This window comes from Haematobia irritans, chromosome 1 (assembly GCF_050003625.1).
Source record: "Haematobia irritans isolate KBUSLIRL chromosome 1, ASM5000362v1, whole genome shotgun sequence".
NCBI lineage: Eukaryota > Metazoa > Arthropoda > Insecta > Diptera > Muscidae > Haematobia > Haematobia irritans.
Genome location: NC_134397.1, coordinates 218,322,608 through 218,450,999, shown reverse-complemented (window position 1 = coordinate 218,450,999; position 128,392 = coordinate 218,322,608). Strand labels below are relative to the sequence as shown.

General features: G+C 30.6%; 1 protein-coding gene across 1 annotated transcript; it reads left to right on the top strand.

Moving 5' to 3' along the window:
* The first annotated feature begins 13,612 nt into the window (after window positions 1–13,612).
* On the top strand, window positions 13,613–114,604 carry Octbeta1R (Octopamine beta1 receptor). The gene is made up of 7 exons (XM_075288440.1): window positions 13,613–13,668; window positions 49,857–50,054; window positions 56,623–56,794; window positions 96,492–96,628; window positions 100,808–100,990; window positions 101,190–101,343; window positions 114,322–114,604. Exons 1-7 carry the CDS (start codon window positions 13,628–13,630, stop codon window positions 114,487–114,489), a joined length of 1,053 nt encoding a protein of 350 aa, XP_075144555.1. The 5' UTR covers window positions 13,613–13,627; the 3' UTR covers window positions 114,490–114,604.
* The last annotated feature ends 13,788 nt before the right edge of the window (window positions 114,605–128,392 follow it).

The following is a 128,392-nucleotide window of genomic DNA, read 5'->3' as shown; positions in this document are numbered from 1 at the left end:
TCTCTAGAAGAATTTGTCAAAACTTTATTTCTATAGAAAATTTTGTCAAAACTTTATTTCTATAGAAAATTTGGTCACAATTTTATTTCTATAGACAATTTTCTCAAAATTTTATTTTTATAGACAATTTTGTCACAATTTTATTGCTATAGAAAATTTTATTTCTCTAAAAGAATTTGCCAAAACTTTATTTCTATAGAAAATTTTGTCAAAATTTGATTTCTATAGAAATTTTGGTCACAATTTTATTTCTATAGAAAATTTTGTCGAAATTTTATTTCCATAGAAAATTTGGTCAAAATTTTATTTCTATCGAAAATTTTGTCAAAATTTTATTTCTATAGAAAATTTTGTTCAAATTTTATTTCTATAGAAATTTTGGTCAAAATTTTATTTCTATAGATAATTTTGTCGAAATTTTATTTCTATAGAAAATTTGGTCAACATTTTATTTCTATCGAAAATTTTTTCACAATTTTATTTCCATAGAAAATTTTGTCCAAATTTTTTTTCTACAGAAATTTTGGTCATCATTTTATTTCTATAGAAAATTTTGTCGAAATTTTATTTCTATAGAAAATTTGGCCAAATTTTATTTCTATCGAAAATTTTGTCCAAATTTTTTTTCAATAGAAGATTTTATCAAAATTTGATTTTGATAGAAAATTGGTAAATTGATATTTCTGTAGAAAAATTTGCAAAAAAATTTATTTCTAGAGAACATTTTGTTAAAATTTCATTTCTCTAGAATAATTTGTCGAAATGTTATTTCTATAGAAAATTTTGTCAAAATTTTATTTCTATAGAAATTTTGGTCAAAATTTTATTTCTACAGAAAATTTTGTCCAAATTTTATTTCGATAGCAAATTTGGCAAAATGATATTTCTGTAGAAAAATTTGTGAAAATTTTATGTTTATAGAAAATTTTGTTAAAATTTCATTTTTCTAGAAGTATTTGTCAAAATTTTATTTCTATGGAAAATTTTGTCGAAATTTTATTTTAATTCTATAGAAAATTTGGTCAAACTTTTATTTCAATAGAAAATTTAGTCAACATTTTTATTTCTATAGAGAATTTAATCAAAATTTTATTTCAAAAGAAAATTTGGTCAAAATTTTATTTTTATAGGAAATTCTGTTAAAATTTCATTTCTCTAGAAGAATTTGTCAAAATTTTATATCTATAGAAAATTTTGTTAAAATTTTATTTCTATAGAAAATTTTGTCAAAATTTTATTTCGATAGAAAATTGGCAAAATGATATTTCTGTAGAAAAATTTATAACAAAATTTATTTCTAGAGAACATTTTGTTAAAATTTCATTTCTCTAGAAGAATTTGTCGAAATGTTATTTCTATAGAAAAATTTTTTTCTATAGAAATTTTGGTCAAAATTTTACTTCTATAGAAAATTTTGTTAAAATTTTATTTCTATTGAAAATTTTGTCAAAATTTTTTTCTATAGAAATTTTGGTCAAAATTTTATTTCTATAGAAAATTTTGTTAAAATTTTATTTCTATTGAAAATTTTGTCAAAATTTTATTTCTATAGAAATTTTGGTCAACATTTAATTTCTATAGAAAATTATGTCAAAATTGGTTTTCTTTGGTCAAAATTTTAATTCTATAGAAAATTTTGTCAAAATTTTATTTCGATAGAAACTTTCGCAAAATGATATTTCTGTAGAAAAATTTGTGAAAATTTTATTTTTATAGAAAATGTTGTTTAAATTTCATTTCTCTAGAAGAATTTGCCAAAATTTTATTTCAATAGAAAATTTTGTCAAAATTTTATTTCTATCGAAAATGTTGTCAAAATTTAATTTCTATAAAAAATTTTGTCAAAATGTTATTTCGATAGAAAATTTGGCAAAATGATATTTCTGTAGAAAATTTTGTGAACATTTTATTTTTAAAGAAAATTTTGTTAAAATTTCATTTCTTTAGAAGAATTTGTCAAAATTTTATTTCAATAGAAAATTTTGTCAAAATTTTATTGCTATAGAAAATTTGGTCAAAATTTTATTTCTATCGAAAATTTTGTCAACATTTTATTTCGATAGAAAATTGGCAAAATGATATTTCTGTAGAAAAATTTGTAAAAATTTTTATTTTTAGAGAACATTTTGTTAAAATTTCATTTCTCTAGAAGAATTTGTCAAAATGTTATTTCTATAGAAAATTTTGTCAAAATTTTATTTCTATAGAAAATTTGGTCACAATTTTATTTTTATAGAAAATTTTGTGGAAATTTTATTTCTACAGATATTTTGGTCAAAATAATATTTCTGTAGAAAAATTTTTGAAAATTTTATTTTTATAGAAAATTTTGTTAAAATTTCATTTCTCTAGAAGAATTTGTCAAAATTTTATTTTTATAGAAATTTTGGTGAACATTTTATTTCTATAGAAAATTTTGTCGACATTTTATTTTATTTCTATAGAAAATTTGGTCAAACTTTTATTTCAATAGAAAATTTAGTCAAAATTTTATTTCAATAGAAAATTTGGTCAAAATTTTATTTTTATAGGAAATTTTGTTAAAATTTCGTTTCTCTAAAAGAATTTGTTAAAATTTTATTTCTATGGAAAATGTGGTCAAAATTTTATTTCGATAAAAATTTTGTCAAAATGATATTTCTGTAGAAAAATTTGTCAAAATTTTATTCCTATAAAAAATTTGGCAAATATTATTTCTGTAAAAAATTTGTCAAAATTTTATTTCTACAAAAAATTTTCTCAAAATTTTCTTCATATAGAAAATTTTGTCAGAATTTTCTTTCTGTAGAAAATATTGTCAAAATTGTTTGCTATAGAAAAAATTTATCAACATTTTATTTCCAGAGGTAATTTTTGAAGTACATCTTAGTTTAAGAGGAAAAAAATAATGGGGTGTGCTTGCCAAAAGAGTCAGCTTCGATTGTCCACTGGTGGTAATGGTGTGGAGCAGAGAATGAAGCGGACCCATTTTTGTCGGCGGTGGCTACGCTACGCCGATATAAATTTGTCAATTCTGCGGCGGACATTATACAATCAATTTGAAGTTATTCGAATGGTAATGAGATTAGTTGTACAACCACAAATTTACATTTCGTAAAAAAATTTTCTGATCTAAATTATTATAGCAGCTTGAAACTATTATAGCAGCTTGAAATTGATAGATTGTGGGTGGAAGTTTCAAAATTTTGGCAAAAAATACGACAGTTATTAATACATTTTTCTGATTTAAATAGATATTTTTGATTAATTGGCGGCTAAATTTGAGTCGAAATGAGTCGACATATCCGGTGACGTCATCGACTGGCAAAAAATGGTCGGCGGCGACTGAAACCAGCGGCGCCACTCGGCGGCTTCATTCTCTGGTGCGGAACGCCGTAACGGACGATGGTCGCTTCCCGCACGTATTTCATCAACCGTGGGGTCAAAATACATGCAGAATATTTTCGGAAAAATGTCCTACACTGAAAAAAAAGCATACTCGGTTCCAAAGATTTTGTCTTTACTTTAAAAAATTTGGTATTGATTCCGAGCCAAAGAAGCGGAGAATACAAGTAAGGATACTTTTAAGACACAATTCTCTTTTAAATTTAGGTTTTGTGTACTTGCTTCTAGGAAGCAAATTTTAATTTTTCGCTTTCTCAGTTTTTTTTCTTCATATGCTATCAAAGTCCTTTAAAAACGAGTTAACGGCAACTTTATTTTTCAAGTTAGGACTCGACTTCCAGTAGAAATTATGCTATGTTTGATGTAAAAAACTTCTTTAAAATAAAGTTTTGAAAAACACGTCCTATATTTGAACGATTATTTGCTTTGTAGTCAAGATGCAAAAAGACAACAAATTTAAGTTGACAAATTTTCTTCAATAAATGAAAAAATAAATAATTATGTCTGATAAAATTAACTTGTGCAAAAAATATTTTCTTACTTTTGTGATATCAGCATGATATCGACGTTTGTAATATAGTTTTGTTAAAATTTTCTAAAATTAACCAACAATTTTATTACTGGTAGGTTCAATGTTTTTTGAGTGTATATTGGTATCGGGAAATACTTTATGATAAATCGTCTCATATACATTTGTCTTTAACATCATTGATATTCTAAACACAATATATTTGGCACTCATTTAGTCAATACAATTTTTGAAAATCAAAAATCATCCAGAAGGTAAATCAATATTGAAATTGAAAAGTCAAAGTCCAAAGAAGAAATTAAAGCGATGATAGACCAAATCTAAAGAAATTGGTATTCCACACACAACAAAAGAATCTTCATAACAACAACAAAATCATTTGCATTTGAAATTCCCAAAGCATTCACTTGGCCACATAGACTGACAATATCAGAACCCCACCAACCAAGTTACCCATGAATATTCTAGAAGAAAGGATACAAAAATCTGAAGATTATTTAAGGGAAGGATTGACTTTAACGAAAAAGTCAAAAGTATATTGGTTTGTCTGTACTTGGGAGTATGCCTTAGGTATTTGCAGGGAGATGACCTTTTAAAATGAAAACGAGATTTATTCAAATAAGTTTCGTGATGTCTGGAAATGATTTTGATTTGTATAAGAGTAAAAATACTAAAGGTAGCTGCCACAGGCTTTGTGACTAAAATCAATATTTTATTACTTTTCATTCATGGGATGGCATGAAAGATGACTTTGATCAAACGCCAGGTATTTTTGTCAATAGTTTTGATTTAAAGCAAAACCAAGAAACTTTTGTTACAAAAGAAATCCATTTATAAAATTAAAATTTAGATGCAGCAAAAAGAGATAAAAGTAATAAATAAGGCCGTTTATTTTGAAGGATTTTTGAGTTGTAAGTAATGATTGAAAATCTTTACTAATATACTCTAAAAAAACTTTTTGATATAATATGAACGCACAATTTACCCTATATATCGCAAAACGATATATTTACAAAGAAACTTCGACAAATGAGATTTGTATACTAATTTTAATTTTATAGAGCCTTAAATCAAGATAGCTCCCAAAAAAGTCTTCACTTTAAGTAAGCTGAATTTTTCCAATCTTTGATGCAACTAAATTTTTTAGTGATCCCGGTTTTAATACTGCACTTTCAAGAAAACCCCACTTTTCCAAATATTAAATAAATATGGTTTTTTGTATGGCATTGGTATTTTTAGTGCCAAACTTAATCATCGAAATGTCACAGGCGTTAAAATACAACGGATTGAGATCCCCAGAGATGATATCTGAGTCCTGTTAGAATGTCCGCTATTATGCACTAGAAATGAAGCGAGGAAGGAGAAACGCATGCTGAGTCCTCTTAAAATGTCCGTGGTCTGGGGCTGTAATGTTTGTTTGTCAAGGCCCCCAATACAGTCTTCAGGATATTTTCCCGATAATATTTGGTTTTTATTTGACCGAAGCGGGGACTCACCATCAGCCATTATGGTGCCCCACACAATTACCATCAGCGGCCCTTGAATTTTAGAGGCCAATCGAAGATATTTCCAGCTAACCTCTTTGGCAAGTAAAATCGATCTTTTTTTTTTTTTTTTGTTCACAAAATACCAGAATTTTTCGTCCAATTTTTAGACGTGTTACAACAGTACCAGTATCGCAGTAATGAGGAATGGTACAATAAACAACCGATTTATTTACATTTAAATATTGAGGGGCTCCAAAGACAGCCACTTGTACTTTTCCTGCCAAATATAAAGCAATCACAGAGTCACACTCAATTCCATTACGATTAATTTGATTTCTGAATGCAATAGTTTGAAATACTTTTATAAGCTTGCAAACAATAAACTCAACTGTCCCTGGAAAAAATCTGTCGGAAGAGCCGAATTGATACTTAAAGTTGGTTGCAAAACATATTAGCCACACTGTATGTGGTTACTTTATCTAAATCTGAAGCCATTTTGATGAAATGTTACACATATAGCTAGAATGTTAATGTTAATCTATCAGCAAAATTTCACTGACATCGGATTGAAATCTTGGCCTCTGTGGTCATAAGAGTATAAATGGGGTGAGAGAGAGAGAGCGGAATCGAAATCTGGGAGCTATATCAAAACCTCCATGTACAAGTCAATTGTAGTGAATAGTCATGTGAGTCTAAATTGGGCGAAAGATATAAATGGGAGCCATATAAATCGGAAGAGATTTTGATCAAATATTAATTTGAAATCGATTGGAATTAAATTACGACCTAGGCCTTGATCCCAAAAATGAATTCATAGACATGCGGAATAGACCACATCGACTCACGGGCACGATCGCCACAGTTGGTAGAATTCTACCAAAAATGTTAGATTTTTTACTGCTTGGTGGATTGTTAGAATTCTTGATGTTTTGATAGATTTTCCTCTCCAACTAGAGGTGCTTGAATTTTTCTTTAGAAGTAAAGTTTTGAAAAAAATCCCAATAGATAAAAATTTTTAAACTAAATTTTCTATGGATGTAAAATTGTGACAACATTTTCTACAGAAGTAAAATTTTGACAAAATATTCTACCACAGTAAAATTTGGACAAAATATTCTACCAAAGTAAAATTTTAACAAAATTTTCTATAGAACTAAAAATTTAACAAAATTTTCGATGGAAATAAAATTTTGACAAAATTTTCTATGGAAGTAAAATTTTGCCAAAATTTCCATAAAATTCAAATATTGACGAAATTTTCAACAGAATAAAAATATTAACACATTTTTTTATTAATACCCTGTTTCTGTATGTCGAACGACAACCCCGTCGACTGAAAAGCAGTCACTCGAATTCGAATCAGTTTGGGCTTCTCTATTTTTAAAAGTTCATATCGTTTGTATGAGAGTACAGTGATTATCAAAAATGAGTATTTTCAAATTTTTGGCTTGAGAATTGATTCGAATTCCAAAATTGTTTTTACTTTTTTCTTGACACTTATGCCCTGTTCCTGTATATCGAACGAAAACCAGTTCGAAAGAAAGGCAGTCACTCGAACTCGAATGAATTTGGGTTTTTCTATTTTTGAAAGTTCGATTCGTTTGTATGAGAATACATTGATTATTAAAAATGAGTATTTTTAAATTTTTGGCCTGAGAATTCATTCAAATGTTAACAATGCTTTTACTTTTTTCTTGACAATTATTGTATATGTTCGTTTACTACTCGACAACAAAATATGAAGTGACTTGCCTTTCGAAAAAAAGAACAAAAATCAATTTCCTTTCGTTTGGAATACGAAAGAAAGCTTTCGTTCGATATACAGGAACAGGCCATTATTGTATACGTTCGTTTGTTACTCGACAACAAAATATGAAGTGACTTGCCTGTCGACATAGAGAAACCCAAATATATTTTTTTTAATTTGAAATACTCTTGTTCGACATAAAGAAACAGGGTATAAGTTAAAATATTGATTTCTATAGAAATAAAATGTTGAGAAAACTTTCTTTGACAAAATTCTTTTGACAAAATTTTCTATAGAAATTTTGACAAAATTTTCTAAAGAAATAAAATTTTGACAAGACTTTCTACAGAAATAAAGTTTTGAAAAAATTTTCTAGAGAAATAACATTTTGACAAAATTTCCTATAGACAACATTTTCTATAGAAATAAAATTTTGACAAAATTTTCCATAGAAAAAAAATTTTGGCAAAATTTTCTATAGAAATAAAATCTTGACAAAATTTTCTATAGAAATAAAATTTTGACAAAATTTTCTATAGAAATAAAATTTTTGACAAAATTTTTTATAGAAATAAAATTTTTGAAAAAATTTTCTTAGAGATAACATTTTTGACAAAACTTTGTATGGAAAGCAGAAAAACAATCTTAACAAAAATTTCTTTAGAAATAAAATTTTGAAAAAATTTTCTATAGAAATAAAATTTTGATAAAATTTTCTATAGAAATAAAATTTTGATCAAATTTTCTATAGAAATAAAATTTTGACAAATTTTTTCATAAAATTCAAATATTGACGAAATTTTCAACAGAATTAAAATATTAACACATTTTTTTATAAAGTTAAAATATGCATTTCTATAGAAATAAAATTTTGACAAAACTTTCTATAGAAATAAAGTTTTGAAAAAATTTTCTGGAGATATAAAATGTTGACAAAATTTTCTATAGAAATAAAATTTGAACAAAACTTTCTATAGAAATAAAATTTTGAAAAAATTTTCTATAGAAATAAAATGTTGACCAAATTTTCTTAGATATAAAATCAGTAAAATTTGACAAAATTTTCTATAAAAGTAAAATTTAAAAAAAAAAATTCTATGGAAGTAAAATAAAGAAATAAAATTTTGACAAAATTGTCTATAGAAATAAAATTTAAAACAAGTATATACGGCCGTAAGTTCGGACAGGCCGAAGCTTATGTACCCTCCACGTAGTATATATTAAACTAAAAAAGGCCGATTAAATACGTATATAATTAAGTTTAAAGTTTCTATAGAAATAAAATTTTGACAAAATAAAATTTTGACAACATTTTCTATAGATGTAAAATTTGGAAAAAAATTTCTATAGAAATAAAATTTGGAAAAAAATTTCTATAGAAATAAAATTTGGAAAAAAATTTCTATAGAAATAAAATTTGGAACAAATTTTCTATAGAAATAAAATTTTAACAAAATTTTCTATAGAAATAAAATTTTTACAAAATTTTCTATAGAAATAACATTTTGACAATGTTTTCCATAAAAATAAAATTTTGGTAGATTATTTTTGGCTCGAGTGGCAACCATGAATATGAACCGATATGGAGCAATTTTTGTGTGATTCGGGATCGGCTATACATAACTATAGACCGATATGGACCAATTTTGGCATGGATATTAGCGGCCTTATACTAACACCACGTTGCAAATTTCAACCGGATCGGATGAATTTTGTTCCTCCAAGAGGCTCCGGAGATCAAATCTGGGGAACGGTTTATATGGGGGCTATATATAATTATGTACCGATATGAACCAATTCTTGCGTGTTTGTTAGAGACGACATTCTAACACCATGTTCCAAATTTCAACCGAATCGGATGAATTTTGCTCCTCCAGGAGGCTCCGGAGGACAAATCTGGGAATCGATTTCTATGGGGGCTATATATAATTATGGACCGATATGGACCAATTTTTGCATGGTCATTAGAGAATATATACCAACACTATGTACCAAATTTCAGCCGCATCGGATGAAATTGTCGTTTCTTAGAGGCTCCGCAAGCCAAATCGGGGGATCGGTTTATATGGGGGCTATATATAATTATGGACCGATGTGGACCAATTTTTGCATGGTCATTAGAGAATATATACCAATATCATGTACCAAATTTCAGCCGGATCGGATGAAATTTGCTTCTCTTAGAGGCTCCGCAAGCCAAATCGGGGGATCGGTTTATATGGGGGCTATATGTAATTATGGACCGATATGGACCAATTTTTGCATGGTCCACGTACCAAATTTCAGCCGGATCGGATGAAATTTGCTCCTCTTAGAGAGATCGCAAGCCAAATTTGGGGCGTCCGTTTATATGGGGCTATACGTAAAAGTAGACCGATATGGCCCATTTGCAATACCATCCGACCTACATCAATAACAACTACTTGTGCCAAGTTTCAAGTCGATAGCTTGTTTCGTTCGGAAGTTAGCGTGATTTCAACAGACGGACGGACGGACGGACATGCTCAGATCGACTCGGAATTTCACCACCTTCCAGAATATATATATTTTATGGGGTCGTAGAGCAATATTTCGATGTGTTACAAACGGAATGACAAAGTTAATATACCCCCATCCTACACCCAGAGAAGGAACATGATCACCTCAAACATGTTTTAAGAGCAAAATGTTATTTTTGGGTGGTGAACATGTAACATGGTTTTCGCAACCATGTTATTTCCTTGGAAATCATGTATCTGATTTCGACAAGCAGGTTATATTTGACGAAAAAATAACATTTTAGTGACAAACATGTTACATGGTCACCATACAAAAATAACATTTTGCTCTTAAAACATGTTTGAGGTGATCATATTCCTTCTCTGCGTGTATGGTGGAGGGCATAAAAAAGTATATAAGTTTTCTATAATAAAATTTTAATTTTCGTGTTAGATTATAATATCAAAGTACATTGTGTGTAAGTTTTCTCTGTTTGTAGCAGTAGTAATTTTCCTTATTGATGCAAGCTATTATCGTTATGACATTTAAAATTCGACACATTTAAAGGGTGATTCTTTTGAGGTTAGGATTTTCATGCATTAGTATTTGACAGATCACGTGGGATTTCAGACATGGTGTCAAAGAGAAAGATGCTCAGTATGCTTTGACATTTCATCATGAATAGACTTACTAACGAGCCACAACGTCGAATTTTCAGTGAATGGGCCCTAGAAAAGTTGGCAGAAAATCCGCTTTTTTATCGACAAATTTTGTTCAGCGATGAGGCTCATTTCTGGTTGAATGGCTACGTAAATAAGCAAAATTGCCGCATTTGGAGTGAAGAGCAACCAGAAGCCGTTCAAGAACTGCCCATGCATCCCGAAAAATGCACTGTTTGGTGTGGTTTGTACGCTGGTGGAATCATTGGACCGTATTTTTTCAAAGATGCTGTTGGACGCAACGTTACGGTGAATGGCGATCGCTATCGTTCGATGCTAACAAACTTTTTGTTGCCAAAAATGGAAGAACTGAACTTGGTTGACATGTGGTTTCAACAAGATGGCGCTACATGCCACACAGCTCGCGATTCTATGGCCATTTTGAGGGAAAACTTCGGAGAACAATTCATCTCAAGAAATGGACCGGTAAGTTGGCCACCAAGATCATGCGATTTGACGCCTTTAGACTATTTTTTGTGGGGCTACGTCAAGTCTAAAGTCTACAGAAATAAGCCAGCAACTATTCCAGCTTTGGAAGACAACATTTCCGAAGAAATTCGGGCTATTCCGGCCGAAATGCTCGAAAAAGTTGCCCAAAATTGGACTTTCCGAATGGACCACCTAAGACGCAGCCGCGGTCAACATTTAAATGAAATTATCTTCAAAAAGTAAATGTCATGGACCAATCTAACGTTTCAAATAAAGAACCGATGAGATTTTGCAAATTTTATGCGTTTTTTTATTAAAAAAAGTTATCAAGCTCTTAACAAATCACCCTTTACAATTAAAGGGATATTTATACACCCAAAAATTTGTCGCTAATAGGAGTGATCATAATATATAATAAGTCATGGCAATTTTGTATACTAACCCAGAGATTAGTTCAAAAACTTCTAAAAAAACTTATATCAATTGAGTAGATTTTTGCTATTTTTTTTTTTTAATTTTAGTAGATTATTTTTGATTTGAGTGGAAACCTTCCTAAGTATTATTGTCACTATAATACCCTGTCATCATGGTGCAATGGTTAGAATGCTCGCCTTGCATACAAACAGTCAATTCCAATTTCAATTCCAATTTCGAATAAACACCAAAAACCTTTTCGACGGTGGATTATCGAACGAATCAGACATTTTCATTCGGGTTACAAAACCCTAAATTATAGCTCTCATGTATATTAAATATCCTATTCAAACATACCTTTCCTATGGTATATTAGTTGTTCTCCATAATTGAGAAGATTATCCCCGATTTCGATTATGTCAAAATTTAAATCACTACCTATTCGCATTCGAATGTGAATAAGTTCCTTAGCTTCATTAAAAATTCTAAAATCACCCATTTCCTGGTTATATCATGAAAATAATAAAATTAAAAAGCCCACATTTATTGTAAAATTATGCATTTTGTTTTTTATAAAATTGCTAATGTTGCTATATTCGAGCTTTAGAGACAATAAAAAAACAAAACAAAAAAAGCTAACAGCTTAATTTTCAAATCAAAATGGTAATGATGACAAGGCATATTCCATAATCTTGGGGAAAATAAAAAAATTCCAAAAAACAATCACACCAAGCTCCGCTTCATATAAAGATGTTACATGCAAAAAAAAATTAATGTAAATCGTTTTTCCAAAAAAAAAAAAACGAAGTAAAAAAAACACAGATTACAGATTGGTTCCAAAACATGTTCTTTTAATTTCATTTTGTTTTTTGTTTTTTCTCCCTCTTTCAGCCATGTGGCCATCAATGGAAACCCACCCATGCTCGTGTTCGTTTCATATTTGTTGTCTTCATCAAAAACTGTGCAGTAACAAAGCCACCATTTCCCACATTATTTGCCAAGTGGCAAAAGAGATTTGCTGGAACAATTACGACAACCACCATCAATGTCAGATTTGCCAACACCACCACCAGCACCACCGACTAAACCACCAAAACAACCAGGACGAACAGCAGCTACATCAGACTGAATGTAATCATTGTCGTTATTATCATCATTTAAAGCCTGGTTGCTGTCTCATTAAATGCTTAAAATCATATTGGCCAAGAGAACACCACAACCCCCACAACAAGAACAGAGGCAGTTAACTGTTCGAGAAGTACTTAAGCTAAAGCGGCACATTGGCCACCAAATTTCTGAGGAAGAAATTTCCCCTATAAATTTGGCAATAGCTCTATAACCAAATGAGAGACAACAAAACTTTTGATTTGACTAACTAAGGCCTATTACCTTGAATACCTTGGTCACATTGCCAAAAGATATTCAAAAGTAATCTCACTCACCTTCATTGGAATCATCATGGAGTACGCTAACAATAATCATGGTAGCAAAAAGGTGACTTCATTAATTGGGACATTAGACTTGTTGGCATTTAAGCAAACTCATTGCTAAACTAAGGCAGATAGCAAAAGAAAAAATCGAAAATTTTCCAAAAAAAAAAATCGTCCTTGATCATTGGATTTGGAAATACCCTCAAACAAGGACCTTCACAGGATTTTACAAAGAAGAACTTCTTATCTAGCCCACTTAGAGACTGATTGGCCAAAAAAATTTTGGTCATACGAAATTGACAAACGCTACAATGGCACCACCTGCATCCCTTATGATGGTGGCAGCAGCCACAGCCACCTTAACAGCTGGGGTTACAATGGCAGTGGGGGCAGCAACAGCAGCAACAACTGCCTCCAACACGTTACTAACATCTTTGGTAAACATGACAAATCTATCGAGTTCCTCGTTTCCAAGTTCCACAGTGGCCACGGGCCAACTAAATTCGAGCTTAACTACAGGCAGTGGGAGTGCTAGAGGATCATCCATTCTGCACAATCATCACAGCAATAATCAACATCATCCGCATTCCTCCCATCACTCCAATACGCAGCAACAGTCCCATCATCAAAATCCCCAATCTCACAATCACAATCTCATCCATCTGGGTGAGGATACAAATTCGAAATATTTGAATTTTGTTGCCAATGGCCTATTGGACTCCAGTGGTGTGGTGGCAGGTTCTGCCAGTGGTGATTCCCATGTTACCAATGGGGCTATGGAAATCGGTCATTTCGATGATTCCTTTAGTATAAGTAATTTCGGTAGTATTGGTGGTAGTACAAGCACTACCGGTGCCACGGGAGTAACCAGCCTTGGCTCGGACATCACCAGCAGCGGCAGTGGCAGTAGCTCAGTTCCCATTGATGCCCTCAGCGAGTCACATTTAACATTTGTCATTGTCAAATGTTTCATTATCGGTTTCATTATCCTTGCTGCCATTCTGGGCAACATGCTGGTGATTGTATCCGTCATGCGACACAGGAAATTGCGGTAAGTTTTCTTTTGTGCGTGTTTTCTTTATTTGTCAGAAATTGTCCCTTTTTCTATTTGGTGTTGCTGTTGTCTGTTTCATATCTTTTGTGTATGTATGATGAGCTATTTTTATTGGGACTTCATATATGTGGACAAATATCAAATTAGGATGTTATTCTGAAGTGACCAGGTCTCAAAAAAAAACAGAGCAACATAAGTTTTCTGCAAAAGTGCACAGTCCTTAGCGTGGGAATATTTTTTGTAAGTTAGAAATTGTAGTCAAATCAAAAATTCTAGTGATGCCTTTTAACAAAACAAACTCCAAAGCTAATTAAAATTAATTGTTTCAATTAAAAATTTAATTAATATGATTAATTTCCATGGTTGATTTTTTTTTTTTTTTTTTATAAAAAATAGTAACATTTTTATTGGAAAAATATGTCTATAGTGCAGCTGGACTATCAACTAAATCATAAGAACACCATCACCCTCAACAATTTGTAAAACGCGACTAAAAAAACTACCAAACAAAACCACCTTATTTTCCAAAAATTTTCTCAAAATTTTATTTCTATAGAAAATTATGCCAAATTTGTATTTCTTTAAAAAAATTTGGCAAATATTATTTCTATAAAAATTTTGTCAAAATTTTATTTCTATAGAAAATTTTGTCACAATTTTATTTCTATAGAAAATTTTGTCACAATTTTATTTCTATAAAATAGTTTGTCCAATTGTATTTCTATAGTAAATTTTGTCAAAATTTTATTTCTATAGTAAATTTTGTCAAAATTTTTATTTCTATAGAAAATTTTGTCAGAATTTTATTTCTACAGAAAATTTTGTAAAAAATTTATTTCTCTAGAAAATTTTGTTTAAATTTTATTTCTATAGAAAATTTTATCAAAATTTTATTTGTATAGAAAATTTTGTCGAAATTTTATTTCTATAGAAAATTTTGTCAACTCATTTTTATTCCTATAGAAAATTTTGGCAACATTTTATTTCTATAGAAAATTTTCTAATAATTTTATTTCTATAGAAATATTTGGCAACATTTTATTTCTATTGAAAATTGTGTCAAAATTTTATTTCTATAGAAATTTTTGTTATAATTTTATTTCCATAGAAAATTTTCTCTAAATTGTATTTCTATAGAAACTTGTGTTAAAATTAATTTTCTATAGAAAATTTTGACAAATTTTATTTCTTCAGGAAATGTTGTCAAAATTTTATTTCTATAGAAAATTTTGTCAAAATTTTATTTCTATAGAAAATTTTGTAAAATTTTATTTTTATAGAAAATTTTGTCAAAAAATAATTTTTATAGAAAATTTTGCCAAATTTTATTTCTTCAGAAAATTTTATTTCTATAGAAAATCTATTCAACATTTGATTTCTCTAGGAATATTTGGCAACATTTTATTTCTATAGAAAATTTTGTCAAAATTTTATTTCTATAGAAAATTTTGTCAAAATTTTATTTGTATAGAACTATTTGGCAACATTTTAGCTCTATAGAAAATTTTGTCAAAATTTTATTTCTATATAAAGCTACAACAAAATGTGACAACTTACAGAAACTGGTTTCCAGGATACAACAACAATTCGTAAAACTAGGAAAAACACGACTAATGTACGCGTTAGAATTGTTGTTGTATTCTAGAAACCAGTTTCTGTAAGTTGTCACATGTTGTTGTAGTTGACTGTAGAAACAATAAGCATTGTTCGACTGTTCACCACTTAGGTGTATTCTAACAAATTAGCTTTCTAAAAATAAATTTCGTGTTGTTGCATTACTATGTAACAAAACGAAATAAAAATAAAGATTAAGGGACTTGTAAGTTATATGAAAAGATGATGTACAGTGGGAGAAAAGATGATTCAATTTGTAAGAGGAAAATTCCTAGATGTTTTCTCCATAAGGAGTTAGCATAAAGGGCCCAAAATTGAGTTATCTCTCCCAGCCAGATCTATACTAAAGGCTGTGGAAAAGTTAATTCGCCCGAACCGAAACATGTACAGTCCAGGCGTGTATAGATTTGTATCTGGTGTTTTCTTTTCAATGGCTCTATAACCATGTTCCTTAATCTATATCTGTCCATAAAGCTCGAAAAATAATTGTATAATTAGATATAATGCATTTGGACGTCAATTGCCTGTTTCGGTATCAGGCTAACACGAAATATAATAACATTTTCTGTCTATAGAAAATTTTTTCAAAATTTTACTTCTATAGAAAATTTTGTCAAAATTTTATTTCTATCGAAAATTTTGTCAAAATTTTATTCCTATAGAAAATTTTGTCACAATTTTATTTCTATTGAAAATTGTGTCAAAATTTTATTTCTATAGAAAATTTTCTCTAAATTTTATTTCTATAGAAACTTTTGTAAAAATTTTATTTCTATAGAAAATTTTGACAAATTTTTTTTCTTCAGAAAATTTTGTCAAAATTTTATTTTTATAGAAAATTTTGTCAAAAAAAAATTTATAGAAAATTTTGTCAAAATTTTCTTTTATTGAAAATTTTGTCAAAAAAAAATTTATAGAAAATTTTGTCAAAATTTTATTTTTATAGAAAATTTTGTCAAAAAAAAAATTTATAGAAAATTTTGCCAAATTTTATTTCTTCAGAAAATTGTGTCAAAATTTTATTTCTATAGAACATTGTATCAAAATTTTATTTCTATAGATAAGGTTGTCAATCTTTTATTTCCATATTTCCACCGGTACAATGGTAAGCATGGCCGCCTTGCATACAAAATGTCGTGGGTTCGATTCCTGCTTCGACCGAACACCAAAAAAGTTTTTCAGCGGTGGATTATCTCAACTCAGCAATGCTTTAAAAAGGAGGTCCCTTGTCATTGAGCTTAACATGGAATCGGGCAGCACTCAGTGATAAGAGAGAAGTTCACCACTGTGATATCACAATGGACTGAATAGTCTAAGAGAGCCTGATACATTGGGCTGCCACCTAACCTTAACCTTATTTCTATTGAAAATGTTGGCAAAATTTTATTTCAACAGAAAATTTTGTCAAAATTTTATTTCTAAAGAAAATTTTGTAAAATTTTATTTCTATAGAAAATTTGTTAAAATTTTCTTTCTATAGACTTTTTTCCAAAAAGAACATTTTGACAAAATTTTATTTCTATAGAAAATTTTGTCAAAGTTTTATTTCTTTAGAAAATTTTGTCAAAATTTTATTTCTATAGAAAATTTTGTCAAAATTTTATTTCTATAGAAAATTTTGTAAAAATTATATTTCTATAGAAAATTTTGTCAAAATTTTATTTCTATAGAAAATTTTGTCAAATTTTTATTTCTGTCGAAAATTTTGTCAAAATTTTATTCCTATAGAAAATTTTGGCAACATTTTATTTCTATAGAAAATTGTGACAAAATTTTATTTTTATCGAAAATTTTGTAAAAATGTTATTTCTTTAGAAATTTTTGTCAAACTTTTATTTCTATATTTCCACCGGTGAAATGGTTAGCATGCCCGCCGTGTATACACAAGGTCGTGGGTTCGATTTCTGCTTCGACCGAACACCAAAAAGGTTTTTCAGCGGTGGATTATCTCACCTCAGTAATGCTGATGACATTTCTGAGGGTTTCAAAGCTTCTCTAAGTTGTTTCACTGTAATGTGGAATGCCGTTCGGACTCGACTATAAAAATGAGGTCCCTTGCCATTGAGCTTAACATGGTATCGGGCAGCACTCAGTGACAAGAGAGAAGTTCACCAATCTGGTATCACAATGGATTGAATAGTCTAAGTGAGTCTGATACATCATAATTTTGTCAAAATTTTATTTCTAAAGAAATTTTTTTTTGTTAGTTATTGTTGGCTTCTCTTCAATCGTTATTGTTGTTTTTGATCTCAGCTTAAAGCCATACATTGACTAAACTACAAGTGTAACTTTACCAACAGAGGAAAAGTATGCTTGTCAAATTTATTTGGGCAAAGCCCTATAGACTGCAAGATCGTTGGATGTACAGTTGTTTCGGAATTACCACATTCCTCATCAGCATCCTCTACTTGCAGCAAAACTATCAACCAATTATCAGAATAAATTCGGGTAATTCACTCAACCCAAAGTGAACTACACTTGAACTTTCCGAAAAAGAGTTTGATAGTCGGCTACTGCCTAAACAAATTTGCAAGCATATCTCTTTTCCTTTTTGTCGAAATTTTATTTCTATAGACTTTTTTCCAAAAAGAATTTTTGTCAAAATTTTATTTCTATAAAAAATTTTGTCTAAATTTTATTTCTATATTTTTCCAAAAAGAACATTTTTTTCTGTAGAAAATGTTGTCAAAGTTTTATTTCTATAGAAAATTGTGCCAAAATTTTATTTCTATAGAAAATTTTGTCAAAATTTTATTTCCATAGAAAACTTTGTTAAAATTTCATTTCTATAGAAAATTTTCTTAATATTTTATTTCTATAGAAAATTTTCTCAAAATTTTATTTCTATAGACTTTTATTTCTATAGAATTTTGTCAAAAATTTTTTTTTCTAAAGAAATTTTTGTCAAAATTTTATTTTTATAGACTTTTTTTCCAAAAAGAACATTTTGTCAACATTTTATTTCAATAAAAAAAATTTGTCCAAATTTTATTTCTATATTTTGCCAAAAAAAAAAAACATTTTGTCAAAATTTTGTTCCATAGAAAATGTTGTCAAAATTTTATTTCTATAGAAAATTGTGTAAAAATTTTATTTCTATAGAAAATTTTGTTAACATTTTATTTCTTTAGAAAATTTTGTAATTATTTTATTTCTATAGAAAATTTTGTCAAAATTTTATTTCTTTAGAAAATTTTGTCATAATTTTATTTCTATAGAAAATTTTGTCAAAATTTTATTTCTATAAAAAATTTTGTCAAAATTTTATTTCTATGGAAAATTTTGTCAAAATGTCATTTATATAGAAAATTTATGAAGTATTTATAGATTTTTTTTTTTTAACCTACCAAAACATCAAGAATACTACCAATCTACCAAACAGTAAAAAATCTACAATTCTTGGTAAAATTCTACCAACTGCGGCAACCGTGCTCCTAACTCAAATCGGAAAGAAGGTTTTTATGTAAGTGCTGTATCACAAAATTGTCAGGTATGACCCATCTTCGAACTTGACATACCTGCCCGAAATTCAGAACGATGGTTTCTAGGACATCGGTATATCGTCTTAAAATTAGTGTATGGTCTGAAATATATTTTGTATATTCTGAAATCCATTGTCGAAGCAAACGCTTTATTCTGCGGCTTCGTTTTCGTTGTTTATTTAAGAGCTTAAAGGAATCTAAATATTTGTTTAGCTAAAAAAATATGAAGTTTTTCTCAAATTTTGGTTTTGCCAGAGTCAGAGTTGAGCAACATTTCCACGATTCTGACTCCAACTTCAGCAAATTCTTCGGACTCCGCCATGGTAGTAGGTATAAAAATATGAAATAAATCACTATTAATATAACAGTAACTTTTTCACTGGCCACACTGTGAGACAATGATATTTAACATCGTTCATGGATTAGCGAGTTTCAGAATTTGAATCTATTTTTCCCGTATAAATTGTTTTGTGTATGAGTAAGAGAATTATATGTAAAAAATGGAAATATTCTATTTTGAAATTGCAACATTAATTTGTGCACAACTTTTATGTATGGGCATAACCCTTCGAAATATCTTCGAATAAAAATCGTAAGACTTCTCTTAGTACGAACCAATGATATCACTAAAAAATGCTTAAAAATGTTTGAAACTATGAAAAAGAACTATGGTTTCAAAAGGAAGAGGTGTAATATTAAAATTAAAAATAATTTAGCCTCTGAGATTTTAATATTAAAAATAATTTTGCCTCCGAGATTTTATTATTTAATCCTGGACATTTAATACAACGGTTTGAATTAGTTCCCATGTTCTCCTTTCCAAATGTCTGCGGGGTAGATGTAGTTTTAGTTTGTTTGTAATTCTTTTTATTGTTACTAGTGTGTCTCTTTCACCATCAAATATGAAATGCCAGAAGCTACACCAAATCTTCTCATCCACTTGTATTTATTTAAATCATTTTTTTATTTTTGCAAATAAAAACAAAATTAAATAAATGAAGACCCCATGTCATATCAGAATACTTATTTGAGCCTAAATAGCTAGACTAATATCTGTTTATTTCATTTAGCACGATAATTTAAAATATAATGGTCCCATGCTAAAGGGTTATCCTTTTTCAGCAAATATCCCTTAATTAGTCCAAATCTGTATAAACGATTATGAAACTTAAGCAATGCGGGAACCTCTTTTTATGTGGCAAACTACATATGCCAATGTAAATTGCAAATTTAAGTTTTAAAATTAAAACATTTTCATTCTTTTTTGGATTATTTTTAATTTCGTTATCAATCATGAACTTCTGCCCATTTTGAATTGCATAAATTGCTTTTGTCAACAAATTGCAGTTTGAAATACGCTTTTTTTTTAAATGGGTTTCATGGATTGGCAATGACAAATGAAAATGATATCAAATATGACAAAAGGCAACTAAAAACAAATGAGTAAAGTAGTGAGTTAACCATGACCGCTTTTTGTCGAATTGTGATCGGAATCCTACGAACAAAAAACACATGGACACCTGGGCGAACGAACGGACACTTAGCCCAACTGAGGTGGTAAGTCTGAGTCGATCGGTGTATATTTTATGGAGTCTAAAATTAAATATCTCATATGAAAAAAATGTTGAGCAAATTATGAACATATCCACATGAGTTCAAAAAAAATCAAAAGTCGAATATGGCGATTACCTAAAATAGAAAATTTTGTCAAAATTTTATTTCTATTGAAAATGTTTTCAAAATTTTATTTCTATGGACAATTTTTTCAAAATTTTATTTCTATAGAAAATTTTGCCAAAGTTTTATTTCTAAAGAAAATTTTGTCAAAATCTTCTTTCTATAGAATTTTTTCCAAAAAGAACCTTTTGTCAAAATTTTATTTCTATAAAAATTTTTGTCAAAATATGCTTTCTATAGATTTTTTTTTTAAACCATTATGTCAAAATTTTTTTCCTTCAGGAAATTTTATCAAAATTTTATTTCTATAGAAAATTTTGTGTAAATTTTATTTCTATAGAAAATTGTACCAAACTTTTATTTTGTCAAAATTTTATTTCTAAAGAAAATTTTGTCAAAATCTTCTTTCTATAAAATTTTCTCCAAAAAGAATCTTTTGTCAAAATTTTATGTCTATAAAAAATTTTGTCAAAATCTTCTTTCTATAGATTTTTTTCCAAAAAAAAATGTCAAAATTTTATTTCTATAGAAAATTTTGTCAAAAATTTATTTCTATAGAACATTGTGCCAAAATTTCCTTCTATAGCAAATTTTGTCAAAATTTTATTTCTATAGAAAATTTTGTGAAAATTTTATTGCCATAGAAAATTGTACCGAAATTTTACTTCTATAGAAAGTTTTGTCAAGATTTTATTTCAACTTTTTACCTTCAGGAAATTTTGTAAAAATTTTATTTCTATAGAAAATTGTACCAAATTTTATTTTGTCAAAATTTTATTTCTAAAGAAAATTTTGTCAAAATCTTCTTTCTACGGAATTTTCTCCAAAAAGAACCTTTTGTCAAAATTTTATTTCTATAAAAAAATTTTGTCAAAATCTTCTTCCTATAGATTTTTTTTTCAAAAAAACAAAATGTCAAGATTTTATTTATATAGAAAATTTTGTCAAAATTTTATTTCTTTAGAAAATTGTGCCAAAATTTTATTTCTATAGATAATTTTGTCAAAATGTTATTTATATAGATTATATAGACAGATGAGAGATGAGATGGCGATTACCTAAAACTGACTTCGGATAGATTAGTCGAGAAGACGATTTTTATCATTTATTTCATAGAATAAAATATACATATGTAGCAAACAAGAGCTTCCTAAAAAATAGATTGGATGTCAGGATTTAAAAAACTAAAAACTATTTTTTTTTCACCAATATCACTTTTTATACCCACCACCATAGAATGGTGATGGGGGTATAATAAGTTTGTCATTCCATTTGTAACACATCGAAATATCGATTTTCGATATTTCGATGTGTATATATATATATATATATATATATATATATATATATATATATATATATATATTCTTGATCAGGGAGAAATTGTAAGACGATATAGGTTAGGTTAGGTAAGGTTATGTGGCAGTCCGATGCATCAGGCTCACTTAGACTATTCAGTCCATTGTCATACCACAGTGGTGAACTTCGCTCTTATCACTGAGTGCTGCCCGATTCCATGTTAAGCTCAATGACAAGGGACCTCCTTTTTATAGCCGAGTCCGAACGGCGTTCCACATTCCAGTGAAACTACTTAGAGAAGCTTTGAAACCCTCAGAAATGTCACCAGCATTACTGAGGTGGGATAATCCACCGCTGACAAACTTTTTGGTGTTCGGTCGTAGCAGGAATCGAACCCACGACCTTGTGTATGCAAGGCGGGCATGCTAACCATTGCACCACGGTGGCTCCCATGTCATGTTTGATCGTCAGGCCACCTGTCTGTCTATCTGTTGTAATTACGCTACAGTCTTCAATAATGATGCTATAGTCCAGAAATTTGAAACTGATTCGTCTTTTGGCTGCGTGCAGGCCAAGTTCGAAGATGAACATTTTCGGTCCAGGTTTTGATATAGCTCCCACATAAAACCGATTCGGTGCATTGGGCTTCTAGAAACCGTAGTTTTTATCCAAGGTGCCTGAAATTGGAAATCTAGAGGTATTTTAGGACCATTAAGAGGTCTGCCAAAAATGGTGAGTATCGGTCCATGTTTTGGTATAGCCCCCATATAGGCCGATCGGCAGCCACCGTGGTGCAATGGTTAGCATGCCCGCCTTGCATATACAAGGTTTTGGGTTCGATTCCTGCTTCAACCGAACACCGAAAAGTTTTTCAGCGGTGTATTATCCCACCTCAGTATTGATGGTGACATTTCTGAGTGTTTCAAACATTCTCTAAGAGGTTTCACTGCGATATGGAACGCCGATCGGACTCGGCTATAAAAAGGAAGTCCCTTGTCATTGAGCTTAACATGGAATCGGGCAACACTCAGTGATAAAAGAGAAGTTCACTACTGTGGTATCACAATGGACTGAATAGTCTAAGTGAGCTTGATACATCGGGCTACCACCTAACCTAAGCTAACCATATAGACCGATCTCCCGATTTTATTTCTTGGGCTTCTAGAAACCTTAGTTTTTATCCAATTTGCCTGAAATTTGAAATCTAGAGGTACTTAAGAACCATAAAGAGGGGTGCCAAAAATGGTGAGTATTGGTCCATGTTTTGGTATAGCCCCCATATAGACTGATCTCCCGATTTTACTTCTTGAGCTTCTAGAATCCGTAGTTTTTATCCAATTTGCCTAAAATTGGAAATCAAGAGGTATGTTATGGCCACAAATACCTGTGTCGAAAATGGCGTGTATCGGTCCGTCTTTTTAATATAGCCCCCACATAGACCGATCTCTCGATTTTACTTCTTGGACATCTAGAAACCGTAGTTTTTATCCAATTTGTCTGAAATTGAAAATATGGATGTTTTTTACGAAACTGAATGTAAAATTTCCAGATTTTACTTCAAGTAATCATTTAAATAATTATGGGTTAAAAACTATAGATTTTAGATTTCAAATGAAGGCGTCATTTTATCATTTATCTCGCACACTTTCAAGAGATGTCAATGATTCCCCAAAAACTGAACCAAAAATGGTTCTTATAAATTCGTAGATAAAATCTTTTAATTTATCTTCGGGAAGTGTACTGGCTGAATTGATCTGCTTGGGAAAATATCTGTCATTTAACCCCCCTGAAAGCTTACATATTATCAAGTAATCCTCAACGACGAAGAATTTTCAAAGTAAACTATTATATTTGATTCGTGGTGGTGGGTATTTTAGATTTGGCCCGGCCGAACTGCTGTATATACTTGTTTTTATCAATATTTTTTCATATTCTTATTATCTCATTTTAACAATTAAAATTTTTTTTGGTCCGACCAGTGTTTGAACATGGGTTTGTTGGCACAATAAAAGAATAGCATTAGCACAATCAGCCGCAAACGCCATTGAAGACGAAGCATCGGAACGTCAACTCACATTTTTAATTTTTTAACATTGTTTTTTTTTACTTTTTATTGATTTTCTTTTTGGATCCTTAAGGATATAAATTGTCCAACATTTAAATTTTTACTTTACTTAAAAAAAAAAAAAAAAAAAAAAAACAATTCAATATTTCTGTTTCTTAGCAATATAGTATGGTTTCAGGTCGGACGGACAATGCTGAATCGATATTAAACTGCAAACAAATATGAACTTTGATCAATTGAACATGTCTCCTATTCTCTGGTGATTGTCTTTAAGAACCCTTTAAATATGCTTTCATAAATTTCCAGCATTCCTTCGTGGCATTTAGATTTTTCTAAAATGTCGAAGATTTACTCATGTTTTGCAAGCATTTGCAAATATTCTCCACAAATTCCAAGTATTATATTTACCTCTATCACCATCAATGGCTGGCGTCGACCTTGAAACAAAAACGAAACACCCTTAAGGATATAAATTTGAAAACTGTCTGGTACTGTCAATGTCCCAAAGGACATTTTGATAAATTACCTTATCGAAATAAGTCACTAACGCTAAAAAATGTTGGACAAACCAGCCAAAAATAAATATGATTTTTTTTTATGTCTCGTTTTGGCTTCTCATAAATACAAGAAGAAAAAATGTAAACTCATTTGTAAAATATTCCCACACGATATCATCTATCAACAAAAATACACAAAAATAGAAATAAAAAGACTACAAAAATTAAGAAACTCCCTCTAGCACTTAATGTCCATTATCGTTAATAAATGGTCGGGAATGCTCCACCAAGAAAAGTTCAAAGGAGTGATGAGACGCCTTGCATGATGAATATCGATTACACGCTGCTCCATCATTTATGGTTTTATTTTTAGCCATAAAGTGATGAGTGTCATTCACGAAGGCTTAATCAAGTATCTCCAAAACATCTCGAATGCAGTACATAGCCTTTGGGATGAACATCAACCACAAATTATAATCAATCATAGAAATTGCCAGAAGCCATTGTAATTATTTCTCATAAAGCGTTAATGACAATCCATTTTTTTGTGGTTACCTTAATCAATTCGAATAGATTCGAAGAATTTAATAAATGAAATGATTGGTGCAAACATCAATTTCAATTTTTCTCCCACTTCATTTTCCTGAAAATGTGTCTACTCGAAATTTGCCTCAGTATCTATTATTGGTAATCAACTGTCTTTCGATAAGTCTGTGTTCTCGATGGTTTTATTGATGAGGTGGTTTCTCTTATTCAAAAATGGAAAATGAAGTACAATAGCCATGACAAAATTTTCGATAGAAATAAAATTTTGATAAAAATTTTCCATAGAAATACAATTTTTACAAAATTATCTATAGAAATAAAATTTTGAAAAAATTTTTATAGAAATACAATTTTGACAAAATTTTCTATAGACATAAAATTTTGACACAATTTTCTATTGACATAAAATTTTGGCAAAATTTTCTATAGAACTAAAATTTTGGCAAAAATTTCTATAGAAATAAAATTTTGGGAAAATTGTCTGTAGAAATAAAATTTTGACAAATTTTTCATAGAAATAAAATTTTGACATAATTTTCTATAGAAATAAAATTTTGCCAAATTTTTCTGTAGAAATAAAGTTTTGAAAAATTTTTCTATAAAAATAAAATATTGAAAAAATTTCCATAGAAATAAAAATTTGACAAAATTTTCCATAAAAATGAAATTTTGACAAAATTTTCTATAGAAATAAAATTTAGGCTAAATTTTCTATATAAATAAAATTTTGACAAAATTTTGTATAGAAATAAAATTTTGCCAAATTTTCTATAGAAATTCAATTTTGCCAAATTTTTTTGTAGAAATAAAGTTTTAAAATTTTTTTCTACAGAAATAAAATATTGAAAAAAAAATCATAGAAATAAAATTTTGACAAAATTTACTATAGAAATAAAATTTTGACAAAATTTTCTATAAAAATAATATTTTGACAAAATTTTCTATAGAAATAAAATTTTGACAAAATTTTCTATAGAAATAAAATTTTGACAAAATTTTCTATAGAAATAAAATTTTGACAACATTTTCTATAGAAATAAAATTTAAACAAAATTTTCTATGGAAATAAAATTTTGACAAAACTTTCTATAGAAATAACATTTTTATAAAATTATTGATAGAAATAAAATTTTGATAAAATACTTAATAGAAATAAAATTTTGACAACATTTTCTATAGAAATAAAATTTTGACAAAATTTTCTATAGAAATAAAATTTTGACAATATTTTCTACAGAAATAAAATTTTGACAAAATTTTCTATACAAATAAATATTTGACACAATTTTCCATAAAAATAAAATTTTGACAAAATTTTCTATAGAAATAAAATTTTGACAAAATTTTCTATAGAAATAAAATTTTGACAACATTTTCTATAGAAATAAAATTTTGACAAAATTTTCTATAGAAATAAAATTTTGACAAAATTTTCTATAGAAATAAAATTTTCACAAAATTTTCTATAAAAATACAATTTTGACAAAATTTTCTATAGCAATAAAATTTTGACAACATTTTCTATAGAAATAAAATTTTGACAAAATTTTCTATAGAAATAAAATTTTAACAATATTTTCTATAGAAATAAAATTTTGACAACATTTTCTATAGAAATAAAATTTTGATAAAATTTTCTATAGAAATAAAATTTTGACAAAATTTTCAATAGAAATGAAATTTTGCCAAATTTTTCTATACAAATAAATATTTGACACAATTTTCCATAAAAATAAAATTTTGACAAAATTTTCTATAGAAATAAAATTTTGACAAAATTTTCTATAGAAATAAAATTTTGACAAAATTTTCTATAGAAATAGAATTTTGACAAAATTTTCCATAGAAATAAAAAATTGACAAAATTTTCTATAGAAATAAAATTTTGACAACATTTGCTATAGAAATAAAATTTTGACAAAATTTTCTATAGAAATAAAATTTAAACAAAATTGTCTATAGAAATAAAATTTTGACAAAATTTTTTTTTAGAAATAAAATTTTGACAAAATTTTCTATAGAAATAAAATTTTGACAAAATTTTCTATAGAAACAAAATTTAGAGAAAATTTTCCATAGAAATAAAATTTTTACAAAATTTTCCATAGCAATACAATTTTGATAAAATTTTCTATAGAAATAAAATTTTGATAAAATTTTTGATAGAAATAAAATTTTGACAAAATATTCTATAGAAATAAAATTTTGATAAAATCTTTGATAGAAAACATAATTTTGACAAAATTTTCGATAGAACTAAAATTTTGACAAAATTTTCTATAGAAATAAAATTTTGACAAAATTTTCGATAGAAATAAAACTTTGACAAAATTTTCAATAGAAATAAAATTTTGATAAAATTTTTGAAAGAAATAAAATGTTGAAAACATTTTCGATAGAAATAAAATTTTGACAAAATTTTCTATAGAAATAAAACTTTTGGCAAAATTTTTTATAGAAATAAAATTTTGGCAAAGTTTTCTATAGAAATAGAATTTTGACAAAATTTTCACAAAATTTTCTATAGAAATAAAATTTTGACAAGATTTTCTGTAGAAATAGAATTTTGACCAAAATTTCTATAGAAATAAAATTTTGACAAAATTTTCGATAGAAATAAAATTTTGACAAAATTTTCTATAGAAATAAAATTTAGACAAAAATTTCTATAGAAATAAAATTTTGACAAAATTTTCTATAGAAATAAAATTTTGACAACATTTTCTATAGAAATATAATTTTGACAAAATTTTCTATAGAAATAAAATTTTGACACAATTTTCTACAGAAATAAAATTTGGGCAAAATTTTCTATAGAAATAAAATTTTGACAAAATTTTCTATAGAAATAAAATTTTGACAAAATTTTCTATTGAAATAAAATTTTGACCAAATTTTCTATTGTAATAAAATTTTGACTACATTTTCTATAGAAATAAAATTTTGACAAAATTTTCGATAGAAATAATATTTAGATCAAATTTTCTATAAAAATAAAATTTTGACACAATTTTCTATAGAAATAAAATTTTGACAAAATTTTCTAACGAAATAAAATTTTGATAAAATTTACTATATAAATAAAATTTTGATAAAATATTCTATATAAATAAAATTTTGACAACATTTTCTATAGAAATAAAATTTTTGATAGAAATAAAATTTTGACAAAATTTTCTATAGAAATAAAATTTTGACAAAATTCTCTATAGAAATAAAATTTTGACAAAATTTTCTATAGAAATAAAATTTGACAACATTTTCTATCGAAATAAAATTTTGACAACATTTTCTATAGAAATAAAATTTTGATAAAATTTTCTATAGAAATAAAATTTTGACAAAATTTTCAATAGAAATGAAATTTTGCCAAATTTTTCTATAGAAATAAAATTTTGACAAAATTTTCCATAGAAATACAATTTTGACAAAATTTTCTATAGAAATAAAATTTTGACAAAATTCTCTATAGAAATAAAATTTTGACAAAATTTTCTATAGAAATAAAATTTTGACAACATTTTCTATCGAAATAAAATTTTAACAACATTTTCTATAGAATCAAAATTTAGATTAACTTTTCTATAGAAATAAAATTTTGACAAAATTTTCTATAGAAATAAAATGTTGACAAAATTTTCTATAGAAATAAAATTTTGACAAAATTTTTGATAGAAATAAAATTTTGACAAAATTTTCTATAGAAACAAAATTTTGACAAAATTTTCTACAGAAATAAAATTTTGATTAAATTTTTGATAGAAATAAAATTTTGACAAAATATTCTATAGAAATAGAACCCTAATCGGTCCTGATTTATATGTGGCTCCCATGTATCTTTCGGCCCATTTTCACTTATATAACCCCAGAAGCCCGAGTTCTACACTAATTTACTTCAAATTTTGCACATGGAGTACGATTAATAGTACCGTCAAGTTTGCTAAATTTGTTTGAAATCGGTTCAGATTTAAACATAGCTCCCATATGTATTTTTCGCCCGATTTACACCCATATGAGCACAGAACATAAAAGTTTTACTCATATTTTCCTGAAATTTTACACAGGGTATAGAATTAACATTCAAACTATGTGTGCTAAATTTTGTCCAAATCGGTTCTTAGATATAGCTTCCATATGTATATTTTGCCCGATTTAGATTCATATGACCGCGGAGGACAAAGTTCCACTTCGAAAATCCGGAAATTTTGTACAGAGAGTACAATTAATATTTTAGTAAAATGTGCCAAATTATAGCCCCCATATAAATGTGGCTAGTATGCCTACAGTTTACTCCCGAGATTAAACGAGATTTTAGTCCAATTGACTTCATATTTTTTAAAGAAATTGGATTTAACATTTTATTTAAGTGTGCCGAATTAAATCCAAATAGACTCAGGTTTAGATAAAGGCCCCAAATACTCGTATATGTTTTTTTCGATTTGGGCAAATATGACCAGAATACCCACATATAATTTGTTTCCTAAATTCAAGTACGCAATACTCAAATTTTGAGTTAGATCTCTCTCGCGAGATATAGGATTTTGATCAAATCTGGCCTTTACTTTACAACACTACCACGGAAAAGAGTAATGGTAGGAGAAACAAAGATTTATTTATACACATTTAAATACCCCCAGTCTACGGTGGGTGTATAAAAATTCCAGATCTCGAAATGTCGTTTTATTTTTAATTTTTCAAAAAGTCGACAATTCTGATTGCAATTCCTATGATTAACTGACTCAGACCAATGTCAAGGCGTACTATGGATAATACAAGCGAAATTAAATAGATATTGAAATCTTTATTATCTCCATACAGTCTGTCATATAAATCAATGAAAATTATTTTCCCCAAAAAATGGGAATTTGAATTGGTACTACACACAAAGAAAATTTCATAAAAATTGAGCCAACAATAAAAGGAAATATTTTCATCGATACAATGAAAATATTCGTTAATAGTACGAAACATTACGTTGATTAACAGAAAATTCGTCATGATAACGAAAAATTTCGTTGTATTAACGAATTTGTTTCATTGGCCCAATTTTAATGACACATTTCGTTAATATAACGAAACTTTTTCTATTAGTGTATTTAATAATATCTACCCTTTATTACCATAAAAGTATTAAAGAACAATTGTCTTCTTTCTTTTGCGACTTTGCATCTCCTTAATAATTTCATAAACAACGCTTGCTTTTATTTCATTATAAATCTAATTTGTTTTACCTCATTTGTACTTCTGATCCTTAGAAATAATTGGATAAATTGAGAAGCTAGATTATATCCCTATGAATCTAAAAGCCAGTAGAACATGACATTCTAAATTTGCCTGTGATAAGCTAAATTAATTTGTAAAAAGCTTTACAGACTAATGCTTGCAATTTATAATGCTAGCTCTAATGTCTACAGACACAATTAATTACTTAAGTAGACATAATTTATGTAAAATGTAGAATTCTCATGAATGCAAGATAGCCAAAGGCAATGACCCATAAAATTTATACTTTATTACGAATTTGTATGGTACTCAGTCTATTCCCAAGTTTATCTACAAATGTATTTTAAGGTCATCCTACCGACACCAAATCTTACCGAGTTGTACCTGCTAACTAATCCTAATTTAATTGTTACTTAATGCAGCCCACATAGGAGGGCCACCTCAAAATGGTGAAACAAATCCTTTTGTCTGGAAATACATGTAAATGAGTTGACAAGTAACAGAATTCAGCTCTGTCTGAATCTCTCGTCTACGCCCTTTAAACAAACATTTTAAGCATATGGCGTAATAAAGGTGTGCGTGTGTGTATGCTCTTGTTTATTTAATGCTTCTTTGCTTTGATGGGGGAGAGTATCACACTCGCCACCATCCTAATTCTCAGTATATGAGAGAATACATACGTGTAGTTAGTTAGTTCTCTTTTCATGTAAGCATATCTACTAAGTCATTGGAAGCAAACTCACAAAACCATATAAAAGTTTCTACATAACAATTATTTAAGTCGCATTTACGTTTACTATTAAAATATAAGTGTGTATTTAAATTCGTTTTGAGTCTATCCTTTTATGAGTTTGTTTCTTTGTAATTATATTCAACTGAATTTTTCTCACATAAATACCTGGAGTAAAAGTTAGAGTCACTGCCAAAATTTTGTTAACAATTATGAAAGAATTGCAACTTTTTATGAGAATACACTAAAAAAAGTGAACCTATCAGGAAGAAAAACGTGGAAGAAAAACATTTACAAATGCCGATATCACAAAAACAGTATATACGGACTTTAGTCCGGCCGGACCGAATTTTAAGTACCCAGCACCATGAATAAAATATACTAACAGGTTGGCTGATAAGTCCTTGGTCTGATACATAGATGGCGTCGACAGTATTAAATGCATATTATTTTTATATAGTACCAACCTTCAAATGATTCGTGTCAAAATTTGACGTCTGTAAGTCAATTAGTTTGTGAGATAGAGCGTCTTTTGTAAAGCAATTTTTGTTATTGTGAAAAAATGGAAAAAAAGGAATTTCGTGTTTTGATAAAATACTGTTTTCTGAAGGGAAAAAATACGGTGGAAGTAAAAAACTTGGCTTGGTAATGAGTTTCCGGACTCTGCCCCAGGAAAATCAACAATAATTGATGGGTATGCAAAATTCAAGCGTGGTGAAATGAGCACGGAAGACGGTGAACGCAGTGGACGCCCGAAAGAGGTGGTTACCGACGAAAACATCAAAAAAATCCACAAAATGATTTTGAATGACCGTAAAATTAAGTTGATCGAGATAGCAGAGGCCTTAAAGATATCAAAGGAACGTGTTGGTCATATCATTCATCAATATTTGGATATGCGAAAGCTCTGTGCAAAATGGGTGCCACCGCGAGCTCACATTTGACCAAAAACAACAACGTGTTGATGATTCTGAGCGGTGTTTGCAGCTGTTAACTCGTAATACACCAGAGTTTTTCCATCGATATGTGACAATGGATGAAACATGGCTCCAGCACTACACTCCTGAGTCAAATCAACAGTCGGCTGAGTGGACAGCGACCGGTGAACCGTCTCCGAAGCGTGGAAAGACTCAAAAATCCGCTGGCAAAGTAATGGCCTCTGTTTTTTGGGATGCGCATGGAATAATTTTTATCGATTATCTTGAGAAGGGAAAAATCATCAACAGTGACTATTATATGGCATTATTGGAGCGTTTGAAGGTCGAAATCGCGGCAAAACGGCCCCATATGAAGAAGAAAAAAGTGTTGTTCCACCAAGACAACGCACCGCGCCACAAGTCATTGAGAACGATGGAAAAAATGCATGAATTGGGCTTCGAATTGCTTCCCCACCTACCGTATTCTCCAGATCTGACCCCAGCGACTTTTTCTTGTTCTCAGACCTCAAAAGGATGCTCGCAGGGAAAAAATTTGGCTGCAGTGAAGAGGTTATCGCCGAAACTGAGGCCGAAGGAGTACTACCACAATGGTATAAAAAAATTGAAAGGTCGTTATAATCGTTGTATCGCTCTTGAAGGGAACTATGTTGAATAATAAAAACGAATTTTGACCAAAAAATGTGTTTTTCTTTGTTAGACCGGGTACTTATCAGCCAACCTGTTATGAGCGTCAAAAGTATGTCAACACCCAAAAACATTTTACTTTTCGTAAGATTATTGAAAAGCCATAAAACAAATACAGGTTTTATTCAACCAAATATAAAGTTTTATTCAACCTTAGGAAAATAAAAGTGAAAAAACAACAATAACTTTGTAAAATTCTTTCTTATCAACATTTGTATCAAAAAAAACTCCTCGTCCTAGTGAGTCAACACTTGGAGCACAACTTATTTATTATTGACTCACTTGGTTATATTCACCGTTATTTTTGCACGAAGTAATGCTAGAAAATGGTTATTTATATTAACTTTAGTCATTCCTAATTGATACTTGAAGTGAAAAGATCGATTTAATAGAGAAATCGTAGTAAGAACCATGAGAACTGAAATCTCCTTAGAAACCGAGAAAATCATCATCGATTGAAGAGAAAATGGCAAATGGTTCCGCGAAAATTTCCAAAATTGTTGGAAGACACCACACAACTATAAAGAAAATTGTTGATAAATTGAAAAACTACGATCAATTGGACAATTTCAGGTAGTCAGGCCGACCAAAACGATTAAGTCAGAGGGATGCAAGGCGAATTGTTTTCACAGTCAACAAAAAAATTCTGGCACAAGTGCGGTGGAGATTGCAAAAAGATTACAATAGAGACAGAGAGGGCCGTAAACGCAACTACCCAGCAAAAAAAGCGTCGCCAAAAATGTAATGAAAATGTTCTTTTTGGATCCGGAAGTGGTGCAAAACTGACGAAGAAGCGATGAATTTAACATGGGCTTGCCATACGACGGAAGTCCTCCATTTCAACAGCCGTTGCACTGAATTTGCATCACTTCTTTAAGGGTAATCCGAATTCAATGTTTTGGATGTAAATTAAAAAATTCTGTAATATTTTGTCAAATAAATAATTTTTATAATTTTTTATAATTTTTAATGGATTCTAACGCTTGTCGGAAACGTTTGACCACAAATATTTTCAAAAATTCACAATTTTTTCAGATTGGATTTAGCATTTTTTATTTAAAATTTAAATGATTTGTACCATTTTATGAATTCTTACTCTGTTTTTAACCTATTTGAAACAAAACAAGTTAAAAATACCCATTAAAAGTATGAAAAAACCAAATTATAAAAAATTGCTTTAAACGAACTCCCTGGGTAGTTAAAATAAAGAACATCATTGGGAGTGCATCTTCTGGAAGTGCTTTTAAAGTTGTGCCTTTGGAAGAACTTCCAGATTTTTTTGCTGGGTACCGTAAGAAGAATTTAGCATAAAAGTGGGTTACGTGGCCGCCGTCCTCGAAAGAAGCCATACATTTCGGGCCGAATCTTAAATACCCACCACCATGAATTTAATATCATAGTTTCCTGTGAAAATTTCAGGGGGGTTTGATTATTGAAGACTGTAGCGTAATTACAACAGACAGACATGTCTATATCGCCTTAGAATTTCTCCCTGATCAAGAATATATATACTTTATATAATCAGAAATCGATATTTCGATGTGTTACAAACGAAATGACAAACTTATTATACCCCCGTCACCATTCTATGGCGGTGGGTATAACAAATATAGAAAACTAATTTTAATATTCACATACATTGCATTCTTGATGATTGAAATTGTGAGTCAATATTATATATAAGAACTGATACAAGACTTGTCCTTCTAAAGAATATTATATACCTATTTCTATCAGATCTGGTAAACCGAATTCTATCATAGAGATAGCTTCATTTTCGTTTGTAAATCAATTTATGTAGAAATACTAACGACTTGATATTAAGCAGGGTATTAAAATTAAAGCCAAACATGCGAAACATAATCGGTTTTGCGTAACCCATACACTATACTATTGAATGCCACGTTAAGTCTATTTTTGCTCACGGAGTTACAATTTGCGAAGAGTTCAGATCCGTAAATTAAATCCGTTATCAAAAGACTTTTTGCCAGGAGAAGTCGAATATTGACTGGTGTGTATGAATGAGTAACCCATAAAGCACGTAACTTTGCATATGTCTGTCCAACGACTGTGTTTACATGACGTGACCAACTCAAAGTGCTATTGAATACCACTCCTAAATTCTTAGAACTAGTTACTACATCGATTTTCTGACCATTTATCAGAATATCAGCATACGACAAAGAGAACCTTCTATTCTTGTGTATAATCAAACATTTAGACTTTTGTGGACTAAGTAGCAAACGATTGGCCCTTGCCCATTGAAACACACGATCAAGGTCTTGGTTAAGTTTCCCCAAACACTCAGTACCATCACCTACCGGACTACTTCAAAGGATTTCTATGTCGTCTGCATACATAAGCATCTGGCTATGACTGACTATTTCTAGAGGAAGGTCATTGGCGTACATGTAAAATAATAGAAGTCCAATTATAGAACCCTGTGGAACTCCTTTCGTAGCTGGTAAGTGACAATGAAAAAGTATCTTCGGTGTAAACAATCTGTAACCGATTGTTAAAATAGGAAGTAATATAAGAGAGGTAGCAGTAGGTGAGAAATTGAATAATCTTTGAAGTTTCAGACACAACATTGTGTGATCTACAATATCGAAAGCCTTTGAGTGATCTAAGAGGACAAGAAAACTAACATGGTTCTCATCAGTATTTCTTCTAGTTGATTCTGATACTTCTATCAGTGCACTCACACAACTGTGATCTCTGCGGAAACCGGACTGCCTTTCAGATAACAAGTCACCACGAAGAAAATAATCATATATCTGCTTATGTAAAATTTTTTCCAACACTTTGGGAACATAACTCAAAATAGCAATGGGTCGTGACTCTTAATTAGATTTCGGTATCGGAATAATCTTTGCATGGTGGGATAAGTGCTGGAAGTCAGAATTGTGTTAAATGAAAAGAGGTACAAGTTGAGGAAGCAGTATTCGTATAAGCCTGGGGTCAATTCCATCCAGGCTAATAGCATTTGACTTAACAATGAAAAAACTCTCTATGACTTCATCTTGGGTTACGCACCTGAATTCGAAATGATTCCTCTCAGATAAGTTTCCTCCTACACTGTCATCCGTGTCATAGAAGAATATATGTCTGTCGGAGGGGCAGGGATATTAGAAAACATTTCGTTCAAATCATTTGGATCACCATGATAACTGCCCGATGACTTAGACTTCCCAACAGCAATATCATGTATAATTATCAATTTCCCTCTGGAATCTACAGCAGAATTGAAACACGTTGTGTAATATTCGGTTTTCGACGCATTGATATATCTGTTCGTTTTTTTTTTCTCGCCGATGTTTTCTTTGAAAACTCTTCATCGTAGCGGGTTACTTGAAAATATATAGAATTTCAGGTGGATTTAACCCTCTAATGCCCCAATTTTTTGCCAGCTGATTAAATGTTAACGACACAAAAGCAAGAGAACTAAGCAAGAAAAATATATACCGTAAAATTCAGCATATGCTGAGAAGCCTCTTGAATAGTTTCAAATAAATTTTCTTTTTATTTTGCCCATTTTTGTTGTCTTAAGGTGTGTTTTACTAAAAGCTTCCTTATTAAATTAAGTCCGCCTAAAGGCGGTCTTGGGCATTAGAGGATTAATGATAGATACTCTGCCAAGAAAACATATATACATATCCAAACAAGGATATGTACACACAGAGAAGAGATTGGTTGGAAATCGGTTGAAGTAATGAAAATTCTACATTTATAATTAAATATCAATACCAATCTATGTACTATATTTGCAATCATACGTGGGTCTCTACTACAATGTTTCGATTATTTCAATGGATTTACGTTTGTGATAAATGACAGACAGTTGTAGGAGCTAAATATCTCTGCTTTGTAAAATTTTGCCCGTATTCGGATGACACAACCTGTCGTAACTGTCACTTTGTTATCACAACTTACGGATGGCTTTCACAACCGAATGCCATTTGAATTATTGCACAAATGCCATTTCTATTAAAATATTAATTTCATGTCTAAGGAAGACGTATTTATACCCTAAACCACATAGTGGTCAGGGTATAATAAGTTTGAGCGGCCAAAAAATGTGCCTACCAGAAATATTGATTTTAGACCCCATAAAATATATACCGATCGACTCAGAATCACCTCCTGAGTCGATCTAGCGCTTGGTGTCCGTCCATCTGTCCATGTATTTGTTGTTCACAGGATTCCGGTAGCAATTATTAACCGATTTTGATGAAATTTGGTACAGGGAGTTTTTTGGGCACAAGGACGAACGCTATTGAATTTGGAAGAAATCGGATCAAATTTAGATATAGCTCCCATATATATGTATCGCCCGATTTCGACAAATGGGGTCACATTGCGCGTTTTTTCAAACGGATCGTCACCAAATTTGGCAAAAGGTAATCTTTTTCATTGCCCTTCAAGTCTGCAAAATTTCATCCAAATCGGTTCAGATTTAGATATAGCTCTCATATATATGTATCGCCCGATTTTCCCAAATTTGGCCACAAACCCTTTATTTATCAACCGATCTTACTCAAAGTTGGCTAAATATAATCTTCTATAGCACTAACTATATGTGCAAAAAATCATCGAAATCGGTTCAGATTTAGCTATAGCTCCCATATATATGTACCGCCCGATTTTTCTAAATTTGGTCATAAAACCCTTATTTATCGACCGATCTTACCCAAATTTGGCTAAATATAGTCTTCTATAGCACTAACTATATGTGCAAAAAATCATCGAAATCGGTTCAGATTTAGATATAGCTCCCATATATATGTATAGCCCGATTTTCCCAAATTTGGCCGTAGAACCCTTATTTATTAACCGATCTTACTAAGAGTTGGCTAGATCCAGTCCTCTATAGTAACTATATGTGCAAAATTTCATCGAAATCGGTTCAAATTTAGATATAGCTCACATATATGTATCGCCCGATTTTGAAAAATTCGCCATTATAACCTTATGTTTGACCATACAGGCCTCATTTCGTAACTGATCTTACTTAAATCTTGCACAAGGTAACCTTTTGTGGTATTAATCAAACCCGCAAAATATTATGCAAATTTGTTCAGATTTAGATATAGCTTCCATATATATATGCATCGCTCGATTTTCCCAAATTTGGCCATAGTACTCTTATTTATTAACCAATGTTTCAAATTTTGATGTACTAGCCGATCGTACTTATACGTACTTGTAGCCCTTACATAAGAATATTGCTCGATTTTTACAAATTTTTATTTATTACCCACACTAATTTAACGATTTTCTCTTTTTATACCCTAAACCACATAGTGGTCAGGGTATAATAAGTTTGACCGGTTAGGTTAGGTTATGTGGCAGCCCGATGTATCAGGCTCACTTAGACTATTCAGTCCATTGTGATACCACAGTGGTGAACTTCTCTCTTATCACTGAGTGCTGCCCGATTCCATGTTAAGCTCAATGACAAGGGACCTCCTTTTTATAGCCGAGTCCGAACGGCGTTCCACATTGCAGTGAAACCACTTAGAGAAGCTTTGAAACACTCAGAAATGTCACCAGCATTACTGAGGTGGGATAATCCACCGCTGAAATACTTTTTGGTGTTTGGTACTCTTATTTATTAACCAATGTTTCAAATTTTGATGTACTAGCCGATCGTACTTATACGTACTTGTAGCTCTTACATAAGAATATTGCTCGATTTTTACAAATTTGTATTTATTACCCACACTAATTTAACGATTTTCTCTTTTTTAATAATGGGCTCAATATTAGTGGCATACTAACTCCGTAGGCGCAATATCAACACAGCCAGTGTTGCTAGAAGTAGGGGAAATTCCCTATATGTAGGGGTTTTCTAATATTTAGCGTCTTGTAGGGACGTAGGGCCACAATGTAGGACATTTTCACTCAACACAATTTGTAATAATTTTTACATTTTGGTGGCTCTAGAGGAGGAAATTAGAAGCTGGCAAGGTGTGATCATTAACAATGTGTGGTAAACTTTATTCCTGTAAAAAATTTTGTCAACATTCTAATTCTATAGAACATTTTGTCAAAGTTGTATTTCTATAGAAATTTTTTTCAAAATATTATTTCTATAAAAAATTTTCTCAAAATTTTATTTCTATAGAATTTATTGTCAAAATTTTATTTCTATAGAAAAATTTCTCACAAAAAATTGTTTATAGAAACTTTTTCCAAAATTTTATTTTTATAGAGATTTAACAAAAAAAAAATACTAATTTGGGTAGAATTCTACCAACTGTGGCAACCGTGGTGGTAATTTATATTCTAAGTTATATACGTTGCATATTCATGTTTTATGATAATAAAGTACTTAGAACCCTTTTTGTTTTGTAAAATTTTTTAAATTTAACGAAAAATATAGTAGGGAAAATTGTTTGGGAATGTATGGGAAAGTAGGGAACTTTTTTTGTCCTTGTAGGGTAAACAGAACATTTTCCCCGGCAACATTGACTATGAGCTATAGTCAGATTGACACAAAGCACCCATAGACATGTACCTCTTAATTTTCTTAAATATGCAACTGCGGTTTATCTCCCAGACCTATATGTTACCCCACAAATGCTTATGATTACTAATTCTGTAATGGTGGTTTAGGGTATGATATAGTCGGCCCCGCCCGACTTTCTACTTTACTTACTTGTTTTTTTTTTATTTTTAATCTTCAAAACATAATTTGTTACCTGGAGAACTCGGAATGTAATAGATCGGATGAGAAATGCACTTCCTCAATGGTCAAGGAGTGCTCCGAGACACCACTTTAATGTACCAATCTTCACAGTTCCAACAGGTATTTAACCCTAGCATCCAGTCTGTGATTTGATCAATTAATCAAAACTTTTGTCTTTTTGTTTAGTAAAATACTGGCCAGAGATGTTGACAACTTAATTCCGTGCTCAAATATAACTCTCTCAAATATAAACTCTCTCGATAGCTGGCGATGTCGGCAAAAAGTAAATATTTGTAATCTGCTATAATCTCAATAGTAACGATTTTCACCATTTTACGTACATATCAGCTAAACAGGTGCAGATGTTCATGCAATATGTTACGAGATGAGTCTTCAAGTAAATTTCTTATGTGTCCTCTATTGTGTTGGGTATTAGTTATACCCTCTACAATAGGATGGGGTGGAGGGTATCGAGATATGGCTCTGAGACCCCATAAAATATATATATTCTTAGCCGTGCTGAAATTCTGAGTCGATCTAGCCATGTCCGTCCGTCTATTGAAATCACGTTAACTTCCGAACGAAACAAGCTATCGACTTCAAACTTGACACAAGTAGTTGTTATTGATGTAGGTCGGATGGTATTGCAAATGCATATTGCCCCCATATAAACGGACCCCAGATTTGGCTTGCGGATCCTCTTAGAGAAGCAACATTCATCCGATTCGGTTTAAATTTGGTACGTGGTGTTAGGTCCATATCGGTCCGTAATTATATTTACTCACCATATAAACCGATCCCCAGATTTGACCTCGGGAGTCTCTTGGAGGAGCAAAATACATCCGATCCGATTGAACTTTGGTACGTGGTGTTAGTATATGGTCTTTAACAACCATGAAAAATTGGTCCATATCGGTCTATAATTATATATAGGCTCCATAGAATCCGATCCACAGATTTGACCTCCGGAGCCCCATAATTCATTCGACTCGGTTGAAATTTGGTACATTGTGCCAGTATATTGCCGTTATCAACCATACAAAGTCCCTATCGGTCTATAGTTATATAGCCCCCATATAAAACAAACCCCATATTTCAATTCTAGCTCTCTAATTACAGCGCAGAAGTTCATATCGGTTCGATCTTTCTGCGTATTTAGTTGTTTTCGATACGAACATATATTAATTAATTTATTAATCAATGTTTATTTTGTTTGTAGTAAAATTTTTTTGACACATAGGATGATGCGCAAATTCATGGCGAAGGATATACGAGCTGATCTACAACCAACTTAATCGCTAAAAATTATAAATTGTAATTTTCATAATTTACACATACTACAATTAATTAAGATTTATTTTCATTTCATATTTTTAAATAAAATAAAATATAATATTTAATTGGGAAGGAATTGGTTTTTAATTTGGCCATGAGTATTATTAAGGTTGGGCAACACAACCGAATGATGAAGGTAGCTACAACCAATGTCGTCGGCAGACCCAACCAATACCACATTAGGCATTAGTTGTGTCGACCGAATCAGTCGGGTGACACAACTGATAGCCAACTGATAGTTGCTACAACTGCCAAAAGGAGGTTGACAATAAATTTGGTTGTCACAACCAATCTGTATTGTCTGTGTATATACGAACTCGCCAAACCTATTTACGGACCTAAAATAGCTATAGATTTTGAAGTTCTGGCAAATCGGATAGGCGCTCAAGAGGTCAAATCGGAAGATCTGTCTATGCATGGGAGATTCCAAAACATGGACCGATACACAGCATCTTCGGCACAATTAAGTGCCTCTAGATTCCCAATTTTAGGGAAGTCGGATAAATACAACAAATTTCCACACATACATTGTGAAAATACCTTCCAATCAATATCCCAAAAATTAAAGTCATCTTTACTTGTTCCTAATACAATCCTTTTGCAACACTCTCTGTATAATCGCTGCCTATTCACATGCGATTGAGAGAAGCAGATATGGAATACCCACAAAACAAAAAAACAAAACTTTAATTACATGTTAGGACAAATACAAAGAAAGCAAAACTTTCATTTTATGTCACATTCATAATTTTAATGAGCCGTATAAAATGAGGGTGTGGAACTCATTCCATAGGATACAGTAAAAACGTATGTGCGTCTTCTTTTGATGATTTTGAACAGGTGTGATTTTCACACGATTTCTGGCTTCGCCTTATTAGAAATTAGTTCGTTTGAATAGCTGTGTATGTATGTGTGTCTAAATGCCAACCTTAAAATCTTTTTTTCTTTAGGCAAAATTATTTACTTGTATGTATGCACGTGTGTGTGTGTGTGGGGGGGGGGTATGTCTTCGAATGCCTTTATTGACCATAATGAATGTGGTTTAATAGACTTTATGACTTTTGTGGCAGCATTAATAATACTGTGACGCTTAATTTTGATTTATGTTCTTTTTATGATAATTTACAATGTCGCTGGTTTGGTTCAAGGATGTACCCTGCTTTCTCTCGCTCTCTCTAAAGTAGTAAACTCTAGAAATGAATCTTGTTGTTGTTGTTTTTATTGTTTTTATATCAGTCTTAAATGCCCGTGGTGATTTTGTTCGAGGGTGTATACTTATTTGAGCGAAAAAAAATTGTAATTAAATTTTATCTGTTGATGAGGTGTCTGTCATGGCTAGAGGACATGAAGCGAAGAAAACAACATGTTGACGAAAGGAAGTAGCCACAAAATATAACATGGAAAATTTTGTTGCCTATGTTGTTGTTATTTTCCTGTTTAAATTAAAGCCTTATTGGGATTCTGGTCATGTTGAATTTAAATATGTGCAGAATTATTCAAGTTAGACAAAAACATGTAACAGGTTGGCTGATAAGTCCCCGGTCTAACAAAGAACAAGTATATACAGCAGTAATTTCGGCCGGGCCGAATCTTAAATACCCACCACCATGAACCAAATATTAGGGTTTCCTTTGAAATTTCAGGAGGGCTTGAGGACACTTCCCGAAGATAAATTTAAAATTTTCACCTATGAGGACTATATCAGATTCTGGTTTTATAAGAACCGTTTTTGTTTGAGTTTTAGAGGAATCATTAACATCTCTTGTAAGTGTGCAAGAAAATTATAAAATAAAGTCTTGATTTGAAATCTTAAATCTGTAGATTTTCACCCGAGAAGTAAAATCTGGAAATTTTACATTGAGTTTCAAGCAATTTTCATGATCAGTGCGCACGCAAGAAGTGTAGTCGGCCTATATGGAGGCATTACCAAATGGACCGATAAAAACTTAATCCGATAAACGTTTTTGTGAGCCTAAAATACCAGAATATTTACAATTTAGGCAAATCGGATAAAAACTACGGTTTCTAGAAACTCAAGGAGCTAAATCGGGAGATCGTTCTTATGGGGGCTATACTAAAATATGGACCGACACTCACCGTTTTCAGCTCAGCTCTTTATGGCCCGAAAATACCTCTAGATTTCCAATTTCAGGCAAATTGGATAAAAACTTCGGATTCTAGAAGCCTAAGAAGTAAAATCGGCATATCGGTCTATATGGGGGCTATACCAAAATATGGACCGATACTCACCATTTGTGGCACACCTCTTTATGGACCTAAAATACCTAAAAATTTCCAATTTCAGGCAAGTTGTATATAAACTACGGATTCTATAAACCCAAGATGTAAAATCGGGAGATCGGTCTATATGGGGGCTATACCAAAACATGGAACGATACGAACCATTTTCGGCACACCTTTTGATGGTCCTCAAGTACCTCTAGATTTTCAATTTCAGACAAATTGGATAAAAACTACGGTTTCTATAAGCCCAAGACCCCAAATCGAGAGGTCGTTTTATATGGGGACCATACCAAAACATGGACCGATGCTCACCATTTTTGGCACACTTCTTTACGGTTCTAAAGTACCTCTCGATTTCGAATTTCAGGTAAATTGGATAAAAACTGCGGTTTCTATAAGCCCAAGAAGTAAAATCGGGAGATCGGTTTATATGGGGGCTATACCAAAATATGGACCGATACTCACAATTTTTGGCACACGTATTTGTGGTCCTACAATACCTCTAGATTTCCAATTTCAGGTAAATTGGATAAAAACTGCGGTTTCTATAAGCCCAAGAAGTAAAATCGGGAGATCGGTCTATATGGGGGCTATACCAAAACATAGACCGATACTCACCATTTTTGGCACACCTCTTTATGGTCATAAAATACCTCTAGATTTCAAATTTCAGGCAAATTGGATAAAAACTACGATTTCTATAAGCCCAAGACCCCAAATCGGGAGGTCGGTTTATATGGGGACTATATCAAAACCTGGATCGATATAGCCCATCTTCGAACTTGACCTGCCTGCAGACAAAAGACGAGTTTGTGCAAAATTTCAGCACGATTGCTTCATTATTGAAGACTGTAGCGTGATTACAACAGACAGACAGGCAGACAGACAGACAGACAGACGGACATCGTTATGTCGTCTTAGAATTTCTCCCTGATCAAGAATATATATACTTTATATAGTCTGAAATAAAAACACATTTTTATACCCACCACCATAGAATGGTGACGGGGGTATAATAAGTTTGTCATTCCGTTTGTAACACATCGAAATATCGATTTCCGACTATATAAAGTATATATATTCTTGATCAGGGAGAAATTCTAAGACGATATAACGATGTCCGTCTGTCCGTCTGTCTGTCTGTCTGTCTGTCTGTCTGTCTGTCTGTCTGTCTGTCTGTTGTAATCACGCTACAGACTTCAATAATGAAGCAATCGTGCTGAAATTTTGCACAAGCTCGTCTTTTGTCTGCAGGCAGGTCAAGTTCGAAGATGGGCTATATCGGTCCAGGTTTTGATATAGTCCCCATATAAACCGACCTCCCGATTTGGGGTCTTGGGCTTATAGAAATCGTATTTTTTATCCAATTTGCCTGAAATTTGAAATCTGGAGGTATTTTATGACCATAAAGAGATGTGCCAAAAATGGTGAGTATCGGTCCACGTTTTGGTATAGCCCCCATATAGACCGATCTCCCGATTTTACTTCTTGGGCTTATAGAAACCGCAGTTTTTATTCAATTTACCTGAAATTGGAAATCTAGAGGTATTGTAGGACCACAAATATGTGTGCCAAAAATTGTGAGTATCGGTCCATATTTTGGTATAGCCCCCATATAGACCGATCTCCCGATTTTACTTCTTGGGCTTATAGAAACCGCAGTTTTTATTCAATTTATCTGAAGTTGGAAATCTAGAGGTATTGTAGAACCACAAATATGTGTGCAAAAAATTGTGAGTATCGGTCCATATTTTGGTATAGCCCCCATATAGACCGATCTCCCGATTTGGGGTCTTGGGCTTATAGAAACTGTAGTTTTTATCCAATTTGTCTGAAATTGGAAATCTAGAGGTATTTTAGGACCATAAAGAGGTGTGCCGAAAATGGTGAGTATCGATCCATATTTTGGTATAGCCCCCATATAGACCGATTCCCCAATTTTACTTCTTGGGCTTCTAGAATCCGAAGTTTTTATCCTATTTGCCTGAAATTGGAAATCTAGAGGTATTTTCGGGTCACAAAGAGGTGTGCCGAAAATGGTGAGTATCGGTCCATATTTTAGTATAGCCCCCATAAGAACGATCTCCCGATTTAACTCCTTGGGTTTCTAGAAACCGTAGTTTTTATCTGATATGCCTGAAATTGTAAATATTCTGGTATTTTAGGCTCACAAAAACGTGTATCGGATTAAGTTTATATCGGTCCATTTGGTAATGCCTCCATATAGACCGACTTCACTTCTTGAGGGTGTAGAAGGCGCACTGATCATGAAAATTGCTTGAAACTCAATGTAAAATTTCCAGATTTTACTTCTACCGATTTAAGATTTCAAATCAAGACGTTATTTTATAATTTTCTTGCACACTTACAAGAGATGTTAATGATTCCTCTAAACATCAAACAAAAATGGTTCTTATAAATCCAGAATGTGATATAGTCCTCATAGGTTAAATCTTTAAATTTATCTTCGGGTTGTGTCCTCAAGTCCTCCTGAAATTTCAAAGGAAACCCTAATATTTGGTTCATGGTGGTGGGTATTTAAGATTCGGCCCGGCCGAACTTACTGCTGTATATACTTGTTTTGTCTAAATTCGTTTTTATTATTCAACATAGTTCCCTTCAAGAGCGATACAACGATTATAACGACCTTCCAATTTTTTGATACCATTTTGGTAGTACTCCTTCGTTTTTGCCTCAAAATAGGCCTCAGTTTCGGCGATCACCTCTTCATTGCAGCCAAATTTTTTCCCTGCGAGCATCCTTTCGAGATCTGAGAACAAGAAAAAGTCGCTGGAGTCCAGATCTGGAGAATACGGTGGGTGGGGAAGCAATTCGAAGTCCAATTCATGAATTTTTGCCATCGTTCTCAATGACTTGTGGCACGGTGAGTTGTCTTGGTGGAACAATACTTTTTTCTTATTCATATGGGGCCGTTTTGCCGCGATTTCGACCTTCAAACGCTCCAATAACGCCATATAAAGGGTGATACGGTCAAAATTTGGTCAATATAAACTTGACATATTTCTTTCAATTTTGCATTTAAAAACCTGAACACCGCTCATTTTGAAGGTGTGTGTGTGTAGAATGTTGCTCCTACTTTGATTTTGGAATTCACTCTTCAGTTGTCAAAATGCCGCCCAAGCAAGAAGAGCAACGTATCAAAATTTTGCTCGCGCATCGCGAAAATCCGAGCTACTCGCACGCAAAGCTGGCAAAATCGCTAAAAGTTGCCAAATCAAACGTTACAAATGTAATTAAAGTGTTTGGGGAACGTTTGTCGACAGCCAGGAGTCTGGATCGGGGGGAAATCGAAAACCGGAAGCCGCTGAGACGACAAAGAGAGTTGCCGGTAGTTTCAAGCGAAACCCTAACCTCTCTCTCTGAGATGCTGCAAATAAGCTGGGTGCATCGTCTACAACCGTGCATCGAGCCAAAAAACGAGCCGGACTATCGACTTTCAAGAAGGTAGTGACTCCAAATCGCGATGATAAACAAAATACGACGGCCAAAGCGAGATCCCGGAGGCTGTACACGACGATGCTGATGAAGTTTGACTGCGTGGTAATGGACGACGAAACCTACGTGAAAGCCGACTACAAGCAGCTTCCGGGGCAGGAGTTTTATACGGCAAAAGGAAGGGAAAAGGTAGCAGATATTTTCAAGCACATAAAACTGTCAAAGTTCGCAAAGAAATATATGGTTTTGCAAGCCATCTGTACCTGTGGCTTGAAAAAGCAGCATTTTCATAGCTTCCGGGACTGTTAACCAAGAAATTTACGTGAAAGAGTGTTTGAATAAACGTCTGCTGCCTTTCCTGAAGAAACACGGTTGTTCCGTACTGTTTTGGCCGGATTTGGCATCTTACCATTACGTAAAAAGGCCATGGAGTGGTACGCCGCCAACAACGTACAGGTGGTTCCCAAGGACAAGAACCCTCCCAACACGCCAGAGCTCCGCCCAATTGAGAAATACTGGGCTATTGTCAAGCGGAACCTAAAGAAGACCAAAAAACTGCTAAGGACGAGCAGCAGTTCAAGGCAAACTGGCTTTCTGAGGCGTAGAAGGTAGACAAGGTGGCTGTACAAAATCTGATGGCAGGTGTCAAGCGTGAGGCCCGGCAATTCGGATTTGGAAAACCGAAAGCCTAACTGAATATTTTTCCTGAATTTTATACTAATTGAACTTAAAAAAGAAATTTAATTTGATTTTTTAAATAAACGATTTCGCCGACTTACACGCGTTTTCCCTTGACCAAATTTTGACCGTATCACCCTTTAATAGTCACTGTTGATGGTTTTTCCCTTCTCAAGATAATCGATAAAAATTATTCCATGCGCATCTCAAAAAACAGAGGCCAGAGGGTCTCTCCACGCTTCGGAGACGGTTCACCGGTCGCTGTCCACTCAGCCGACTGTCGATTGGACTCAGGAGTATAGTGATGGAGCCATGTTTCATCCATTGTCATATATCGACGGAAAAACTCGGGTGTATTACGAGTTAACAGCTGCAAACACCGCTCAGAATCATCAACACGTTGTTGTTTTTGGTCAAATGTGAGCTCGCGCGGCACCCATTTTGCACAGAGCTTCCGCATATCCAAATATTGATGAATGATATGACCAACACGTTCCTTTGATATCTTTAAGGCCTCTGCTCTCTCGATCAACTTCATTTTACGGTCATTCAAAATCATTTTGTGGATTTTTTTGATGTTTTCGTCGGTAACCACATCTTTCGGGCGTCCACTGCGTTCACCGTCCTCCGTGCTCATTTCACCATGCTTGAATTTTGCATACCAATCAATTATTGTTGATTTCCCTGGGGCACAGTCCAGAATACATTTACTTTATGGGTTCTGAGACCAATATTCCGACGTGTTGCAAACGGAATGACAAAATTATATATGACCGAAAGTTGGCAAGGTATCTGAAAAATTCTTTCCACTATTTACTAAATTGTAAACTATTCCATAGGGGGCCTATGTTAGAAAAAAGTATATCTGACCGTATCCTAAATATCCACAACTATGGATAGAAATGTTGCCAAAGCAATAACCTGCGTTCATGATCCGTAAACGTAATGCTTAAGAATTTATAATCGGATATAAAGGATTCAACTATTGTGGCACCCCGTTATTTCAGGCTCACTTAGACTATTTAGTCCTTTGCGTTATCAGAGAGGTGAAACTACTTACTTCTTATCACTAACAAGGGACCTCTTTTTTATAGCCAAGTCCGAACGGCGTCTTAAATTGCAGTGAAACCAATTAGAGAGCTTTGAAATACTCAGAAATGTCACCAGCATTACTGAGAGGGGAAAAATTTTTTGGTGTTAGGTCGATAGTGGGATTGAATCCATAACCCTTTGTATGAAAGGTGGACATGCTAACCATTACACTTGGATGGCTTCCAACAACTTTATGGGTTTAAATGCACCTAGCTTTTCAATTTCTGAAAAAAAAGGGATAAAACTATTTCAATACTTGCACTCATATAGAGGGTGATACGGTCAAAATTTGGTCAATATAAACTTGACGTATTTCTTTGAATTTTGCATTTAAAAAACTTGAACACCCCTCATTTTGAAGGTGTGTGTGTGTGTAGAATATTGCTCCTATTTTGATTTTGGAATTCACTCTTCAGTTGTCAAAATGCCGTCCAAGCAAGAAGAGCAGCGTATCGCACGCAAAGCTGGCAAAATCGCTAAAAGTTGCCAAATCAACCGTTACAAATGTAATTAAAGTGTTTGGGGAACGTTTGTCGACAGCCAGGAAATCTGGATCGGGGGGAAATCGAAAACCGGAAGCCGGTAGTTTCAAGCGAAACCCTAACCTCTCTCTCCGAGATGCCGCAAATAAGCTGGGTGTATCGTCTACAACCGTGCATCGAGCCAAAAAACGAGCCGGACTATCGACTTACAAGAAGGTAGTAACTCCAAATCGCGATGATAAACAAAATACGACGGCCAAAGCGCGATCCCGGAGGCTGTACACGACGATGCTGACGAAGTTCGACTGCGTGGTAATGGACGACGAATACGGCAAAAGGAAGGGGAAAGGTAGCAGATATTTTCAAGCACATAAAACTGTCAAAGTTCGCAAAGAGTGTTTGAATAAACGTTTGCTGCCTTTCCTGAAGAAACGCGGTTGTTCCGTACTGTTTTGGCCGGATTTGGCATCTTGCCATTACGGTAAAAAGCCATGGATTGGTACGCCGCCAACAACGTGCAGGTGGTTCCCAAGGACAAGAACCCTCCCAACATGCCAGAGCTCCGCCCAATTGAGAAATACTGGGCTATTGTCAAGCGGAACCTAAAGAAGACCAAAAAACTGGTAAGGACGAGCAGCAGTTCAAGGCAAACTGGCTTTCTGCGGCGAAGAAGGTGGACAAGGTGGCAATTCGGATTTGGAAAAGCGAAAGCCTAACTGAATATTTTTCCTGAATTTTATACTAATTGAACTTGAAAAGGAAATTTAATTTGATTTTTTAAATAAACGAATTTCAGCGATTTACACGCGTTTTCCCTTGACCAAATTTTGACCGTATCACCCTTTAGCCCAACTTCCAAATTGACATCCTGTTGTTAATAAAACCTAAAAAAATCACCGAAATATTACCAGTTAAAAAGTCAATTGAAGTTGAAAACGTAGTACAATATATTTCGGTTGTACCACCCTACAATTGACAAATAGTTGCAGTGTAACTTTTAAGTTGCTTTATTCCTTTAGTGCATTTAAATTCATTCATTGGCACAAATTGAATAACTCTCGTATTGTACAGTCCTCGTCATCATAGAGATAAATTCACATTGCACCAATAGACTTCAGCACCCATAAAACTGTAGCACACGTCCATACATATATACAAACAAATACACACACATACTCATGTGCACTTACCCTTTACAAATGAGTAATTGCGGTTGCATGCCACATTTGTGGTAAATTGGAACATAACCAATTTGTCACTTGTTCTAGGTTAAATAGTTGCTACTTTATGACCAGTCTCTCGCTCCCTCTCCCTCTTTTTCTCTATCGACCTCTTAGCTTTGTCTTGTTCCTTCTGCGAAAGATGTTTATGGACTAACTGAAATTGCATGTCTTTCCATCGTTTGCTATTTCTCACGTGTTCTTTGCACATTTTACTCTGTTTTCTTTACAGGATTATCACCAATTATTTTGTGGTCTCTTTGGCGGTGGCGGATATGCTGGTGGCTCTGTGTGCCATGACCTTTAATGCTTCCGTAGAAATATCCGGTAAATGGATGTTTGGCTCAATCATGTGTGATATGTGGAACAGTTTCGATGTATATTTCTCGACGGCGAGTATAATGCATTTGTGCTGTATATCTGTAGACAGGTGAGTTGTATGATAAAGACCAAACATTTTTATCTTTCAAGGATTATTGGAGAGAGATACTTTTTAAACACTGAAATTAGGGCCATGGAAATAATTTATTTAATTTATTGAGAAATTCGATTTCATTTACAAAAAAAATTGAAGAAAATTGGCATTGAAGTTACAGTTGATATAGTTGGTAGAATTCTACCAAACATGGTAAATTTTTTATTGTTGGTAGATGGGTAGAATTTTCTATAGAAATAAAATTTTGACAAAATTCTCTATAGAAATAAAATTTTGACAAAATTTTCTATAGAAATAAAATTTTGACAAAATTTTCTACAGAAGTAAAATTTTGACAAAATTTTTATAGAAATGCAATTTTAACAAAATTTTCTATAAAAATAAAATTTTGACAAAATTTTCTATAGAAATGCAATTTTAACAAAATTTTGTATAGAAATAAAATCTTGACAAAATTTTTTATAAAAATAAAATTTTGAAAAAATTTTCTATAGAAATAAAATTTTAACAAAATTTTCTATAGAAATAAAATTTTGGCAAATTTTTCTATAGGAATAAAATGTTGACAAAATTTTCTATAGAAATAAAATTTTCACAAAATTTTCTATAGAAATAAAATTTTTACAAAATTTCTACAGAAATGCAATTTTAACAAACTTTTCTATAGAAATAATATTTTGACAAAATTTTCTATAGAAATAAAATTTTGATAAAATTTTCTATAAAAATAAAATTTTGATAAAATTTTCTATAAAAATAAAATTTTGAAAAAATTTTCTATAGAAATAAAATCTTAACCAAATTTTCTATAGAAATAAAATTTTAACAAAATTTTCTATAAAAATAAAATTTTGACAAAATTTTCTATAGAAATAAAATTCTGACAAAATTTCTACAGAAATGCAATTTTTACAAAATTTTCTATAGAAATAAAATTTTGACAAAATTTTCTATAGAAATAAAATTTTGACAAAATTTTCTATAAAAATAAAATTTTGAAAAAATTTTCTATAGAAATAAAATTTTAACAAAATTTTCTATAGAAATAAAATTTTGGCAAATTTTTCTATAGAAATAAAATTTTGACAAAATTTTCTATAGAAATAAAATTTTGACAAAATTTTCTATAGAAATAAAATTTTGACAAAATTTTCTATAGAAATAAAATTTTAACAAAAATTTCTATAGAAATAAAAATTTGACAAAGTTTTCTATAGAAAACAAATTTTGACAAAATTTCTATAGAAATAAAATTTTGACAAAATTTTCTATAGAAATAAAATTTTGACAAAATTTTCTATAGAAATAAAATTTTGACAAAATTTTCTATAGAAATAAAATTTTGACAAAATTTCTATAGAAATAAAATTTTGACAAAATTTTGTATAGAAATAACATTTTGACAAAATTTTCTATAGAAATAAAATTTTAACAAAAATTTCTATAGAAATAAAATTTTGACAAAGTTTTCTATAGAAAAAAAATTTTGGCATAACTTTCTATAGAAATAAAATTTTGAGAAAATTTTCTATAGAAATAAAATGTTGACAAAATTTTCTATAGAAATATAATTTTGACAAAATTTTCTATAGAAATAAAATTTTGACAAAATTTTCTGAAGAAATAAAATTTGGCAAAATTTTATGAAGAAATAAAATTTGGCAGAATTTTCTATAAAAAAATTTGGCAAAAATTTCTATAGAAACAAAATTTTGACAAAATTTTCTATAGAAATTTTGAAAAAAATTTTCTATAATAATAAAATTTTGTATAGAAATAAAATTTTAACAAAATTTTCTATAGAAATAAAAATTTGATAAAATATTCTATAGAAATGAAATTTTAAAAAAATTTTCTGTAGAAATAAAATGTTGATAAAATTTTCTATGGAAATAAAATTTTGATAAAATTTTCTATGGAAATAAAAATTTTGACAAAATTTTTATAGAAATAAAATGTTGACAAAATATTCTATAGAAATAAAATTTTAACAAAATTTTCTATAGAACTAAAATTTTAACAAAATTTTCTATAGAAATAAAATTTTAACAAAATTTTTTATAGATATAAAATTTTGACAAAATTTTCTATAGAAATAAAATTTTGACAAAATTTTCTATAGAAATAAAATTTTGATAAAATTTTTGATAGAAATAAAATTTTGATAAAATTTTCTATAGAAATAAAATTTTGACAAAATTTTCTATAGAAATAAAATTTTGACAAAATTTTCTATAGAAATAAAATGTTGACAAAATTTTCTATAAAAATAAAATTTTGACAAAATTTTCGACAGAAATAAAATTTTGGCAAAATTTTCCATAGAAATAAAATTTTAAGAAAATTTTCTATAGAAATAAAATGTTGACAAAATTTTCAATAGAAATAAAAATTTGACAAAATTTTCTATAGAAATAAAATTTTAACAAAATTTTCTATAGAAATAAAATTTTGGCAAAATATTTTATAGAAATAAAATTTTGACAAAATTTTTAATAGAAATAAAATTTTAACAAAATTTTCTATAGAAATAAAATTTTAACAAAATTTTCTATACAAATAAAATTTTAACAAAATTTTTTATAGAAATAAAATTTTGACAAAATTTTCTATAGAAATAAAATTTTTGATAGAAATAAAATTTTGATAAAATTTTCTATAGAAATAAAATTTTGACAAAATTTTCTATAGAAATAAAATTTTGACAAAATTTTCTATAGAAATAAAATTTTGACAAAATTTTCTATAGAAATAAAATTTTAACAAAATTTTCCATATAAATAAAATAATAAAATTTTAAGAAAATTTTCTATAGAAATAAAATTTTGACAAAATTTTCAATAGAAATAAAAATTTGGCAAAATTTTCTATAGAAATAAAATTTTAACAAAATTTTCCATATAAATAAAATAATAAAATTTTAAGAAAATTTTCTATAGAAATAAAATTTTGACAAAATTTTCAATAGAAATAAAAATTTGACAAAATTTTCTATAGAAATAAAATTTTAACAATATTTTCTATAGAAATAAAATTTTGACAAAATATTTTATAGAAATAAAATTTTGACAAAATTGTCAATAGAAATAAAATTTTAACAAATTTTTCTATAGAAATAAAATTTTAACAAAATTTTCTATAGAAATAAAATTTTAACAAAATATTTTATAGAAATAAAATTTTGACAAAATTTTCTATAGAAATAAAATTTTTGATAGAAATAAAATTTTGATAAAATTTTCTATAGAAATAAAATTTTGACAAAATTTTCTATAGAAACAAAATTTTGACAAAATTTTCGACAGAAATAAAATTTTGGCAAAATTTTCCATAGAAATAAAATTTTAAGAAAATTTTCTATAGAAATAAAATTTTGACAAAATTTTCAATAGAAATAAAAATTTGACAAAATTTTCTATAGAAATAAAATTTTAACAAAATTTTCCATATAAATAAAATAATGAAATTTTAAGAAAATTTTCTATAGAAATAAAATTTTGACAAAATTTTCAATAGAAATAAAAATTTGACAAAATTTTCTATAGAAATAAAATTTTAACAATATTTTCTATAGAAATAAAATTTTGACAAAATATTTTATAGAAATAAAATTTTGACAAAATTGTCAATAGAAATAAAATTTTAACAAATTTTTCTATAGAAATAAAATTTTAACAAAATTTTCTATAGAAATAAAATTTTAACAAAATTTTTTATAGAAATAAAATTTTGACAAAATTTTCTATAGAAATAAAATTTTTGATAGAAATAAAATTTTGATAAAATTTTCTATAGAAATAAAATTTTGACAAAATTTTCTATAGAAATAAAATTTTGACAAAATTTTCTATAGAAATAAAATTTTGACAAAATTTTCTATAAAAATAAAATTTTGACAAAATTTTCGACAGAAATAAAGTTTTGGCAAAATTTTCCATAGAAATAAAATTTTAAGAAAATTTTCTATAGAAATAAAATTTTGACAAAATTTTCAATAGAAATAAAAATTTGACAAAATTTTCTATAGAAATAAAATTTTAACAAAATTTTCTATAGAAATAAAATTTTGATAAAATTTTTGATAGAAATAAAATTTTGATAAAATTTTCTATAGAAATAAAATTTTGACAAAATTTTCTATAGAAATAACATTTTAACAAAATTTTATATTTAAATAAAATTTAACAACATTTTCTACAGAAATAAAATGTTGACAAAATTTCTATACAAATACAATTTTAACAAATTTTTCTATAGAAATAAAATTTTTGCAAATATTTTTATAGAAATAAATTTTTTGCTGGTGCAAGTTGAAATCGTTAAAACATTTAAAACTCGACACTCATACAATTAAAGCGATATTTATACACCCAACAAATTGTCGCTAATAGGATTATAATAGACAATATTGCAAATATTGAAAAGAAAAATGCTAAAATAAAAAAACAAAACATTTCTTTCGATGAAAAAACATTTTTTCATACTAACCACAGAAATTTGTCAAAAATTTCAAAATAAAATTTTTGAAATTTGGTAGATTTTTGGTAAAATTTAATTCAAATGTTTGTAAATTAGTTTTGACGCGAGTGGCAACCGTGATTTTTGATAGAAATAAAATTTTGATAAAATTTTCTATAGAAATAAAATTTTGACAAAATTTTCTATAGAAATAAAATTTTGACAAAATTTTCTATAGAAATAAAATTTTGACAAAATTTTCTATAAAAATAAAATTTTGACAAAATTTTCGACAGAAATAAAATTTTGGCAAAATTTTCCATAGAAAAAAAATTTTAAGAAAATTTTCTATAGAAATAAAATTTTGACAAAATTTTCAATAGAAATAAAAATTTGACAAAATTTTCTATAGAAATAAAATTTTAACAAAATTTTCTATAGAAATAAAATTTTGATAAAATTTTTGATAGAAATAAAATTTTGATAAAATTTTCTATAGAAATAAAATTTTGACAAAATTTTCTATAGAAATAACATTTTAACAAAATTTTCTATTTAAATAAAATTTTAACAAAATTTTCTACAGAAATAAAATGTTGACAAAATTTCTATACAAATACAATTTTAACAAAATTTTCTATAGAAATAATATTTTTGCAAAAATTTTTATAGAAATAAATTTTTTGCTGGTGCAAGTTGAAATCGTTAAAACATTTAAAACTCGACACTCATACAATTCAAGCGATATTTATACACCCAACAAATTGTCGCTAATAGGATTATAATAGACAATATTGCAAATATTGAAAAGAAAAATGCTAAAATAAAAAAACAAAACATTTCTTTCGAAGAAAAAACATTTTTTCATACTAACCACAGAAATTTGTCAAAAATTTCAAAATAAAATTTTTGAAATTTGGTAGATTTTTGGTAAAATTTAATTCAAATTTTTGTAAATTAGTTTTGACGCGAGTGGCAACCGTGACTGCATGTCCACAAAGATGTGTGCCAAATACGTTTTGTAATGTTTTATATTTTGGTAGAGCTCCCATATAGACCGGTCTCCCGATTCGACTCCTTGAAGTTCCAGAAACCAAAATTTGTATCTGATTTGCTTGAAATTTCAAAACCCGTGGTTTTTTTTTTTCTTTTGTTCCACAGATGGCCCACAGATCATGCCGAATGTTGTGTGCATCATCGGTTCATGTTTTGCAATATTCTCCATATGAATTTCTAGATATCGCAATTTGTATTCGATTTGCATGAAACTCAAATTCAATATTCAGTATTTTAGGTCCACAAATAGCCATGCCAAATATTGTGTGTATAGGTTCAAATTTCGGTATATTCACCATATAGACCAATCTCCCGATTTTACTTCATGAGCTTTTAGAACGCAATTTTTATCCGATTTACATGAAATTCAAAATCTAGAAATATTTTGGGCCCATAAATGGTCGTTCCGAATATGGTGTGTATCGGTCCACAGTTTGGTATTTGACTTCATGAGATTTTATAATTTGCAATTTTTATCAGAACTGTCGGGCTTATTCGATTAATGCGGATAAAAATCTATAGAATTTACATGATATATGTACGCAAGGTGTTCTTCCATCAGATTTTCTTGCGCGTGCAATTCTTAAAAAATAATAAAACTGAACTACAAAGTTGTTAATATTGTGATTATTTGGCCATTCACCCCCCATGTAGATAGTTTCAATTCTTGCGCTCCTATACATCGCAATTTGTATCCAAATTTGTATGAAATTGGAAATCTAGAGATATTTTAGTCCGTAAGGGAATATTTCAAAATTTGGTTATATGGGTAAGTGTTTGATATAGACCTCATATTCCTCTCCAAAAAAGTTGTATTTCAATTACTCTTCTATACCATCTACTATCAAATTATTAAGTCAATATCTTAAAAATCTTAATTTTGATGTAAAATAATTTTTCTATATCCACAGGCTATCAGACTCCAATAAACTTGATTTAAGTTTTCCCTAACTCGCTTTCTTACATTCCATAAAAACACAATTTAATTGTAAAAAATTTTCATTATTCTTTTTACTGTATTTCGTATTTCTTTTTTACATTCTTACAGATATTATGCCATTGTCCAGCCATTGGATTATCCTTTGATTATGACACACAGGCGTGTGTTCATCATGCTTGTGATTGTGTGGCTGGCGCCGGCTTTACTCTCGTTTCTGCCCATTTGTTCTGGTTGGTATACGACCAGTGAAAATTGGCGCTACTTGAAGTCCAATCCTCATGTAAGTAAATCTCACTTTAGTCTCTCTCTCTCACTCTTTCATACTCTTCAAAAAAAACCAACTGCTCTTAAATAGTTTTATGTCACATTAAATGTTGAAAACGTTAGTGTATCGCAAAATGTGAAGAGCAACATGATAGGATGCCCATGAGGCTAACGGAAGTATTTTATTCAGTATGGTCGTTATGCATGAATGACGGTGGTGACGATGGTAATGGCTTCAGCAGCAGTTAACATCATAGTGTAACTTTACATGTAATTACGAAACTAATTTTATCATAACCCAAATTGCAAAGGATTGTACTTGGCGTGCTTGTGCTTGTTTATTTATTTATTTTTTTGCAAAATGTTGGAAGCAGCGGTATGGTATCTTGGGAAAATTTATTCTCGATATAAAATTAAATCAATGATCAGCAATCGTTTAGCACATGTAAACATGAAAAACTCCAAGGTTTCAAATTTATTGCATTATAAAAAAAAAATGTCGCCAAAATATTTTCAATTAAACAGTTGATTGAACTTGAAAACATGTTCAATCAAAAAAAAAATTAATTGAGACAAAATTGCGGTGTCTAGATCCCTAAGAATTCAAATCTGGAGATCCGTCTATATGGGAACTATACCACAATATGGGCCTATTCACAACACATACGGCCTATATTTTTGTGTATCATACATGCCTCAATATTTACAATTTGGGGCAAGTCGCTTAAAAATAACAGTTTCTAGATGACCAAAAAATCAAGTAGGGATATCGGTCTACACAGAAAAATTATAACCAAAATATTTCAAATTAAAAACTTAATTAAAATTGAAAACGTAGTCAATTAAGAAATTAACTGATACAATAACCTTTTTTATCAAACTAAAACTAAGCTCCGCTGAGAAAATTATTCAAATGTTTTAAGTTTACAATTAAAATTTTAATGCAATAAATATTTCGAATTAAACGTATAATTGAAAATGTTGATCGAAAATAATTAAAAAACAAGCATATACAGTAGTAAGTTCGGCCGGGCCGAATCTTAAATACCCACCACCATGAATCAAATATAACTTTTCTTTGAAAATTTCAGGGGGTTTTGATGACAGATATTTTCCCAAGCAGATCAGTTCAACCAGTACGCTTCCCACAGATAAATGTTAAGATTTTACCTATGAAGACTAGATCAGATTCTGAATTTATAAGAACTATTTTTTGTTTGAGTTTTAGATGAACCATAAACATCTCTTGTAAGTGTGCAAGAAAATGATGGAATAAAGCCTTGATTTGAAATCTAAAATCTGTACACTGTTAGAAAAATATGTTTTTCATATGTTCCGATATAAACAAAATGTGTTTCGGGCAAAATTTTTAAATACAATATATTTAAGTGCAAACATGTAATGTTCCTAAACTAACACTTAATATTTGGGACACATATGTTAATATGTTAGAATATATTATGTTTGGGGCATCAATGTTTCATAAAAATAATATGTGTGAATGTAAACATATATAAATTTACAAATTTCGAGTAAACATATATACGTTGTCATATTTTATTCAGAGAGCGACAGAGAGAGAGTATAGAGAAAGAAATAGAGATGGAAACCGGGAGGCTTGACGAAAAATATCAACATAACACAGCGAGAGAATAAAAAGAGAGCAATGTATGTTGTTTTGGAAAACTGTTTCATGATAAGGCCAAAAATTTGATATGCTTAAATCTAAATATTATTTAATTTGAATATTAGAATGAGTATTCGTAGTAAAGAGAATAGACATTCGGAACCAAGAGAATACATTTGAAAAAAAAATAGAATGTGTTTTCGCCTTTAGAGCAGCATTTTATGTATGTGTGGACATGTGTTTTGTTTATCATTTTGGCATTATGGTCACAATTTTTTCCTTGGTTCGTTAAAAGAAATCGGAACGTGCGAGGAGTAAGTCAAAATATTGAGGCAAAGGAAATTAAAAAAACGGTGGAAAATATACAAAAATTACAAAGAAATCTTCATAAAAATAACGAAAGGGCACTATACTCTTTTTAGAGTTGGGACAGTAAAATGAAAAAGGGAGGAAAAAGGGAAAAGTTAAACAGTAAAATATATAAAAACAAAGTTTAGTTCCTCATTATTAATAAGTAGTCCAAGACGAGTTGACGGACACCTTCAAATATTTAAGCGGGCATTAAGTACAAAACACGATCAGTTTTGAATGCATTTAAAATGGTGTTAAATGTTAGTAAAAAACTGTTCACGCCTAAATAAATTTTTGTGTATATATTATAAAATTATTTATGTAAAACATACTCGACTTCTTTTTTCGTTTTTTGTTCAAATAATTCCTTCCAAAATTTTTTTGAATTCCTTCCAAAATTTCAAACTCTTATACCAAAAACAGTTTTTTGTAACAAAATTGCTATTTTTGCAATAAAAAACTATTATTTTATCCAAAAGCTCAGACAATTTCGTTTATATCAAGCACTGTTTCGGACTGTAAATCTTTAATAACCCCCATTTCGAAGTTTCATTATAAAAATAGTATAAATATAAATGTGTAAATTAAAAAAGAAAAATTGGTTCGGTCGGAGCAGGGATTGAACCCACGACCCTTTGTATGCAAGGCAGACATGCTAACCACTGCTCCACGTGGCCAACAAATGTATGTTTCTGTTAAATAGTGTTATGTTTGCATGGGCTCGTGGGCGCTGCAAACTATGCTATATCAATGTAACTTATAACGATAATTGTCTACTGGTGACTGTAACAGCTACGTGGCCCAGTGGATAGTGTGTTGGCTTACAAACTGTATGGTCCTCGGTTCGATTCTCCGTCCAGGCGAAAGGTAAAATTTCAAAAATTTATAAAATTGAATAATTTCTTCAATATTATTTGTTTTACAGAAAAAGATGCCAAGAACTAAAAAATTTCGTGGAAGTGAAAATTATGTGAGGGAATAAGCACAATCTTCTTTGGAGAAAATTCTTCCAAGCATATAATATTTTTGGGCTCAAAATGCTTCCAAACATATAATATGTTCACATAAAACAAATATAGCATTGTTTCGGCAGTGTCCAATAATATATGTGCTTCCTGCAAAATATGTTTGGAACATATGTTAGAGAAGCAATTTTTTTTTCGGCACACCTCTTTATGGTCCTAGAATACCTCTACATTTTCAATTTCAGGCAAATTGGATAAAAACTACGGATTCTAGAATCCCAAGTAGTAAAATCGAGAGATCGATTTATATGGGGGCTATATCAAAACATGGTCCGATAATCAACATTTTCGGCAAATCTCTTTATTTTCTTATAATACCTCTAGATTTCCAATTTCAGGCAAATTGGGTAAAAACTACGGATTCTAGAAGTCCAAGAAGTAAAATCGGGAGATAGGTCTATATGAGGGCCATATCAAAACATGGCCGGTACTCACCATTTTCGACACACGTCTTTATGGTTCCAAAATACCTCTAGATTTTCAATTTCAGGCAAATCGGATAGAAAATACACTTTATAGACGCCCAAGAAGCAAAATCGGGAAATCGGTCCATATGGGGGCTATACCATAGCATAGACCGATACGGACCATTTTCGACACTCCTTTTTATGGTTCCAAAATACCTCTAGATTTTCAATTTCAGGAAAATCGGATAGTAAATACAGTTTCTAGAAGCCCAAGAAACAAAATCGGGAGATCGGTCTATATGGGGGCTATACCAAAACATGGACCGATACGGACAATTTCCGACACACGGTCAAGATGTCAATATGGGGACTATACCAAAACATGGACCGATGGACATTTTCGGCACACCTCTTTATGGTCCTCAAGTACCTCTAGATTTTCAATTTCAGGCAAATTGAATAAAAACTACGGTTTTTATAAGCCCAAGACCCCAAATCGGGAAGTTGGCTTATATGGGGACTATATCAAAATTTGAACCGATATAGCCCATCTTCGAACTTGACCTGCCTGCAGACAAAAGACGAATCTGTGCCAAATTTCAGGACGATAGCATCACTATTGAAGGCTGTAACGTGATTACAACAGACAGACAGACGAACATGCTTATATCGTCTTAGAATTTCTCCCTGATCAAGAATATATATACTTCATATAGTCGGAAATCGATATTTCGATGTGTTACACACGGAATGACAAACTTATTATACCCCCGTCACCATTCTATGGTGATGGGTATAACAAGTAAGTAAAGTCTACAGTCATATGGGGCGGACTATAATATACCCTGCACCACTTTGTAGATCTACTATATTTTCGATACCATCTCAAATCCTTCAAATTTGTTAAGTGATATCTATATAAAGATTTATGTGGGGACATAATGCAAATATTAAAACAGAACCGATTTGGACAAAATATTTTTGACATCTAATATTTAATAAATATTTAAATCTTAAGCCATTATTATGCAATTTCGGAAAAATACGTTTTTGATATATGGATCGATGGATATGTGTTAGGTTAAATTAGGTATAGTGGCAGCCCGATATTTCAGGCTCACTTAGACTATTCAGTCCATTGTAATACCACAGTGGTGTACTTCTCTCTTATCACTGCCCAGCAAAAAAAAAATGGAAGTTCTTCCAAAGGCACAACTTTAAAAGCACTTCCAGAAGATGCACTCCCAATGATGTTCTTTATTTTAACTACCCAGGAAGTTATTTTAATGAAATTTTTTATAACTTGGGTTTTTCATACTTTTAATGGGTAATTTTAACTTTTTTTGTTTCAAATAGGTTAAAAATAGAGTAAAAACTCATAAAATGGTACAAATCATTTAAATTTTGTCGAAAACAAAATGCTAAATCCAATCTGAAAAAATTGTGAATATTTGAGGTCAAACGTTTCCGACAAGCATTAGAATCCATTAAAAATTATAAAAAATTATAAAACAAAATATCACAGAATTTTTTAATTTACATCCAAAATATTGAATTCGGATCACACCTAAAGAAGTGATGCAAATTCAGTGCAACGGCTGTTGAAATGGAGGACTTCCGTCTTATGACAAGCCCATGTTAAATTCATCGCTTCTGCGTCAATTTTGCACCTTTTCCGGATCCAAAAAGAACATTTGCATTACTTTTTTGGCGACGCTTTTTTGCTGGGTGAGTGATACCCAATTCCTTGTTTAGCTCAATGACAAGAGAACTCCCTTTTATAGCCAAGTCGTTTCTCAACGTAATGAAACCACTTAGAGAAGCTTTGAAACGCTCAGATATGTCACCCCCATTACTGGGAGTGTATAATCCACCGCTGAAAAACTTGTTGGTGTTCGATCGAAGCAGGAATTGAACCCACGACATTTTGTATGCAAGGCGGGCATGCTCACCATTACACCAGTGTGGTGTATTAGATGTACAGGAAAATTTGAGTCATTTTTACAAGTTTTCAACTTAGTAGTGGCAATTTTACAAAAAAATGTGTTTTGCAACCAATATCAATTAAACTTTAACCAATTAAAAAATTAATTACCATTATATTTCAAATCAGAATATCGGCTTATATAGGCCGATATTCTGCTCCACATTTCAGATCGATAGTTTCATTATTGTAGGCTTTAGCGTATTTAAAACAGACAGAAGGACATCACCATCCAGATTGGCTGAGATTTAATACTACAAAGTAAAATGCTAATTATACCCACCACCCTAGAATGGTGACGGGGGTATAATAAGTTTGTCATTCCGTTTGTAACACATCGAAATATCGATTTCCGACTATATAAAGTATATATATTCTTGATCAGGGAGAAATTCTAAGACGATATAACGATGTCCGTCTGTCTGTCTGTTGTAATCACGCTACAGTCTTCAATAATGAAGCAATCGTGCTGAAATTTTGCACAAACTCTTTTGGTATAGCCCCCATATAGACCGATCTCCCGATTTTACATCTTGGGTTTATAGAATCCGTAGTTTATATACAATTTAACTGAAATTGGAAATTTATAGGTATTTTAGGACCATAATGAGGTTTGCCACAAATGGTGAGTATCGGTCCATGTTTTGATATAGCCCCCATATAGACCGAACTCAAACAAAAATGGTTCTTATAATTCCAGAATCTGATATAGTCCTCATAGGTGAAATTTTTAAATTTATCTTCGGGAAGTGTCCTCAAGTCCTCAAGACCTCCTGAAATTTCAAAGGAAACCCTAATATTTGGTTCATGGTGGTGGGTATTTAAGATTCGGCCCGACCGAACTTACTGCTGTATATACCTGTTTTTTCATATTTTTGTTTTATTGTTCGAAAGCAAAAAGAAAAAACAAGTATATACGGCCGTAAGTTCGGCCGATAAAATACGTAAGTTCGGCCGATAAAATACGTAACTAATTAAGTTTGACAAAATTTTCTATAGAAATAAAATTTTGACAAAATTTTCTATAGCAATAAAATTTGACAAAATTTTCTGTAGAAACAAAATCTAGACAAAATTTTGTATAGTAATACAATTTTGACAAAATTTTCTTTAGTAATTAAATTTTGGTAGATTATTTTTGGGGATCGGCTATATATAACTATAGACCGATATGGACCAATTTTGGTTTGTTTTAGGTTAGCGGCCATATACTAGCGCAATGTACCAAATTTTACCACGTATCAAATTTCAACCGGGTCGGATGAAATTTGATTATCTTAGAGGCTCCGCAAGCCAAATCGGGGGATCGGTTTATATGGGGGCTATATATAATTATTATCCGATGTGGACCAATTTTTGCATAGTTGTTAGAGACCATATACTAACACCACGTACCAAATTTCAACCGGATCGGGTGAATTTTGCTCTTCCAAGGGGTTCCGAAGTTCAAATCTGGGGATCGGTTTATATGGGGCCAACATATAATTATGGATCGATATGGACCAATTCCTGCATGGTTGTAAGAGATAATATACTAACACCATGTACAAAATTTCAGCCGGATCGGATGAAATTTGCTTCTCTTAGAGGCTCCGCCAGTCAAATCGGGGGATCGGTTTATATGGGGGCTATATATAATTATGGACCGATGTGGCCCAATTTTTGCATAGTTGTTAGAGACCATATACTTACACCATGAACCAAATTTCAGCCGGATCGGATGAAATTTGCTTCTCTTAGAGGCTCCGCAAGCCAAATTTGGGGATCGGTTTATATGGGGGCTATATATGATTATGGATTGATGTAGACCAATTTTTGCGTGTTTGTTAAATACCAACACTATGAACTAAATTTCATACTATACTAACACTATGAACCAAATTTCAGCCGGATCGGATGAAATTTGCTTCTCTTAGAGGCTCCGCAAGCCAAATCTGGTGATCGGTTTATATGGGGGCTATATATAATTATTTACCGATGTCGACCAATTTTTGCATGGTTGTGGAAGACCACATACTAATACTATGTACCAAATTTCAACCGGATCAGATGAATTTTTCTACTCCAAGGGGCTCCACAAGCCAAATCTGGGGGTCCATTTATATGGGGGCTATACGTAAAAGTCGACCGATATGGCCCATTTGCAATACCATCCGACCTACATCAATAACAACTACATGTGCTAAGTTTCAAGTCGATAGCTTATTTCGTTCGGAAGTTAGCGTGATTTCAACAGACGGACGGACGGACGGACATGCTTAGATCGACTCAGAATTTCACCACGACCCAGAATATATATATACTTTATGGGGTCTTAGACCAATATTTCGATGTGTTACAAACGGAATGACAAAGTTAATAACATATACCCCCATCCTATGGTGGAGGGTATAATAATCGGAGATAACATCAAATTTTAGAATCAATTTAGATTTGTTCGAATTGGCACAAATTACGGCCTTTAAAGGCCCCACAAAGCCATCACACACAGCACGTAGAGAGAAGGGTCGTGTTGAGGTGATCGACACTTTGGTGCGGTAGAAATAAAGCGGGTAGAAATAAAAGTTTTATTAACATTTAAATGCTGGTGGACTCTAACGATAGCCACTTGTAGTTTTCAAGCCAAATAAGAGTAATCTCGCTATCGTGTTTGAATTTTATCACCAATAAATTTATTTCTTATCGCAATACCTTGTAAACAATAAAATAAACTGTCACTGGAATAAATAAATAAAAATCTGGAGATTTTTCAGGCTTTCATCTTTTCTAAACCGATAGAAGCCTGAATATATCAGACACAATAAAGGGTGATTTGTTAAGAGCTTGATAACTTTTTTTAAAAAAAAAACGCATAAAATTTGCAAAATCTCATCGGTTCTTTATTTGAAACGTTAGATTGGTCCATGACATTTACTTTTTGAAGATAATTTCATTTAAATGTTGACCGCGGCTGCGTCTTAGGTGGTCCATTCGGAAAGTCCAATTTTGGGCAACTTTTTCGAGCATTTCGGCCGGAATAGCCCGAATTTCTTCGGAAATGTTGTCTTCCAAAGCTGGAATAGTTGCTGGCTTATTTCTGTAGACTTTAGACTTGACGTAGCCCCACAAAAAATAGTCTAAAGGCGTCAAATCGCATGATCTTGGTGGCCAACTTACCGGTCCATTTCTTGAGATGAATTGTTCTCCGAAGTTTTCCCTCAAAATGGCCATAGAATCGCGAGCTGTGTGGCATGTAGCGCCATCTTGTTGAAACCACATGTCAACCAAGTTCAGTTCTTTCATTTTTGGCAACAAAAAGTTTGTTAGCATCGAACGATAGCGATCGCCATTCACCGTAACGTTGCGTCCAACAGCATCTTTGAAAAAATACGGTCCAATGATTCCACCAGCGTACAAACCACACCAAACAGTGCATTTTTCGGGATGCATGGGCAGTTCTTGAATGGCTTCTGGTTGCTCTTCACTCCAAATGCGGCAATTTTGCTTATTTACGTAGCCATTCAACCAGAAATGAGCCTCATCGCTGAACAAAATTTGTCGATAAAAAAGCGGATTTTCTGCTAACTTTTCTAGGGCCCATTCACTGAAAATTCGACGTTGTGGCAGATCGTAAGTCTATTCATGATGAAATGTCAAAGCATACTGAGCATCTTTCTCTTTGACACCATGTCTGAAATCCCACGTGATCTGTCAAATACTAATGCATGAAAATCCTAACCTCAAAAGAATCACCCTTTATATATCAGACACACTGTATTTGTTAAATCGGCGGTATGGGCTATACCGAAACGTAGGCAAGTTGGATAAATTTTGCCCAAGAAATTGAATCCTATGTGGGGGATGTATCAAACCATAGACACCACATTCGGAACATCTGTTTGTGGACCCAATATACCTCGATCGGATCAAATTTACCTGGATACCTAAATCATGAGATCGGTTTTATAGCCCTATATAGTTTATTTTCGAGTTTGACCTGCGTGATTACAACAGAGAGACAAACGGGTATTGGTGAATCTCTCTCTGAGTAGGAGTATAAACAGTGAGCGTCAAAATAAAGTGTATAAAGGGTATGTTTTACTAGAGAGTTTCATTTTTTATTTTTAGTCGTTGATATGATAAGGCTGAAATGTAAAGTGTTTTGAAATAAATTCGCATGTACACTTTATTATGGCGCTCACTGTGCAATTTGTGTTATCAAAACTAGATGTGTTAGTCTAAATCCAAGTTTGAATTCAATCATTGTAAAATTTTGTACAAGCTACGTTTTGAGTCGAAGACCCTTCCATTTATTGTTGGTTGGACATATCTGCCTCCCTACCTGTATACCACAAATGTACTTCGATATGAGAAATACGAATGTGTATATTACAAAACTGCATTGCTTTGCATGTGTGTGTACAAACTGCTCTCATGACGGTAGCGTAATTCTCATGTTGAAAAGCTATTTTTAATTTAATGTTCTTAACAAACCCAAAAAACAGAAACAAATAAAGAGTAGAAAAAAATCCTTCCTTTGACAGAGCACTACGTAAATGGCACAGAAATGTAGATTTGGAGAAGCAATGATAATTTGACTCTGACACAAATTTCTGCTGTAACTAAATGCAAATGACTTTGTGAAATGTTGTGACAATGACATTGTATTTAAATTAAGGGAATTTTCAGCAATTCTATTTGTGAGTTAAAATATTTTCAAAAAGATACATTTAAGGGAAACATATACGAGGTTCATAATATGTATATACCAAGTAACCTCCTCATTTATTGTAGTACGTATTTAAAATTCGGTCCGGCCAAACCTACATATTTTCTTTTATAGTGAATTGCAAAGAGAATTTCATGCCAAAATAAAAATCATTAAGATGTTAAGGGTCTCAGGAATGTCCCATCTACAACTATTAACTCACTTAAAAACCAATCTAAATACTTTCATGCCTTTCATATTGATGGCCTACATTCACTATTACTGCATACCCTTCCAAGGTAATAAATTTACAATCTACATTAGAATGATGACAAAGATAAAATAGAAATAAGATGAAAATTGACTCAATCACTCACTCGTATGTACGCACACTCACACACACAAACATACGTCAACATTCTAAGATCATGAATTAAAGTCATATATCTTAATGTCTGTTTCCTGTCTGTACATGAGTGCGTGTGTGTATGTTGCATGTATTTCTCATTATCTATTTAGCATTTCCGTTATTTATTCCCATAGTTCACATATAAACACAAGGACTATCAATTGCGTAGGTGTGTTTGTGTTTGGAGGAAAGAATAATTTCCTTTGCACATTGCTTTATAGATTTTCTAACGTTCTTCGTGTGAGTATGCTTGGGAATACGCTAAGGGTCCTAGGCATGGTTGCCACAGTTTGAAGAACTCTAACAAAAATTTTAGATTTTTTACTGTTTGGTTGATTGGTAGAATTCTTTATCTTTTGGTAGATTTTGCAAAATACTCCTCTCCAACATAGAGATACAAAATTTTCTATATAAATAAAATGTTGACAAAATTTTCTATAGAAATAAAACTTAGACGAAATTTTCGATAGAAATAAAATGTTGTCTAAATTTTCTATAGAAATAAAATTTTGACAAAATTTTCGATAGAAATAAAATGTTGTCTAAATTTTCTATAGAAATAAAATTTTGACAAAATTTTCAATAGAAATAAAATTTTGACAAAATTTTCTACAGAAATAAAATGTTGACAAAATTTTCTATAGAAATGAAATTTTGACAAAATGTTCTATAGATAAAAATGTTGACAAAATTTTCTATAGAAATAAGACTTTGAGAAAATTATCTATAGGAAAAAAAATTTTACAAAATTTACTATAGAAATAAAAATGTGACAAAATTTACTATAGAAATAAAATTTTGACAAAATTTTCTACAGAAATAAAATGTTGACAAAATTTTCTATAGAAATGAAATTTTGACAAAATGTTCTATAGATAAAAATGTTGACAAAATTTTCTATAGAAATAAGACTTTGAGAAAATTATCTATAGGAAAAAAAATTTTACAAAATTTACTATAGAAATAAAAATGTGACAAAATTTACTATAGAAATAAAATTTTGACAAAATTTTCGATAGCAATAAAATGTTGACTAAATTTTCTATAGAAATAAAATTTTGATAAAACTTTCTATAAAAATAAATTTTTGACAAAATGTTGTATAGAAATAAAATTTTGACAAAATTTTCTATCAAATAAAGTGTTCTATAAATAAAAATTTTGACAAAATTTTCTATAGAAATAGGACTTCGACAAAATTTTCTATAAAAAAAAATTGACAAAATTTTCTATAGAAATTAAGTTTTGATAAAATTTACTATAGAAATAAAATTTTGACAAAATTTTCTATAGAAATATAATTTTTGATAGAAGTAATATGTTGTCTAAATTTTCTATAGAAATAAAATTTTGACAAAATTTTCGATAGAAATAAAATGTTGACTAAATTTTCTATAGAAATAAAATTTTGATAAAATTTACTATGGAAATAAAATTTTGACAAAATTTAGTATAGAAATAAAATTTTGACTAAATTTACTATAGAAATAAAGTTTTGACAAAATTTTCTATAGAAATAAAATTTTGACACAATTTTCTATATAAATAAAACATTTTCTATACAAATAAAATTTTGACAAAATTTTCTATAGAAATAAAATTTTGACAACATTTTCTATAGAAATAAAATTTTCACAAAATTTTCAATAGAAATAAAATTTTGACAAAATGTTCTATAAAAATAGATTTTGACAAAATTTTCTGCTGAAATAAAATTTTGACAAAATTTTCTATAGAAATAAATTTTTGACAAAATTTTATATAGAAATGCAATTTTGCACAATTTTCTATAAAAGTAAAATTTTGACACAATTTTCTATAGAAATATAGACATAAAATTTTGACAAAATTTTCTATAGAAATAAAGTTTTGACAAAATTTTCTATAGATAAAAATTTTGACAAAATTTTCTATACAAATAACACTTTGACAAAATTTTCTATATAAATAAAATGTTGACAACATTTTCTATAAAAATAAAATTTTGACAAAATTTTCTATAGAAATAAAATTTTGACACAATTTTCTATAGAAATAAAATTTTGACAAAATTTTCTATAGAAATAAAGTTTTGACAAAATTTTGTATTGAAATAAAATTTTGACAAAATTTTCTATAGAAATAAAATTTTGACAAAATTTTTTATAGAAATAAAATTTTGACAACATTTTCTATAGAAATAAAATTTTGACAAAATTTTCTATAGATAAAAATTTTTACAAAATTTTCTATACAAATAAAATTTTTACAACATTTTCTATAGAAATAAAATGTTAACAATTTTCTATATAAATAAAATGTTGACAAAATTTTATATACAAATAACATTTTGACAAAATTTTCTATAAAAATAGATTTTGACAAAATTTTCTATTGAAATAAAATTTTGACAAAATTTTCTATAGAAATAAAATTTTGACAAAATTTTCTATAGAAACGAGCGATACGCAGTGGAATAACATACAGACCTGTCAGAACGCTGCCCTTAGAACCGCAACATGATGTCTCCGCAGTACACCCCTGGATCACCTTTATGCGGAGACCAAGATCATCCCAGTGCGTCGACACAACTACATGTTGTCAAAGCAGTACCTCTTGGGTTGCCATCGAAGTTGTCATCCGAATCACCATCTTGTGGATAGACAACCTCCACCCAGGAATGTAAGGGTTGATCTTCACCTTCTAGAGCCAGAGATCCAGCAATACAAAAGAGAGCCTCTAGATCAGGCAGCATACCAGACAGGTCTGAACAGGATTCATGAGGATACTGTAGCTGAAGCGGTGAGAAGCTACAAGGTTAATCCTGTTCTCGGAGTCCGACCGCCGCCCATTGCACCGGAGGAGAGAGACCTCCCACGGAAGACAAGGATAGTTTTGGCCCAACTAAGATCAGGCAAGTGCAGCCGCCTTAATTCATACTTATCAGTGATTGATAGCAGCGTAGCTGACGTGTGTCCCATATGTAGTCGAGGGCCACATGACACTCGTCACCTTTTTGCTTGCCCAGCTAAGCCTACCCGTCTCACTACCAGATCACTCTGGACACACCCCATACTTGTTGCAGAGTTCCTTGATCTGGCTACCAGCTGAACTACACAAGCATAGAACAAAATGGATGAAACTACATTAAAAACTGTTACATCAACCGAAGGTGTATCGAAATATCCGAAATATCAATATTTCAACAATAAAACAATGAAAAACAAATTCAACAGCATTTTTCATTTATCATGACCTCAAGCCAAACGAAAAAACCCAACTAATTTTTTATAGAATTAAAATTTTGACAAAATTTTCTATAGAAATAAAATTTTGACCAAATTAACTATAGAAATAAAGGTTTGAGAAAAATTACACTAGCAATAAGATTAGGAATGAAATTTCTATAGAAATAAAATACTGGCAAAATTTTTATAGAAATAAAATGTTGACAAGTAAAATTTTTTTGTTTGTAGTAGTAGTTTTTTTGTCAAATTTGCTCCAAATTTTGGTAGAATATTTTTGCCTCGAGTGGTAACCATTGTCCTGGAGCAATTTAATAACGACGAGAATCAACAGTTAACATACGATTACAACATTTGATCATCGTTCGTATTAGGAAAATTGTATGCTTATAGATATGGGAAATAGTATAAAATTTGTTAAGCTTCACAAACACGAAAGTCATGTGCACTAGATAGGGTCACGAAAAAAAGTTGATGCGGTCACCCCCCAGTTTTGTAACATATTCGAAGAACACCAAAACTTTTGTAGCAATTTCAGAACACCAAAACTTTTTTTTTCGTGCACCCTACGACCCCCCGAAATACAATTTATTGTGCTGTGTCGTCATTTGAAATCCGATCGAAAAGAAATTTTTGACTCCGACGTCAAATTTGATTTTTAATTTTTTTATTTCGCTTCGTATACCCCTATGATGCCCATTTCTTATAACTTTTATAAAGATCTTAATAAAATATGAAACTTTTGCTTTTGAAGTATTTACTTATATTCATAAACAAAAAAGTTACAGAGATTTTAAAAAGTCAATAGGTCACCCTACACACCACCAAATAATTTTTGCTGTGTTGTCATGATGTCCGATCGAAGCCACATGCACATCGTTATTCACATCTACGAAATTAATTTATAAGGCATTTAGAACACAAAACCTGTTTATCTGTAAATTTCAAACGGTACTTTTGTATACATACTCGTTGTTTGCACTACGGCATTTTCTGCGTTATGCAAAGGGCATGTGTTTTTACTAGAACAATTTGAGAGCCTACTGTTTTAAAATTCTAACAATCACTTTTGCTTTCGGGGGGTCGTAAGGTGCACGAAAAAAAGTTTTGGTGTTCTGAAATTGTCTTCGAATATGCTACAAAACTGCGCCACACTGTGGAACAGGGTATTATAAGTTAGTGCATATGTTTGTAACACCCAGAAGGAGACGAGATAGACACATGGTGTCTTTGGCAATAATGCCTGGGGTGGGTCCCTGAGTCGATATAACCATGTCCGTCCGTCCGTCCGTCTGTCTATGAACACATTTTTGTGATCAAAGTCTAGGTCGCAATTTAAGTCCAATCGCCTTCAAATTTGGCACATGTTCCTAATTTGGGTCAGAATAGAACCCTATTGATTTTGGAAGAAATCGGTTCAGATTTAGATATAGCTCCCATATATATCTTTCGCCCGATATGCACTAATATGGACCCAGCAGCCAGAGTTTTATAGCGATTTGCTTGAAATTTTGTACAAACATAACACTTGGTCGTATAGTTAAATGTGCAAAATTTGATTGAAATCGGTCCAGATTTAGATATAGCTCCCATATATATCTTTCGCCGATATGCACTTATATGGTCCTAAAAGCCAGAGTTTTGGCCCAATTTGGTTGAAGTTTTGCACAGGGAGTAGATTTAGCATTGTAGCTATGCGTGCCAAATTTGGTTGAAATCGATTCAGATTTAGATATAGCTCCTATATATATCTTTCGCCGTTATGCACTTATATGGACCCAGAAGCCAGATTTTTATCCCGATTAGCTTGAAATTTTGCACAATTGGTAGAATAGTCATGTGTGCCAAATTTGATTGAAATCGGTTCAGATTAGATATAGCTTCCATATATATTTTTCGCCCGATATGGACTTATATGGCCCCAGAAGCCAGAATTTTGGCCCAATTTGGTTGAAAATTTGTACTAGGAGTACAATTAGTAATATAGTCATGTGTGCCAAATTTGATTGAAATCGGTTCAGATTTAGATATAGCTCCCATATATGTGTTTTTCTGACTTCGACAAAAATGGTTAAAATACCAATATTTTCCTTGTTAAATCGCCACTGCTTAGTCGAAAAGTCGAAAATGACTCTAATTTTCCTAAACTGCTAATACATATATATCGAGCGATAAATCATAAATAAACTTTTGGGAAGTTTCCTTAAAAATGCTTCAGATTTAAATGTTTCCCATATGTCTTTACTAAAATTGTGTTCCACCCTAGTGCATTAGCCAACTTAAATTTTGAGTCCATAGATTTTGTAAAAGTCTATCAAATTCTGTCCAAATCGAGTGATATTTAAATGTATGTATTTGGGACAAACCTTTACATATAGCACCCAACACATTTGACGGATGTGATATGGTATCGAAAATTTAGATCTAGAAAGTGGTGCATGGTATAATATAGTCGGCCCCGTCCGACTTTAGACTGTCCTTACTTGTTTTTTACTGAAATTGTGTTTTCTCCTAGGGCGTTGTAAGTCTAGTGATTATGTAGAAATGTAAGAAATTTCCAGATTTAAACACACATTTTTCGAAATATAAACTTTTATATAACTACCAACAAATTTCTAACGAAAAACATATATTACAACACAATATTTGACATCCTTTCACGAGATCTTCAGACATTGTTTAATTTGATAGTCTGACCACATATGTGGGTTAAGTTTTATTAACCCCCTCGTCCCGCTGATTGGATAAATAACAAATTTTGAGATTCAATACCCTCCATTTTTAAAGAAATTTTACCACACATTTGGTTTTACGATAATACAGAATTCTTCGCTCTCACGTATACTTTATTGAACCGTTTAAGCCCAAATTAAATTTTCTGATAGACATGCTATTAAAGTTCATCCCTTCAAACCTCTAATCATTTCACAAGAGCTCACATGACACGGCCTGTAATCATTTACCTTTCTTAACCCCATCACATGATTAGGTTGCCCCTTGACATGTGTCCTCGTAAAAGGAGAAGTTCATCATCATGGCATAGCGAAGACTTTCGCAGATTCCAATTAAACTTATTAAAAGCGGTGTTTACATGCCACAATGAATTAACCTTCGAAATGAGTTTACATTAACCCGCAGGAACTTCCACAACAGACATGTGCACACACACACACCCACACACATCAAAATCTTTGAGTGACAGAACATTTATTTAATTAGCCCTCATTCCACCTTATGTGTGTGTCTGTATGCATGTACATGAAATGTGAAAATCAATTTATGACCTTTTTGTTTAAGTAAAATTAGCTATTTTGAAATTCATCATTAATATGTTAGTATAAAAAAAACAAATTTTAATTTAAAAAAATTTTTCAATTTTTGTTTTTATTTCGGAAATCTTTTTGATTAAAAATTTTCAAAACCCAAGGTTATGGTGTCCAAAAATGACACAGATTTATCAATATAATTTTTAAGTGAAATCTGAGGTGTTATCCTCATGTTTGGAAGTTTGTGGGTCCCTATTTGGTTCACGGGATGATCCGGAAGCAAAACAAAATTTTGATAAATTTTTCTATAGAAATAAAATTTCGACAAAATTTTCTATAGAAATAAAATTTCGACAAAATTTTCTATAGAAATAAAATTGTAGCAAAATTTTCTATAAAAAAAAATTTAACAAAATTTTCTGTAGAAATAAAATTTTGACAAAATTTTCTACAGAAACAAAATGTTGATAAATTTTTTCTATAGGAATAAAATTTTGACAAAATTATCTGTAAAAATAAAATTTTGACAAAATTATCTGTGAAAATAAAATTTTGACAAAATTATATGTAAAAAAAAAATTTGCAAAAATTTCTTTAGAAATACAATTTTGGCAGAATTTTCTATATAAACAAAATTTTGGCAAAATTTTCTATATAAATAAAATTTTGAAAAATTTTTCTATATAAATGAAATTTTTCACTATTTTTTTAAAATAACATTTTGACCATATTTGCTATAAAAATAAAATCTTGACATAATTTTCTATAGAAATAAAATTTTGAGAAGATTTTCTATAGAAATAAAATTTTGATAAAATTTTCTGTAGAAAGAAAATGTTGACAAAATTTTCTATATAAATAAAATTTTGACAAAATTTTCTATTCACATAAAATGTTGACAAAATTTGCTTTAAAAATAAAATTTTGACAAAATTTTCTATAATAACAAAATTTTCTGTTCAAATAAAATTTCGAAAAAATATTTCTCTAGAAATGAAATTTTGACAAAATTTTCTATATAAAAAAATTTTGACATAATTTTCTATACAAATAAAATTTTGACAAAATTTGCTAAAGAAATAAAATGTTGACAAAATTTTCTCTAGAAATAAAATTTTAAAAAAATTTCTATAGAAATACAATTTTGACAAAATTTTCTACAGAAACGAAATGTTGGTAAATTTTTCTATAGGAATAAAATTTTGACAAAATTATATGCAAAAAAAAAATTTTAACAAAATTTTCTATAGAAATAAAATTTTGACAGAATTTACTATAAATAAAATAAAATTTTGAAAAAAAAATTCTATGTAAATGAAATTTTTGACAAATTTTTTAAAAATAACATTTTGACCAAATTTGCTATAAAAATAAAATTTTGCAAAATTTTCTCTAGAAATACAATTTTGATAAAATTTTCTCTAGAAATAACATTTTGACAAAATTTTCTATTCACATAAAATGTTGACAAAATTTGCTTTAAAAATAAAATTTTGACAAAATTTTCTATAATAACAAAATTTTCTGTTCAAAAAGAATTCCGAAAAAATATTTCTCTAGAAATAAAATTTTGACAAAATTTTCTATAGAAATACAATTTTGACAAAATTTTCTACAGAAACAAAATGTTAATAAATTTTTTTAGGAATAAAATTTTGACAAAATTATATGTAAAAATAAAATTTTAACAACATTTTCTATATAAACAAAATTTTAACAACATTTTCTATATAAACAAAATTTTGACAAAATTTTCTATATAAATAAAATTTTGAAAAATGTTTCTATATAAATGAAATTTTTCACTATTTTTTTTAGAAATAACATTTTGACCAAATTTGCTATAAAAATAAAATCTTGGCATAATTTTCAATAGAAATAAAATTTTGCAAAATTTCCTATAGAAATAAAATTTTGATTTTGATTTTGATTTTAGGCTACGAATTTCCAGCTAATAATCTATATAAGGCACTGTATCGCTTTAGTTATGAGCACAAGTAAAAAAAAAAACATTTATTACCATCTAGAGTAATGGACGCAAAAAAACAAAACAATGTTTGTGCTTTCCTATGATTACGATCTTGTAGTACAAACTCTTTGACGATGACAAAAACAAAAATCATTCGTCATAAAATCAAACGAAAATAAAATTCATCAATTTGAATCAAAATCGAATCCAGAATAAAGAAAATTTATAGGCAAACAAATCAAGCCTCAATCATTAAAAATTTATTTGCCATCCAATCATGAAAACGCAAACGCTTACTCTTTCAGCTTTCGTAGGATATGAAAGGAATCCGCTTGAAATTATTTAATATAAAATCCAAACAAATCTCCTCCTTCGTCATTGTTATTATCGCCAATAAAATGAAATCATAGCAAAATTACTGAATTTCACAAATTAGCTTTGTTATGTTCAATGGGTTAATGTCTGAAATTCAATTACAATGGATTTCGTTCTATTGTTCTGCACACAAAGGCGTTATTTACAAAAGCCCTTCGCTAAATTAACAATAATTATAATTCTATTGATTCTATTATTACCTTGTGCAATATCCGAAAACAAAAACATTTCCAAAATTAAAAAAATCCTAGGGCTATTTAAGGCTTACTAAACTGAATTGCTGAAATATAGGTGCTCTCATGGCTAACTGATTTTTATGAAATAATATATTTCAGTTGGTCGTTTTATTTTTTTTTTTTGTCTTTCTAAATCCATTCGAGAAAAATTGCGAATTTTTGACAATATCTGAAGTCAACAGTTTCAAATAAAAAATTATAAAATTATTTATTTGGCAAAATATTACAAAAATTTTTAATTCACATCCAAAGCACTGAATTTGGATCACACCTTAAGCAAAGATACAAGTTCAATGGTGTTGTGCATCTTTTTGATTTTTTTTATGTTATTGTATACATATATTTTATTGCACTAAAACTCAACAAAAAATTGAAAATTCTGGTAAAATGGCAGGGAGAAATTCTTTAACGATATAGCCATGTATATCTGTCTGTGTATCAGTCTCTCTGTTGCAATCACTCTACAACATTCCTGACTTTTGGCACAGATTAGTTTTACAGAAATTAGTATTACAGAAATAAAAAGAAATTTGATAAAGTTTTCTATAGAAATATAATGTTGAGAAAATTTTCTATAGAAATAAAATTTTGAAAAATGTTCTATAGAAACAACATTTTGACAAAATTTTCTACAGAAATAAAATTTTAAAGAATTTTTTTTTAGAAAAAAATTTTTCTATAGAAATAAAATTTTTACAAATTTTTCTTTAGAATCAATTTTTTGACAAAATTTTCTATAGAAATGAAATGTTCACAAAATTTTCTATAGAAATAAAATTTCGACAAAATTTTCTATAGAAATAAAATGTTGACAAAAGTTTCTATAGAAATAACATTTCGTAAAATATTCTATAAAAACAACATTTTGACAAAATTTTCTATAGAAATAAAATTTTGACAAAATATTCTACAGAAATAAAATTTTAAAGAAATTTTTTATGGAAAAAAATTTTCTACAGAAAAAATTTTGACAAAATTTTCTATAGAAATAAAATTTTGACAAAATTTTCTGTAGAAAGAAAATGTTGACAACATTTTCTAAATATAGAAATAAAATTTTGACAAAATTTTCTATAGAAATAAAATTGTGACAAAATTTTCTATAGAAATAAAATTTTGTTGTTGTTTTTTATTACAGGTTAAAACCATACATTGACTAAACTACAAGTGTAGCTTAACCAACGGAGGAATTTATTCTCATAATGGTTGATAGTTTTGCTGCAAGTAGAGGATGTTGATGAGGAATGTGGTAATTCCAGTCTATAGGGATTTGCCCAAATAAATTTGACAAACATTCTTTTCCTCTGTTGGTTAAGCTACACTTGTAGTTTAGTCAATGTATGGTTTTAAGCTGCAATAAAAAACAACAACAATGCTTAAAGAACAAAACCAACAATAACAAAACAAAACGAATGGAAATAAAATTTTGACAAAATTTTCAATAGAAATAAAATTGTGACAAAATTTCCTATAGAAAAAAAATTTTGACAAAATTTTCTATAGAAATAAAATTTTGACAAAATTTTCTATAGAAATAAAATTTTGACAAAATTTTCTATAGAAATAAAATTTTGACAAAATCTTCTATAGAAATGCAATTTTGACAAAATTTTTATATAAATAAAATTTTGACAAAATTTTCTATAGAGATAAAATTTTGACAAAATTTTCTATAGAAATTAAATTTTGACAAAATATTCTATAGAAATAAAGTTTTAGATAAATTTTTATAGAAAAAATTTTTCTATAGAAATAAAATTTTGACAAAATTTTCTATAGAAATAAAATTGTGACAAAATTTTCTATAGAAATAAAATTTTGACAAAATTTTCAATAGAAATAAAATTGTGACAAAATTTTATATAGAAATAAAATTTTGACAAAATTTTTATAGAAATGAAATTTTGAAAAATTTTCTATAGAAATAACATTTTGAAAAATATTCTATAAAAACAACATTTTTACATAATTTTCTACAGAAGTAAAATTTTGACAAAATGTTCTACAGAAATAAAATTTTGACAAAATATTCTACAGAAATAAAATTTTAAAGAAATTTTTTATAGAAAAAGTTTTTCTATACAAATAAAATTTTCACAAAATTTTCTATAGAAATGAAATTTTGACAAAATTTTCTATAGAAATACAATTTTGACAAAATTTTCTATAGAAATAAAATTTTGACAAAATCTTCTATAACAAGTATATACAGCACTAAGTTCGGCCGGGCCGAATCTTAAATACCCACCACCATGAACCAAATATTAGGGTTTCCTTTGAAATTTCAGGAGGGCTTGAGGACTTGAGAATACTTCCCGAAGATAAATTTAAAGATTTCACCTATGAGGACTCTGGATTTATAAGATGGATTTATAAGAACCATTTTTGTTTGAGTTTTAGAGGAATCATTAACATCTCTTGTAAGTGTGCAAGAAAATTATAAAATAACGTCTTGATTTGAAATCAAGCAATTTTCATGATCAGTGCGCCTTCTACACCCTCAAGAAGTGAAGTCGGTCTATATGGGGGCTGAACCTATACTCACCATTTTTGGCACATGTATTTGTGGCCCTACAACACCTCTAGATTTCCAATTTCAGGTAAATTGAATAAAAACTGCGGGTTCTATAAGCCCAAGAAGTAAAATCGGGAGATCGGTATATATGGGGGCTATACCAAAACATTGACCGATACTCACCATTTTTGGCACACCTCTTTATGGTCATAAAATACCTCTAGATTTAAAATTTCAGGCAAATTGGATAAAAACTACGATTTCTATAAGCCCAAGACCCCAAATCGGGAGGTCGGTTTATATGGGGACTATATCAAAACCTGGACCGATATAGCCCATCTTCGAAGTTGGCCTGCCTGCAGACAAATGACGACTTTGTGCAAAATTTCAGCACGATTGCTTCATTATTGAAGACTGTAGCGTGATTACAACAGACAGACAGACAGACGGACATCGTTATATCGTCTTAGAATTTCTCCCTGATCAAGAATATATATACTTTATATAGTCGGAAATCGATATTTCGATGTGTTACACACGGAATGACAAACTTATACCCCCGTCACCATTCTATGGTGGTGGGTATAAAAATGCAATTTTGACAAAATTTTTTATATAAATAAAATTTTTACAAAATTTTCTTTATAAATAAAATTTTGACAAAATGTTCTATAGAAATAAAATTTTGACTAAATTTTCTATAGAAATAAAATTTTTACTAAATTTTCTATAGAAATAAAATTTTGACTAAATTTTCTATAGAAATAAAATTTTGACTAAATTTTCTATAGAAATAAAATTTTGACTAAATTTTCTATAGAAATAAAATACGACAAAATTTTCGATAGAAATTAAATTTTGAAAATTTTTGTTAGAAATAAAATTTTGACAAAATTTTAAGTAGAAATAAAATTTTGACAAAATTTTAAATAGAAATACAATTTTGACAAAATTTTAAATAGAAATAAAATTTTGACACAGTTTTCTATAGAAATAAATTTTTTTGTTTTTGATTTTAGCTTAAAACCATGCATTGACTAAACTACAAGTGTAGCTTAACCAACAGAGGAAAAGAATGTTTTTTTTTGAAATTTATTTGGACAAAGCCCTTTAGACTGCAAAATGGTTGGATGGACGCACGTTTCGGAATTACCATATTCCTCATCAGCATCCTCTACTTGCAGCAAAATTGTCAACCAATTATCGGAATGAATTCAGGAAGTTCACTAAACCCAAAGTGAACCACGCTTCAACCTTCCGAAAAAAGGTGTTATGATAGCCGGCCTTTGCCGAAATAAATTTGTACAAACATATCTTTTTTCCTTTGCCACTGTCATCATCGATTTGAGTGCAGTTGGCTGGGTTTATTTTTTTCATTCGTTTTATTTTGTTATTGTATTTTTACAAAATTTTCTATATTGAAATAAAATTGACAAAATTTTCTATAGACATAAAATTTTGACAACATTTTCTATGGAAATAAACATTTTACAAAATTTTCTATAGAAATAAAATTTTGACAAAAGTTTCTGTAGAATTAATAAATTTGACACAATTTTCTATAGAAATACAAATTTGACAAAAATTTGTTGCAAAACTTCAAATTCAGATTTTTTAAATTTTTCGCTAAAATTTTCTTCAAATTTTGGTAGTTTATTTTTGGCAGGAGTGGCAACCGTGGTCAAATATAGTATGTATCGATTCATGTTTTGATGCAGCCCCCATATAGACGGTTCCTACGATTTCACTAGTTCGGCTTCTAGAAATCTTCATTTTTAACTTTTTGTCTGAAATTAGGTATAACCCCATATAGACCGATCTCCCAATTTGACTTCTTGAGCTTCTAGAAACCCTAATTTTTGTCCAATGTGGCTGAAATTGGATATCTACATATAAATAAGGACTACAAATAGTTGTGCCATATATGGTATCGGTTGATATTTCGGTATAGCCCCCATATAGACCGATCTCTGAATTCGACTTGTAGAAGGGATAGAAGACGCATTGGTCACACAAATTGTTCAAAACTAAAAGTAAAATTCCAAGATTTAACTTCTCATATTCATTCGAATAATGCAGGTAAAAAATCTATAGAATGATTTCAAATCGATTCTTTATTTCATCATTTTTATACCCTCCACCATAGAATGGGGGTATATTACTTTGTCATTCCGTTTGCAACACATCGAAATATTGCTCTAAGACCCCATAAAGTATATATATTCTGGGTCGTGGTGAAATTCTGAGTCGATCTGAGTTTGTCCGTCCGTCCGTCCGTCCTCTGTTGAAATCACGCTAACTTCCGAACGAATCACGCTAACTTCGACTTGAAACTTGGCACAAGTTGTTATTATTGATGTAGGTCGGGTGGTATTGCAAATGGGCCATATCGGTCCACTTTTACGTATAGTCCCCATATAAACGGACCCCCAAATTTGGCTTGCAGACCCTCTAAGAGAAGCAAATTTCGTCCGATTCGGCTAAAATTTGGTAAATGGTGTTAGTATATGGTATCTAACAACCATGCAAAAATTGGTCCACATCGGTCCATAATTATATATAGCCCCCATATAAACCGATACCCCGATTTGGCTTTCGGAGCCTCTAAGAGAAGCAAATTTCATCCGATTCGGCTGAAATTTGGTACATGGTGTTGGTATATGGTCTTTAAGAACCATGCAAAAATTGGTCCACATCGGTCAATAATTGTATATAGTCCCCATATAAACCGATCACCAGATTTGACCTCCGGAGCCTCTTGGAAGACCAAAATTCATCTGATTCCGTTGAAATTTGGTACGTGGTGTTAATATATGGTCTCAAACACCCATGCAAAAATTGGTCGAAATCGGTCCATAATTATATACAGCCCCCATATAAACCGATCCCCAGATTTGACCCCCGGTGCCTTTTGGAGAAGCAAAATTCATCCGATCTGGTTGAAATTTGGTACGTGGTGCTAGTATACGATATTTAAAAGCCATGCCAAAAGTGGTCTATATCAATCCATAATCATTTATAGGCCCCATATAAACCGATCCCGAGATTTGGTTTTGGAGCCTCTTGGAGGAGCAAATTTCATCCGAGTTAGTTGAAATTTGGTACATTGTGCTAGTATATGGCCGTTAACAACCATGCCTAACTAGGTCCATAGCGGTCTATAGTTATATATAGCCCTCAGATAAATCGATCCCCAATCTCACAAAAATTGGTCCATATCAAGTTCATAATTGTTTATAGCCCCCATATAAGCGACCCCCATATTTCAATTCTGGCTCCCTACGTACCGTGCAAAAGTCCATATCGATTCGTAATTATTTGTAGACTTACCTACACATACCTTTTTTGTCTAATATATACCACGTATGGACTATCTCACAATTTAGAAAACGTTTTAAGATACCACAACCCAAGTAATTCGATTGTGACAGTCTTTCGTAGAAGTTTGTACGCTATCCATGGTGGAGGGTACATAAGATTCGGCCTGGCCGAACTTACGGCCATATATACTTGTTTTTTTTTTTCTGACACTCAGACGAGATGTTTAAGATGCATCCAACAACTCTAGCAGAAATGGTTTTTATAAATCCCGAATTGGATGACAACGGGAAGCGTATCATTTGAAGCGATCTTCTTGAGGTTGTAAGGGTTTTTTTTTAATCCACTTGAAATGTAAAATATTTGCAAGTAATCCGCTGCGCCGAGGAACTTTCAAAGGAAGCTACTATAAATATTTGATTTGTGGTGGTGGCTATTTAAATATTTGTTTGGAAATATATTTTTTATTTATTTAACATTTTAACAGGTTGGCTGATAAGTCCCCGGTCAAACAAAGAAAAACACATTTTTTTGTCAAAATTCGTTTTTATTATTCAACATAGTTCCCTTCAAGAGCGATACAACGATTATAACGACCGTCCAATTTTTTGATACCATTTTGGTAGTACCCCTTCGGTTTTGCCTCAGTTTCGGCGATCACCTCTTCATTGCAGCCAAATTTTTTCTCTGCGAGTATCCTTTTGAGGTCTGAGAACAAGAAAAAGTCGCTGGGGCCAGATCTGGAGAATATGGTGGATGGGGAAGCAATTCGAAGCCCAATTCATGAATTTTTGACATCGTTCTCAATGACTTGTGGCACGGTGCGTTGTCTTGGTGGAACAACACTTTTTTCTTCTTCATATCGGGCCATTTTGCCGCGATTTCGACCTTCAAACGCTCCAATAACGCCATATAATAGTCACTGTTGATGGTTTTTTACTTCTAAAGATAATCGATAAAAAATTATTCCATGCGCATCCCAAAAAACAGAGGCCATTACTTTGCCAGCGGACTTTTGAGTCTTTCCACGCTTCGGAAACGGTTCATCGGTCGCTGTCCACTCAGCCGACTGTCGATTGGACTCAGGAGTATAGTGATGGAGCCATGTTTCATCCATTGTCACATATCGAGGGAAAAACTCGGGTGTATTACGAGTTAACAGCTGCAAACACCGCTCAGAGTCATCATCACGTTGTTGTTTTTGGTCAAATGTGAGCTCGCGCGGCACCCAATTTGCACAGAGCTTCCGCATATCCAAATATTGATGAATGATTTGACCAACACGTTCCTTTGATATCTTTAAGGCCTCTGCTATCTCGATCAACTTCATTTTACGGTCATTCAAAATCATTTTGTGGATTTTTTTGATGTTTTCGTCGGTAACCACCTCTTCCGGGCGTCCACTACGTTCACCGTCCTCCGTGCTCATTTTGCACAGAGCTTCCGCATATCCAAATATTGATGAATGATATGACCAACACGTTCCTTTGATATCTTTAAGGACTCTGCTATCTCGATCAACTTCATTTTACAGTCATTCAAAATCAGTTTGTGGATTTTTTTGATGTTTTCGTCGGTAACCACCTCTTTCGGGCGTCCACTACGTTCACCGTCCTCCGTGCTCATTCCACCACCAATCAATTATTGTTGATTTCCCTGGGGCAGAGTTCGGAAACTCATTATAAAGCCAAGTTTTTGCTTCCACCGTATTTTTCCCTTCAGAAAACATTATTTTATCAAAACACGAAATTCTTTTTTTTTCATTTTTTCACAATAACAAAAGTTGCTTCACAAAAGACGCTCTATCTCACAAACTAATTGACTTACAGACGTCAAATTTTGACACGAATCATTTGAAGGTTCGTACTATATAAAAATAATATGCATTTAAAACTAGCGACGCTATCTATGTGTCAGACTGGGGACTTATCAGCCAACCAGTTAATTGGGATAATGATTATTTAAATTAAATAAAAAAGTTATTTTTTTTCAGTGATTACTTTTTCAACTTCAATCTACTTTTAATTAGAAATATTTTGGAGATTTTTTTACCCTGAAAAATGCGGAATTTACCGAGTACGAGGGATAAACTATAAATATTTGTTTTCTCAAAAAAAGTTTTTCCATATCTAAATTTCTTACTATATTCTATGCTCAACAAAAACATTTTGTTATGTTTCTTTGCTGTTCAAAACAAAAATCAATTCAATTTAATTCTCTTTTTGTTTTCATTTTTTGTGGTCATCTTTGAATTATTTCCTCTCATACAATTCGTCTCAGTCTTTGTTGTTTGTCACAATAAAAACCAATATCCGACCTAATAATCAAATGATATTTTTTCATCTTCTTCGAAAAGAAAAACTTAACTCAATCATAGCTAAATTAGATTAAGTCTTCTATTGTTTCTCTACGGGGAAACAAACTTTTCAAAATCGACATATTTGTGCAAAAAGAAAAGAAGAAAATCAAAGACTGTAGCGTCTTTTCTTGTTATTGTCTCTGAGGGACTAACCATTCGTCAAATATCAAAGCATGAAATCGAAATTCCATTTAAAGAATGTTTTAACTTTTACTACTCGACCTACAAAGAAATACACTCACACATACTAGCTCTTCAGAGAAAATGAGTTGTTCTTTGTTTTAGGAAATATTTAATCCTCAAAGACCACTGAGTGGTAGTGACCACTCACAGCAGTTCATTAAAGGCAAAACTTATGGAAGAAAATAGAACAAAAAGTTCTTTCCTCTTTTTCCTCACTCTCTTTATCTCTCACCCTATCTCTTTCTCTTTATAAATCTTGACTATATTTTTATTTTACAATGGCTTATTTTAAGGGAGTGAGTATACGTTTGTGTGAATAGGTAAATAGAAGAACAGGAGGTCCATTCACACACACACGCGCGCTGTAGAAGAGAAACACCAGGCATAAAGTTGGCAAAGTTCAATATTAAATAAGTTAAATTAAAAGTGATGAACTGGCCAGAATAAACTTTGCCATGACAACCTAGAAATAAAAATAGACCAGGTAGTGCATTCCTACCGGAAAATTGTGGATATGTTGTAATGGTGGGGCAAATCCTACATACATGAGTGGGTATGTGTATGTGTGTGTGTCCAGGTATATCTCTTTGCTTGAGAGAGTTTTGTTTATCCAACCCCGATTGTTCATTTGCCCCCCAATGACATTGAAGAGTTAATTTTAAACTTGCAACTGCATGGAAAAAGATTGGCTTATTGGTCTTGTTTATCGTTATAAGTGTACAATGCAGTGTGATGATATGGTCACTGTGGCGGTTAAGTGATATTTACTTGGGTTTCGATAAAGTATACGTCCATGGTCCAAAGATGTTATAATAGGGGTGAAATTTGTTATAGCTACATCAGCTTGAAAATAAATCAAAATTAAAATAATTGAATAATTAAAATGCAAAAATACAAATAATGGTAATTTTATAAATTTTTTTGCTTACTAAATTAATCACCACAAAGCGTGTATTTTGTGTTCAATGGTGACTTAGAAATATATTTCAAATATTGTTACATATTTTCTTTAAAATTTGAGTTTTGCCTATTGGATTCTAGGAAAAAAAAATAGTTTATTCGTTTCATCAGCTTTTTTCTTCACGTGCTATCAAAGTTCATTATAGAAATTTTTAACGGAAAATTAAATTTTCAAATTCAGACTCGATTTCAAGTAGAAATTAGCCGGATCGGATGAAATTGTCTCTTCTTTTAATACGCTTTTTAGCTTTGTAGCCAATATGCAAAACGTCAAAAAATTTAAAGATGATTTAATTAATTTTGAAAATTTTTAAAGAAGTATTAAAGCCATGTTGACCTTAGTAAAACATATAAGGACTTAATTGAAAAGTTTATCAAGTTTTGGACAAGGTTAAAACTTCATATCAGAGAAATGCGAAATTTGAAGACATGAAATCTTTGGTCTCATGACAATATATTTTCAGAAAACTTATAATTACCTGTAAAGAAAAAATCTTGCCTGTATTGCGAGCAGCGTTGCCAAGTTAGCCTTTTTCCCGCTAGATTTGGCTTTTTTTGAAGACGTTTAGCGGGAAAAAAATGCATTTAGCTTTTAGCTTTTTTCTGGCTTTTTTCATGCTATTTTTGTTTTTTTTTTTTATTTTCCACATGTTCCTATTGAAATATGGATAAAACTTCGGTTTTATCTAAGTCTTGCTGCCAGAATAAGGGTTTCCACATATTTCAAAGCTCAATTGAAGCCTTAATAATTATTCCAGCCATTATGCGGGCATTTTTGCAGCAAATACACCTTGTTGTAAAGTTTTTTCCTCGTATTCATAAAAGTTATCGTAAACTTTAAATCTATTATTACCATACAAATTCCTTATATAAACTGTCAGTAAATTATTAAGAATAATAGCAGTTGACTCGTTTATCCTTTTTATGTCATTATAATACGTATTCTAAAGTTATTATGATATTACTAAATTAAAATAGTAGATGTGAATTGCTTTGTACACTGAAAAAATATTGTCGGGAGGCCAAAGATTTCATGTCTTTAAAATACGAACGCGAATTTTGGTTATAATAGCATTTGTGAAATTCTCTTATATAAACTGTTTCCCTTCTCCAAAAGCCGATAAAATCGTTTTGTCCTTATAGTTAAGTGATCCAACTTCAAAATGGGTATCTTTTCATGAAAGAAGGCTAGGGTCAATTTTAAAAAATTCTTAAAATTAATTAAATAGTCTTTAAATTTGTGGAGTTTTTGTATCTTGACCACAAACCAAAATAGCGTTCAAAAATAGAAGAGGTTTTTCAATATTTTATTTTAAAAACGTATACACATAATAATTTCTACTTAAAGTCGAGTCTGAATTTGGAAATTTAAGTTGTCGTTAGCACGTTTTTAAAGCACTGTGATAGCTCATGAAGAAAAAGCTGAAAAAACGAATAAATTCAAATTTGACTCGGAATCAATACCAAAGTCATTAGTGTACAAAATCTTTGGAACCGAACATAGAAATAATTAAGGAAATAAAGTTTTGAATGTGGTATTATTTTTTAACATCAAAAAATGCAATAAAAAAATCTGCTATTTATTCATGGAATGGATTTACATTTACGAAAATTGGACATCAATAGATTTGTATGGGAAATTTTCGAATAACGAGTTTATCACTAATTCAGTTAAAACGAAATATATTGATATTTTCTAATGCAGTTCTATGTGACGTTGGACTTGTTGATGATTAACCAGCTGATAATTGCAAGTTTACGGGGAAAAAAATTTTTACTAGGAAATATAAATGAAGGACTTCCAGTAAAAATTTGTGATAGTAATCAAAATGAATCGAGTACGCAAACAGAGCTAATATGACTTAGATTTTCTTACAGTCTCACAGAAATGGAAATAAAATGAATACAATTAAAACAATATGCATTTTAAGTGAAATAAAGCCTTTAAGTTTGTTAAATTTCAATCAAAAATGTGACTTTTGATACAAAAAATTTGCCTTTTTTTCTAGCTATTTTTTAACATTTTTTAGCTTTTTTGGCTAGTTTTTTGGACAAATCTAGCGGTTTTTGGTGAAACAATTCTGGCAACGCTGATTGCGAGAATAATAAAAGAATCCGGCAGTATATTTTGGGTACTTTTTCTGTGCCTTATGGTAAAATATACTCACCAAATGTTTCCGTTATAAGGAGTAGGTCATCTAAACTCAAACTGATATTTGCACTGAAAAAAATGCATGCCCGGTTCCAAAGATTTTGTCTTTACTTTAACAATTTTGGTATTGATTCCGAGCCAAAGAAGCGGAGAATACAAGTAAGGATATTTTTAGGACACAATTCTCTTTTAAATTTGGGTTTTGTGTACTTGCTTCTAGGAAGCAAATTTTAATTTTTCCATTTTTCAGCTTTTGTTCTTCATATGCTATCAAAGTCCTTTAAAAACGCGTTAACAACAACTTTATTTTCCAAATTAAGACTCTACTTCAAGTAAAAAACGTCTTTAAAATAAAGTTTTAAAAAACATGTCCTATGTTTGATCGATTTTTTGCTGTTAGTCAAGATGCAAAAATACAACAAATTTAAAGACAATTTCATTAAATTTAAAGAATTTAAAGTCAAGTGACCTTAGCCCAAAAATTTTTTCTTTCATGTTATGATGCCCATTTTTAAGTCAAATCACTTAATTATAAGGACAATACGACTTCATTGAAAAGTTTATCGACTTTTGGACAAGGAAAAAAACTCTATATTAGAGAAATGCGTCTTCTATGCTTAGCAAAATTTTCATTCGTATTTTAAAGACATAAAATCTTTGACCTCACGACAATATTTTTTTCAGTGTGATGACGAAAATGTTCCGGTTCCGTGAGTCGGGACATCGTGTGCAGCGCGTTATATACTGAACGGCAGCAAGGTGACAAAATAGTACAATGGGCACTAATGGAATTAGTCAGAATTTAAAGGACGGACTTTTTATTGCAAACAATTTGATCGGTATAAACTAAATTTATTACACTGATTCAAATATATTTTTCTTGAATTCATATCTAGTACTCAGTTCTTTTAAATGCAATAAAGAATGGCTGATATGTGATGCATCAAAGTAATATTTTCTAATTTTTTTATGCCCTCCAACATAGGATTGGGGGTATAACATATTAACTTTGTCATTCCGTTTGTAACACATCGAAATATTGCTCTAAGACCCCATAAAGTATATATATTCTGGGTCGTAGTGAAATTCTGAGTCGATCTCAGCATGTCTGTCCGTCCGTCTGTCCGGCTGTCCGTCCATCTGTGGACATCACGCTAACTTCCGAACGAAACAAGCTATCGACTTGAATCTTGCCCCAAGTAGTTGTTATTGAGGAGCAAAATTCATCCAATCCGGTTGAACTTTGGTACATAGTGTACATGGTGTACATGGTACATGGTCTCTAACAACCATGCAAAAATTAGTCCATATCGGTCGATAATTTTATATAGCCCCCATATAAACCGTTCCCCCGATTTGGCTTGCGGAGCCTCTAAGAGAATCACATTTCATCCGATCCGGCTGAAATTTGGTACTTGGTGTTAGTAAAGGGTGATACGGTCAAAATTTGGTCAAGGGAAAACGAGTGTAAATCAGTGAAATCGTTTATTTAAAAAATCAAATTAAATTTCTTTTTCAAGTTCAATTAGTATAAAATTCAGGAAAAATATTCAGTTAGGCTTTCGCTTTTCCAAATCCGAATAGCCGGGCCTCACGCTTGACACCTGCCATCAGATTTTGTACAGCCACCTTGTCCACCTTCTTCGCCGCAGAAAGCCAGTTTGCCTTAAACTGCTGCTCGTCCTTAGCAGTTTTTTGGTCTTCTTTAGGTTCCGCTTGACAATAGCCCAGTATTTCTCAATTGGGCGGAGCTCTGGCGTGTTGGGAGGGTTCTTGACCTTAGGAACCACCTGCACGTTGTTGGCGGCGTACCACTCCATTGCCTTTTTACCGTAATGGCTAGATGCCAAATCCGGCCAAAACAGTACGGAACAACCGTGTTTCTTCAGGCAGCAGACGTTTATTCAAACACTCTTTCACGTAAATTTCTTGGTTGACAGTCCCGGAAGCTATTAAAATGCTGCTTTTCAAGCCACAGGTAGAGATGGGTTGCCAAACCAGATATTTCTTTGCGAATTTTGACAGTTTTATGTGCTTGAAAATATCTGCTACCTTTCCCCTTCCTTTTGCCGTATAAAACTCCTGTCCCGGAAGCTGCTTGTAGTCGGCTTTGACGTAGGTTTCGTCGTCCATTACCACGCAGTCAAACTTCGTCAGCATCGTCGTGTACAGCCTCCGGGATCGCGCTTTGGCCGTCGTATTTTGTTTATCATCGCGATTTGGAGTCACTACCTTCTTGTAAATCGATAGTCCGGCTCGTTTTTTGGCTCGATGCACGGTTGTAGACGATACACCCAGCTTATTTGCGGCATCTCGGAGAGAGAGGTTAGGGTTTCGCTTGAAACTACCGGCAACTCTCTTTGTCGTCTCAGCGGCTTCCGGTTTTCGATTTCCTCCCGATCCAGACTTCCTGGCTGTCGACAAACGTTCCCCAAACACTTTAATTACATTTGTAACGGTTGATTTGGCAACTTTTAGCGATTTTGCCAGCTTTGCGTGCGAGTAGCTCGGATTTTCGCGATGCGCGAGCAAAATTTTGATACGCTGCTCTTCTTGCTTGGACGGCATTTTGACAATTGAAGAGTGAATTCCAAAATCAAAATAGGAGCATCATTCTACACACACACACCTTCAAAATGAGGGGTGTTCACGTTTAAATGCAAAATTGAAAGAAATACGTCAAGTTTATATTGACCAAATTTTGACCGTATCACCCAAGCAAAAATTGGTCCACATCGGTCCATAATGATATATAGCCCCCATATAAACCGTTCCCCCGATTTGGCTTGCGGAGCCTCTAAGAGAAACAAATTTCATCCGATCCGGCTGAAATTTGGTACATGGTGTTAGTATACGGTATCTAACCACCAAGCAAAAATTGGTTCACATCGGTCCATAATGATATATAGCCCCCATATAAACCGATCCCCAGATTTGGCTTGCGGAGCCTCTAAGAGAAGCAAATTTCATACGATCCGGCTGAAATTTGGTACATGGTGTTAATATATAGTCTCTAGCAACCATGCAGGAATTGCTCCATATCGGTCCATAATTATATGTAGCCCTTATATAAACCGATCCCCTGATTTGACCTCCGGAGCCCCTTGGAAGAGAAAAATTCACCCGATCCAGTTGAAATTTGGTACGTGGTGTTAGTATATGGTCTCTAACAACCATGCCGAAATTGGTACATATCGGTCTATAGTCATATAATGCCGATCCCCAAAAATAATCTATCAAAACTTAATTTCTATAGAAAATTTTGTCATAATTTTATTTCTATAGAAAATATTGTCAAAATTTTAGTGCTATACAAAATTTTTTCAAGATTTTATTTCTATAGAAAATTTTTTCAAAATTTTATTTCTGTAGAAAATTTTGTCAAAATTTTATTACTATACAAAATTGAGTCAAGACTTTATATCTATGGAAAATTTTGTCAAAATTTTATTTCTATAGAAAATTTTGTCAAAATTTTATTTCTATAGAACATTTTGTCAACATTTTTTTCTATATAAAATTTTGTCAAACTGAATTATATAACAGTTTGGCTGATAAGTCCACGGTCTAACAAAGAAAAACACATTTTTTTTGTCAAAATTCGTTTTTATTATTCAACATAGTTCCCTTCAAGAGCGATACAACGATTACAACGACCTTCCAATTTTTTGATACCATTTTGGTAGTACCCCTTCGGTTTTGCCTCAAAATAGGCCTCAGTTTCGGCGATCACCTCTTCACGGCAGCCAAATTTTTTCCCTGCGAGCATCCTTTTGAGGTCTGAGAACAAGAAAAAGTCGCTGGGGGCCAGATCTGGAGAATACGGTGGGTGGGGAAGTAATTCGAAGCCCAATTCACGAATTTTTGCCATCGTTCTCAATGACTTCTGGCACAGTGCGTTGTCTTGGTGGAACAATACTTTTTTTCTTCTTCATATGGGGCCGTTTTGCCGCGATTTCGACCTTCAAACGCTGCATTAGCGCCATATAATAGTCACTGTTGATGGTTTTTCCCTTCTCAAGATAATCGATAAAAATTATTCCATGCGCATCCCAAAAAACAGAAGCCATTACTTTGCCAGCGGACTTTTGAGTCTTTCCACGCTTCGCAGACGGTTCACCGGTCGCTGTCCACTCAGCCGACTGTCGATTGGACTCAGGAGTGTAGTGATGGAGCCATGTTTCATCCATTGTCACATATCGACGGAAAAACTCGGGTGTATTACGAGTTAACAGCTGCAAACACCGCTCAGAATCATCAACACGTTGTTGTTTTTGGTCAAATGTGAGCTCGCGCGGCACCCATTTTGCACAGAGCTTCCGCATATCCAAATATTGACAGCAATTGATATGATCAACACATTCCTTTGATATCTTTAAGGCCTCTGCTATCTCGATCAACTTCATTTTACGGTCATTCAAAATCATTTTGTGGATTTTTTTTTATGTTTTCGTCGGTAACCACCTCTTTTGGGCGTCCACTGCGTTCAGCGTTCTCCGTGCTCATTTTACCACGCTTGAATTTTGCATACCAATCAATTATTGTTGATTTCCCTGGGGCAGAGTCCGGAAACTCATTATCAAGCCAAGTTTTTGCTTCCACCGTATTTTTCCCTTCAGAAAACAGTATTTTATCAAAACACGAAATTCCTTCTTTTTTCATTTTTTTCACAATAACAAAAGTTGCTTCCCAAAAGACGCTCTATCTCACAAACTAATTGACTTACAGACGTCAAATTTTGACACGAATCATTTGAAGGTTGGTACTATATAAAAATAATATGCATTTAATACTAGCGATGCCATCTATGTGCCAGACCGGGGACTTATCAGCCAACCTGTTAAAAAATCTATCCGTTTTGGAATTCTACCAACTATGGCAACCGTGGATGCAACACTGCCAGTAACACGGTAACGATCAATGGTATGGGAAAGGAAAAGATGTTGTTCACATATAAATGCTGCTGAGCACTTGTGGTTTTCCTACCAACTATAAAACAATCTCACTATCATACTTGAACTCCATCACGAATAACTTTATTTCTGAATGTAATATATCAAAATATTTTGTAAGCTTGCAAACAATAAAATGAAGTGGCACTCTAATAAATTTATCGAGCGATTTAGAAATGATGAACAACCTGAAGTTGCTTGCAATACATATCACTCACCCTAGACATACTATAAATTGTTCAAACATTCTCTATTGAAGCCATTCCAAAAGGCCAAAGGCTGACAATATCATTCCATCCATATCCATCATTGCTATTCCGTGCCTTCAAATATCCAATCATTGGTGTTAACTCAATTTTAATGTGGCAAATCACTTCAATCTATTCGAATGACTGAGACACAAACCAAAGCATAGATAAATCACCATAGCGTAAAAAATACAAAAGATAAAATAAATATCCTCAAATGATTCTTTAATGGTGCCATTAATTTATTGTTAATTTTAATGAATTTATCGGTTTTTAGCAATGTGATTAGCACAAAAAAAAAAAAGAGACGACGAGTGTCTACAATTCAATGAAATAATTAAAGTGTCATTAGGCAATAATTGAAACTCATTTTGAAAAGCTGAAATGCTTTCCGCCATTGGCATCAGCACATCGCACAAAGCATATTTACTACATTTTCTACGCCATCCCTTTCCTGTAACGCATGATGAACATTTAATTGCTCATTTGCCGCAGCAGTAAAAGGCAATCTAGAATATTGAAAAAAGAAAACAAACTGAAATATAGCAAAAAACCACAGATTGTTATGAGAGAAATAAACGCATGCCCCTGAAATTTGGTTTATGGAATTGCTGTCAGACCCGTAACTGAAACCAGTTTTAATTATTAAAATTTTAATATATTTTTTATCACTAATTTTTTGTGCAAAATACCTTGGCGTTATTTTGGACAGGAAGCTGAATTTTAGGCTTAATATTGAAGAAACGGCGAGAAAAGCCACGGTAGCTTTGTACTCGTCCAAAAAGGCAATAGGGAAAAAGTGGGGACTAAAACCAAAAATTGTGCATTAGCTATACACGGCAGTGGTTAGACCTATAATGGTATATGGCGTTGTAGTCTGGTGGCTGGCACTTCAGAAACCGACTGGTTTCTGAAGTGCCGTATGGCGTGCTTATGTATCTCAGGCGCATTTAGTATGGCAGGAACATGACATTAAGGGAGTCTATTGCCTTTAGACATTTTAGCCAAACAGTCAGCTGCAACAACGGCTGTGCGGTTGCGCGAGCTATCGCTGTGGTCGGAAAAAATGTACGGTCACAGTTCGGTCCTCAAAGTAATGCCAGATGTGCCTAACGTAGTGGATTACACCCTGGCAAAACCACTTTTTCGACAAAAAGTTTGAAACTCTAATTCCCAACAGTGTGGCGTGGTGTACACAGACCCCGGGGAATAAAAGATATATAGATTTTTATACTGATGGCTCCAAATTGAATGGACAAGTGGGGTTTGGAGTATATTCTAAAGATCTGGAAATTCGAATAGCGAAAAGATTACCTAATCACAATAGTGTGTTTTTCAGACTGAAATATTGGCAATAAGAGAGGTGGTGAATTGGCTGAGAAGTAATGTTCCAAAAAATTTTGGCATTAATATATACTCAGACAGTCAACCTGCAATAAAATCCTTGGACTCTGTGTTCCTTAACTCGAAAACGGCCATAGACTGCCGCAAATCTCTCAACGAGATGGCTGAGCAGTACAATATTCACCTAATATGGGTGCCTGGCCATAGGAACATACCGGGGAACTGTGAAGCAGATGTGTTAGAAAGGCTAGTAACTACCTTACATATTCCAGGGGAACTAGAATCTCTTGATATGCCAAAAATATTTTATGGAAATAAAAAAATATTTTATGGAAATAACAAAATATTTTATGGAAATAAAACTTCGAAAAAAATTTCTTTAGATATAAAAATTTGACAAAGTTTTCTATAGAAATAAAATTTTGACAAAATAAGATTGGTTTGTTTGGTAGATTTTTGGTAATTTTTTTCCAAATTTGGTAAATTATGAGCTACATGAAAATTTCATTTAATCAATATGAGAATATTTGTGTTTTATTTTTATACCCTCCACCATAGGATGGGGGGTATATTAACTTTGTCATTCCGTTTGTAACACATCGAAATATTGCTCTAAGACCCCATAAAGTATATATATTCTGGGTCATGGTGAAATTCTGAGTCTATCTGAGCATGTCCGTCCGTCCGTCTGTTGAAATCACACTAACTTCCGAACTAAACCAGCTATCGACTTGAAACTTGGCACAAGTAGTTGTTTATGATGTAGGTCGGATGGTATTGCAAATGGGGCATATCGGTCCACTTTTACGTATAGCCCCCCATATAAACGGACCCCCAAATTTGGCTTGCGAGGCCTCTAAGAAAAGCAAATTTCATCCGATCCAGCTGAAATTTGGTACATGGTGTTAGTATATGGTCTCTAACAACCATGCAAAAATTGGTCCACATCGGTCCATAATTATATATAGCCCCCATATAAACCGATCCCTCAATTTGGCTTGCGAGGCCTCTAAGAGAAGCAAATTTCATCCGATCCGGCTGAAATTTGGTACATGGTGTTAGTATATGGTCTCTAACAACCATGCAAAAATTTGTCCACATCGGTCCATAATTATATAAAGCCCCCATATAAACCGATCACCAGATTTGACCTCCGGAGCCTCTTGGAAGACCAAAATTCATCTGATTCAGTTGAAATTTGGTAAGTGGTGTTAATATATGGCTTCAAACTCCCATGCAAAAATTGGTCGAAATCGGTCCATAATTATATTTACGCCCCATATAAACCGATCCCCAGATTTGACCTCCAGAGCCCCTTGGAAGAGCAAAATTCTTCCCATTCGGTTGAAATTTGGTACGCGATGTTAGTATATGGTATCCAACAACCATGCAGGAATTGGTTCCTATCAGCCCATAATTATATAAAGCTCCCATATAAACCGATCCCCAGATTTGACCTCCGGTGCCTTTTGGAGAAGCAAAATTCATCCGATCTGCTTGAAATTGGTACGTGGTGATCGTATATGATATTTAACAACCATGCCAAAAGTGGTCCATATCAGTCCATAATCATATATAGCCCCATATAAACCGATTCCGAGATTTGGTTTTGGAGCCTCTTGGAGGAGCAAATTTCATCCGAGTGAGTTGAAATTTGGTACATTTTGCTAGTATATGGTCGTTAACAGCCATGCCTAACTAGGTCCATATCGGTCTATAGTTATATATATCCCTCAGATAAATCGATTTCCAATCACACAAAAATTGGTCCACAACAAGTACATAATTGAATATAGCTCCCATATAAGCGATCCCCCTATTTCAATTCTGGCTCTCTACGTACCGTGCAAAAAGTCCATATCGATTCGTAATTATTTGTAGACTTAACTATACATAACTTTTTTGTCTAATATATACCACGTATGGACTAACTCACAATTTAGAAAACGATGTTAAGAAGTTTTAAGATACCACAACCCAAGTATTTCGATTGTGGATGATAGTCTTTCGTAGAAGTTTCTACGCAATCCATGGTGGAAGGTACATAAGATTCAGCCTGGCCGAACTTACGGCCTTATATACTTGTTTAAATTGTTTTTCTTCCTTATTTTTTATCTTTCAGATCTGTGAATTTAAAGTCAATAAAGCATATGCCATTGTTAGTTCATCAGTGAGCTTTTGGATACCTGGCATTGTCATGCTCTCAATGTACTATCGCATTTATCAAGAGGCCGACAGGCAAGAGAGGCTTGTCTACAGGTAAGAATTGAATTCTGTTTTTCCTCAAGCAATTAAAACTATAAAAAAATAAAATAAAATGTATTTGGAATTTATCAAAAACAATTTCATACACCACAATGATCACATGACATATGCAAGTTTCAATTAGCTTTTGGAGAGAATGATAAACAATTTGCTTGGGTTTTTTGGATTTTATACAATCAACAAATATTTTGAAGTAAATTGCATTTAGATAAAAAAAATCAATGAAAAGGAAGAAAGAAGTACAAATTGTGGAAAGGGTGTATGCAGAACAATTTTGTTTGATACTAATAATATTTTCTAAAGCTTTCATGAAAATTGTTCCAAGCCTTTCAGCAAGAAGAATAATACTGGACAGAAATATATACAGTGAAACCTCTCAAACTTGGACACTCTGAAAATGGATCGGATGAAATTTGGTTCTCTTAGAGACTCCGCAAGCCATATCGAGGGATCGGTTTATATGGGGGCTATATGTAATTATGGACCGATATGGACAAATTTTTGCATGGTTATTAGAGACCATATACTAACAGCATGTACCAAATTTCAGCCGGATCGGATGAAATTTGCTTCTCTTAGAGCAATCGCAAGCCAAATTTGGGGGACCGTTTATTTGGGGGCTATACGTAAAAGTGGACCGATATGGACCAATTTTTGCTTGGTTGTTAGAGACCATATACTAACAGCATGTACCAAATTTCAGCCGGATCGGATGAAATTTGCTTCTCTTAGAGCAATCGCAAGCCAAATTTGGGGGTCCGTTTATATGGGGGCTATACGTAAAAGTGGACCGATATGGCCCATTTGCAATACCATCCTACCTACATCAATAACAACTGCTTGTGCCAAGTTTCAAGTCAATTCAGAATTTCACCACGACCCAGAATATATATATATATATATATATATATATATATATATATATATATATATATATATATATATATATATATATATATATATATATATATATATATATATATATATATATATATATATAAGTGTATATATATATATATATATATATATATATATATATATATATATATATATATATATATATACTTTATGTGGTCTTAGAGCAATATTTCGATGTGTTACAAACGGAATGACAAAGTTAATATACCCCCATCCTATGGTTGAGGGTATAAAAATGGCGTTCGGACAATATCTGAGTTCGACGGATATCTGTCTGGCTATTTAACTTTAATCGATGTCAATTGCAAACCTTAATAATTCGTTTAACCGATTTAATTAAAAAGTTTTACGAAAAATTGAATCTATCAACATACTGATTGGGTTTTGGAATCAACTTCAATTAAATGTTTAATTGAATCAATAAAAAAATTTATTTATTTATTTTAAAATCAAACTAGCATAACCCGGCCCGCTTCGCTGCGCCTTGCGAAGCGTATTTGGAGGAATATTTTGCGTTAACTTAGTCAACTATATCCTTCGTGCTGAAAACAAATTCGAAAAGATTTGAATTCTTTTAAACAAATCGGACTACTTGATGTTTCGTTTATAGGTACAAATACGGTGGGAGAGGGTGTACCTTCTTCTATATTTCTTGTGAATTTTAAGTGTGGTTTGTCAAGGAAACATATCCTTCTCCTCAACATATCTGAAAATTAAGCACTATATTATATAAAAAAAGTACAAAGAATTACTGTTTCCCATCCAATAAATCGGAAAAAGCAAAAATAGTAAAAAATTTTACCACATTAACATTTGCTAAAATATTGGAAAATGATGCACCCTCTACGTTGGCTGCCAATTTCATGTAAATTTAAGTTCTTTACTAAAAAGAAGTCTGGCAGAAGCCTGTGCAAAAATCATAAAATTATGTACCGAGTTCCCATTTACGGACAACACTCTACTTTCAATTTAAGAAAAAAAAACGGACAGAAGGGAACCCTCCCCCCACCTTCGCTCCACTCCGACCTGATATCGGACTATCAAGTATCCTATATTAATTTCACAACTACTCAATGGTCCCTACAAATTCTATCGAAGTAAATCGACAAAGTTTATTTCAATTTTCCCCTTACCCAACCAGATATCGAAAAATCATATACTAATTTAAAAATCATGTATAAATTTAATCACCTCCTCCCACGGTCCCTGTAAATTTCAAGTAGATCGGCGATGTTTAAATTTTGCTCTATTGTTTTAAAGAGACGTCACTTTCCCCGATACAATATCGACAAACACCGTAGTGAATAGCACCCCTAACTTTCCCTGAAAATTCTTGAAACTTTCCTTCAAGTGCCTATGTAAATTTCAAGAAAACTTAAGGATTGTTGTTTTTTTTGCAGTTTTAGAGGAGGACCTCGTCTCCGACTAAATATCGAAAAGTGATGTATCGTATCTTTTGTAAACGTCCAAGAAAATGTCAAGCAAATTATAAGCCTAAAAGGGCGGCCTCTCTTCCATCCAAATGTCACAAAATCAAGTATCAACTATTAATATCGTAACCTCTTCCCAGTCCTCTGTAAATTTCAAGTAACTCGGTAAATTTTAATTGTTTCTCTTTATGTACTTAAGAGAAGCGGATGTCTCCCTATGCCCTTTTATTTTTATTAAAAAATTAAGAACCTGATATAAATTTCATAACCCATTTTTCCGTAAAATTTCAGTCGGGGGAGTTTAGTTTTGTTTGTACTTAAAAAAAAAATCGGGCAAAGGGGTGGTCCCCCTCCCCGACCAAATATCGAAAAATAATGTAGCGGATTTTTGTCTAGATGCCAACCCCAACATTCAATGAAAATTTCAAGCAAATCGCATAATTTTGTTCCAAGTTTCAAAAAGTAGGGCAAGGGGGAGGCCCTCCTCCCCATCCACATATGAAATCATCGGGTACCCTATATTAATTCCGTAACCTCACCACATGTTCTCTGTAAATCTCAGATAATTTAGAGAATTTTAGCTTTTTCACTGTACTTTAAAAATAGTCGAACAAACGGGAGGCCCCCTCCGCCATCAAATATCGAAATATAAAGTAGCAGATCTTTGTCTGGATGTCAACCCCAACCTTCAATGAAAATTTCAAGCAAATCGGTCAACTTTGGTTCAATTTTCAAAAAGTCCGACAAAGTCCGCGACCAGGTGTCCAAAAATGAGGTACCTTATTTTCACCACATGAACGCCCCCTAGGTTAGGTTCGGTTATGTGGCAGCCCGATGTATCAGGCTCACTTAGACTATTCAGTCCATTGTGATACCACAGTGGTGAACTTCTCTCTTATCACTGAGTGCTGCCCGATTCCATGTTAAGCTCAATGACAAGGGACCTCCTTTTTATAGCCGAGTCCGAACGGCGTTCCACATTCCAGTGAAACCACTTAGAGAAGCTTTGAAAACCTCAGAAATGTCACCATCATTACTGAGGTGGGATAATCCACCGCTGAAAAACTTTTTGGTGTTCGGTCGTAGCAGGAATCGAACCCACGACCTTGTGTATGCAAGGCGGGCATGCTAACCATTGCACAACGGTGGCTCCCTATGATCTCTGAAAGTTTCAAGTAAATCGGTTCAGCCGTTTCGGAGCCAACTCGGAACATACAAACAAACAAACAAACATACATTGAATTTTATATATATATATATATCAATTAATTTTTTAATCGTTTATTTTTGTATGCCCAATTAAAACTGTGATTGATACTATAGTGATTGAAAAAAAATAGTGTGTACATTCTCATTAGCTTAGTTAAATTTTTAATCACTAAATGATCATTACGATAGGTTTTCTTAATATATTGTATTAAAGTAGACAAAGTCTACATTTCATTTTATTAAAAGTATGACATTTTCAAGAAAATATAAAATAAAGTTTATTAAAACGTACAAAAAAATAAAAACAAAATAAAATTTGGGAGTTAATTTAAAACAGAAATAACACACCTAACAGATACCAAAAAAAAAAAAAAAAACAACAAAACATCCACCTACTCAACTAAAGCTAATAAATTTTCACACGTTTTTTTTCAATGGTCGTCTTCATTCATCCATGTCCATACTGATGGCTACGCACCTACACACACACACAAATTTCACCAAAATCGACCCACACCAACAATTGATAACAACCTGACCAACGATGGACTTGATGACAACAACAATGAAAAAAACAACAAAAAACAACCCGACTTCTTTGGCATCACCACCATAGGTCAAAAGTCGCAGCTCTGCTTTTGGAAAAGCATCTGCAGATAAGTCAAATACCCAAACCCCGTCCTAGTATACAAGTGGAACCAGCGGCCATATCCACAATGCGAAGAGAACGTAAGGCAGCACGCACTTTGGGCATCATTATGAGTGCCTTTCTTTTATGTTGGCTACCTTTCTTCCTGTGGTAGGTATCCTTGAGAAAAGAGAATCTGACTAAAGTCGTGATGTTATCTTTTTTTGCTTCTGTTTTGCATGCGATTTTTTGTTGTTTTTTTTTTTTTAATTTTTTGAAAATTGTATTTCCTGTTTTGTGAAAACTTTTACTCGATCTCAATTCGACTACATTTTGGTATTTTCATTTTTTCTATTTCATTCTCTTTCAGGTACATAACATCCACTCTATGTGACAGTTGTACCACACCTCGCATTGTGGTGGGTATCCTTTTTTGGATTGGTTACTTCAATTCCGCCTTGAATCCCATCATTTATGCTTACTTTAATCGAGATTTTCGTGGAGCATTTAAGAAAACATTAAAGGTAAGTCATACCTGGTAGAGAAAATTTGCACCCACATTAGACCTTAATGACAGACAGACAAATGGACGGACAGTATACACCAGCCTGAGAATTATCCTTAATGTTTGTTGCTATCCATTCCATCCATCCTATCCAAACAAAGGAAATGATGAAGTTTCATGATGATTATGATTTTGTTGTGTTGTAAAGTGAATTAGTTGATGAATTTTGGTATGAAACTGATGCCTGCTGCTGCATTACCTCAGGTAGGCGACATGTTAAGGGAGTTGTCATTTCCTTGGAGAATATCACCAACAGTGATTAATTATAATCTCTGCAGAATAATTTCTTACAAAAGGTCGAGTGTAATGAATGTCACAATTCTGGAGGAGGTTTTCTTCAAGGTGAAGACTTTTAAAGTTTACTTAAGATAGCTATTAAATTCATTAATTTAAGCAAATAGTTTTAAATTTAAATTTCTCGCCACCGGTTAGTAAAATTTTGCTATGGAATCCGCTGTTTTATAGACACGATAAATACCCAGCAAAAAAAATTGGAAGTTGTTCCACAAACTTTTCTTTTAAAGCACATCCCAGAATTCCCCATCGATTTTCTTCAACTTCCGATGCAGTCCTTTTGGACAAGTCCCCAAACATTTGTTCTAAAGGGCATCTTGGGATCCCCCCATGAGTTTCTTCTACTTCTGATACAGTCCTTTTGGACAAGTATTAGAATGTATGCAATAGTCCATTTTAAGTGCAAATTTATGTTTTGGACAATTAAATTTCACAAAAAAGTTGAAAATTAATAAAAAAAGTAAAAAAATAATAAAAATAAAAATAAGTTTCATCCCCGCTGGGATTTGAATGTGTGCCGTTTGGCTTTTTCGCTGCCATGGAAGTTCTTTTGAGTAGGTTTTGCAAATTACGAGAATTTTTAATTTATTGTTGATTTTTAATGGAAACAAGTATAAACGGCCGTCAGTTCGGCCAGGCCGAATCTTATGTATCCTTATGTAGGGAGCCACCGTGATGCAATGGTTAGCATGCCCGCCTTGCATACACAAGGTCGTGGGTTCGATTCCTGCTTCGACCGAACACCAAAAAGTTTTTTAGCGGTGAATTACCCCACCTCAGTAATGCTGGTGAAATTTCAGAGGGTTTTAAAGCTTCTCTAAGTGGTTTCACTGCAATGTGGAACGCCGTTCGGACTCGGCTATAAAAAGGAGGTCCCTTGTCATTGAGCTTAACATGGAATCGGGCAGCACTTAGTTATAAGAGAGAAGTTCACCAATGTGGTATCACAATGGACTGAATAGTCTAAGTGAGCCTGATACATCGGGCTCCCACCTAACCTAACCTAACCTAACCTATGTACCCTCCACCATGGATTGCGAAAAAACTTCTACGAAAGACTGTCATCAACAATCGAATTACTTGGGCTGTGGTATCTTAAATCGTTTTCTAAATTTTGAGTTAATCCATACGTGGTATATATTATACAAAAAGGTATGTGAGTCTACAAATAATTATGAATCTATATGGACTTTTGCACGGTACGTAGGAAACCAGAATTGATATATGGGGGTCGCTTATATGGGGGCTATATACAATTATTGATATGGACCAATTTTGGTGTGATTAAGGATCGATTTATCTGAGGGCTATATATAACTATAGACCGATATGGACCTAGTTAGTAATGGTTGTTAACGGCCATATACTAGCACAATGTACCGAATTTCAACTGACTCGGATGAAATTTGCTCCTCCAAGAGTCTCCAAAACCAAATCTAGGGATCGGTTTATATGGGGGGCTATATATGATTATGGACTGCTATGGACCACTTTTGGCATGGTTGTTAAATATCATATACTACCACCACGTACAAAATTTCAAACAGATCGGATGAATTTTGCTTCTCCAAAAGGCACCGGAGGTCAAATCTGGGGATCGGTATAATTATGGACCGATTTCGACCAATTTTTGCATGGCCATTAGAGACCATATACTAACACCAGCCGGATCGGATGAAATTTGCTCCTCTTAGAGGCTCCGCAAGCCAAATCGGGGGATCGGTTTATATGGGGGCTATATATAATTATGGACCGATTTCGACCAATTTTTGCATGGCCATTAGAGACCATATACTAACACCAGCCGGAACGGATGAAATTTGCTTCTCTTAGGTTTATATGGGGGCTATATATAATTATGGACCGATGTGGACCAATTTTTGCATAGTTCTTAGAGACCATATACTAACACCATGTACCAAATTTCAGCCGGATCGGATGAAATTTTCTTCTCTTAGAGGCTCCGAAAGTCAAATCGGGGGATCGGTTTATATGGGGGCTATATATACCCAGCAAAAAAATTTGGAAATTCTTCCAAAGGCACAACTTTAAAAGCACTTCTATAAGATGCACTCCCAATGATGTTCTTTAGTTTAACTACCCAGGAAGTTTTTTTAATTCAATTTTTTATAACTTGGGTTTTTCATACTTTTAATGGGTAATTTTAACTTTTTTTGTTTCAAATAGGTTAAAAACAGATTAAGAATTAATAAAATGGTACAAATCATTTAAATTTTGTCGAAAAAAATGCTAAGTCCAATCTGAAAAAATTGTGAATTTTTGAAAACTTTTTACATCAAACGCTTCCGACAAGCGTTAGAATCCATTAAAAATTATAAAAAAATATTTATTTGACAAAATATCACAGAATTTTTTAATTTACATCCAAAACATTGCATTCGGTTCACACCTAAAGAAGTGAACAAATTCAGTGCAACGGCTGTTGAAATGGAACTTCCGTCCTATGACAAGCCCATGTTAATTTCATCGCTTCTGCGTCAATTTTGCACCACTTCCGGATCCGAAAAAAACATTTTCATTACATTTTTGGCGACGTTTTTTTTGCTGGGTAATTATGGACCGATGCGGACCAATTTTTGCATATACTAACACCATGTACCAAATCTCAGCCGGATCGGATGAAATTTGCTTCTCTTAGAGGGTCTGCAAGCCAAATTTGGGGGTCCTTTTATATGGGGGCTATACGTAAAAGTGTACCGATATGTCCCATTTGCAATACCGTCCGACCTACATCAATAACAACTACTTGTGCCAAGTTTCAAGTTGATAGCTTGTTTCGTTCGGAAGTTAGCGTGATTTCAACAGACGGATGGACGGACATGCTCAGATTGACTCAGAGTTTCACCACGACCTAGAATATATATACTTTATGGGGTCTTAGAGCAATATTTCGATGTGTTACAAAGGGAATGACAAAGTTAATATACCCCATCCTATGGTGGTGATGTAGGTCGGACGGTATTGCAAATGGGTCATATAGGTCCAGTTTTACGTATAGCCCCCATATAAAAGACCCTCAGATTTGGCTTGCGGAGCGTCTAAGAGAAGCATATTTCATCCGATCCGGCTGAAATTTGGTACATGGTGTTGGTATATGGTTTCTAACAACCATGCAAAAATTGGTCCATATCGGTCCATAATTATATATAGCCCCCATATAACCCGTTCTCCAGATTTGACCTCCGGAGCCTCTTGGAGGAGCAAAATTCATCCGATCCGGTTCAATTCGATTGTGGATGGCAGTGTTTAGAAGAAGTTTCTACGCAATCCATGGTGGAGAGTACATAAGCTTCGGCCTGGCCGAACTTACGGCCGTATATACTGTTTTTTTTTTTTTGTTTTGTTTTTGAGGGTGTAGCTTTTGTACGAATTATGGCCTTCAAAAGGCCGACAAAGCATCACATCACATGCTGTAGGAAAGTGGCTGTGTGGTATTTTGGCATATTCCAAAGCGCTAAAGGGTGATACGGTCAAAATTTGGTCTAGGGAAAACGCGTGTAAATCGGTGAAATCGTTTATTTAAAAAAATCAAATTAAATTTATTTTTCAAGTTCAATTAGTATAAAATTCAGGAAAAATATTCAGTTAGGCTTTCGCTTTTCCAAATCCGAATTGCCGGGCCTCACGCTTGACACCTGCCATCAGATTTTGTACAGCCACCTTGTCCACCTCCTTCGCCGCAGAAAGCCAGTTTGCCTTGAACTGCTGCTCGTCCTTAGCAGTTTTTTTGGTCTTCTTTAGGTTCCGCTTGACAATAGCCCAGTATTTCTCAATTGGGCGGAGCTCTGGCGTGTTGGGAGGGTTCTTGTCCTTGGGAACCACCTGCACGTTTTTGGCGGCGTACCACTCCATGGCCTTTTTACCGTAATGGCAAGATGCCAAATCCGGCCAAAACAGTACGGAACAACCGTGTTTCTTCAGGAAAGGCAGCAGACGTTTATTCAAACACTCTCTCACGTAAATTTCTTGGTTGACAGTCCCGGAAGCTATGAAAATGCTGCTTTTCAAGCCACAGGTACAGATGGCTTGCCAAACCAGATATTTCTTTGCGAACTTTGACAATTTTATGTGATTGAAAATATCTGCTACATTTCCCCTTCCTTTTGCCGTATAAAACTCCTGTCCCGGAAGCTGCTTGTAGTCGGCTTTGACGTAGGTTTCGTCGTCCATTACCACGCAGTCAAACTTCGTCAGCATCGTCGAGTACAGCCTCCGGGATCGCGCTTTGGCTGTCGTGTTTTGTTTATCATCGCGATGTGGAGTCACTACCTTCTTGTAAGTCGATAGTCCGCTCGTTTTTTGGCTCGATGCACGGTTGTAGACGATACACCCAGCTTATTTGCGGCATCTCGGAGAGAGAGGTTAGGGTTTCGCTTGAAACTACCGGCAACTCTCTTTGTCGTCTCAGCGGCTTCCGGTTTTCGATTTCCCCCCGATCCAGACTTCCTGGCTGTCGACAAACGTTCCCCAAACACTTTAATTACATTTGTAACGGTTGATTTGGCAACTTTTAGCGATTTTGCCAGCTTTGCGTGCGAGTAGCTCGGATTTTCGCGATGCGCGAGCAAAATTTTGATACGCTGCTCTTCTTGCTTGGACGGCATTTTGACAACTGAAGAGTGAATTCCAAAATCAAAATAGGAGCAACATTCTACAAACACACCTTCCAAATGAGAGTGTTCAGGTTTTTTAAATGCAAAATTGAAAGAAATACGTCAAGTTTATATTGACCAAATTTTGACCGTATCACCCTTTAGACAAAGTCTGGACATGATCCACACTTTGCTATCTTTTCAACTTTATCCTCCAAATTGCCACCCAGGCGAAGAGTCCAACGGATTGAGATCAGGAGATTTTGGTGGCCATTGTGCAATAGAAATGAAGCGAGGAAGCACCTTTTTAAGCCATTCTTGGTTGTCGCGTTGGAATCTTCATGATCTGCGGCCGAAAATTTTAATTTACCCACGACGTCAATAGTTTTTTTCCAATAATATTCAACATTTATTTTGACCTCACGGTCGATGAATACAAGCGGGGAGTGATCATCAGTCGTTACGGCATATCAAGGTGGTGGCTCTTGGATTCTTCTGGGCAATCGAAGGCGTACATTTTCAGCTGACCTCTTTGGCAAGTAAACACAATCATTTTGTTTGTTCACAAACTGCTCAGAATTTAGAATGGTTTCTAATCGGAGAAAACTAAATTCGGTAACTGGACACTTTCGTGGAAGCGCACCAACTCCTTGGATCTTTCCATTTGAACGTTTTTTTGTGCATCGGTGAGTTCTTGGACTTTTTCGAACTTCAATGACTTTAGTCCAAACTCACCAGAGAAAGGGTGCAACCCATATTTACAACCGAGAACGGGTTGATCGAAATCTACAAAGACACAGGCCGGCACTATAACTGTACCTCTAACCTAACCTAAACTTAAAAACTCACTAAACAGAAGTATTTGACGAATGAGGAAGATAGTTGCCCCCCAAGGAGATCTATTCTGAAGATTTCTAAAACTTCTATATTTCAAATGGATTTAAATTGTTTGAGCTTTCCGGGGCACCTTTATCGAGTTAAAAAGAGACCATTTTGGCACAAAAATCTACTTTTTAAGAAAATGTTTGTTGTTTTTATCGAACCAACGTTCAGTATTCCGGCGCTATCAATCATCAATTCATCATCAATTATTTTACGATTTATTTAATTATTCTATTTACTGAGGGCAACTCTGGCTAAATAAAATATTTCAACAAAATGATTTTTCAGCAAACCAAAATGCAACAACTAAATAAAAAACAACAACAATAAATCAAAGATTTCAAAAAAAAGAATTTTCAGCCAACCAAAATTCAAAATTCAACTACTAAAAGAACTCAAAATTAAAAAAAAACAACAACAATAAATCTCCATTACGAAACTTCCTCCTATCCTCTAAAATATCCTCAGGTTTTCATTCCTCACTGCCTTCTCCAAATAAATACACAAATGCTTACTAACACTTTGACATGTTCACACCATAATAGTTTGTACAATACACCAAGCAAAAATATTTTGAGTATTTTTTTATATTTTTTAACACACTGAACGAACTAACATAGCAACTTTTCTTTTGTAACTTTTTGTTTTTGCATTTCTTTTTGGCAACTTTCTTTCTTTCTCATGCGCTTCACCGATTGAATTATGCGTGTTTGTGTGTGTTGTTGCGTTTAATTGAAACTTTTCCAACAAAAAAAAAAACAATGTCTCATCTCTCATTTCACCATTGGTTTCTCTCTTCTATAGATGGCGTTCTCATATCTGATAAGGTGTCTAACACCGACCACTTGTTAAACAATCGCAACAACAACAAACCGACCGACACTACAAAACTGTAAACAACAACACAAATACACAAACGATAAGAACAAGAACAAAAGCAGCACAACCAACAACTAAACAAGTATTTATACAACAAACGAAACTTTTCACAGAAACTAAACAGCAACAACAACAATAACAGTAACTTAGTAGTAATTCTAACTGACTATCGATATAAGAAAATAACAATAACAAAACGAAAACAACAAATCTTAAGATAAACTAAAACTGATAACAATTAATATTGGTATGCAAATTAAATTCAAACCTTTCACTTTCTTTGTGTGCGTGAGTGTATGTGTATGTCTATTTGTGTGAACTAAAAAGGCTGTAAAAATAGTTAAAATTGTAAAGCTCCATCAGTAGTAGGAGAAATAAAATTTTAGACGTTTGTAGTATGTATGTATATATGTACCATTATGTAGATAGCAATGTAATGCATACGAATAATTGTTATTTTTCTAAAAACGTACATAAAACGAAAACAAGTAAGTACCAAATGTCGAATCTTAAATAACCACCACGATGGATCCTTCGAAAACCCCTAGTTGCAGCCGATTGAAGTATTGAATTTTTACATTTTATTTTTATACAAAATTTTGCCAAAATTTTCTATAGAAACAAAATTTTGATAAAATTTTTTATAGAAATAAAATTTTGACATAATTTTCTATAGAAACAAAATTGGGAAAAAATTTCATATAGAAATAAAAGTTTGATAAAATTTCTATAGAAATAAAATTTTGACAAAATGTTCTATAGAAATAAAAGTTTGATAAAATTTTCTATAGAAATAAAATTTTCTATGCAAATTAAATTCAAACCTTTCACTTTCTTTGTGCGTGTGAGTGTATGTGTATGTCTATTTGTGTGAACTAAAATGGCTGTAAAAATAGTTAAAATTGTAATGCTCCATCAGTAGTAGGAGAAATAAAATTTTAGACGTTTGTAGTATGTATGTATATATGTACCATTATGTAGATAGCAATGTAATGCATACGAATAATTGTTATTTTTCTAAAAACGTACATAAAACGAAAACAAGTAAGTACCAAATGTCGAATCTTAAATAACCACCACGATGGATCCTTCGAAAACCCCTAGTTGCAGCCGATTGAAGTATTGAATTTTTACATTTTATTTTTATACAAAATTTTGCCAAAATTTTCTATAGAAACAAAATTTTGATAAAATTTTTTATAGAAATAAAATTTTGACATAATTTTCTATAGAAACAAAATTGGGAAAAAATTTCATATAGAAATAAAAGTTTCATAAAATTTCTATAGAAATAAAATTTTGACAAAATGTTCTATAGAAATAAAAGTTTGATAAAATTTTCTATAGAAATAAAATTTTCTATGCAAATTAAATTCAAACCTTTCACTTTCTTTGTGCGTGTGAGTGTATGTGTATGTCTATTTGTGTGAACTAAAATGGCTGTAAAAATAGTTAAAATTGTAATGCTCCATCAGTACTAGGAAAATAACATTTTAGACGTTTGTAATATGTATGTATGTATGTACCATTATGTAGATAGCAATGTGTACGGACAATTGTTATTTCCTCTATACATTTACATAAAATGAAAACAAGTAAGTACCAAATGTGGTCGAAAGTTCGGCCAAGAATCAGCCACGGTGGATCTTTGGAAAACCCCTAGTTGTAGCCGGTTGAAACATTGTAGCATTGAAATTTTACACTTTATTTCTATACGAAATTTTGCCAAAATTTTCTATAGAAACAAAATGTTGAAAAAATTTCCTATAGAAACAAAATGTTGACAAAATTTCCTATAGAAACAAAATTTTGGTAAAATTTCCTATAGAAATAAAATTTTGACATAATTTTCTATGGAAACAAAATTGGGACAATATTTCATATAGAAATAAAATTTTGGCAAAAAAATTTGACAAAATTTTCTATAGAAATAAAAGTGTGATACAATTTTCTATAGAAACAAAATTTTGATAAAATATTCTATAGAAATAAAATTCTGAAAAAGTTTTCTATAGAAATAAAGTTTTGACAAAATTTTCGATAGAAATAAATTTTTGACAAAATATTTTATAGAAATAAAATTTTGACATAATTTTCTATAGAAACAAAATTGGGACAATATTTCATATAGAAATAAAATTTTGACAAAATTTTCTGTAGAAATAAAATGTTTACAAAATTTTCTATAGAAATAAAGGTTTTTATATAAAATTTTTCTATAATCTAAGTAAGCCTGAAATATCGGGCTGCCACTATACCTAACCTAATATTACGTTGTATAGAAAAAAAAACAATGGACAAACAAATTTTGACAAAATTTTCTATAGAAATAAAATTTTGACAACATTTTCTATAGAAATAAAATTTTGACAAAATTTTCTGTAAAATATTGACAACATTTTTTGTAGAAATAAAATTTTGACAAAATTTTCTATAGAAATAAAATTTTGCCAACATTTTACTATAGTCTAAGCGAGCCTGAAATATCGGGCTGCCGCTATACCTAACCTACCCTTACAATCTATAGAAAAAAAAACTGGACAAACATGGACAAAATTTTCTGTAGAAATAAAATTTTGACAAAATTTTCTATAGAAATAAAATGTTGACAAAAGTTTCTATAGAAATGAAATGTTGTCAAAATTTTCTATAGAAACATTATGTTTCCTACAGAAACAAAATTTTGATAAAATTTCCTATAGAAATAAAATTTTGACATAATTTTCTATAGAAACAAAATTGGGACAATATTTCATATAGAAACAAAATTGGGACAATATTTCATATAGAAATAAAATTTTGACAAAATTCTCTATAGAAATAAAAGTGTGATACAATTTTCTATAGAAATAAAATTTTCTATAGAAATAATATTTTGACACAATTTTCTATAGAAATAAAATTTTCTATAGAAATAATATTTTGACACAATTTTCTATAGAAATAAAATTTTGACAAAATTTTCTATAGAAATAAATATTTGACAAAAAAAAATTATAGAAATAAAATGTTGGCATAATTTTCTATAGAAACAAAATTGGGACAATATTTCATATAGAAATAAAATTTTGACAAAATTTTCTATAGAAATAAAATGTTGACAAAATTTTCTATAGAAATAAAGTTTTTTATAAAAATTTTTTCTATAATCTAAGTAAGCCTGAAATATCGGGCTGCTATACCTAACCTAACATTGTACATTCACTGAAAAAAAAGCATACTCGGTTCCAAAGATTTTGTCTTTACTTTAAAAAATGTGGTATTGATTCCGAGCCAAAGAAGCGGAGAATACAAGTAAGGATACTTTTAAGACACAATTCTCTTTTAAATTTTGGTTTTGTGTACTTGCTTCTAGGAAGCAAATTTTAATTTTTCACTTTCTCAGCTTTTTTTCTTCATATGCTATCAAAGTCCTTTAAAACGAGTTAACGGCAACTTTATTTTCCACATTAGGACTCGACTTCCAGTAGAAATTATGCTATGTTTGAAGTAAAAAACTTCTTTAAAATAAAGTTTTGAAAAACATATCCTATATTTGAACGATTTTTTGCTTTGTAGTCAAGATGCAAAAAGACAACAAATTTAAAGACAATTTCATTAAATTTAAAGAATTTTTCTGAATTATTAAAGTCAAGTTGACCTTAGCCTATAAATTTTTTCTTTCATGTTAAGATACCCATTTTTAAGTCAAATCACTTAATTATAAGGACAATATGACTTCATTAAAAAGTTTATCGACTTTTGGACAAGGAAAAAAACTTTATATTAGAGAAATGCGTCTTCTATGCTAAGCAAAATTTGTATTCGTATTTTAAAGACATGAAATCTTTGACCTCACGACAATATTTTTTTCAGTGTGGGGACATATGTTAAAAAATATATATTTTTTGTAATTTTCATATTTCTCAGCTGTTTACTGATAGGATATTGAAACTTTTACAGTTAGTTAATGGGAACATGAGGCTTTTTGGAAAAGATCGGCTTAGTAATCGGTGCTTTGCCAAATGAGACTATTTTAAAACAAAAATTTTTAAAATGAAACAATTTTCCTTTTTTCCAAAAAAATCCGCTTTTCAAAAAAAAATTATTGAATCAATTAAAAATATAATTTCAAATGTCAGAGAAGTGAATTAAATTTGTAATCAAGTATTTGTTTATCTCTAATTAACATTTCTAATGATACTACAAACAAAAAAATCTGACTCAATCATGAAATTATTGATCCACAAAAAAAAAATCTGATTCAATTACGAAATTAATTGATCCAATTAATTTTTTAATTGAAATTTCTTCAATCACACACAAAATAATATTTTTCTGATTCAATCACGAAATTAATCGATCCAACTAATTTTTTAATTGAAATGTCTTCAATCACAAAAATGATAGTATCAATTAAAAAATTAATTGACAGGCAATTAAAAAATTAATTGATCTAATTAAAAACTTAATTGTTACTATTAAATTGTGTGATTGGTTTAAAAACTCAATTAAAATTTTAAATGGAAAAAAATTCGTAAAATTTTTTTCTGTGTAGGAAAATGGAAGTATCAATCACAGTTTTAATTGGACATAGAAAAAATTCTTTATTAAAAATTAATTGATTTCATTAGCACATTTCAGTTAATTTTTTATTTGATTCAATTAAAAAATTAATTGATGTTGATTGCAAAACTCAATTGATTTTTTAATTAAAAAAGGTAACTATTTTCAATTACTTTCTGAATTGACGTAGACTTATTATTTGGAATAACAATTGATTGTTTGAAGTACATTATTAATTAAAAATTAAAAAAAAAATGTTCATCACTTTTTTATTTGACTTAGTCTTCCGAATTTTATTAAAAAGTTAATTGTATCGATTAATATTTTAATTAAAAATTTTTAAATTTTCAATCATTAACTTAATGTTTCTATCTTGATTGAAAAGTTAATTGTATCAATTAATTTATTAATTGAAAACATTTTCAACTTCAATTAACTTTTTAATTGGAAACATTTTGGGGATATTTTTTTCTGTGTCCAATAAATTAAATGTCTTCAATCACGAAAATGATAGTATCAATCACAGTTTTAATTGGGCATACAAAAATTTTTGATTAAAAAATTAATTGATTTAATTTGAAAATTTCAATTAACTGATTGAATTAAAAATTTAGTTGATGTTGTTTGCGAAAATCGATTGGAAAACTTAATCAATTTTTTTATCGATTCAAATAATAATTTAATTAAACTTCTTAATTAAATCAGTTAAAAAATTTATTGGATTTTTGAATCGACATCGATTTATTGTTTTAATTAAATTGTTAATTGGAACAATAAATTAAAAAAAAAAAAACTATAAAATAAATTTAAAAAATGGTCACTCATTTTATTTACCAACTTTGTGTTCTTAGTAAAATTAAAAACTGGATTGTATCAAAAAAATTTATTTTTTTTTATTAAAGACGTAACTATTTTCAATTACTTTCTTAAATGACCGTTTGTTGATTAATATTTTTTTTTATTAAAAATGAAAAATAAATCATTTTTTAACTGACTTTGTTTTCCAAGTTTGATTAAAAAGTTAAGTTTCATTTAAAAATTTTAAAATTTTCAATCTTTGGGCTAATTGACTTAATGTTTCTCCTTTTATTGGAAATTTACTTGTATCAATTAATTTTTTAATTAAAAAAAGTTTTCAATTTCAATTAACTATTTAATTGGAAATATTTTAGTGATATATTTTTTTATTTTTTGGTACAAAACTGGTAAGCAATATTTTTGTACAAATCTTAATCTTAAAATAATACTTAACGTTTGTTCTTGTATAAGTGAATGTATTAAAATTTTGCACCATTCATGTTTCCATAGCTAAGTTATTTTAAAAAATATAATTAATAAAAATTTAACAAAACAACAATAAGCTATAATATTTATTATTTTAAATAGTCGTTATTGTTTATATTTAATTTCAATCCATATATAGATTTACATTACCAACTTATTTCCTATGATGGCATTTTTCCCTCTTTTCCCACTTTCCTCTTAATGTTAATAAAAACAAGAAAATCAACCTTCATCGTACTATATTGTATGTAATTTCTGTAAATAATAAGAAAAAATAACCATGTACATACATACGTATGTACATATATACCAATAAACAAATAAATAAATATATATCTGTATAGTCATATCCACCTACATATACTCATAAATGAAAAACAAAAAAATATCCATGACCATGACAATCTAACTATTATGGCATTTTGTGTTCCTTTTTGCAGTCCTGTTGCCCATACAAGCTCATAAATTGTCGTGTCAGCGCTGGCGGCGAAATGCCACCGTTTGTCAATTCCACCGCTTCATCGGAGATTCACATGAATATACTAAGGGCCCGCCAATATGCCACCTCCGCATCATCACATCAATTGCAGACCTTGTATCAGAACTAAACATAAGCCAATGGTATATGGACCAGCAGTCGTAGTGAAAGCAGCATCATCCTAGACCCGCAAGTGTTTCGCGCAACTCTCAAATTCATTGTGGGCCTTTGAGAAAACTTTGATATGGCTCAACGAAAATAAAAGTGGCCAAAAGGACTTGTTTTTTTGTTTGTTGTTGTTGTTCTTATTTAAGCCACTAAAGAGACCACCACACACAAGTAGAAAAACCTAAATGGCTATCTTCCATCATCACCATTATATCACTGTCATTTACTCATCACATCTTCTTTCTCTTCGACTTCTGCTTGGAGGATAGAGAAGGTAATCTAACTAACTAACCTTAAGAAAACTCAAGCCATGAACTCTGACAAAAAACCAAACGGTCCAAAGACTTTGTTTTGTGCACTTTTGTGTATTTTTCTGGACCAATGGTGGCCGCACAAAAAACACAGTAAATAGCCAAAGCAGCAGCAGTAAACAATAAAGAAAATAGAACACCGTTGTAAAAACTTCTGACAAGTAAACCAAACAAGAACTGTTCACCCCGTAAAGAGCTCGGAAACCTAAACAATAAATAAGTAAATAATAGAAAATAGTAAAAGTTAATAAGTTTCACTTGAAACCAAACACAAAAAAAAAACAAAAGGAAAACGCACAGGAAAGCAAACGGATTTGAGAAGACAGTTGTGTGGCATAAAATAGCATAGTTCTAGTTAAATAACGTTTTTTGTTTATTAAAAGGAATGACATTGTTGAAAATGAAAAACGATAATAAAATTCTTTTTTTTATTATCTAAATCATTATCTTAATTTTATTATCTTAAAATTAAACTGCATCTACAAATTGTAGCATAAACCCTATTCCGTACAGTGCTACCGTAGTGCCACATTAGTAGTAATTTTAGCACTATTTTTAAGCATTGATAATTTTGCGTCACTTCCACCACATTTTTTGTGCCACTTTTCGTGTCCTTACCGTGTTACCATAGTGCCACTATAGTAGCAAATTTTTCATTTTTTTTAAGCGGCAATACTTTTGTGTCACTGTTTCGTTGCATCACTAAATGTGATACCTTTTACATTTTTTGTGCCACCTTTTCGTCTCTTTGTGCCACTTTTAACTACGTTCATTTAAACTGCAAGATTTATATACATAAAATTTTGACAAAATTTTCTATAGCAAAAAGATTTTGACAAAATTTTCTATAGAATTAAAATTTTGACAAATTTTTCTATAGAAATAAAATTGTAACTAAATATTCTATGGAAATAAAATTTTGACAAAATTTTCTGTAGAAAATAAAATTTTGAAAACATTTTCTACATAAACAAAATTTTGACACAATTTTCTATAGAAATAAAATTTTAACAAAATTTTTCCATAGAAATTCAATTTTGACAAAATTTTCTATAGAAATAAAATTTTGACAAAATTTTCTATAGAAATTAAATTTTCACAACATTTTTTGTACAAATAAAATTTTGACAACATTTTTTATAGAAATAAAATTTTGACAACATTTTTAATAGAAATAAAATTTTGATAAAATTTTCTTTAAAAATAAAATTTTGACAAAAATTTTTATAGAAATTAAATTTTGACAAAATTTTCTATAGAAATAAAATTTTGACAAAAATTTTTATAGAAATTAAATTTTGACAAAATTTTCTATAGAAATAAAATCTTGACAAAATTTTCTATAGAAATAAAATTTTGACAAAATTTTCTATAGGAATAAAATTTTGACAAAATTTCTTATAGAAATACAATTTTGACAAAATTTTCTATAGTAATAAAATTTTGACAACATTTTCTATAGAAATAAAATCTTGACAAAATTTTCTATAGAAATAAAATTTTGACAAAATTTCCTATAGAAATACAATTTTGACAAAATTTTCTATAGAAATAAAATTTTTAAAAAATTTTCTATGGAAATAAAATTTTGAAAAAATTTCCTAAAGAAATAAAATTTTGACAAAATTTTCTATAGAAATAACATTTTGACAAAATCTTCTATAGAGATAAAATTGTGACAAAATTTTGTATAAAAATAAAATTTTGACAAAATTTTTTATTGAAATAAAATTTCTATAGAAATAAAATTTTGACAAAATATTCTATAGAAATAAAATTTTGAAAAATTTTCTATAGAAATAAAATTTTGATAAAACTTTCTATAGAAATAGAATCTTGACTAAATTTTCTATTCAAATAAAATTTTGACAACATTTTCTATGGAAATAACATTTTGACAAAATTTTCTATAGAAATAAAATTTTGAGAAAATTTCCTATAGAAATACAATTTTGACAAAATTTTCTATAGAAATAAAATTTTTAAAAAATTTTCTATGGAAATAAAATGTTGAGAAAAATTTTATAGAAATAAAATTTTGAAAAAATTTTCTAAAGAAATAAAATTTTGAAAAAATTTTCTATAGAAATAAAATTTTGACAAAATTTTCTATAGGAATAAAATTTTGACCAAATTTCCTATAGAAATAAAATTTTGACAAAATTTTCTATAGAAATAAAATTTTGACTAAATTTTATATACAAATAAAATTTTAACAAAATTTTCTATAGTAATAAAATTTTGACAAAATTTTCTATAGAACTAAAATTTTGACAAAATTTTCTATAAAAATAAAATTTTGACAAAATTTTCTATAGAAATAAAATGTTGACAAAATTTTCTATAGAAATAAAATTTTGACAAAATTTTCTATAAAAATAAAATTTTGACAAAATACTCTATAAAAATAAAATTTTGACAAAATTCTATATAGAAATAAAATTTTGACAAAATTTTCTATGGAAATAATATTTTGACAAAATTTTCTATAGAAATAAAATTTTGACAAAATTTTCTATAGAAATAAAATTTTGACAAAATTTTCTATAGAAATAAAATTTTGACAAAAATTTCTATAAAAATAAAATTTTGACAAAATTTTCTATAGAAATAAAATTTTGACAAAATTTTCTATAGAAATAAAATTTTGACAAAATTTTCTATAGAAATAACATTTTGACAAAATTTTCTATAGAAATAAAATTGTGACAAAATTTTGTATAGAAATAAAATTTTGACAAAATTTTTTATTGAAATAAAATGTTGACAAAATTTTCTATAGAAATAAAATTTTGACAAAATTTTTTATTGAAACAAAATTTTGAAAAAAATTTCTATAGAAATAAAATTTTGATAAAACTTTCTATAGAAATAGAATCTTGACTAAATTTTCTATTCAAATAAAATTTTGACAACATTTTCTATGGAAATAACATTTTGACAAAATTTTCTATAGAAATAAAATTTTGAGAAAATTTCCTATAGAAATACAATTTTGACAAAATTTTCTATAAAAATAAAATTTTCTATAGAAATAAAATTTTGACAAAATTTCCTATAGAAATAAAATTTTGATAAAATTGTCTATAGAAATAAAATCTTGACAAAATTTTCTATTCAAATAAAATTTTGACAAAATTTTCTATAGAAATAAAATTCTGACAAAATTCTCTATAGAAATAAAATTTTGACAAAATTTTCTATAGAAATAAAATTTTAACAAAATTTTCTATAGAAAAAAAAATTTTGACAAACTTTTCTATAAAAATAAAATTTTGACAAAATTTTCTATTGAAATAAAATTGTGACAAAATTTTCTATAGAAATAAAATTCTGACAAAATTTTCTTTGGAAATAAAATTTTAACAAAATTTTTCCATAGAAATACAATTTTGACAAAATTTTCTATAGAAATAAAATATTGACAAAATGTTCTATAGAAATAAAAGTGTGACAAAGTTCTCTATAGAAATAAAGTTTTGACAAACTTTTCTATAAAAATAAAATTTTGACAAAATTTTCTATTGAAATAAAATTGTGACAAATTTTTCTATAGACATAAAATTGTGACAAATTTTTCTATAGAAATAAAATTCTGACAAAATATTCTCTAGAAATAAAATTTTAACAAAATTTTTCCATAGAAGTACATTTTTGACAACATTTTCTATAGAAATAAAATATTGACAAAATTTTCTATAGAAATAAAATTTTACAAAATTTTCTATACAAATAAAATCTTGACAAAATTTTCTATTCAAATAAAATTTTGACAAAATTTTCTATATAAATAAAATTTTGACAAAATTTTCTATAGAAATAAAATTGTGACAAAGTTTTCTATAGAAATAAAATTTTGACAAACTTTTCTTTAAAAATAAAATTTTGACAAAATTTTCTATAGAAATAATATAGTGACAAAATTTTCTATAGAAATAAAATTCTGACAAAATTTTCTTTAGAAATAAAATTTTAACAAAATTTTTCCCTAGAAATACAATTTTGACATAATTTTCTATAGAAATAAAATATTGACAAAATTTTCTATAGAAATAAAATTTTACATTTTCTAAAGAAATAAAATATTGATAAAATTTTCTATAGAAATAAAATTTTGACAAAATTTTCTATGAAAATACAATTTTTAAAAAATTTTTATAGAAATAAAATTTTGACAAAATTTTCTATAGAACTAAAATTTTGACAAAATTTTTTTTCCATAGAAATGAAATTTTTACAAAATTTTCTAAAGAAATAAAATTTTGATAAAATTTTCTATAGAAATAAAATGTTGACAAAATTTCTCCATAGAAATGAAATTTTGACAAAATTTTCTAAAGATATAAAATGTAGACATTTTTTATAGAAATCAAATTCAAACAAAATTTTCTATAAATTCAATATAAAACATTTCTTCCAATAATTATTCTAACCACAAAAATTTGATCAACAAATTCAAAATAAGATTTTTTTCATTTGGTACATTTTTAGTAAAATGTTGATAAAATTTTCTTCAAACGTTGGCAGGTTATTTTAGGCACTAGTGGCAACGGTGATGGTGAGTCCTGTTCAAATTGCCAGGGTCTACGGCCGAAAATGTTTGTCTGCCCAGGACTTCAATACTGGCTTTTTGGACATTTTCCCGATGAAGCGAGAACGATTTTTGTAAGCCAATCTTAGTTGATGCGTCCAGAATGCGATGCTGTCAGATCTTGTTAGAATTTCCATAGTCTGCGGACGAAATATTTGTCTGTTCACACGAAGAAAAAAGTTTTTTTGGATCCCAAGATTTTGAACTTCCCTTAATGACTTTGGCATTGATTCCATGCCAAAGGTGCGGCTTCTTTAAAATAAATATATTATTAGCAACTTATCTACTTTTAAATCTAGCATCAATAAAATTATAATTAGGATATAGATCTCATTTAAAAATGCAAATTATAACAGATACTTCAAAGTAAAAAATGTTTTCTTAATTGCAAAACAAACTCTAAACCAAAGATTCAAAATCCTCAAAATAACTCTTAGCCTATATGTGAAGCGTTTTTATTATAAATCTAAAGATTCAGTGTATGAGATAATTCAAAGACGATTTATTTAAACTAAATATGGTTTTCTCTGTTTTAAGGCACGATTTGCCTTAATTGAAAGACTTGCTACTTTGACGAAGGAACACAAATATCCAATATTCTTGTCCAATATTGAATGAAAAAATTTTTGGAAGCAAAAATTATAAACTTTGTGTCAATTGAAATTTCATTGTTTTAAGGAAATTTGTCCTTAATATAGTGTAGTTGGCGTGTACTAAAATTTAAGTTGCAAAGTCTTTCATATAAAGCAATATTTTATTCAGTACAGGACTTCAATACTTATTTTTGGGGCATTTTGCTGATAATATTTGGTATTCGTTGTCTTTCCTTTAGATTTTTTTTTCATTAAATTTAAGACACGAATCTTTGAAATTTGCATGCCTTTGCTAAAGTGGTATGTCTTCGGAGCAAAGAAAATTTTCCTTAAAGTACAAAAAGAAACATATTCGATTTAAAGAAATAATCTTTAAATTATCTGAGATATTGAACATTTTTATTAAAGCAAGAAAAGCATTCAATATATGCTGAAGCTTATTCTGAGGATTTTCAATCTTGGGTGTATAATTTTTTTTTGGAATTGGGAAAACTTTAAAGCATCTATAATATTTTGTTTTAAACTGGAATTTATTTGCTCTATAAAAATGTTGTCGTGGATCCAAAGATTTCATGTCTTCAAAATACGAATGCGAATTTTGCTTAGCATAGAAGAAGCATTTCTCCTATGTCTGAGCTTTATAAAATGTATGCTTATTCATGACCCTCAACTGTCTTCCTAATCGCAAGTCATTCAACATAAGATAAATGATATTAAATTTCTCAATATACAAAACAAGTAAATCAATATCACTAACTAACGTTTGTGAGATAATGAAGGAAATCATCCATAGCCGGATCCACCCTAAAAAAAACAAATAAAAAACCAAAAACGATGACAAAAACCCTTATACAAAAGATTAGTTATAAGTAGCATTAAGACTAAGAAATAAAAAAATAATATTATTATTAATAAAAATCTAAAAAAAAAATGCTTAAAGCGATATACAAATACTACTCATTCTACGACAATCCCACAATAAAATATTTTGAAAGCCTTTAGCAATTCGATTAACCCATATAAACTCCAGCTCAATCATAAATCAAGAAAAATATACAAAATTTACAGCCATCGATTTATAGAAAAGCTAAGAGAGAGAGAGAGAGAGAGCAACAGCAAAGGTTATAAAATAAACTAAAACTCAATTTCATGGATCTTTAATAGTAAGTAGGAATGAATACACACACAAAAATAGATATATTTGTTTTAAAAGCCCCGTATACATAATTGATGATCCATAGCAACAGATAGAGAATATCATGAAATATACACTCCATAGCTAAAAGAAGCGATCCATAAAACGAACCGGAAGTACCACTCTCCTTACTTAGTCTATATTAAAAACACAAAGTACTGTACACTGTGAGAGCAAGAGAAACAGAGAGACGAACTACTACAACTAAAACCAATTGAACATCATCGGTAAATAACACACGAGTGACCATAGCTGTGGTTTATACCTAAAACAATTTCACAACAACAACACTAGACCAACATAATGTTGATAAAGCGAAGCATACTTTTAGGCATTTTGAAAATTAAGATGGCTATTTATCGCTCTAATTTAAAATATTAAGGTGGGTATTTATTAAATAAACTATTTTAAAATCAGGCACATAAATAAGACCCATTAAAATTGAAAAAGGCTATTATTTCTTCACTAGCAATCAACAAAAAATGGAAATATTTCAACAATTTCATAAAACATTTGATGGAGTAATTACTCATTAGCACTATAAGTATATTGGCTGGACCAATAATGCAAGTGCTTTTCGGCGGGACCGAATAACGTACTCCAGAATATACGAGCCAAAATTTCAATCTCCAAACGATTACATAGTTTTTCGAGATATATATTTTTATATATATTTATTAGGACATTTGTGATATATTGTACAATCTTTTCCAAGAGAGACGCAGTTTTCACATAAAGGGGTTGTCTTTTATATTTTGAGATTGTTTGACAAGGTTTGTGCGATTATATTTTCAATTAACTTAGACATTAGTGGGACTAGCGGTCAAATGTTCATGCAATATTGAATGAATCATTTGACCGTCAACAAAAATTCTTCGCGTTGGATCCCACATAATTTGTCAATCGAAAAAAGGATCGAGTCGATAGAAATGCTACAAAAATACGATTGGGGTGCTTCGAAACACGTCTATGACATAGTGACAGGTAAAGAATCGTGGATTTATGCGTATGCATTCAAAAGTAAACAACAGTCCCTTGTATGGGTGTTTAAAATTGAGCTAAATCCTGGAAAAATTCTTCTCGCACGAAGCATGACTATTCACCACGACAACGACAGCTCTCACACATCGGCTAAAACAACTGCAGTTTTGAGCACATCGATTTGATGGGTCATCCGTCGTATATTCCTGATTTGGGATAGAATAACTTATTTTAATTCCCGTACGTAAAAAATGAAATTAGAGGCCAACGTTTTGCGACACCTGAAGAAGCGGTTGATGCGTTGATGCTTTCCCGGGAATTATTTTATATTTTATATGAAACATTACCCACTATACCTCAAAAAATGATTTTTAGTTCCATTGGGAAAATTTAGACTTAGTAGAGAATTAAAATCGTTTAAGCAGAAGCTTTCAATTTCTTTCGAAATTGTATTTTATTATTTCAATATGTCACTATGCAATAATTTGTCCGACACACATAAGGATGGGTCCTAGCCCAGATTGTAACGGGCTCCCAATACTTTTAAATGAAGATTTATCCTCCTGGGTTATTATAGTGATATCTCAATGAAACCGCATTTCGATGATCTATTAGACTAAGTAAACCCTTATAAAGAGCACTTTCGTAATTACAAAATTTCAAAATATTTGAATAATTATTGCAATGAAGTATTTATGATATATGGAAATGACATCCTTTGTGATCACATCTATTTTTAAAGTCAATTTTAAATTATTTCATAGTTTTTGAGTAATATTAACTACCTAGTACGTTTAATTCTATAAGACTAATTTTCACGTCGTCATTAAATACCTTTTTAATATCCAAACAATTTTTTAATTCTACCAAACAATAAACGTTTTTTGTTTTGTTTTTCGACAATGAAACCTCTACTGAGACTGTCCTAATCATTGCAAAATTTTCTTTTATTACAAAATATTTCGGTTTGGGTTATTCATTGACATACTGACTCTTTTGGTGGGATTTTCTGGCTGATTTAAGATTTTCAAATGAAATAGATTCTTGGGTTTCCACATAGCCCTTTAGAATATACTCCTTCGGCTATTTAAAAGTCAGAGGAAAAACCCCTATATATGGGATATAATGTCCAAATCAGTGTTGGGCACTGATAATGTCAAAAATTAGTTCTAACAACTTGAGTATAATTATAAATTAGCGCTTCAGCCCAAAATAAAATCATGTGTCAGTTTCTAGCCCAAATACTACATGCGTACTCTTTTGCATGCCGTGGAATAAAAGGCATCACAATTTTCTTTTTTTAAAACTGCTTTTTTTTATCATGGAGAAATAAAAATAATCTAGAATTCTTGATGGTTTGGTAGATTTTGTACTTCATAAATTTTCTATAGAAATAACATTTTGACAAAATTTTCTACAGAAATAAAATTTTGGAAACAAATTTCTATAGAAATAAATATTTTCGCAAAATTTTCTATCAAAATAAAAATTTGACAACATTTTCTATAAAACTAAAATTTGACAAAAGTTTCTATAGAAATAAAATTTGACAAAAGTTTCTATAGAAATACAATTTTTATCACATTTTTTATAGAAATAAAATTTTGACCAAATTTTCTATAATAATAAAATTTTGACGAAATTTTGTATAGAAAAAAAATTTACAAAATTTCCTATATAAATAAAATTTTGACAAAAATTGCTATATAAATAATATTTTAACAAAATTTCTATAGTAATAAAATTTTCTATAAAAATAAAATTTCGACAAAATTTTCTATAGAAATAACATTTTTGCACAATTTTCTATAGAAATAAACATTTTCGCAAAATTTTCTATACAAATAAAAATTTGACAAAATTTTCTATAAAAATAAAATTTGACAAAAGTTTCTATAGAAATAAAATTTTGACCAAATTTTTATAGAAATAAAATTTTGACCAAATTTTCTATAGAAATAAATTTTTTTTTTGTATAGAAAAAAATTTTACAAAATTTCCTATATAAATAAAATATTGACAAAAGTTCCTTTATAAATAAAATATTCACAAAATTTTCTATAGACACAATTTTGACAAAATTTTCTATAGAAATAAAATTTTGACAAAATTTCCTATATAAATAAAATATTGACAAAATTTTCTATAGAAAAAATTTTGATAAAATATTTTATAGAAACACAATTTTGTCAAAATTTTCTATTTAAATAAAATTTTAACAAAATTTTGACAGAATTTTCTATAGAAATTAAATATTGACAAAAGTGTGATACAAATAAAATTTTGCGAAAATTTTATAAAGAAATATAATTTTGTAAAAATTTTGCACAAAATTTAAAAAAGAAAATAAAATTTTGACAAAATTTTCTATATAAATAATATTTTAACAAAATTTTCTATAGAAATAAAATTTTCTATATATATAATATTTTAACAAAATGTTCTATATAACTAAAATTTTGACAAAATTTTCTATAGAAATAAAATGTTGATAAAATTTTCTATTTAAATAAAATTTTAACAAAATTTTCTATAGAAATACAATTTTGACAAAATTTTCTATAGAAATAAAATCTTTACAAAATTTTCTATAGTGTGTTGATAAAATTTAACAAAATTTTCTATAGAAATAAAATGTTGACAAAAATTTCTATAGAAATACAATTTTTTTATACAAATAAAAATTTGTCAAAATGTTCTATAAAAATAAAATTTGACAAAAGTTTCTATAGAAATAAAATTTTGACCAAATTTTTATAGAAATAAAATGTTGACCAAATTTTCTATAGAAATAAAATTTTGACCACATTTTGTATGGAAAAAACAAATTTACAAAATTTCCTATATAAATAAAATATTCACAAAATTTTCTATAGATACAATTTTGACAAAATTTTCTATAAAAATAAAATTTGACAATAATTTCTATAGAAATAAAATTTTGACCAAAGTTTCTATAGAAATACAATTTTGACAAAAATTTCTATAGAAATAAAATTTTGACAAAATTCCCTATATAAATAAAATATCGACAAAATTTTATATAGAAAAAATTTTGATAAAATAGTTTATAGAAATACAATTTTGCCAAAATTTTCTATTCAAATAAAATTTTCACAAAATTTCCTATAAAAACAAAATTTTGACAAAATTTTCTATAGAAATTAAATATTGACAAAAGTGTGATACAAATAAAAATTTGCGAAAATTTTATAAAGAAATATAATTTTGTCAAAATTTTGGATAAAATTTTATAAAAAAATAATATTTTAACAAAATTTTCTATAGAAATAAAATTTTGACAAAATTTTCTATAGAAATAAAATGTTGACAAAATTTTCTATAGAAATAAAACATTGAGCAAATTTTCTATAGAAATAAAAATTTGATAAAATATTTTTATAAAAATACAATTTTGACAAAATTTTCTATAAAAATTTGAAAAAAAATTCTATAGAAACAAAATGTTGATAAAATTTTCTATTTAAATAAAATTTTAACAAAATTTTCTATCCCTTTCCGGCCATGTACGCACAATTGTGCGGGTAAGTTTAAGTCTCAATAAAAAAATAATTGTGTATGCTCTCTCTTTGTCTAAGAATGTGAAGAACCGTTATAAATATTTGTTTTTCATATTAATTTTGTAGTGTCAGCAGTGTACATTGCGCATTTGTAAAAATGAGTTGAAGGGGTAAGTTTGCAAATAAATGAAAATTATTTAAATTGTGGAATATTTCATCAAACAAGTCTTTTCAATAAGAAAATATATAAAATATTGTATGCAAACAGTAACTTCGTGATTATTTTGTGTTTTTTGATATTTTTACGTCCGGATTTTTGCCGGAATTTACCGGACTGCAACAGTTGTGCGTATCCTGAAAAAACAGGATACAAGATCAAACTGAACAAACTTAATAATTTTAAATGTTCTATGTACACATAAATAACAGAATTCAAAAATTTAGGAAAAGCTATCACGTGGATCGGCTATAGGTCGGAAAGGGCTATAGAAATAAAATGTTAACAATATTTTCTATAGAAATAAAATCTTTACAAAATTTTCTATAGTAATAAAATATTGACAAAATGTTCTATTTAAATAAAATTTTAACAACATTTTCTATAGAAATAAAATGTTGACAAAAATTTCTATATAAATACAATTTTGACAAAATTTTCTATAGAACTAAAATTTTAACAAATTTTCAATAGAAATAAAATTTTGAAAAAATTTTCTGTAGAGATAAAAGTTTAAAAAAGTTTTCTATGGAAATAAAATAAGATGTTTTGTTTTTGTTTTTTTTTTGTAGATTTTTTGCGCGGCTGGCAACCTGATTATGAGACATTTTGAAATTTATTACAAAAGTTAACTGAAAAGAAAAATATTATTAAAAAGTATGCTTTGTTTTAACTTTAACGAAATATTAACATAACCCACATCCAAAAAACGAGATATATAAAGGTCACCAGTACACCAACATTTCAACCCACACTAACAAGTGCAAAAAACCCCACACAAAATAACTTCAATAAAAAATAATAAACCAAAGAATTTATAAGAATATATTTAATATACAAAACATACATTGAAATATGGTATACCCCTCATAGAAAAGAGCTATTTACATATTGTTATGTTTTTTTTTACAAATCTAATTTTGGATTATTCCTCCGAGTTGTTATTAAATTTGTTCTTTTTTTACAGAATATTAAAATGATATTAATAATAACAGCAATATAACATCTAAAGAAGTAAGCAAAAGAAAAACAAAAGAATAAAATATAATTAAGACAACATAGACCATAAGATATCTTACATATAAGTGCATATACAATACCATATGGATATGTATAAGAGAAGAAAGAAAAAAAACTATTTCTAATTAATTATAAGCATAGTCCCGACTAGAACCACCTTAGCTACGTAATAAGGCATTCCAAAGAAAACAAAAGGAGTCTCTTTACGACTAAGCAAAAAAAAAATAATGAGACAAGATTTATCGAATAAATCCTTAGGTATTTAGATAATTGATTACATTAGATTGTCTTCACAAATATCTCAAGAAACATTGTTCTCCAGTGAGCACCCACACATTTGTCGTTAACCTTTAAATTACTGTAAATAAATCAAATGTCAGATATTATCTGCACACATACAGACAGACAGGTGCTGATTATTTTTTTATCTTAATTATAACACCACTTAGACAAAGGTAACTTCGGAATATTGGGATAGATGGTATATGATGTTAGCTGTAGGGTAGCTGACAAAATGTGTTACGAATCGGTGCTATGGGCCCCAATATGAATATGGGCCCCATGAAAATTAGCCCCAAAACCCAAATGAAGTAGAACTCCAAAAAATTATATGGAAAACAACAACATACCTTTTTATGTTTTTGAGACAAACTTTATTATATATTTGGGGCCTGCCTGTATTATGAAAATAAACCCTAATGTTTCAAATGAAAATACACCACGATTTTCTTTTTGGGATTGTGCTTCTTTTGCAAGTGAGGCCTATTTTCGCATTTTGGGATCTGACAATGGTGGCAACTATACATACTTTGGTAGTTGTGAATAGTGTTGTATCCCAAATTAAAAAAAAAATTAACCCTATATGGCACTAAAGCCATTTTAATTCTACTTTACTTCATGGAATTATTATGTTTTGAAAAAGTTTCCTTGACTTATAGTTTTTGTGTACGTTTTTTGCGAACTAGAAAAGGAAAGGAAATTAGGAAAATTTCTTTCGAATAACGAAATTTTATTAAAATAAAGTTTATAATCTTTACTCCAATTTTTTTATTATATTTAGGACACAAATTTTGGAAATTTGTGTCCTTCCGTTAAAGCCGTATGTCTTTGAACTAAGGCAAAATTTCTCTAACGTATAGAAACACATTTTTGATTTAAAAAAAATCGTCCTTAAATTAACTGAAATATTGAATCTTTAGAATTAAGATCAAAACGCTTCAAATATAGGCTAAAATGTATTTTGAGGATTTAATGTCTTTGTTTTAAAGCTTTTTTTTTTGTTTTTTGAATGAAGAAAACATTTTTTAGTTTAAAATAAATTTGGTTTTTAAACTGGCAATTGTTTGTACTTGAATAGTTTTATTAATATACCGCGAAAAAAGACTGGAAACTTCATAAATGGAATGCGTACCTAATAATAATTCCTAGATTTAATT

Bases quoted from the DNA above. Each gene is read 5' to 3' on its own strand.
- Octbeta1R (XM_075288440.1), top strand. From the start codon at position 13,628: ATGCTGGTGATTGTATCCGTCATGCGACACAGGAAATTGCG. The intron at 13,669-49,856 runs GTAAGTTTTCTT...TTTTCTTTACAG, and splicing joins ATGCGACACAGGAAATTGCG to GATTATCACCAATTATTTTG. The intron at 56,795-96,491 runs GTAAGTAAATCT...TTTATCTTTCAG, and splicing joins ACTTGAAGTCCAATCCTCAT to ATCTGTGAATTTAAAGTCAA.